This window comes from Leptodactylus fuscus, chromosome 7, assembly GCF_031893055.1.
Source record: "Leptodactylus fuscus isolate aLepFus1 chromosome 7, aLepFus1.hap2, whole genome shotgun sequence".
Lineage (NCBI taxonomy): Eukaryota > Metazoa > Chordata > Amphibia > Anura > Leptodactylidae > Leptodactylus > Leptodactylus fuscus.
In genome coordinates this window covers 79,386,385-79,522,135 of record NC_134271.1, presented here as the reverse complement: position 1 = coordinate 79,522,135, position 135,751 = coordinate 79,386,385, and the positions used below count along the sequence as shown (strand labels likewise).

At 44.7% G+C, this 135,751-nt stretch overlaps 4 protein-coding genes across 6 annotated transcripts; 2 read left to right on the top strand and 2 right to left on the bottom strand.

The window, feature by feature from the left end:
- The first annotated feature begins 26,061 nt into the window (after window positions 1-26,061).
- Window positions 26,062-32,342, top strand: NGB (neuroglobin). Its single transcript, XM_075280665.1, has 4 exons — window positions 26,062-26,301; window positions 29,217-29,328; window positions 30,493-30,612; window positions 31,983-32,342. The coding sequence occupies exons 1-4, from the start codon at window positions 26,201-26,203 to the stop codon at window positions 32,127-32,129; spliced, it is 480 nt and encodes a 159-aa protein (XP_075136766.1). The 5' UTR covers window positions 26,062-26,200; the 3' UTR covers window positions 32,130-32,342.
- A 1,141-nt stretch (window positions 32,343-33,483) lies between these two features.
- TMEM63C (transmembrane protein 63C) lies at window positions 33,484-68,655 on the bottom strand. 3 transcript variants are annotated; one of them, XM_075282318.1, is made up of 25 exons: window positions 68,580-68,655; window positions 56,375-56,436; window positions 55,732-55,910; window positions 45,494-45,573; window positions 45,384-45,416; window positions 44,604-44,691; window positions 41,283-41,320; window positions 40,920-41,062; window positions 40,786-40,837; window positions 40,601-40,709; window positions 40,245-40,318; window positions 38,848-38,928; window positions 38,371-38,491; window positions 37,772-37,905; window positions 37,299-37,421; window positions 37,072-37,225; window positions 36,873-36,979; window positions 35,609-35,695; window positions 35,453-35,518; window positions 35,095-35,257; window positions 34,891-34,996; window positions 34,624-34,791; window positions 34,367-34,482; window positions 34,100-34,171; window positions 33,484-34,017 (listed from the first exon to the last, which is right to left on the bottom strand). In XM_075282318.1, the coding sequence occupies exons 3-25, from the start codon at window positions 55,900-55,902 to the stop codon at window positions 33,841-33,843; spliced, it is 2,463 nt and encodes an 820-aa protein (XP_075138419.1). In that variant the 5' UTR covers window positions 55,903-55,910; window positions 56,375-56,436; window positions 68,580-68,655; the 3' UTR covers window positions 33,484-33,840. The 3 variants fall into 3 exon arrangements, with proteins under 3 accessions (XP_075138419.1, XP_075138418.1, XP_075138420.1); XM_075282317.1 differs by lacking the exon at window positions 68,580-68,655 and adding an exon at window positions 68,309-68,539; XM_075282319.1 differs by lacking the exons at window positions 45,384-45,416; window positions 68,580-68,655 and adding an exon at window positions 68,309-68,538.
- Window positions 68,656-79,085: 10,430 nt separating this feature from the next.
- Window positions 79,086-83,860, top strand: ZDHHC22 (zDHHC palmitoyltransferase 22). The gene is made up of 3 exons (XM_075282312.1): window positions 79,086-79,234; window positions 81,193-81,799; window positions 83,000-83,860. Exons 2-3 carry the CDS (start codon window positions 81,304-81,306, stop codon window positions 83,233-83,235), a joined length of 732 nt encoding a protein of 243 aa, XP_075138413.1. The 5' UTR covers window positions 79,086-79,234; window positions 81,193-81,303; the 3' UTR covers window positions 83,236-83,860.
- A 5,641-nt stretch (window positions 83,861-89,501) lies between these two features.
- On the bottom strand, window positions 89,502-106,633 carry CIPC (CLOCK interacting pacemaker). Its single transcript, XM_075282329.1, has 4 exons — window positions 106,577-106,633; window positions 102,898-103,048; window positions 93,140-93,291; window positions 89,502-91,064 (listed from the first exon to the last, which is right to left on the bottom strand). The coding sequence occupies exons 2-4, from the start codon at window positions 103,028-103,030 to the stop codon at window positions 90,321-90,323; spliced, it is 1,029 nt and encodes a 342-aa protein (XP_075138430.1). The 5' UTR covers window positions 103,031-103,048; window positions 106,577-106,633; the 3' UTR covers window positions 89,502-90,320.
- Between the last annotated feature and the right edge of the window lie 29,118 nt (window positions 106,634-135,751).

Genomic DNA, 135,751 nt, shown 5'->3' with positions numbered 1-135,751 from the left:
TGTAGCTTTTCATCTGTTGAATTACATCAGTTCTAATGAGGTCATTAGAGAGATGTTTAAATATTTCATGCACCCCCTGCCTGTCCCAGATCTATTTCAAGCTCCTTTATAAGGTCTAACAGTAAATTAATATAAGGTCCTCCACATTATTAAAGGAATCAATCTGATTTAAATATCTGTCTGTATATTGATGAGTATGCTGCTATCATCAGATCAGCAGCTTCTGGCCCCTGAATCACTAATCCCTCAACCATGGCCATTGCTGAATGTTTCTAGAAGACAGATGACAGTGAGTGATGTTATTGGTATAATTCATTAGGGTATATTCTATTGATGTGTTCTTGAAATTAATATTTATTCATTACCACCACTTCTATATTTAGGGTATGTTCACACGACGGAAAATGGAAGTGCACCGGCATCCCGTCGTGGCATTCCGCTCCGGATTAGGCCTGAATGAATGGGCCTAATTGGGAGGGAGTCTCACGCCACGGCTGTGTCACCTGCATAATCCGCAGCAAGATAGGGCATATCACTTCTTTTTTCCGCTACTCGCTAGTGGAAAAAAGAAGCAAGTGGCTTCCATTAAAGTCAATGGGAGCCGTTTTTGGCAGCAGATTTGGAGGCAGATTCCGCTTCAAAATCTGCTGCCAAAAAAACTCTGTGTGAACATACCCTAACTTGTCTCACATATTGTACACAAACAGTGGAGTCACTGTAAATACAGCTTTGGGCCAGACACTAGCAGAATAATAATAGTGAGGGTAGCACGAGAGTATAATACAGACTGTAATTTGGAATCAATACATGTTACACAAGGTTGACATCTGCACTGGGCTCTCCGTTGTTCGCTTCCACTGGGGATCCAAATGATGGAGAGCCGGTCCACTTCAATAGAGACCCTGGCGCAGATGTCAACTTTAGCCTTAAGCAATGTAATGTATGTACACAGTGACTCCACCAGGAGAATAGTGAATGCAGGTCTGGAGTATGACACAAGATGCCATTCAGGACCACTATAGGATAAGTATTGAAATCTAAATCCTGTAAACCCACTAATGGAAAAATAAATGCAACTTTAGAATATATTACAGGCTATGACCCAGGATCATTACAGGTTAAGTAATGTATGTACATCAAATCCACCAGCAGAACAGTAAGTGTAGCTATGTTGTGTATATGTACATTTATAGATTCATAGATATTATTAAAGATTACCCACTAGCCAGGGCCGGCGTGAGCAGCCAGGTGCTGAATGTGGCCCTATTTACTTACTGCTCCCTGATGCAGGAACAGGGATCTGTAAGTAAGGCCGGGATTGCCAGGTGGTTTGGTTCAGACCAGATAGGTCTGAACCGAAACTGCTATTATCTGCAGACCCTGGAGAATTATGATCAGAAGCCCAGGAGAGATAAGTGAACATAATAAACAGTGTTGCTTCTCCTGGACTCCGATGTAACTCCATACTATCTTTGGCCTTCTTCATTGACCTCATGTGGGTCAGGCCGACATCTTTGACACCTTCGAAGAGGGCTGAAGACTGAACAAGGAGTGACACCCGAACCAGAGAGAGGTAAGTAATATATATAATTTTTTTTTCTTATGTTTGTCACTTCCTCTGGGCTTCTGATCATTATTGTTGGGTGTCTGAAAAGACCCCCTGAGTATAAAAAAAAAAAACAGTTTGTGGGTCGTGAATCACTAAAATTTGCAAGGACCACCCTAGGGGACACTATGGGACATAATACTGTGTGGAGGGGCCACTGTAGGACATTATACCTTGTGGAGGGGCTACTATGGGACATTTTTCCTTGTGAAGGGACGGCCGTGGGACATTTTTCCTTGTGAAGGGGCCGCTATGGGACATTATACTGCATGGAGGTCACTGTGAGACATTATAGTTAGAGATGAGTGAGTACTATTCGAAACTCCCATTTCGAATAGCACGCACCCATAGGAATGAATGGACGCAGGGGGTTAAGCGGCCGGCAAAGTCGGCGTGCCAGCCGCTTCCATTCGTTACTGTGGATGTGTGCTATTTGAAAATACCTTCCCTAGCACCAGCAAATTACAGTGTTCAGCAGAAAAAGCCTCCTAGAAGAGCCAAACACCACAGTGCAGCACAACATACTAGTGCCAGATACCCCCATGCAGAACAAAATATCAGTACAGCACTGCTCCCCAACCTTTCCCTCTCTTTTTGGCAGGTACTGTCCCTTTCCAAATCTAGCCCTTTGACAGCAGCCTTCTCCCCTTCCAATCTTGTAGAAAATCATGCCCCAATTCCACACCTACAAAACTGGCAAGAACATCACTACAACAGAGAGAGGAGATAGGAGCAGAACCTTCTAGCTCCAGTATCAACCTCTGATGCTACAGCCTCCAGATTGAGTATTCAGCTGACAGGCTGCAGCTGCTCTGCTCCTAGGTGATGGACCTTTGGCTTCTTGATGATGTCATTTCAGTTCTCTCTGCTGTTCTAACCATGGAAACTACACTGATGCAAGGCTGGCATCTCAGCTTTGTGACAGCTGACATTGGAACAGAACTTCATCTCAACAGCCATTGAGTTGTGTCTGACCAGTAAGACATGGCTTACAATTTGAGAAACACAGCACTAGCAGAACAGTGACTGCAGCTCTGGAGTACACAGGCTCTAACCCAGGATCAGTACAATTTATGTCATAAGTGCACAATAAATCAACAAGCAGAATAGTGAATACAGCTGTGGACAGTGGCGGATCCAGGGTTTGCAGGGCCAAATTGACTTTGGCGGGGCCCTACTTACTGGGGGGGTCTCGCACTTCTAACCTGTACTTTCCCAACTGTTGAAGACTAGCAATAGGGAATAAAATGTGTGGCGCGCTGCGCGCCGCAGCAAATTAGGCCCCGCCCACTTTTATGTTGACTCCACCCATTCTCATTCAATTTTCATGTGATTCCACACAGTATAATCCTCCTACAGTCACCCGTAAATTATATGTCCCCCCTCCATCTCTCCCCCATTTTCATATACACCCTTCATCTACCCCTAGTTTCATGTCCCCCCCTCTATCTCTGTCCCCAGTTTCATGCCATTCTCCCCCTTTATCTGCCCACAGTTTCATGTCCCCCCGTCTCTGCCCCAGTGTCATGCCGTTCTCACCCCTTCATCTGCCCCAGTGTCATGCCGTTCTCCCCCCCTTCATCTGCCCCAATGTCATGCCATCCCCCCTTCATCTGCTTCAGTGTCATGCCGTCCCCCCCTTCATTTGCCCCAGTGTCATGCCATTCTCTCCCCCTTCATCTGCCCCAGTGTCATGCTGTTCTCCCCCCTCCATCTGCCCCAGTGTCATGCCATTCTCCCCCCTTCATCTGCCCCAGTGTCATGCCGTTCTCCCCCCCTTCATCTGCCCCAATGTCATGCCATCCCCCCTTCATCTGCCCCAGTATCATGCCATTCTCCCCCCTTCATCTGCTTCAGTGTCATGCCGTCCCCCCCTTCATCTGCCCCAGTGTCATGCTGTTCTCCCCCCTCCATCTGCCCCAGTGTCATGCCATTCTCCCCCCTTCATCTGCCTCAGTGTCATGCCGTTCTCCCCCCTTCATTTGCCCCAGTGTCATGCTGTTCTCTCCCCCTTCATCTGCCCCAGTGTCATGCCATTCTCCCCCCCTTCTTTTGCCCCAGTGTCATGCCATTCTCTCCCCCTTCATCTGCCCCAGTGTCATGCTGTTCTCCCCCCTCCATCTGCCCCAGTGTCATGCCATTCTCCCCCCTTCATCTGCCTCAGTGTCATGCCATTCCCCCCCCCCTCATTAGCCCCAGTGTCATGCTGTTCTCTCCCCCTTCATCTGCCCCAGTGTCATGCTGTTCTCTCCCCCTTCATCTGCCCCAGTGTCATGCTGTTCTCTCCCCCTTCATCTGCCCCAGTGTCATGCCGTTCTCCCCCCTTCATTTGCCCCAGTGTCATGCTGTTCTCCCCCCTTCATCTGCCCCAGTGTCATGCTGTTCTCCCCCCCTCCATCTGTCCCAGTGTCATGCCGTTCTCCCTCCTCTATCTGCCCCAGTGTCATGCCGTTCTCTCCCCCTCCATCTGCCCCAGTGTCATGCCGTTCTCCCCTCTCCATCTGCCCCAGTGTCATGCTGTTCTCCCCCCTCCATCTGCACCAGTGTCATGCTGTTCTCCCCCCTTCATTTGCCCCAGTGTCATGCCCTTCTCCCCCCCTTCATCTGCCTCAGTGTCATGCCGTTCTCCCCCTCCATCTGCCTCAGTGTCATGCCGTTCTCCCCCTCCATCTGCCCCAGTGTCATGCCGTTCTCCCCCCTCCATCTGCCCCAGTGTCATGCTGTTCTCTCCCCCTCCATCTGTCCCAGTGTCATGCCGTTCTCCCCCCTCCATCTGCCCCAGTGTCATGCCGTTCTCCCCCCTCCATCTGCCCCAGTGTCATTCCGTTCTCCCCCCTCCATCTGCCCCAGTGTCATTCCGTTCTCCCCCCTCCATCTGCACCAGTGTCATTCCGTTCTCCCCCCTCCATCTGCCCCAGTGTCATGCCGTTCTCCCCCCTCCATCTGCCCCAGTGTCATTCCGTTCTCCCCCCTCCATCTGCCCCAGTGTCATTCCGTTCTCCCCCCTCCATCTGCCCCAGTGTCATTCCGTTCTCCCCCCTCCATCTGCCCCAGTGTCATTCCGTTCTCCCCCCTCCATCTGCACCAGTGTCATTCCGTTCTCCCCCCTCCATCTGCCCCAGTGTCATGCCGTTCTCCCCCCTCCATCTGCCCCAGTGTCATTCCGTTCTTCCCCCTCCATCTGCCCCAGTGTCATTCCGTTCTCCCCCCTCCATCTGCCCCAGTGTCATTCCGTTCTCCCCCCTCCATCTGCCCCAGTGTCATTCCGTTCTCCCCCCTCCATCTGCCCCAGTGTCATTCCGTTCTCCCCCCTCCATCTGCCCCAGTGTCATTCCGTTCTCCCCCCTCCATCTGCCCCGTGTCATTCCGTTCTCCCCCCTCCATCTGCCCCAGTGTCATTCCGTTCTCCCCCCTCCATCTGCCCCAGTGTCATTCCGTTCTCCCCCCTCCATCTGCCCCAGTGTTATTCCGTTCTCCCCCCTCCATCTGCCCCAGTGTCATTCCGTTCTCCCCCCTCCATCTGCCCCAGTGTCATTCCGTTCTCCCCCCTCCATCTGCCCCAGTGTCATTCCGTTCTCCCCCCTCCATCTGCCCCAGTGTCATTCCGTTCTCCCCCCTCCATCTGCCCCAGTGTCATTCCGTTCTCCCCATCCATCTGCCCCAGTGTCATTCCGTTCTCCCCCCTCCATCTGCCCCAGTGTCATTCCGTTCTCCCCCCTCCATCTGCCCCAGTGTCATTCCGTTCTCCCCCCTCCATCTGCCCCAGTGTCATTCCGTTCTCCCCCCTCCATCTGCCCCAGTGTCATTCCGTTCTCCCCCCTCCATCTGCCCCAGTGTCATTCCGTTCTCCCCCCTCCATCTGCCCCGTGTCATTCCGTTCTCCCCCCTCCATCTGCCCCAGTGTCATTCCGTTCTCCCCATCCATCTGCCCCAGTGTCATTCCGTTCTCCCCCCTCCATCTGCCCCAGTGTCATTCCGTTCTCCCCCTCCATCTGCCCCAGTGTCATTCCGTTCTCCCCCCTCCATCTGCCCCAGTGTCATTCCGTTCTCCCCCTTCCATCTGCCCCAGTGTCATTCCGTTCTCCCCCCTCCATCTGCCCCAGTGTCATTCCGTTCTCCCCCCTCCATCTGCCCCAGTGTCATTCCGTTCTCCCCCCTCCATCTGCCCCAGTGTCATTCCGTTCTCCCCCCTCCATCTGCCCCAGTGTCATTCCGTTCTCCCCCTTCCATCTGCCCCAGTGTCATTCCGTTCTCCCCCCTCCATCTGCCCCAGTGTCATTCCGTTCTCCCCCCTCCATCTGCCCCAGTGTCATTCCGTTCTCCCCCCTCCATCTGCCCCAGTGTCATTCCGTTCTCCCCCCTCCATCTGCCCCAGTGTCATTCCGTTCTCCCCCCTCCATCTGCCCCAGTGTCATTCCGTTCTCCCCCCTCCATCTGCCCCAGTGTCATTCCGTTCTCCCCCCTCCATCTGCCCCAGTGTCATTCCGTTCTCCCCCCTCCATCTGCCCCAGTGTCATTCCGTTCTCCCCCCTCCATCTGCCCCAGTGTCATTCCGTTCTCCCCCCTCCATCTGCCCCAGTGTCATTCCGTTCTCCCCCCTCCATCTGCCCCAGTGTCATTCCGTTCTCCCCCGTCCATCTGCCCCAGTGTCATTCCGTTCTCCCCCCTCCATCTGCCCCAGTGTCATTCCGTTCTCCCCCCTCCATCTGCCCCGTGTCATTCCGTCATGCTGTTCTTACACTCACACACACACTCACCTTCCCTCGCAGCTCTCTCCCTCATACACATATTGTAGGCGCGATGTAACGTTATCACATCGCGGCTACAAATGCCGGAGCTCAGCGTTAAAGCAGGAGCTGACAGCTCCTGCTTTAAACGCCTATGTATTCAGCTCATCGGCGTCCATAGGACGCCGATGAGTTGAAATCAGGGGATGACGACCGGGACCATTTTGTTAGGTCCGGGCGGTTGCCCGGCTCGCCCGGCCCTGGATCCGCCCCTGGCTGTGGAGTATATAATACACCCGCAGAATAGTGAATACTGAACCAAAGATCAATAGAGGCTATATATTGTATGTACTCAGTAAATGCAACAGTGCAGCTCTGGAGTATAGCACAGGAAATAACCCTGGATCACTACGTGGTAAGTAGAGCAATGTGTGACTTTATTTCTGAAGTTGTATTTAATGAATTTTCCCACCCAGCTTGTTAGCCACATGGTTTTGATTATTGGCTAGTATATGTTACACTAGGTTTACACCTGCGTTGGGGTTTCTGTTCTAAGGGGCTGCTTGTGGACCCCATAGACTATAATGATTTAATGTCCGCCGGTGAGCGCCCATGAGCACCTTCTGATCTCTGCGGCGAAAGTTTTTTCTTTTTTTTAACCGGACACAAAGCCCTGCATGTCCGACTTGTGTCCGGTTAAAAAAAAAACAAAAAAAACTGTTTTGCCGCGGAGATCAGAAGATGCTCGGGCGGACACTTTTCAAACCCATTCAAATGAATAGGTTAACTGCATGCTGGTTTCCGTCTCCTGTCCAGTTTCTCGGGCAGGAAACGTAAACCTGCAAAACCGAGATCGGGCGCTGCTGTGAACCCGCCATCAATAATAAATATTTATTGTGAAGTAAAAACACTAGCACGAGGCCTGAGTTCTATTAGGAGGTTTTTTTGGAGGCCGATTTTGAGGCGGATTCAGCGTCAAAATCAGTGCCAAGGCCCCATGTTGCAGAAACACAGCTTTTTTGTTACTTTTTTTTTTTTTTTTTAGCCAAAATCAGGACTGGATTGAGCAGAAGGGAAAAGTATAAGAGCTTCCTTTATCTTTTCTAGTCCCTTTGTAGCCACTACTGTGTTTGGCAGGAAAAACCACAACAACAACAAAAAAAAAAAAAAATGCTTTTCCACAACATGGGATCTTAGCCTAAATTGTGAAAAATACATTCTTCAACCATCAATCCAGAAAATATGTCTGGAAGTGTGGCTGGGCAAGTATTATTAATTGGGAATTTTACTTCAATTTAAGCCACTTCTGCCTTTAAACCATGTCCCTTTACAGTACATGTTGGGCAAACTTGCAAGGTCCGCCCAATGGATTCATTCAGATTGAACACAGAAAAACTGAAACCGCTATTTTGCTCTGGGATCTCTTCATATCCCAGAGTATAATAACCGGAAGCTCAAGGGAGGCGAAAAAACAGAAAAAAATCTCAGACAAAGCTCCCTGCTGTCTTCAGTGCTTCTAACTGGGACCACTGAGGACTGTGATTGGGCCTCAGCACTCATATTAGTCACACAGTCCCATGACACTTTTGTTTATGCGTTACAATGCCATGTGACCCACTAAGGCCCAATCACAGTCCTGACGTGAGGCAGAAGCCCCAAAGAGAATAGGGAGCTCAGGAGAGGTGAGTAACACTGTTTCCCTGTCGTCCCTACCAGCGGCACAATGTGGGGTATTTCGTGCCCCTGTGTGCTGGTAGGACAGGCGGAATTTTAATTAGCCATGTATTAATTTCACATGGCTTGTTCCCTTTAAGAGGGCACAGATACCTCCCCCCTGTGCGTTTTTTTCTGTCCTGTGTAAAGGATCGGACAGGTGGGGAGGACTCTGTGTCCTCCTAAAGAGAAAGAGTAAGAAGAAGTTTCAGGTACTTACCTGCTCAGACCTGTTCAGGTGTCTTCAATCATGCACTCTGCCCCTTTGGACTTCTGTCGGTCCTGCAAAGAGAATAGGTAAGATTAAAATTACCTATTTTGCCCACCTCCCTCACGCAATCCTACCTCCTGTTCCCCGGCATCCAGTCCTGCTGGGCTTCGGAGCCGCGCGCAGCCAGCCGGCGTGTTCGCGCGGCTCCATGAGGGGAACTTCCGGTTTTCGCGGAACCTTTCCTCTGTGTAGGAGGGTTCCGGCCGGTCGTTTAGAAGTGTAACACCGGCAACTTCCGGTTTTCGGCATTCGCCGCTCCGGGACCACGCGAACAGCAGCGTTGGACACTGGAGGTCCTCAGGAGATTAAGGTACGTGCCAATGTAGTTGGCTCAAAGGGGGAGCGTGACTTGAAGGGCTAGGAGTGTTATGAAGGGCAAAGGAACGGAGCTTTTGACTAAGGCCACGCCCCTTCCGGATATGGGGCTGTAAAAAAGGGGGCAGGTTGCATCCCTCATTGCCTGCTAGTCTAATCCCTAGCTGGTTTCTCCGCTGTGGCTTGTGGTTACCGCTTCAATCTGCATTTATTCTACTGCAAACTCTGCTGAAGGTTGGTAAGTGGCCTGCAGAAGCTGGGTGAGTCTCCTCATATGGTTCCTTGAATGTACTCCTCTGATGTTTCATATTCCATGCTTAGGTATCGCTGAAAGCTAGCTTCTATTTGTCATGTCTTCCTCTTCTACCCCTCCCGGGGATCAAGTAAGACGGAAGAGGTCTTCTAAAAGGAGACACCTGGCTTGCATTGATTGTGACGTTCCACTACCTGATGGTAGGTGCGGTTTTTTCGTCTGCTAATTCTCCCAATGGTGGGAGTATCCTGAATGTCATTGTTTTGCCTTTAGGCTATGACTGGTCACGCTGCCAGCAATGCAGGGGACCTCTGCGGGAGGAACCCGTTACCAGTGATATGGTAGCATGGGTCAAGGAGTACATGGTGAGTACGGTTGCCGCAAAGAGGGGAAGGGTCCCCTCCGGCTTCTAAGTATCCTTGTGTTTTTTGCAGGATGATTCTTTAAAGGATATCCGTACTTCACTGGCTCAGCTCACCAAGAAGCAGCGCGTGGAAAGGCGTTCTGCTTCACTGCCCTCCCTGGAGCGCCTCCAGGTGGAGGAGGTGTCCATATCATCGGACGATCAGTCCTCCTGTACCAGCAGACCAATTTTCCATCGGGAAAAGACTAATAAACTGCTGAAGGCCATCCGGTCGTGGGACCAGGTTGGCGAGGGGGAAGCCTCTGCGTCCACCTCTGGGAAGCGGAGGGTTTTCCAAGTGGACGCCTCCATGGCCAGCCTAATGGAACAAGAATGGAAGCAGCCGGAGAAGGCTTACGTCACCACCAGAGCTTTCAAAGCAGTGTATCCGATTGATCCCTCCCAGCTGGATCGCTGGGGTCCGCCACCCAAGGTGGATTTAGCCATCTCTAAGCTTTCCCGTCGCACTGTCGTGCCCATCGATGACGGGTCAAATCTTCAGGATTTGCTTGATAGAAGAGTGGATTCAACGCTCAAGAAGGCGTATTCGTCTGCTTCAGCCCAGGTGACGGTGGGCATCGCCTCAACGGAAGTAGCTGATAAGCTTCAAGCCCGGCTGGACCGCCTGGAACGGGATATCGACTCCGGGGTTAACAGGGACGACATCCTGGCATCCATGGGGGAGATCCGTCTCGCTACGGATTTCCTGAGAGAATCGGCAAGACAGCAGGTGAAGCTGGCTTCCAAGGCCATGGCCCTCAATACCGCCGCCAGGAGGCCCTTGTGGCTCAAACCTTGGCGGGCTGATGTCGCCTCCAAGTTTTCTTTGTGTTCCCTCCCCTTTCAACCTGGGAAGGTTTTCGGCCAAGGGCTGGACGATCTGATGGAGGGATTGGCTGATGGTAGAGGGAGATCACTACCACAAGCAACCAGAGAAAGAAGGCCTCCCCCTTCTAGGGGTCGAGGCTCCACGTCTCAATACAGGCCTCAACAAGGAAGCCAGAGACGCCCCAGATACCGTCCGAAAGGGGCGGGTCGCGGGATCCCCAAGGAGGACCCTAAGAAGAAGGGGTTTTGAGGAGACGCCGCTCTCTGTGACCAGCTCTCCCGTAGGAGGGCGCCTTTCGAATTTCCTTGTGGCATGGCATCTTCACATTCTGGACCCATGGGTCTTTCAAATTGTTCAGCGAGGATACGCAATAGAGTTCTCCCATCCTCCGGTGGATCGTTTCATCACTACGCGGGTCTTACCAGCCCTACAACAAGACTGCCTGGAGGCTTCCGTCGCAGAATATCTCTTAAAGGGGGCCCTGGAAAGGGTCCCTCCTCCCGAAGTGGGTCAAGGAGTTTATTCACCCGTGTTCTTGGTTCCAAAGTCCACAGGAGGGTGGCGGATGATTATAGATCTTCGGTTCCTCAACCTCTTCATAAAGAAAAAACCTTTCAGGATGGAGTCCATAGACTCAGTAACCAATTTCCTATTGCGCAACGAGGTCATGGTCACCCTGGACCTGAAGGATGCCTACTTACATATCCCCATCTTCCCGCCACACAGGAAATATCTACGTATAGCCGTTCTTATGGCTGGTCACGGAGAGCACCTACAGTTCACTGCTCTGCCATTCGGCATATCGTCAGCTCCGTATGTATTCACCAAGATGGTCGCACCAGTTGCCGCCGCTCTCAGACTTCAAGGCCTCTTCGTGGTTCCCTACCTCGACGACTGGCTTATAAAAGCTCAGTCTACTTCAATTCTCCATCACCACCTCCAGATAGCCATCGCCTTCCTCCAGGAGTTAGGTTGGCTGATCAATTGGGAGACGTCAGAAATAGTGCCATCCACCCGGAAGAAATTCCTAGGGTTTGTTCTGGATTCCCAGAGCATGCAGATTTTCCTATCTCGTCCAAGGCGAGCAAAAATAGAAGCTTCGGTTCGGGGCCTCCTCAGGTCCCGATGGATCACCATTCGCACCGCCATGCGGGTCCTAGGCCTGATGTCTTCTTCAGCCAAGGCGGTCCCTTGGGCTTTATGGCACTTGCGTCCCCTTCAGATGGAAGTGTTGAGAGCCTGGAACGGATCTCCACGGGGACTGCACAGGAAGATCTGCCTTTCTCCCGGTACCCGTCTTTCCCTCAGATGGTGGAGACACCTGAAAGACGGAAGGTCCTCGGTTCAACCTCGTTGGACCCTGTTGACAACAGATGCGTCCCATTCGGGATGGGGAGCCCACCTGGACGGCAGGACTGTCCAGGGTCTGTGGAGGAATCCAGAGGTAGGAACCTCCAACCTGAAGGAGCTAAAAGCAGTGTATCTGGCGCTGAAGTACTTCGCCCCCTTTCTCGAAGGGAAGGCAGTCAAGGTCCGGTCAGACAATATGACGACGGTAATATACTTGAGCAAACAGGGCGGCACCAGGGTTCCAGCCCTACTGAGAGAGGCGAACTTGATCTTCACGTGGGCAGAGAAGAATCTGACCCACCTATCCGCTGTTCACATCAAGGGCTCCCTGAACATAGTAGCGGATCAGTTGAGTCGGGGTATCCCTGTATCAGGAGAATGGTCTCTCAATCAAGACATATTCCATCAGATTGTCCAAACATGGGGCCTTCCGGATGTCGACCTCATGGCAACCCGACTCAACGCCAAGGTGGAAACCTTCTGCTCTCTGTACCAGGAGGACAATGCCTTGGCAGTGGATGCCCTGTCCATCCCATGGAGGTTCAGGCTGATATACATTTTCCCTCCAGTTTCCATCATACCCAAGGTATTGATGAAAATCAGACAGGACCAAGTCTCGGGAATTGCCATAATCCCGTTCTGGCCGAAAAGGACTTGGTTTGCCCAGCTCATGTGGATGAGTCAAGGCAGGTATTGGAGGCTTCCCCCCCTCCCAGATCTGGTGACACAAGGAGAGCTGAGACACCACGATCTGAGGAGATTCAATCTGACAGCCTGGAGGTTGACCAGTCCCTATTAAGGAATAGAGGACTGTCTCAAGGCGTCCTAAGGACTTTAGCCAGCGCCAGAGCCACCTCGACCAATAAGAATTACCGTAGGATCGGTAATATTTTCCAGGCCTGGTGCACGGAACACGAAGTGGACTCCTCCGATCCCCCTGTGAGGGCGATCCTGGATTTCCTGCAGGACGGCCTAGACAGAGGGCTTGCAGCTTCTACCCTGAAGGTACATGTAGCCGCTTTGTCCGCCTATCTGGGGAGGCGGTTGTCTCAGGATCCTTTAGTGAGCACCTTTATCAAAGGGGCAACTAGGCTGAGACCAGCAGTTTCTGCTCCTGTCCACCAATGGGACCTCAGCAAGGTCCTAACGGCACTTTGTGTTGCTCCATTCGAACCTCTGGAGGAGGTGGATCTAAAGTGGCTGACCTATAAGGTATCTTTTCTCCTCGCTATCACCTCGGCAAAAAGAGTAGGGGAGCTTCAAGCACTCTCATCGGAAGCTCCTTACATTGCCTTCTTTGAAGACCGTGTTCAGTTGAGATTTCTGCCAGGATTCAGGCCGAAAGTTTCTTCTAGGGCGAATGTGAGTCAGCTCATTTGCTTGCCAACCTTTTTTCCCGTGCCCACTTCCCCTGAGGAGGAGAAGTGGCATACCCTAGATTTAGTCCGGAACCTGCAGATTTACCTTCAGCGCACACGCGCTTTCAGGAGATCTGAGAACTTGTTAATAAATTATGTAGGGGGCCATAAAGGCCGCAAGGCTTCTAAGGTCACCATCTCTCGCTGGGTGAAGGAAGCAATCAAGTTGGCGTTTGTGAGTCAGAACTTACCTCCGCCGACCGTCCTAAGGGCCCATTCGACGCGGGCAGTATCGACCTCTTGGGCAGAGGTCAAGGCTCTCACCTTGGACCAGATTTGTGCAGCAGCATCCTGGTCTTCAGAATTGACCTTTGTGAAGCACTACCGACTTGATCGGTATGGCTCAGAAGCTACTGCCTTCGGGCGTACTGTATTACATTCTGCTTGTGTTTAATCTCCCACCCTTATGGGGATTACTTGCTATTTCCCCACATTGTGCCGCTGGTAGGGACGACAGGGAACAAAGGATTATGTAGATAATCTTGTTTCCCTTAGTCCTAACAGCGGCACAAGGATTCCCCCCCTATTGTTGTTTATTTTGGAATGTATGTATTATTACTTGTTATTTACGCACAGGGGGGAGGTATCTGTGCCCTCTTAAAGGGAACAAGCCATGTGAAATTAATACATGGCTAATTAAAATTCCGCCTGTCCTACCAGCACACAGGGGCACGAAATACCCCACATTGTGCCGCTGTTAGGACTAAGGGAAACAAGATTATCTACATAATCCTTTGTTCTATGTTTGATCACCTCCCCTGGGCCTCCATATGTTATACTCTATAAAAGCAGTTCCAATTTGGATGAATTTGGTCCGCATAAAACTGTAGGTAGCTCTGCGCAAACATTGCAATAACCAACCCAAAAGAACTGACGTGAGCAAAATTACATCGGTTATCATGGTTGACTTTCGATTTTGGTTATTCTTCGATGAATCGTTCAGCCCGAATTCCGTGAAGCAGTTGTCAAGAGACCACTTCTAATAAAGAGGACTATCTCCTTTTAGAAGTCCAAACGGACCTCTAAGCGAAGTGATGTCAGTCTTGGGATCCATGATGTCCTGTATTCATTCTATTCCCTGGAGTCAGGCCAATTTAAGGCCTCTTCAAGCCCTTATCCTCGTCAGGACCAGTGAGAGTCTTCCTAAGGTCCCTTTCATACTACCGTGTGCGAACCGTCGGCTGTAATAGAATGGCACGAGCAACATGGATGTCATTTGTATGCCGGCCGTCCTTTCACAGCCCCCAGACATGAACAGGACTTTGTGTAATACACAGTGGTGTGCATGGGCTGACAGAAATGAATGGGTCAGTGTGCTATCCGGGAAAAACCTGGCCCCACATAGAAGAAAAGCTGTTTTTTGTTGTTTTGTTTTTTTTCTTTTTGCTGATTTTGCTTTGTGTTTTGATCCAAAGCCAGGAGTGGATTGAGTAGAAGGGTGGAGTATAAGTGCTTCTTTTTTATGATTTAGATTCCTTTGGTAGCTACTCCAGTGTTGTGGCTTAAACAAAAAAAAAAAAAAAAAAACCCAGAAAAATCTGCAACAAAAAAAAGAAGCTTTTCTGCAACATGGGCAGGAAAGTTTTACAAGTTGTGGTCCCACTCTAAGGTGGTTATTTGATATTATCCTGTGTGCATGGAGGATGACATGAGAAAATACAATTAGTTCCTGCTGGTAATTCTATTTCTGGGAATCCTCCATGAAAGCACCCTTATATTCCTCCCTTTTGTTTATTATGATGCCTGTGGTCATTTATAAAAACTGGAAGGCTAATGGAATTGAGGCGTTTTAACTTCCGTTTCCTCCCCCAATTTAGGCATGGATTCAATCTCCTGTACGTGTTGTCATTGAGAAGACCCAGAAACTGAATAAGGGCCGTTCACACGGAGTAAACGCGTGTGTATTTTGGCAAAATACACGTGTAAAAAATACTTGTGTAAAAATGAGACTCCCATTGACTTCAATGACATTTTACACATGTATTTTGATGTGTATTTTGATGTTTTTTTTACACGTGTCAAAAATTGACATTGAAGTCAATGGGAGTCTTATTTTTACACGTGTATTTTTTACACGTGTATTTTGCCAAAATACACGCGCGTTAAGGGTGAATTCACACTGAGTAAACGCTAGCTTATTCTGAACGTAAAACACGTTCAGAATAAGCGGCGTCTAAAGCAGCTCCATTCATTTCTATGGGAGCGGGGATACGAGCGCTCCCCATAGAAATGAATGGGCTGCTTCTTTCACTCCGTGCAGTCCCATTGAAGTGAATGGGGAGTGCCGGCGTATACGGCAAGCTCTGCTCATGCCGGAGCGTACACGCCGGCACTCCCCATTCACTTCAATGGGACTGCACGGAGTGAAAGAAGCAGCCCATTCATTTCTATGGGGAGCGCTCGTATCCCCGCTCCCATAGAAATGAATGGAGCTGCTTTAGACGCCGCTTATTCTGAACGTGTTTTACGTTCAGAATAAGCTAGCGTTTACTCAGTGTGAATTCACCCTTACTCTGTGTAAACGGGCCCTTACTGGTGAGAACTAATTCTATTTTCAGATGCACCTGAGAAGTAGCACCTTGATTCTGCTCCTTATAATTCATACGTTATTTTAGCTTCAAAACTGTATCTGAAAACCTGAATGTGTGAACCCACCCTTCAGATTACACTGTGGCTGCTATATGAGCAGGGTTGGAGCCTGCAGTGAATAATAATAACGCATTTTATTTATATAGCGCCAACATATTCCGCAGTGCTGTACAATTTGTAGGGTTCAAATACAGACAAAAAGATACATTACAAAGAAATAGTCACTTCTACAGTGGGACTGAGGGCCCTGCTCGCAAGAGCTTACAATCTATGAGGTAGAGGGGGTGACACAGGAGGTAGCAGGGGCAGCATCGGAGGTAGCATTGGTTATACAGTGGTCAGATAATTTTGTAATAGAGGTTACTGTCATTACACATATATAAATCTGTATCAGCTGTCACCAGTCGTGTCCTTTAATGTGCAGATGGTGCTTGGACATATAAAGTTAGCCTCAAACAGTATCATATCGTGTGGAGTAATGTGGGAATGTGAACAGAGGAGGGTTTGTTTTAGGGATTCTAATTACGGTACGGAACAGTTTACATTAGGAATTGTAAAAGGACTGTCTGAAAAGATGTGTCTTTAGTTTGCGCTTGAAGCTGTAGAAATTGGGAGTTAATCTGATTGTCGGGGATAGAGCATTCCAGAGAAGTGGTGCAACTCGGGAGAAGTCTTGTATATGAGCGTGGGAGGTTCTGATAATAGAGGATGTAAGTGTTAGGTCATTGAGTGAACGGAGAGCACGGGTTGGGCGATAGACAGAGATGAGGGAGGAAATTTAGGGAGGTGCAGCATTATGGAGAGCCTTGTGGATGAGGGTGATAAGTTTATATTGTATTCTGTAGGCAGCCAATGTAGCGACTGGCACAGACCAGAGGCATCGCTGTAGCGTCTAGCCTGATAGATGAGCCTGGCCGCTGCATTCAGAATAGATTGTAGAGGGGAGAGTTTACTAAGTGGAAGACTGATCAGTAAAGAGTTACAGGAGTCTAGGCAAAGGTGAATCAGAGCGACAACAAGTGTCTTCAATGTATCTCTGGTAAGGAAAGGGCGTATTCTGGAGATGTTTTTGAGGTGGGGATGACATGGGCATGCAAGTGATTGGGTATGGAGGGTGAAGGAAAAGTTTAAGTCAAACACACCCGGAGGCAGCGGGTATGCTGCCTAGGAGTTATAGTAAGGCTGGAGACTGCAATGGATGTCATCAGCATAAAGATGGTGCTGGAAGCCAAATCTGGTGATGGTTTGTTCAATGTGGTTGTATAGACAGAGAAGAACAGGGGGCCTAGGACCAAGCCCTGAGGAACCCCAATGGCAAAGGGAAGAGGAGAAGAAACAGAGCCCACAAATGATACACTGAAAGTGTGGCCTGAGAGGTAAGAGGAGAACCAGGCAGGCGCAGTGTCCTTGACGTTGATTGAGCAAAGCATAGTGAGGACGAGTTGATGGTCAACAGTGTCAAATGCTGCCTTATGAATATTCATGAGATTTAGTTTGCATTACAAATAAATTGTAAGTATTCCATGCAGTCTATTCTTTATACATTATTACTACTGGTCTGAAAATAGAGGCCAACATGGTGATTCTAGACAGGAGTTTTCACACCACTATAATGTCACATTAGTAGAACTGTTAGGAATCTCAGTATGCTATACAGCAGTTACAGGAGGCAGCACCTCTTACTGGATCAACAGCATACCAACAGCAACACTTGATTTTTCCTACTCCTTGTAGCATCTACCCAGGGGCCATATGAGTAGAGCAGCTAAACAACTGCTGTTGCCTTAAGGTTATTGTGCCAACATATAAAGCGTCTACAGTTTTCAGAACTTGTAGTATGAACTCAAATAATTTGTACTGGAAGGCTGCATTACTGACCATTGGGCTATTACTGGTAATTTGCTTGTCTTCTTATTTTGGCTCTGACAATGCCTCTCAGAATGACCTTTTGTCTCTGACACATTCACTCTTCTGATCCAACCCTCTGGTTTATATCTGCCTTGTGAGTTTGTTGTGGGTACTGGTTTAACTTCAGTTTGTAGAACATTTATTTCTAATACTAGTTTCTGTGGTGATAACGTGTCCAAATTCAGCACAAGTACATCTGGCTGGGGATGGTTGCTCAGCATCTACACTATCGTTCAATAGTTTGGGGTCACCCAGACAATTTTATGTTTGCCATGAAAACTCACACTTTTATTTATCAAATGAGTTGCAAAATGAATAGAAAATATAGTCAAGACATTGACAAGGTTAGAAATAATGATTTTTACTTGAAATAATAATGTTCTACTTCAAACTTTGCTTTCGTCAAAGAATGCTCCATTTGCAGCAATTCCAGCCTTGCAGACATTTGGCATTCCAGCTGTTAATTTGCTGAGATAATCTGGAGAAATTTCACCCCATGCTCCCTCCCAGAAGTTAGATTGGCTTGATGGGCACTTTTTGCGTACCATATGGTCAAGCTGCTCCCACAGCGGCTCATTGGGGTTGAGATCTGGTGACTACGCTGGCCACTCCATTACAGATAGAATACCAGCTGCCTGCTTCTTCCCTAAATAGTTCTTGCATAATTTGGAGGTGTGCTTTGGGTCATTGTCCTGTTGTAGGATGAAAATGGCTCCAATCAAGCGCTGCCCACAGGGTATGGCATGGTGTTGCGAAGTGGAGTGATAGCCTTCCTTATTCAAATCCCTTTTACCTTGTAATAATCTCCCACTTTAGCAGCACGAAAGCCACCCCAGACCATCACATTACCTCCACCATGCTTGACAGATGGCGTCAGGCTCCTCCAGCATCTTTCCAGTTGTTCTGTGTCTCAAATGTTCTGTGTGATCCAAACACCTCAAACTTCGATTTGTTTGTCCATAACACTTTTTTCCAATCTTCCTCTGTCTAATGTCTGTTCTTTGCTCATATTAATCTTTTCCTTTTATTAGTCATTCTCAGATATGGCTTTTTCTTTGCCACTCTGCCCTGAAGGCCAGCATCCTGGAGTCGTCTCTTCACTGTAGACATTGACACTGGCATTTGGCGGGTACTATTTAATGAAGCTACCAGTTGAGGACCTGTGAGGCGTCAATTTATCAAATTAGAGACTCTAATGTACTTGTCTTGTTGCTCAGTTATGCAGCGGGGCCTCCCACTTCTCTTTTTACTCTGGTTAGAGCCTGTTTGTGCTGTCCTCTGAAGGGAATAGTACACACCATTGTAGGAAATCTTCAGTTTCTTGGCAATTTCTCGCATGAAATAGCCTTCATTTCGAAGAACAAGAATAGACTGTCGAGTTTCACATGAAAGTTCTCTTTTTCTGGCCATTTTTGAGAGTTTAATCGAACCAACAAATGTAATGCTCCAGATTCTCAACTAGCTCAAAGGAAGGTCAGTTTTATAGCTTCTCTAACCAGAAAAACTGTTTTCAAGTTATGCTAACATACTTGCATAAGGGTTTTCTAAACATCCATTAGCCTTCTTACACAAATAGCAAACACAATGTACCATTAGAACACTGGAGTGATGGTTGCTGTTAATGGGCCGCTATACACCTATGTAGATATTGCATTAAAAAACAGACGTTTGCAGCCAGAATAGTCATTTACCACATTAACAATGTATAGAGCGTATTTCTGATTCATTTAATATTATCTTCATTGAAAAAAAAATGGTGCTTTTCTTTCAAAAATAAGGAAATTTGTAAGTGACCCTAAACTTTTAAACAGTAGTGTATCTCTCAGCACCATGGCTTATTCTACTACTGTCTGTTGTCATCCAAATCCTGCAATTTTTGATATTTACTCCAGTGATCTTAGCATATCTGCAACTGTAGTTTACAATTAATAATAGAGACACTAAAATTCAGATAAATTATGGCTACTGGCTATTTCTGCTTTATTACCTTGCCTTCACCTTATTGTCTTGTCTTCACCATTTCCACCTCATTACCTTACTTTCTCCCTCATCAATTTAAGGTTTTATTCTATTTAATTTTTCATTCAGTTTCTTGAACCCTTAGTTTTGGGCTTTAAGTACAGGAACATAACTGATAAGCCAATAGCCCAGCTGTTCTGAACAGAAAAAAAAAATCTGATGCAAGGCTTCAATAGTAATTTTGCATGTACAGTATGTATAACTGATTCAGGCCTGCGTTGCTCGTTCATACTCTCCTGTGTCAAATAACAGGTGTGGGCAATATAAAACCCACACCTGAAACCAGATAAAAAAAGAGAAGATGACTCAATCTTTGCATTGTCTGTGTGCCACAAGCATGGAGAACAGAAAGAGCAGAAGAGAATTGTCTGTGGACTTGAGAACCAAAATTGTGGAAAAATATCAACAATCTCAAATGTAGGGGCCAGTGTCATAAAGCTGGGTTTGCATCTTAGGGGTCTGTCAGCAGGACAGTGACAACCAAATGTACTTAAAAAGCACCCAGAAATGGATGGAAACAAAGCAGTGAATAGTTCTGAAATGGCCAGCAATGACTCCAGATCTAAATCCCATTGAGCACCTGTGGAGAGCTCATAAAATTGCTGTTGGGGGAAGACACCCTACACATATGAAGCAGTTTGCACCTGAAGCAGTTTGCAAAAGAAAAGTGGTCCAACATTTCTAGTGTGGTGCTGTGGGGGACTTCCTTAAATCCAGGGGAAATAATTTCTCTACGCATATTGCGTTCGTTGTTGATCTATTATGGATTGTCTTCCGGCATAACACCTTTACATTTGACCATCACTTTCTCCACCAGCTCAGAGGCATGGCTATGGGGAGCCCGTGTGCACTTACCTATGTTAATTTGTTGGGAAAAGGAGTTGGTCATCTTAGATGACATGGAGCTCTAGTCGTCATTGATATTATTATGGATAAGGTTTATCGATGATGTATTGATCCTGTGGAGCGGTACCAAGGATCAATTAATGAATTTTGCAAGGTCTTAAATATAAATACCCTTAGCCTGCTTTTTACATCTGAAATTCACGATATGACCATAATGTTCCTAGATTTAAAGATCGGTGGGAGGTAGACTCATCACGCGATATATAGAAAAGAAGCCGCTACTAATTGCCTTCTAAAATGGGATAGGTGGAATCGCAAAGGAATACCTCTGTTTCCGAAGGAACTATACATATTTTTCCGACTATCAGAATGCAGATAGGGAATTGTGGGAAAGATTTAAATAGAGGGGCTACCCAGATGGGGTTTTACGTAAAGCGTACCAACATGTGATATCCTCTGAACACACTTCACTGCTGTAGCCAAAGTGTAAACAATACTCGGAAGTGCTGAGAATTATAGGTACCTGTGATAAGGCCTACATTGAAGTAAGAAATATTTTGGAACGTTATAGGGTTATTTTATGATCTGACCCACATATTGGTTTCAGTTTGAGTGAATTTCCATCAATTACATACCGAAATGGACCTAATATCAAAAATTGGTTGGTACACAGTCATTTAAAACTAGCCAACCAGAAGACCTGGCTACAAAGACATGCCATTAATTTGCTGGCGAGGCACGTCTCAGTTTTTTAGTCAGGTCAGTGTGCCAGGGTTGTCTATTAATTGGTCGGGCTCTGGTGTATGTGTAGGGGGCCACAGAATCAAGCGCTGAGGTAATGGTGGTATTATAGAAGGCAGCAGCGGCCTCTGTGTCCTGGAGTGAGGATATGTCAGCGAGTGGTAGGAGAGAGTCTGAGATGGTGCAGGTGTCAAGGCGGTTGAGCTTCCTGCGGGGGCGTGTTGGTTTAGAGGTTGGGGTGTCTATTAAAGAGGAGAGGACAGAGAATGTTAGCAGGTTGTAGTCAGAGAGCGTGGAAGTAGAGTTAGAGAGGCTGCATATGGAGCAGAGGCGGGTGAATATGAGGTCTAGCGTGAGCCCCTTTATGCGGGTGGCAGATGAAGACCATTGGGAGAGACCAAAGGAAGCGGTGAGGGACAGGAGACTGGAAGCGGGGGGGTCTGTGTTAATGGGGATGTTGAAATCACCCATGATGATGGTGGGGGTGTCTGTGGATAGGAAGTGTGTGAGCCAGGTGGTGAAGTGGTCGATATATGATGGCCAGTTGGAGGTTGGAGGGCGAGGAGATATGAACAGAGTGCACTTCAAATGAGGGGGGGAGGTGAGGGCAGGTAGCGCTTGGATAGCGGTGAATGAGCACTTGTCTGACAGGAGGACGCCTACACCTCCACCAGGTTTATTGTTGGGGCGGGGAGTATGTGAGAATTGCAGACCTCCATAGGAGAGGGGGCGGCAGGGGAGGTAGTGTCTAAGGGTGTCAGCCATATTTGTGTGAGACCGAGAAATGTAAATTCATTAAGATTGAAAAGGTTGTGGATGTAGTATATTTTATTACGTGTAGAGCGGGCATTCCATAGTGCACCGGAGAGGACAAGGGGAGGCGTAGGAGCGGGTGAGATAGGTTTGAGATTTCGGGGGTTCTGTGCACTAACGCCAGGTGTGGGGAAAAGGTTGACAGTGGAGATTTGCTGGGGAGGTCCAGGATTAGGAGATATGTCACCAGAAGTAAGGAGGAGCAGGGAGAGGGACAGCAGGTGTAGGTAGGAGAGGGTGTGGGGGGCTTGTATGTGTCTGGGGTGGAAAGCCTGCAGGTTTGTGAGGAGCTGTGCAGAGAAAGTTATATGGTGGCGCTAGGAGAGAGGGAGAGATGAGGATTTATTTACTGACAAGGCTGGTTTGGGGTGGAAAAGTGGTTTTTACAAGGATTGGGAGAACAACAGTGATTAAAGTGAGATGCATTTCATTTAGACAAGTGATCAGTTTGTAGCAGTTGGTTTGTGTTACCTTCTGTTCCAATTCTGGCCTAATTCTGTTAACCACACTTACATGTCACACTTCCATTGCACACTGGATTGCACAAATGACGTAGGCCAAATGACCTAAGCACTTACAGTTATACAACCCAAGGTTTGTAAGATGCCCATCAGGTGTCAACGGGGATGTGAATATATGCAGACAGGTTTATTGATCTTGCTGGGGTTTTTTTGTTGTTTTTTTTATATTAACTGGTTTGCTGCAAGATTTCTGTCCCTGTCTCTGACTGGTTGGGTCTGCACCACTGCTTTTACCGAACTACCTTCCCCACAAGTGGTTAAAAAGTATATAAAGCTATATAAATTTGGAATCTGTGCAATCATACCGAACCATAGAATACAGGTGACATGTAATTTTGACTGAAGAGTGAACGCTGTAAAAACAAAGACCATAAAGTCACACAAATGCACTTTTTAGCCAATTCCACCCCACTCTGAATTTTTTTCCAGCTTCCCAGTACATTGTACAGAATAATAAATGGGACCATTATGAAGAACAATTTGCCTGCAAACATTAAGCCGTAATATGGGTCTGTGAATTGAAAAGTAAAAAGTTATGGGGATTTGAAGGCGGGGAGTCACAAACGAAAATCAAAAACTTCATCTGACTGGAAGGGGTTAAAACATGTCCAAGATGACGTCTCTAGCCCCATGGCACCAGAGTTAGAGCCGTTTAAAGTTAGTGTCACTGAATGTTCACTACTTGGAGTGAACAGTAATGCACTTTGCTCAAGCCCTGAGTCCTTCTTGTTCAAAACTGTAAGGGGGTTAAAACCCTGCTCATTCTGGGCTTACAAGTCCAAGGGGTGGTGTGATCCACTCATTTATTGACTAGGACCATCCACTGGACTTCTGAAGAGAGATTTCACTCAGTAAGCTACACTTTAGGCTAATTGCACCTGATGTGACAGCCGCTGGCCTTTCTTGAATGGCACAGCTAGTGCATGGGTGGCACAAGGATGTCATTCGTGTGTCACCCATTCACCACCCGTGCTTCAGAGGCCCCATTCATTCAATGAATAGAGGTTGCAAAGGCATGGCCACAAAACCAGACAGGAATAGGACTTGTCCTGAGATTTGTGGACCAGACTGTCGGCCTGTGCATGGAACACTATCATGTACAAGAAGCCTTATACTGAATATTTTCCCCAAGCAGCTTTTTTTTTGTTGTAGATTATGCATTTTTATGAGCCAAAGTCAGAGAGATTGAGAATTGAGCAGAAACTAGAAGCGTAAGAGCTTCCTAGATATTTCCCATTCCTTTTGTAGCCGTAAGGTCCATAGACTTTTCCTCTGCAGATCCCCGGATCCATCATCAGCATCCCTGGGACCAGGTAAGTAAATTAATACTCCCCAAACAACTCCTTTAAAGGGATTCAATCATTAGAATCCTGTTTTAAGCTAAACCCACATCGGACTAGCCTAAAAAAAGGCTATTCTTCCCCTACCTTTAGAGGTCTTCGCTGTGCCGCCGTTCCTAACATATCCCGTTTTTTTTGTCCATATGCCAATTAGTTTTCTCGAAGTACTGGGGGCGGTTCCCAACATTCAAACAGCACTAGGGGCATCCCCTGTGCTACCAGAAAACTATCCAGCGCCTTCTTCTGTTCGCTGCCTCTGCTTCTTCTTTCCCGTTTGGCCACAAGAAAATGGCCGACAAACATATGCAGTGGGCACAGTCGGCCATTTTCCTGTGGCCGAACAGGAAAGAAGAAACAGAGGCAGCAAACAGAAGAAGGCAGTGCTGGATAGTTTTCTGGCAGCACAGCAGTTAAATTTTTTTGTCCCCAAAAAACTCTTTAAAGGTGCTCTATGGTTGGGAAAAGTCATTTTTAACTAAGCACATACTTGCATAGCCTTTACAAAGGCTATTCCATACATACCTTTTGTATGCCAATACCCTCATTAGTTTTTGAATGAGACCATTTTTATCCATATGCTAAGTAGCCTCCAGTGTGCACCCCAGAAGTCTCAGCGAGCACTGTCTCTCTCCTGTGTGTACAGAACAGGCTGCTGCTGCTGATGACTCATTTGCCAAGGCCAGTCTCAAGGCGTTTGCGTCTTACGGCTCGTTCACATCTGCGCCCGGTCTCCGTTCATGCAGGTTTCTGTTTCCTGCACAAAACTGAGCAAGAGAAGGAAACCTGCAGGACTCTTTCAAACCCATTCATTTGAATGGGTTTGAAAGATGTCCGGCCGTGAGCGCCGGTGAGCGTTTTATGCTCTCCGCCGCGAAACCGATTTATTAAAAATCAGACACAGTCGGACATGCAGTACTCTGTGTCCGGTTTTAAAAAAAAAAACGGTTTCGCGGCAAAGAGCATAAAACCAGCGCACATGGCCAGACCTGGTTTGACAGCTTTCCGTCTTCTGCATGCAGAAGACGGAAAGCTTAGAACGGACTCTGGGCACTAGTGTGAACCTAGCGTTATCCGTGAATTTGCACAAATCACCCATCCAACCATCAGACTTTTAACTTTATTTTTAGCCCTTCACAATCTCAGATGTAGTTCTTGGACAAGACCATATACATCAAAATGAAAATCTTAGACAAGCAATAAAATATCATAGCTAGACAGCTCAGGGCAGAGTGGATCGATAGGGAAGCAGACTGCATCAGTAGGGCAGCACACGGGAAGACAGGGTTAGCATGGTGGCTCGGTAGCTCAGCGCAGCCTTTCAACAAATGAGTCATGGGTTCGAAACCTGCCAAGGCCAGCCTCAAGGCATTTGCATCTTATCCGTCCAACCATCAGACTTTTAACTTTACTTTAAATTTTAAATTAAGAGCAAAATGAGAGTCGAACATGTAATGAGTGTGAAAGGGGTACTCTGTAGATCACCCTGCAAGTATGTGCTTAGTTACAAATGACTTTTCCCAATGCTAGAGCTCCCTTAACTATCACTCTGGTCAGTTCCTCCTGCTCTATAGCATTTTTTGAATGTGACAGGTTCCCTTTAATGAAGGTTATGTATGTTTGTGACACTGTTCATACCAGTCATACGTTATGTTCACACATTTTTCAGAACAAATTTTGTGGCGTTTTCCACCTCCAAAAAATGTCTGACACTGCTCAGAAATCCTAAAGCAGATTTTTCATCTGGCAGAATAAATCTCCATGTGAATACAGCCATAGGTGCCCTAATGTCCGGACTGCGGGCTCCATTAATCATTGTCAGTGGCAATTACTGGAGTCTGCCATCTGCTAATTAGTATGAATTGGTTTCTTCATCAGCCACAACGCAAGGAAATGCAGGCAATTATTACATGACAGGCCAATGATTAGAATATGTGTGCGGCTATTTTTATACCAACTCCTGTGCTTGGCTACACCTTTTCTGCTCCACCTGCACACAAAACATGCTAGAGGGCGATGGTTTACATCTATAGCCGATTGGTAGAATATTTCTCATTTCTATGCAGCACTAACCAGGTATTATTAAAATGAGGTGCACCCTAAAATTCACTGTCCATCCATCACTAAGACCTGCTCCGAAAACTCTGACCCCTCTACCAGATATGGTGGCTGGGGCCACTTCATCTGAAATCTGTTGTAGACGTCCTATCCGACACATCTGGGGAGATGCTTTCGGTATTGTGGTGTACAATACGGAGGATGTGATTTTCTTGCTAGGGTCTGGAATGTCTTCAGGGCTGAAGCTGAGGGAAATGCTGTGTCTTTAAGTGCAGCTTTAGATGCAGTGTGGGGAGGGGGAGTGGGAGGGGGGCAGTGATGTGAAGCTTTAAATGCTGGAAACCTCGGAAGAGCTGGCAGATGCAAAACTAAGGCAGATAATTCACCATGCTGCCCATCTTATACCCTCTCTACCCTTGCCTGATATAGGCACTGCCACCCTGGAGGACTCTTAAGAGTGGAGATCCCCAACAGACAAGCACCATGGAAAACGATCTGTCAGAACCCCAGAAAGAGTTGATCCGTGACACTTGGCAAATAGTGACCCAAGACCAGATACATCATGGCACCGTGCTCTTTACCAGGTAAGAGGCTGGCACTGGACTCTATACTGGAGAAACTAGCTAGCACTGGATTGGTGGGCACCAGGCCATTTACTGTAAGTATGAGTTGGCACGTGGAACAGATTCATTTTTGCACCTTTTACTATGTGAGAGGGTTAGCTACTATTGGGACGAGGTGGCACAAGGGACTATACTGTAAGATGAGACTGGCATTTGGCTATATAGTATTAATTCAGCTCTGTGCTCTGTACTGTAAGCCCTCAAATAACTTTCTCTTCTCGGTGCCACCTCCAGGTTTTATTTATCCCCTTCTTTAATTTTTTTTACAGATTTGTTTTATACCATCGGTGGGACAAAACTACATTTTACCCAATGTTACAGAACTTTAGATTGTGCGGTGCATCTACATGAACAGGGAATTTGTGCTTATAAAGCTATCTATTCCTAATATATGATACTGTACACTGAGCTGCTATATCTAATCCTAATGTTTGATACAGTCTACTGAGCTGCTGTATCTAATCCTAATGTTTGATACAGTCTGGTAAGTTGCTGTATTTAAGCCTGTTATGAGTGATAGTATCAACTGAACCACAGCATCTAATCCTATCATGTGTGATACTGTCTACCGAGCTTCTATATACACTCACCGGCCACTTTATTAGGTACACCATGCTAGTAACGGGTTGGACCCACTTTTGCCTTCAGAACTGCCTCAATTCTTCGTGGCATAGATTCAACAAGGTGCTGGAAGCATTCCTCAGAGATTTTGGTCCATATTGACATGATGGCATCACACAGTTGCCGCAGATTTGTCGGCTGCACATCCATGATGCGAATCTCCCGTTCCACCACATCCCAAAGATGCTCTATTGGATTGAGATCTGGTGACTGTGGAGGCCATTGGAGTACAGTGAACTCATTGTCATGTTCAAGAAACCAGTCTGAGATGATTCCAGCTTTATGACATGGCGCATTATCCTGCTGAAAGTAGCCATCAGATGTTGGGTACATTGTGGTCATAAAGGGATGGACATGGTCAGCAACAATACTCAGGTAGGCTTTGGCGTTGCAACGATGCTCAATTGGTACCAAGGGGCCCAAAGAGTGCCAAGAAAATATTCCCCACACCATGACACCACCACCACCAGCCTGAACCGTTGATACAAGGCAGGATGGATCCATGCTTTCATGTTGTTGACGCCAAATTCTGACCCTACCATCCGAATGTCGCAGCAGAAATCGAGACTCATCAGACCAGGCAACGTTTTTCCAATCTTCAATTGTCCAATTTCGATGAGCTTGTGCAAATTGTAGCCTCAGTTTCCTGTTCTTAGCTGAAAGGAGTGGCACCCGGTGTGGTCTTCTGCTGCTGTAGCCCATCTGCCTCAAAGTTCGACGTACTGTGCGTTCAGAGATGCTCTTCTGGCTACCTTGGTTGTAACGGGTGGCTATTTGAGTCACTGTTGCCTTTCTATCAGCTCGAATCAGTCTGGCCATTCTCCTCTGACCTCTGGCATCAACAACGCATTTCCCGCCCACAGAACTGCCGCTCACTGGATGTTTTTTCTTTTTCGGACCATTCTCTGTAAACCCTAGAGATGGTTGTGCGTGAAAATCCCAGTAGATCAGCAGTTTCTGAAATACTCAGACCAGCCCTTCTGGCACCAACAACCATGCCACGTTCAAAGGCACTCAAATCACCTTTCTTCCCCATACTGATGCTCGGTTTGAACTGCAGGAGATTGTCTTGACCATGTCCACATGCCTAAATGCACTGAGTTGCCGCCATGTGATTGGCTGATTAGAAATTAAGTGTTAACGAGCAGTTGGACAGGTGTACCTAATAAAGTGGCCGGTGAGTGTATATAAAACCATTGAGTTATACTGTATGCTGGGTTGTGTATCTAATCCTAAAATGTATATTCCTGCCTGCTCAGCGCTGAATCTAATCCTGTAACTTGCTGAGCAACCAAATCTAAGCTTATGAGACTGTCTACTGAACTGCTGTATCTAAACCTATTATGTGAGATACCATCTACCTTATTAGATATCTGGTTTCTGTCAGCAAATGGAAACATTGTTCACTCCTAGAGACTGGCAATATATAGTTACCATTGGTGTCCACACAGGTGTCCGTTTAAAAAAGCAAAAACGGACGCCTATCATAACGGACACAAACGGACAGTAACTGATGGCTATCAATTGCCCATAGACCTCCATATTAAAAAAAAGAAAAACGAACACTTGCTGTCCGTTTTTTCAAACGGACAGCAAAGTCCTGCATGTAGGACTTGAAGAAAAAGGACATGGTTTAGACACAGACACTAAAGGACAACAGATAAAATCCCATTGAAATGAGTGGAAATTGTAACGGACACAGCTAATATCCGTTGCTAAAATCTTGAATGGACAGTAGCTACGTACACTGCTGTCAGACACCAATAGTAGTGTGAACGCCCCCTAACCCAGAAGCCAGGGTTGTGACAAAGAAGTACAGAACAGTTCATCAGTAAGATTTGGATATGATCAAGTCAGGTTTTCAGCAAGTAGAGAATTCAAAAATTGTAAAGAGTTAAAATGTAAAAAACACAGTCTGAATAGTTTCCATTTTCCCGTTTGGATGAATCTACCCGAAGTCCATTTGATAAAGTTTCCAAACATGTCATATACAGGAGACTGGACAGTGAAATTTCCTAGATGTGACCAAGGACATTGTGGATTGTGACCATCAATCACTCTGTAGTAGTTGGATGGATGCTTTGTGGTTTGGTGCCATCTGCAGGGCATGTGAGGAATTGATGCTATGTGAGACAATAAATTTACTAACTAGGCTAGGAGCAGAAGAGAGAATGGTTCACATGCTTTGATCACCTCATCTCTGGTGGCAGGGGTCTACATTCTTTGCACCCTTTCATGCTTTCCTTGTTTTTCAGGCTTTTTGAGCTGGAGCCGGATCTGGTTTTCCTCTTCCAGTACAATTCTGCTAATTTCTCCAGTGTCCAGGAATGTCTTAATTCATCTGAATTCACAGAACACATTCGGAAAGTGAGTGATCCCAGAACTATGGGTCCAGCAAAATTCCTCTCCTCCTGTAATGTCTATAGATTTGTAAGGTTTCACCATACCAACCCACAAGTATCTCCAAGAAAGAATTCAAAATAGTCAACATATTTTCTTACATTAAGATCAAATTTGCGCCCAGGTGTCCGTTATTTTGGTCAGTTGTAGGACCCAAACAGACACACGGACCACTAAAACAGCAGACAGCAACGGTGACCAATGGACCCCATTGATCGAGGGTCCGCTGGTTTAAACTGAAACCACCCAATGAAAAAGTTGGACTTGCAGGACTTTTTATTCTGGTGATTTTTTTTTTTTTGCTGTGAAGGGGTCTACAAACAGAGACTCCAATGCAGATGTGACCCTGATAGATGGAGTGCTCAATCTCAAGATGAAGTTCTTTATGTACTGCCATCACAATGTACATGGAAAACTCCAGAAAATGCGGGGGAACATGTTATAATTCCCTATACTTTTAGAACTTCTTTTTTTTTTAATCTCCTAACTCAGTACTGCCACTAATAATCTAAAACTCAATAACAGGGATGGGGAATTAATCGAGCAATAATCAAAATTGAAAGTCGGCTCAATTAAGAATTCTAAACTTGTTCACGTCGATTGTTGCAATTATTTTGTATCAATGCCATCCTGTGTCATCGCCATTGAGTAAAAGATCTGCACTTACTATACACTATACAGTCAGGATTCCTGATATGTGAATAACCAAAATTTTGTGGCATATAAAAAGGAGTGTGTCCTAAATAATCTTTTAATAGAGTTAAAATTAATTAATTGTGATGTAGATTGGGGTTGTGATCGCCCTACTACTTAATATAGTTAAAAAAATAAATGTTTTTGTCCTTTTATTTTCCTCCTTCATCGCCAGCACTTTTCACTGGCCAGTAGCTACAGCACAGAGATAGGGAAAGGTGGCTGAAGCAGAGCGGCATTACCAGGGGATATATCCAGGTCTGTAAGGAGTTAGGATTGTTACTGGAAAATGTAACCACTATTCTATATGTTTGCTCTTGTGTACGGACTGCTGAGCACCTTCACATACTTTTCAGAGCAGATATGTCACCAGTATAGACTCTGCACATCTGATGTTGTGATAATGTTGAGGTTTAGCTTTGCTTTCTATCTGTCCAGGTGATGACCGTCATTGATGCAGCGGTGCAGAGCCTTGACTCTCTTCCCTCTCTAGAGGAATATCTGACTGGCCTGGGGAGGAAGCATCGTGCCACCGGGGTCAAACTGGAGTCATTTAATGTGAGGAGCTCATTGTTGGGGCACACTGACAACCCTATAACTGCAGCTCATCCATAATAATGTGTCAGAGAATTATTTCTCAGTTGGTATCATGTACCTGTGATGTGTTCCTCACCTCCTACCAGCAGCAGGACGCCCCCTATGGAGTTACTTCACTCTAAATCAACAAAATTATGTTGCGGTTAATCACATTTTACCTATTTTTATTCCCCACTTTCCAAAAGCCATAACTTTTTATGTCTTTTCATTCACAGAGCTGTTTGAGGGCTTATTTTTTGTGAGACATATTGCACTTCATAATGGTACCATCTAATATTCCATGTACTGGGAAGCTGTATAAAAAATAGAATGGAGTCTAAATAGAAAAAAAATACATTTGCGCCATCTGCTTATGGGTTTTGTCTTCATAGTGCTCACTGTGCAGTCAAGATCACACATTACCTATTTTGTGCGGGTTAATACAATTATGGAGATACAAAATTTATAGTTTGTTCTAAGACCTTAACAAAAATCCAAAACTTTGAAAAAAATAATAGAAAAATTATTTGTCGCCATATTGTGACACCTACTTTTGTTTTTTTGTGTATAGAGCTGTGCAAGGTTTTTTTGGGGTTTTTTTGCAGATCAACTTGTACTTTTTATTTATACCATTTTTGGTATTGTGTAGTGTTTTGTTTTTTTTTCTTCAGTTTTTGAGGAAGCGAAATGGTGAAAAACTGCAATTCAACCAATAAGATTCACCTTATGGAAACAAATATTATCTTTTATAATCCAGCCATTTCTGAATGCAGGGGATACCTATTGTGTCTATTTGTATATGCAATCTAGGGAAAGGGGGTGACTTCAAAATATTATATATATATATATATATATATATATATTTTATTTATTTATTTTTTTAGACCTTCGTTTCTGATCATCAGTACAATACAATATATTGTAGTAGTAATGTACTGCAGTATATTGAGAAATCATTCACTTCTATTACAGGCTAATAGACTTCAATAGGCTACCATCTCTCATGGAAACTGGTGGTACAGAAGAAAATGGCAGCACCCATGCACCCCTGGTAACAGGTGCCTCAGTCAAATTTGATCAAAGCCTCTGAGTAGTTAATGACCGCAATCAGAGAGAACTCTGATGGTGGGTATTGATTCTGTGTAATACATTGGAGACCCCACGGCTATGGCGCCCATTTAGCTCCTGAGAGGGTGCCATATTTAAAGTCCTGACATTTTCCATACTATTAATGAGAATGTCAGGAAGGGTATAAGGCTAAAGTAAAAAAGACTTATGTTACAAATCATCGTGTGATGAGAGGAAGGTTGGTTATGGTTGCTGCTTCAGCCATTATCTCTATTTATTTGCAGACGGTGGGGGAGTCTCTACTCTACGCTTTGGAGTCTGGACTAGGGGAAACATTCACATCAGACACTCGCGATGCCTGGAGCAAGCTGTACACAATTGTGGTGAGCGCCATGAGCCAGGGCTGGTGGAGGGACCCACAGGGACAATGAGCAGCTCTGTATATAGATGAGGGTGTTGCGGCACTGACCGCTACAGTCATTGTATGCGCTTCTTCAATGTGATGTGTACATAGTAGCTATAAACAAGCTGCGGACTGGGATGCAGCAGGATCACATGTATGTTCCGTATTTGTTGTACTCTCTTGTCCGAATAGTTATTCATTGTAATAAACTGGAATAAGACAATGTTGTTTTATGTGTGCCAGTGCCAAGCATTCCCACGCACTCCCACACCAGCAGTTGAAAATTTGAGCCCCTTGTCACTTACCCATCATCTTTGTTATAAGATATAAAGTAGTTAGCAACAGCTCAGCAATTACACCAAACCCTTCCTAAATAAAGGATACAACCTCCTCAATGCCTTTACAACACAACCTTCTCTACTTCCTCACCCATCATATAACATACATCTACAACACAGTCTGCTCCAGGACGTCACTTCTACAACACAAGCGGCTTCATTTCTGCACCTAGTGCATCTATACGAAACAAACTGCTCCGACTCCATGCATAACATTACCTCTACAACCATCACACACAGCAGGATTGCAACCAAACCTTCTCCACCGTCACTGCCAACAAACCTCTCCATCTCCTTACCCAATACGCTTATACAAGACAATATGCTCACATTTACTCAATACACTTATATTAGACATAATTTGCTCCGCCAAGAAATGTACAACACAACATCCTACTTATTTATTCAACACGTAAAGTAGGTAACTCAGCTCAGCTCCTCGCCTGCTCCATCACTAACATAACTTTACCTTTACACTCAACATTCTCTACAAAACAACCTTATACACCGACTTACAAAACCATCACCCTCAAATCTCTCCGAGATATCCTGTTCAACCTCCACACTAAAAGACATCTATACAACACAATAGGGTAGAGTAGAGCCATCTAAAATCAAAACGGTCTTAGCTGCCCATAGTAACCAATCACAGCACAGCCTTCATTTTGTATTCTGGTCCTGAAAAATAAAAGCTGAATTGTGATTGATTGCACTTGTGATGGGCAACTAAGACTGTTTTACTTTTAGATTGTTTACATAATTCTGTTACAACTTACAACCAACCACCTTTACAAGACAAATTGCTCCAACTTTACACAATGCCACATGACACAACATCTACCTCTCCCATCTTCAATGCAACCTGCGCACTCCACACCATACATCTGGCACAACATGCTCACACTTTACACAGGCCCCACTTGCACACCTGACAATGCTTTTATAACACACACAAACATGCATCCATGGCACAACCTTCTCACTTAAGCACACGCTGATTTTTCCATTTGCACATGAACATGTTGGATTGCTCTTCTTTTAAAATTATATTTGGCATAAATCAGCAATATAATTTAAATAACATTTTTTTTCAGATGCAAAACGCGCGGTCCCCATGCAAACGCAAAAATAGAGCCAGGGAACGCAGCTGTACAGAGGTGTCTGACAATGGGAGGGGCATAAAGGATTAGCCACCCTCCTTTGTGACGTTATCTACTGCAGGAATCCTCACACAGGTGTGCAATGTATGGCACCTTACACCGGCCAGGCCTGATATCATTATAGAAGAGCCCAGTAGCCACAATGCAGCCTGCTCCACACTCTGCATGTCATAGCGACTCAATAATCCAAGGCGCTCGATGACATTTTCAATTCTGACCTCCACAAGAGCCTTATTGGGCGTCAGGGAGTGCGCTCCTCGGTGCAGCATGTCTCTTTCACATAGCTGTCCTGTGCGTGCTCTGTTTCTGGTGTCTCTGATGGGCTATCTGCACGGGTCTCCAGGGCACCATAGGAGGGGTGAGCTGGGGAGGCCAGAGGTGACAGCTCATGCTCTTGTAATACAGTGGCCACAAACACCTGGCAGACAGAAAGCAATGATCTTGATGAAGGAAGAGACTATGAATACATCACATGGGTCCTGATAGGACGTTACACTCACTGTGGATTGCAGTGTGGATGATATACTGCTGCTTTCTGTATCCTGGATAATTCCTTCACCCTGCTCCGACATCTACAGGAGACATCAGTGTTACAATTATTACAATCCAGTGAATATAGTCAGTCAGTCAGACTGTCATAAGTCATAGGGGCAGAGTCAAATGGTCCAGGGTAAATCATTCAGGTTATGACAGGTCACAGGGGCAGAATCTTATGCGTCACTGTAGATTGGTAAGGTTACTACAAGTCAAATGGGCCCAGTTCTTGCCTGATAACTTGATGGTCTCTGTGGTCGCAATTTTCTGAGACAAAGACCAAATATGGAGAAGAGCAAACAGCAAAGAAGAGTTGCAAATGTAAAGAGTGTGACCGGGTGTGTGGATCCTGCCAAAACAACAAAGGAGGACGGTGAAGAACACAACAGCTGGCCAAACATATCTATGTGCTATCCTTGCTGCACACTTTGGGGACAGTATGAGGATTCAGTATATGACTGGTGATGGTCGTACCTTTCATTACACTTACCCAGCCGCAGGACAGAGAAGAACAGCAGCCAGAAGATGCAGAGGATTGGGGCGGCAAGGAGCTGTCTGGCAGCGGCTGCATGTAAACTGGGGCTCAGCTTGGTAGGGATGTAAGCGTAGTAGATATTATAGCGGTCAGTCATGTGTTTCAGGAGCAGATAGAGCAATCCTGCAATATATAGAGCAGCCCCAAAAACCATGTTGAATATACACATGTATGGGTGAATGTCTGTATCATACAACAGGAATAGTCTCCCAAATCACTTACCAAAGGGAGCAATGATAGGACATGTGATGCTGTATGTCATCACCACAGAGAAGACACACGTGGTCCAGGCATACTCGAGGCCAAACTGGAATTCATATGCCTGACTCTGTAATAGTAAATGTCAGGATTCTCACATCCAAACTATCACTACCCTCATCCACCACAGCCAGAACCCCAGAAAAAAACAAAAAAAACACAAATTACCCGCTTCACATGGAGACGCTCAGGGACAGATTTGGCCAAGCACAGGCGCGTTGCATATACGGTGAGGCCAGGAATGCGCAGTAATTCCATTGCTGTGCCTATCAGGCTGGCCGTGATGACATAGTTGACAAAGAATGCACCATTGTTTGGCAGGAATACACACCTGAGAGAAGAGGCGAGCCATGTGATCAGAGAGCTCTGTATAGAAAATATTGGGGTATCAGGAGAGTAATGTGATTACTAACAGTTGTATAGACAGTATGTGGGTATCGGGAGAGTTGTGGGCACTGACAGCTATACAGACATCATGGGAAATACCAGGATTGCATATATGTACAATCAGGTATTCTGTACTCACTGAAACTTCAGGTTGGCTGAATCCAGGAAATGGATATCAAAGAGCCACCGGAAAAAGAGATCCAAGCTGGTGGAAAAAAGAGTGAGTGTAAGACAACTGTTTCAATAAGACCCATGTATAGTCTGCCATAAGACACTGTACAAAAAGATACATTACCTGGTCAGCCCTAGAGAAGGCAGTATGATGACCATGAAGACCAGGAACAGGTAACACTTGTGCATTGTTAGCTGATTTTCATTAGACCTGAAAAGCAATGTAGGGGGTGAAAGATACAATGACAGACATCTACAGAGACACGATGATGGGGAGAAATATTTAAAAGGGTTATCCCATCTCAAGCATCCTATCTATACTGCTTGCTTATGTGGATTCAAGACTTTTCCTAAATACATTGCTTCAGCAAAACTGCTTTGTTTGGATATTATCTGAGATTATTCACCTTATTGTTTACACAGCATTTCCATAACCACGGACCTTGGGATGATCTTATCTCTCCGCCCAGGACAAGTGATGTAGCTCCCTGCTCTCAGGAGGGGAGGGGAGGGGAAGCTGAGTGCTCAGAGCGAGCTGCTATTTCTGAGCTGTTTATAAGGGCTGAGACAGGGAGTCTGTTACCTCTGTATGTAAACACAGACCTAAAATTGAGTTTATTGCAAGCGGACTATTGGTCCTGCAGTATATAAGTTTATTTTTCTCTCCCACCCCATGTAGTATAATAGTGAAACCCCACCCACCAATTTACCGAGAAAACCACAAAGTGAACATAGCATACAGCCTGTGAGTTGATGAGCAGGCGAGGTGGGAAAACCTCTTTAGGCTAAGGCCCCATGGGCCGTAATTGCAGCGCTAAAGCGCTGCGGAAAGAACCGCAGCATGAACACATTGCGGTTCTTTCCGCAGTGCTTTTAAGAGAAAGTTCACAGAGTTTTCCTCTGCAGATTTTCTCTTAACATTATATCTACGGGAAAGCCGCCGGCGTTTCCATAGATATAATTGACATGCTGTGATTTGCAAAGCCGCAACAGCTTTGCAAATCGCAGCGTGTCCGCGCTGCGATTTTTTCTGCAAAGTGGGGATGGAATTCGCATGAATCCCATCCACTTTATCTGCACTGTACAACGCCGCGATTTTTCCCGGCGTTTACGTCTCGTGGGGCACCGGCCTTAAAGTTGGCTTTAGACAATGCGTTTTTTTTTTATTGAAGAACTGCATGCAGTTTTTAACTGCAGCAATAAGTAGCACATGTTACTATACATCTCATCTGTATGCTATCAGACATTAGACTGAAAACCTCTGGTTGTTAGCATACAGGTAAAATACATAACATTTGCAACTCTGTAACATTTTCTAAAGGTATCAGTTCCAAATTGCAGGATTATCAATTATCCTATAATACAGGAGCAAGATGACAAGCTGTTACCTGGTCCAGTGGCATTCCAAGAAGGCAGAATAATACACCAGGAAGGGCAGACAAACCGAAAACATCCACAGCAACAGTGTGGGCAGAAACTGGGTGATAACTGGGTTCTAAGAGTAGACATTGGATGAGTGTGTTAAGGAGGAGTGGATGGATCACAATGGTCAAATATTGGGTACAAAAACTGCATAAGGCTGCTCACCTGTAAGCTCTCTACAGGGTGAGTTACATTGAATCTGTCCATAGTGCTGACCACAACTGCGGGTGTGGTCAGGAAGAAGAGCAGGATGAACAAAGCCAGGTTCAAAGCCACAAGTCGTACCCACCACATGGGTCCAGACACCGCCAAATTTTCCCTGTAACCAGCAGAAATTTCAGCAGGTACTCAGTAGTGTACAGGGGCAGACACATCATTAGAAAGTCACTCACCAGATAACATCATTGGGTGCTGGAGCATAGCGCACACCCCACTGGTGAGAATGCAGTATTGGGGTAACTGAGGACTGCTGGGGGGCTCGTCGACAACGTGGCCGACTATAGTCCTGGATAATTCTAATGGGAAAAGATTCTGATTAACCACAGGTTTTAGACAATTGCCAAAACTCACTGCGTCTTTTTGGTGCGCTTGCAAAATGGACCCCTCACACTTTGTTACATGACTCATTTAGATTTTTTATGGTAGTATACAAGCTCTGTAGGGTAGGATGTAATGCAGACATCGAGTGTAGAGACCTGCTGGGTATAGAAAACCAGCAATCCAACCAGAAACTGAATAGAGCCCAAAGTATCCTATCAAATATCTAGTAAACTACACCAGTAAACATTGCCTCCACACACCCACAAAAAGTGTCCCCCTACATTGCAATCAGTACTCTAACAACTGAACTGGCTGAATTACTCACACTGCGGTCATTCTCTCATCCAGGAAGGTAACAAATGCCGTGCCCAGTCTCTTCAGGGGAATGCGGTTCTTCTCAGCTGTGAACTCATCTGTGAGTTTCTCTTCCAGCTCTGCATAATACTGCTCCGCATCTACCTGATTGTGGGGATACAGGAAAGAAAGACACATGGTAAGAAGGAGCAGGACACAGGGTTACAAAGGAGGACATGGTAGGGGAAAGACATGGTGTACGGCATGGGATGCAGAAAAGAAGGACATGGTGTATGGAGTGGGACAAAAGTTAGAAGGTGGGACACAGAAGTGAATGACATAGGATACAGACAGGGTAAGGAAGGGGAGACAAAATGGTAGAACCCAGAGTATGATGTAGGACACAGAGTATGCAGCAGGACACAGGAAAGAAGGACACCAGGTATGGAATGGAGCACAGAATATGGAGCAAGAAACTGCTTGGGGTTAGTGTGCCTTCCTGAACCATAGGAATGGATGTGACTGCAACTAGTGTATGAGTGTCCTCTCTGTGCAGACAGTACATCTCACTTCTGCAGGAGAATTCCCAGTAGACAAACATCATAAATGTGAGTAGTAACACTCTCTTACCTTCTGAAAGTTGCAACAGTCACAGGGGCAAAGACGGGCGCATGGGTGAGTTTTAATTAGGATTCTTCCTTCTTTCTGAGATCTTCCAGCAAAATACAGACGGCCTTTCATAGCCCGCCGTCTAAGAGAAGAAAATAAAAGATAATTAATCTGACGGTGTGACAGGAGGATCCTGCATGAGAGGATGAGGAGCAGCTGGGTAACTTCCATGGCTATGATATATGTATCTCCACATAACACACATGCCACCAAAAGTGACACCACGCCATGTTCTTCTTGTACATCCAGTGCTTAAATTCAACCAGAACTCAGTTCCGGCATAACTGCAAAATGTGTGCAGAGGCCACTATGGGGCATAATACTTTGAGCAGGGGCCACTATGGGGCCTAATACTTTGCGCAAAGGCCACTATGGGGCATAATACTGTGTGTCTCATATGAGCAATGTGGTCTATAGCAAAACTAGATGTCCCCTCACCTTTCCGTGTCCAACTTCATCAGTCTGCGGACATCATAGCTGAATTGGACATCAGTAACAGTGCAGCTGGGATATGCTTCGCTGAAACACACAACAGCAGGTGTGAGACACATAGCAATAACAAAGAAGGTAATAATTCACATGTAGACTAGAAGTAACCCTTTCCATACACCCCTTAAGGTGGGGACTCTCTTATTCAGATACCCCTCATATGGAGACTTCACCCTTCAAATGCGGGGCTCACTGTCCATGCACTCCTAAAACAGAGGACACTGTTCATTCATATGCCCTTAAGATAGGGCTTTGCTTGCTTATACAACCCTTCTAATGTCTTTAAACCTCTCAGATGGATGCTTCACTTTTGCCGCTTTTTTGTTGCAGTTTTTGCTGCCTTTTTTTCAGCAAAAGCCATGAGTAGATTGAGGAGAAGGGCGAAGTATTTAGAACCAGTTCACACGGATACAGAGGGGGCGGATTATTGCGCGGAATCCACGTCATAATCCGCCCTTCACAATGGTGGTCTATGGAGACCACTAGTGCTCTTGTTGCCGCTAGCGGAAAAAACAAGCGAGCTGCCCTTTCTTCAGGCGGATACTGCGGCTCGTTGAGTCACGGGATCCACCTTCGTAGTCGGCCCATTCATTGGAGCCTATTCCAGAGGGAGAAGCCACGACAGTTGGAATCCGCGACAGTTGGGTCAGGCGGATTTTGGCCCGAGAGTGATACGGCTCCCCGCATCACTCTCGGTGCCAAAATCCACCGTTCCGTTCTCCGTGTGAATGGGGCCTTAGAACTTTCTAAATATTTCCTATTCCCTTTGCAGCCATTCTTGGCTTTGGCTCAAAAACCGCAGCAAAATCTGCAACAAAAAAAGTTGTGTTTCCACAATGTGGGGTCGTAGCCTATAGCCACGTCTTCCCCTCTGCTTTACAACCCTCACAGAGAAGCCTCCCCTGTCAATACAACCTTAATATACAAGTCTCCAACCCCATAACATGCCTTGTTGTGACTGCTCTCCCTGTCCACACACCTATCAGGTGAAGGTGTTCTCATGGACTTGCTGATTTAAAGGGGATTTCTAGGACTTAATTGACGACCTATCCTTATGATAGGTGATCAATTGAAGATCAGTGGGGGTCCAACAACCGAATTCAGCTGTTTGAAGTGGCAGCGGCGCCCCCTATGTGCTGGTTGCATTCACTTCACAGATCTTGTGACTTAATGACACCAGCACTGTGTATGGTAAGTAGTGAAGGGTCCACAGTGCTCAACCAAAGACTGCCGCCTCTTCAAACACTTTATAGACAGGGGTCCTGGACATCTTCAGCTAATGACATAGCCTAAGTATAGGTCATCAGTTATTAAGCCTGGAAAACCCCTTTAAGGATTACACTCACTGGAAATGTTTGGTGATGAGTGACGGGTCAGAGATCTCTTGAGGAATGTGTGTCACCATGAGGGTACGAGCCACCTGGAAATGTAAACACAGAAAACAGATGAAGTGATACCACAAAATACCACACACTAGTGAGATATAACATAGGACAGGGAGGGAGAATGTCATGGTGGGGTTCTCTTCTGTATGGGGGGGATTGGTGTTGGGTTTTGATTGTGTGTTGGTGGGGATAGGGGTCAGAAAATTAAGCTGGACTTTGTTTGTGTGGTGGAGTCGGATTATGTGTGGGGGAAGTAACGGCATCAGGTTCAATGGGTGGAATAAATGTAAACTGGCTTCACAGTGTGGCAATTTCACCTTATCGTCCTCTCTGTAATGTAATGAGGCTGAGTGATGGCGCATACACAGAACAGTCATCAGGAAGTAAAGCAGTGCAAATACACTGTGTAGCCATAGGAAACGGTCCCTGAAGGGCAGAAATGCAATGGTCAGTAACTGAAGAGTCTAATGTCCCTTCTCACCCTCACAGATCTATTACTCACTGTGTGGGAACATTGACGATTGTAGTGCGTCCAAACTGGGCTGGACTGTCGCCTGCGGGTACAGAGATACCAGGTTATAGTGAAGGGGTTCACGACAGGATAGGGACTTCCAAGAGGGTTAACAGAGGACTCACCCAATAAATCTCCAGAGAAGTTCACAGGTAAGATGATGGATACTGAGAGGACACAGACAAGAAGCAGCAGTACCAGCAGATGACGCTGATAGGACAGATACGTGATGGCGTCTACCCCACATTTACTTTGGATTTCCTCATCTCTGTAACAAGAAGCACAATCAAAACTCAGGGAACCTCCTTCCATTGCCACCTCTACTCTCTACTGCTGCAGCTCCCAATGACTCTACCCTCCACCACGACTCTTCTTACCTAATCTCCTCTGCCCATTCGCACCCCAATGCCCTCTATATCAACTCAACTAAAAACTGTCTCCTTTTCCTTCACTCTAAATCCCAGCCCCTGCCTCATAACCATCCTTACTTCATCTGATAAATTGAACTCAGCCAGGAACAGAAACCCTGCAAATAAAAAAGAGAAGACAGATGAAATCCAGCAGCACATGCAATAACCCCCACACGTATACCATGTAGGGAATTACATCACCATTAACATACCAACCCCACCCTGATAATGTACAGAAATTCATAACGTCATACGCATATACACTGGAAAGGGTTAATTTGCTTCTTGATGGTTTCTGCCACTTCAATTCTAGATTTGTTTTGGGTTAGTATAAAGCCTTAGTAAAGCCCGATACAAAGGTGTAATGTCACAAGTGACCAACAAACATGCCTGTAACAAACTAAGCTTCTAGAAAGTTCTATACTATAGAAAGGGGGCTGGAAAGCTACACACTGTAGCCAGATTAGCCAGAATCCCATCCATTGTGCAGGTAATCTCACTTCTTTAATAAAAAAATAAAAAAAACGCATCAGAAATCACTAGTGGTTTTTTAAGTGGATTTTTTAGGTCCATACAATGAATAATAATAATAATAATAATAATAATAAATTTTATTTATATAGCGCCAACATATTCTTCAGCACTGTACAATTTGTAGGGTTCAAAAACAGACAGATACATAACAAAGAACGTCATTTCACACAATGGGACTGAGGGCCCTGTTCGCTATGAGGTAGAGGTGGTGACACAAGAGGTAGCAGGGGCAGCATTGCTTATACAGTATTCAGACAATGTTGTAATAGAGGTTACTGTCATTACACAAACAAAACTTTATGAGCCGTCACCAGTCGTGTCATTTAACATGTGGATGGAGCTTGGACCTATAAAGTTAGCCTAAAAAGGCATCATATCACATGGGGTAATGTGGGAGCGGGGACAGAGGAAGGTTAAATTCTGGGGATTCAAATTATAGTATGGAAGGGTTTACGTTAGAAATTGTGATAGGCCTGTCTGAAAAGATGCGTCTTTAGTTTGCGTTTGAAACTGTAGAAATTGGGAGTTAATCTGATTGTCCGGGGTAGAGCATTCCAGAGAAGTGGTGCAACTCGGGAGACGTCTTGTATATGAGCATGGGAGGTTCTGATAATAGAGGATGTAAGTGTTAGGTCATTGAGTGAGCGGAGAACACGGGTTGGGCGGTAGACAGAGATGAGGGAGGAAATGTAGGGAGGTGCAGTATTATGGAGAGCCTTGTGGATGAGGGTGATAACTTTATATTGTATTCTATAATGAATAGGCAGCCAATGTAACGACTGGCACAGACCTGAGGCATCGCTGTAGCATCTAGACTGATAGATGAGCCTGGCCGCTGCATTCAGAATAGATTGGAGTTTTAAAAAAAAGTGTAAAAAATCATATAAAAAGTGTAAAAAACCGCATTGTATAGAAAAAAAATAAATTGTGAGCCTAAAGCCCCACATTGTGGAAGCACAGCTTTTTTGTTGCGGATTTTGTTGCTACAAAAGGAATGGAAAGAATGTAGGAAGTTCTTACACTTCTTCCTTCTGCTCAATGTACTCCTGGCTTTGGCTTTAAAAACCGTAGCAAAATCTGCAACAACAAAAAAAGCTGCGTTTCTGCAACGTGGAGCTTTAGCCTGAAGCAGATTTTTTTCAGCCTGCAAATAACGGTGTTAACATATCTATGTGAATGCATCCTTAGATCACATGCCCTTATCACTTAAGACTTAACCACTAATTTACTGCAGTCTATAGGGAAAATGCTCTACACTAATTGATGTCTGCCACAGGCAAGCCTCAAAATATATAGTTAGTTATGACAGGCCTGGGAGCCTTCACACAGCTCCCATCTGTCATTGTAATGGCACGATTCCCGTGAGGTGGGAGCCTTTGCAGAAAGTGAAAGTAAAGAGGCTGGCAGAAGCGATGCGGGAGGTGTTTTTTTTGTTGTTGTTTTCCTTGTCATTGGGTATTTTAGATAATTTTATTGCCTTTCATATATTTATTAAGCATTTTGCAAGCTACAGCTGACCCTTCAGATTAGTATTTTAGAAATGTCCTTTTTTATTACTGCCCTTTTAACAGTTAGGTGAGGCCCCATTCACATTAGTGTTCGGATTTTCGGAAGTCTTGGGGACTCCCCAAACGCTGATATGAATGGGGCCTAATGGGGTTTTAATACTTGTTGCCTATAAAAATATAGTTCCTAAAGAAACCCTAAACATGCTGAATGGGCAGCGTTTTACAGTCACAGCAAAGTGGATGGGATTCTAGCAAATCCCATCCACACTTTGCGAAGAAATATGTGCAGCGGAGACAAACTGCATTTCCAAAACCATTGCAGATGTCAATTATACCTATAGAAACTGTATAATTGAAGCAGAAAGTTCCCAGAGGAAACCGCAACGAACTTTCTATGAAAAGTACTTTTTTGCTGTGGGATGCTACATGGGGCCTTAGCCTAAAAACCTCCTAAAACACTCCTCCTTTATTGAATAATTGTTGATTTTAGGCTGGGAATGTGCGCACTGCTGTGCCATGGAAATATACCTTGCATGACATTCTTGGCGCTCATGCTGGGGGTTGTCGACCCCTGATCTATATAGTTAAGATCTCTCGCTATACCCGCTTGTGTAGCCCACTCCAATTATTTATACAGATGATCATCTATCTCCTCAGTTATTTTAGGGGGTCTATAGATTAAACGAAAAAATATTTTATCCTTGATTACATCCTTTTGCAGCTTCACCCATAGGGTTTTCATACTGTCACAGTTTTCAGGCACATTTGCCTTTTCACACTTGTTTTCATGTCTCTTCTAGCATGCATCCCCCTTCCTCCTTCTGGTCCTATCTTTCTGAAAGACTATAAAACCCTGAAACGTGACAGTCAGTTTATGTGAGAAGCCCACTCATGGGTCAACAACACCAACTACATTAATGTATTCTTCCAAGACCAGGGCCTAAAGTTCCTCCATTTTGCTTGCAAGCCTTCTGGTATTTGTGAACCTGAACTTTAAATTGCCATCCAAGTTTACACAAGTTTCAGTTATGTGAAATCTTGGCAGCAATGGAAAAATCAATACCAAATGTCCCTTCTGTCAGATTTCCAATTTTTGAAGGGAAAAAGTGCAATACGGCAAGGAATGACATTACCATACATGTAATAACCCCACACTATAGACTTAATAACTCGCACATTGATCATTTACAGAGTATCATACAAACCATCCTATAGATGTAATAAACTCCACACAGATGATACAGGAAAAAATACCAGTATGTAGATAATAAGCCCCACAATGGTGGATACTGGTGTAGTCATAGTCATAATATATGTTTATTAACACTACTCCACTGCTCCAAGCCTTGTCACTTACCAGATCTTTACTGTTCAGGTCTGAGGGGCTTGTCTCACAGGGCGACTTCTCCTTGTCACTTGGCTCCCCATAAAAAAGAGAGGTCAGGCTGTACAAAAGAGACAAATAGAGGGATAAGGAGACATAGAACTTCCTCTTTTGCTGTGCCATCCAGGGTTGTGGAGTCGGTAGGCCAAACCACTAACTCTGACTCCTCTAACTTTTCACAGTCTGACGCCAGCTCCTGTTCCAATTCTTTCCTAAATAGTCGACAGCTAAAGTCAGACAGGCAGCAGTAAAGCTCCTCTAGTTCATTACAAAGCTAGTGATTAAATTCCTATGAAAGTAAATATGGAACCAACTATTCATCTATTTATACAATATAAATAACTGTATAATTAATATTAATTATTCTTATTACTAATGACTTAATTTTAAAGCCAGAGTCACACTCAGTAACTTTATTCCAATTCCACTCAAAATTGGTCCTGGCTCAGACTCCATAACCCTGGTGCCATCACTATAACTCTGTTTTGTGCCTCCACCATGACCCCAATCTGAGCCTCCACCACATGAAATTCATCCATCCTCATTATAACCATTGAATCAATAGAGATGTGAGAGGTGTCCACAGAAAAGTTTGTTTTCATCTCTCCATCACGTGTATTATTACTGCTCTGCCTACTCCACTGAATGCATCAGGGTCCAAAAACCAACAATGTGCATTCATGAGGAAGAGCTTATTAATATATATCTGGAAATCCCATCACCACAAACACATTGACTATAATCAACCATTACTCGTATGATGTCCATCTGCGTCGTATGGCTGGGCTGTAGAGAAAGTTCAGAGGTCAATTTATGTTACAACAAGGAAAAAGTGGTTTTGTACATTACGTAGCATTACAAACCTGTCATTGTCTATGAGAAGCGCCAAACGTCCGTAATCCCAGGCAGCTTTCCTCAGACACGAGAAGACCAGCAGCAGTAACTGGAATCAAAAAAGACATATTGCAAAAGCTTTCTTCACAGTTGGGTGCATCCTCACAGCTATGGGACTGATAAATAGTATAGCGGAAGTTCATGGACTGAATAGAGGTAAAATAAAATAAAATTTGCAAAAAAAACATGGTTTCTTACATAGGGAAAGTATATTGACACGTGCCCAATCTCAACTAATGCTAGGCTCACACTGGCATTTGGGGACTCTGTCCACCATGCCACTTAGGACCCCTACTATCAATTATGTTATATATATTATGTATATATTTCTACCAGAAATGCCAATTTTTGGTCACCTTACCTACAAAAAAAATTTAATGAAATGTAATAAAGATGGTAACAATAATAGCACAGCTGGAAAAACATTCAGCCCCCAACTATCTGTGATGATGGAAAAATAAAAAGCTAAGGCTAAAAAAAAGCTTGAAGTTAAGGTCCCACGTAGCGGGCCACAGTGAAAAAGCGTTGAATGAAAAACTATGGCCGAAACTCACTGCAATTTTTCCGCAGTCCCTTTCATAGAAAGTCAGCATAGTTTCCATAGGTATAACTGATATGCTGCAATTTCCAAAAACACAACAGTTTTGGAAATTGCAGCAATTCCCTATAAACTATATAAATTAGGGGGTTATTTATGCCGTGCGATAAGCGCATAAATTAAGCCCATTCCGTCACAGGCATTTAACGATGTTCGTTCTTGACTCCCTGCCTTCCAAACCCCATAACTTTTAAATTTTTTTGTTCACGGAGCCATATAAGGGATTAAGGTTTGCTGAGCAAATTGTACTTTGGAATGGGAGCCGGAAGATTCTGAATGGGATTGGAGGCTGCATTTGTGCAACTTTCTTTTGGGCTTTGTTTTACGGCGCTCATCGCGCAGCCATAATGACATGTCAACTGTATTCTATGCCTCAATACAATTCTGGGGATACCAAATTTTTATACTTTTTTTTTTAACATTTTAATGCCTTAAATAAAATCTCAAACTTTGCAAAAAATAAAAATTTCTTGGAGTTGCCATATTCTACATATGCATGCAGACTGTATTATTACTGAGCCAGATGTACTGTTTAGTTATACCATTTTGGGAAATATTTGATAAAACTGAAGTTAGACTCTTGATTTTTTTTTTTCTTTATGGGAAAAATATTTTGTTTGTAGACATAGTTTTTTTTGTACTCTGGGATTTATCATTTGTTTATGTTTGTTTTTGTTTACACCTGGTTCACACTACTCTTGTGGTCGCCAACGTTCTCCTTGGATGGAAAATTTTAACTTGGATTGAACCTGCAATCTTGATTGAATCTGATTGCATGTCCAATAGTCTATGGGAAATTCACTATATAGCTATTGATACTGGTCACAGACCAGCCACAATAGCTATATTCCATTGACAGACCCAGAAGACTTCATTAAGCTGTCATAGGAACAGGGAAGCTTCCATGATCTCGCAACATGGGTGCCGTCCTGCTGCAATGCTAAAGGAACAGGCTTGGAGAGACAAGTCCTTGCGGGCTACTGAGAGCATCGGAGGGGGGGGCATAACTGAAAATAATGCCTGTAATCAGAGTAGACTCTGATCGCGAACATTAGCTCGAGGTCTCTGCTGTGCAACGTAGTGGAAACCTGGTGTTTTTGGCGGCCATCTTTAAAGACCTGGTATCCCCCTTACTATTATGATGGAAGCTGGGAAAGTGTTAAAATGAAGCAAACAATTCCAGAATTGGTGATTTTTTTTCATCCCCCTACCCCAGGGAGAGTTGATAAAAATATTGTTATGTTGTAGCCACTCCAAATGAAGCTATCCAAAGATATAACTTGTCTCAAGCCCTCAGACTGCTACATCAATGGAAAAACCTAAAAGTAATGATTTTCAACATATCACTATGTCGTGAACATAGCAAGCAGTAGAACTACGGCTTCTATACTATCCAGTATAGTAGAGCTGATTTCCCATATATAACTGGGACCCCTATGGATTTTCCAGCTACAGTGGATGGTAAAGCGTGAATGTCTCACAGAGATCTTTTATAGCCTCATGGGAGACATATTACATAACAAAAGTACCGTATATACAAATACATATTTTTAAAAAATACAATTAAAAAAAAGGCCATATCAATGCAGACCTATTCTGTAACCATCCTTTTTGTCCAAGATGATACATACACTATACCAAAATGTCCATAATACAGTAGGGAACCCAATGTAATACAGAGGCAGGGGCTACTCTTGATATGACCTGCTGTTGGAGGATGTGCTTACAGGATTTATTCCATATGACAGAGGATACATATCTGGTGAGGGTCTCACTGCTGAGACCGGCAGAATGTATTCTGAATGCAGCCATGCTGAATGTAGGCATGTCCCTGCTGGACGGGACGCATGCCCGCTCCCATTCACTTTAATGAAAGCGCCGACGACAGCCGATAAATATGCTTTGTGGCATAACCCCTTTCATTTATGACCTAGGCCCCCTAATAAATCAGACACAATCTCTCAGAGTCCATATGCCTAGACTGAAATCTATGCTAGTTTTCAGCTCGCATAGATTTCAGTTATTATTTACACCAGAAAGCTGGAGAGAAAGACAAATCTGCTGGGGCAGATAGCCACAGTACGCCACTTTTGGTAAAATGGTAAGGGTGATATAAAACAACATTTGCACAAAACAAACCAGACAAATGGTGTTTGAAAAGTCACAAATCCTCTGATTTGTAACTTTTTTAGGCCAGAAAAGTAACATCAGGAGATGATATTCTCCCCCCCTCCCAATTTTGGTGCCAATTTGCAAATTCAAAAAAAAAACTTCAAATGATTCGCTTAACAGGATATTCCCCAAACAATTATCATATTTCGTAGAGAAATACTTTGCAAAATATAACTGTGGTGAAAGCAAATGGCAAGAGTGTCACCTATATGTGACTAGAAGGAGCCCAATGAAACTCCCCTTTCCCTACTCTGAGCACTGCTGCCATTAAATACGACCTGTAGTCCATCTTTATTCAGGACGAACATGCTTAATGTATTTTGGACTTCCCCATAGCTATTTATTAAATCAGGACCATACATGGTTTACATACATGATACATGGTTTACAGAACCATCCATGTGCTGTCCTAACAGATGAAGCATGTGCGTGAACATGAATAATATCTGCTAGGAGAAATGGCCAGTGCAACAATTAAAGGGGTCATCTGGTTTCTAACACTGATATCAATATTAGATCTGCGGGAGTCTGTACCGAGACAGCACGGTTCTCAGTATTGTCTAATGATAGGTCATCAATGTTAGAAACCGGATAAACCCTTTAAAACAACACAGAGCAAGGTACTCCTGGGATATGTAGTTTTAACTATTAAGAAGATAATAACATGATCCATAGTAAGGACCACCACGTTGGCCATTGCAAGCTGAAAAAGTAAGGCTTAGTTCACACGTGCGCATAATAGCAAATTTTGGTCCTGATTTTGACGCGGGAAGCTGCGTCAAAATCAGGACCAAAATACGCTTGCCACGACTGTTAACCCCTTCCCGACATGCGCCGTAATAGTACGGCGCATGTCGGGTCTGTAACTATGGCGACCGCGCGGGAGCCGTGCGGCCGCCATAGCCGCCGGGTGTCTACTGCTTTAAGCAGTAGACAACCGGCTCTAATGCCTCCGATCGGTCCCCGGACCGATCGGAGGCATTAACCCCTCCGGCGCCGCAGGCAAAGGCGCCGGAGGCGCCATTTTCCCGGCGGCGCATGGGCGCCGCCATTTTGGCCGGGATCGCCGGCTCCTGGAGCATGCTCCAGGGCTGACGTCCCGTTGCCATGACAGCCGGGAGCCTTGTACAGGCTCCCAGGCTTGTCTGCAAAGCCTCTCTTTTGCAGGCTGGTCTATGCAGCCTGCAAAAGAAAGGATGCTTTTTTGCAATGCATTGCAATGCATTAGCATTGTAATGCATTGCATTAGTGATCAGACCCCCTGGGGTTCAACACCCCTAGGGGGTCTAATAAATGCAAAAAAAAAAAAAAAAAAAAAAAAAAAAAGTTAAAAGTTAGAGATGAGCGAACAGTGTTCTATCGAACACATGTTCGATCGGATATCAGGGTGTTCGCAATGTTCGAATCGAATCGAACACCACGTGGTAAAGTGCGCCAAAATTCGATTCCCCTCCCACCTTCCCTGGCGCCTTTTTTGCACCAATAACAGCGCAGGGGAGGTGGGACAGGAACTACGACACTGGGGGCATTGAAAAAAATTGGAAAAAGTCATTGGCTGCCGAAATCAGGTGACCTCCATTTTAGACGAATAGTGGATTTCAAATCCGGGTCATATGAGAATGTGAACTTTGTGACTATGAGACAGGGATAGCTGTACAGGCAGGGATAGCTAGGGATAACCTTTATTTAGGGGGGAATGTTATTAAAAATAACTTTTTGGGGCTCTATCGGGTGTGTAATTGTGATTTTTGTGAGATAAACTTTTTCCCATAGGGATGCATTGGCCAGCGCTGATTGGCCGAATTCCGTACTCTGGCCAATCAGCGCTGGCCAATGCATTCTATTAGCTTGATGAAGCAGAGTGTGCACAAGGGTTCAAGCGCACCCTCGGCTCTGATGTAGCAGAGCCGAGGCTGCACAAGGGTTCAAGTGCACCCTCGGCTCTCCTACATCAGAGCCGAGGGTGCGCTTGAACCCTTGTGCAGCCTCGGCTCTGCTACATCAGAGCCGAGGGTGCGCTTGAACCCTTGTGCACACTCTGCTTCATCAAGCTAATAGAATGCATTGGCCAGCACTGATTGGCCAGAGTACGGAATTCGGCCAATCAGCGCTGGCCAATGCATTCTATTAGCCCGATGAAGTAGAGCTGAATGTGTGTGCTAAGCACACACATTCAGCACTGCTTCATCACGCCAATACAATGCATTAGCCAGTGCTGATTGGCCAGAGTACGGAATTCGGCCAATCAGCGCTGGCTCTGCTGGAGGAGGCGGAGTCTAAGATCGCTCCACACCAGTCTCCATTCAGGTCCGACCTTAGACTCCGCCTCCTCCAGCAGAGCCAGCGCTGATTGGCCGAATTCCGTACTCTGGCCAATCAGCACTGGCTAATGCATTGTATTGGCTTGATGAAGCAGTGCTGAATGTGTGTGCTTAGCACACACATTCAGCTCTACTTCAACGGGCTAATAGAATGCATTGGCCAGCGCTGATTGGCCGAATTCCGTACTCTGGCCAATCAGCACTGGCTAATGCATTGTATTGGCTTGATGAAGCAGTGCTGAATGTGTGTGCTTAGCACACACATTCAGCTCTACTTCATCGGGCTAATAGAATGCATTGGCCAATCAGCGCTGGCCAATGCATTCTATTAGCGTGAACTGAGTTTGCACAGGGGTTCTAGTGCACCCTCGGCTCTGCTACATCAGATTGCTACATCTGATGTAGCAGTGCCGAGTGTGCATCAGATGTGTAGTTGAGCAAAACTGACTCAGCACTGCTAAGTCTGCATTCGCATAGGAATGCATTGGCCAGCCTTCGGCCAATCAGCGCTGGCTCTGCCGGAGGAGGCGGAGTCTAAGGTCGGACCTGAATGGAGACTGGTGTGGAGCGATCTTAGACTCCGCCTCCTCCAGCAGAGCCAGCGCTGATTGGCCGAATTCCGTACTCTGGCCAATCAGCACTGGCTAATGCATTGTATTGGCTTGATGAAGCAGTGCTGAATGTGTGTGCTTAGCACACACATTCAGCTCTACTTCATCGGGCTAATAGAATGCATTGGCCAGCGCTGATTGGCCGAATTCCGTACTCTGGCCAATCAGCACTGGCTAATGCATTGTATTGGCTTGATGAAGCAGTGCTGAATGTGTGTGCTTAGCACACACATTCAGCTCTACTTCATCGGGCTAATAGAATGCATTGGCCAATCAGCGCTGGCCAATGCATTCTATTAGCGTGAACTGAGTTTGCACAGGGGTTCTAGTGCACCCTCGGCTCTGCTACATCAGATTGCTACATCTGATGTAGCAGTGCCGAGTGTGCATCAGATGTGTAGTTGAGCAAAACTGACTCAGCACTGCTAAGTCTGCATTCGCATAGGAATGCATTGGCCAGCCTTCGGCCAATCAGCGCTGGCTCTGCCGGAGGAGGCGGAGTCTAAGGTCGGACCTGAATGGAGACTGGTGTGGAGCGATCTTAGACTCCGCCTCCTCCAGCAGAGCCAGCGCTGATTGGCCGAATTCCGTACTCTGGCCAATCAGCACTGGCTAATGCATTGTATTGGCTTGATGAAGCAGTGCTGAATGTGTGTGCTTAGCACACACATTCAGCTCTACTTCATCGGGCTAATAGAATGCATTGGCCAGCGCTGATTGGCCGAATTCCGTACTCTGGCCAATCAGCACTGGCTAATGCATTGTATTGGCTTGATGAAGCAGTGCTGAATGTGTGTGCTTAGCACACACATTCAGCTCTACTTCATCGGGCTAATAGAATGCATTGGCCAATCAGCGCTGGCCAATGCATTCTATTAGCGTGAACTGAGTTTGCACAGGGGTTCTAGTGCACCCTCGGCTCTGCTACATCAGATTGCTACATCTGATGTAGCAGTGCCGAGTGTGCATCAGATGTGTAGTTGAGCAAAACTGACTCAGCACTGCTAAGTCTGCATTCGCATAGGAATGCATTGGCCAGCCTTCGGCCAATCAGCGCTGGCTCTGCCGGAGGAGGCGGAGTCTAAGGTCGGACCTGAATGGAGACTGGTGTGGAGCGATCTTAGACTCCGCCTCCTCCAGCAGAGCCAGCGCTGATTGGCCGAATTCCGTACTCTGGCCAATCAGCACTGGCTAATGCATTGTATTGGCTTGATGAAGCAGTGCTGAATGTGTGTGCTTAGCACACACATTCAGCTCTACTTCATCGGGCTAATAGAATGCATTGGCCAGCGCTGATTGGCCGAATTCCGTACTCTGGCCAATCAGCACTGGCTAATGCATTGTATTGGCTTGATGAAGCAGTGCTGAATGTGTGTGCTTAGCACACACATTCAGCTCTACTTCATCGGGCTAATAGAATGCATTGGCCAATCAGCGCTGGCCAATGCATTCTATTAGCGTGAACTGAGTTTGCACAGGGGTTCTAGTGCACCCTCGGCTCTGCTACATCAGATTGCTACATCTGATGTAGCAGTGCCGAGTGTGCATCAGATGTGTAGTTGAGCAAAACTGACTCAGCACTGCTAAGTCTGCATTCGCATAGGAATGCATTGGCCAGCCTTCGGCCAATCAGCGCTGGCTCTGCCGGAGGAGGCGGAGTCTAAGGTCGGACCTGAATGGAGACTGGTGTGGAGCTATCTTAGACTCCGCCTCCTCCAGCAGAGCCAGCGCTGATTGGTCGAGTTCCGTACTCTGGCCAATCAGCACTGGCCAATGCATTTCTATGGGGAAAAGTTAGCTTGCGAAAATCGCAAACTGACAGGGATTTCCATGAAATAAAGTGACTTTTATGCCCCCAGACATGCTTCCCCTGCTGTCCCAGTGTCATTCCAGGGTGTTGGTATCATTTCCTGGGGTGTCATAGTGGACTTGGTGACCCTCCAGACACGAATTTGGGTTTCCCCCTTAACGAGTTTATGTTCCCCATAGACTATAATGGGGTTCGAAACCCATTCGAACACTCGAACAGTGAGCGGCTGTTCGAATCGAATTTCGAACCTCGAACATTTTAGTGTTCGCTCATCTCTATTAAAAGTTAAAAAAAATATAAAAAAATATAAAAAGAATTAAAAGTTCAAATCACCCCCCTTTCCCTAGAACACATATAAAAGTAGTTAAAAACTGTGAAACATATACATGTTAGGTATCCCCGCGTCCGAAATCGCCCGCTCTACAAATCTATAAAAATATTTTTCCTGTTCGGTAAACGCCGTAGCGGGAAAAATAGTCGAAAGTGCCAAACCGCCGTTTTTTCACTGTTTTGATTCTGATAAAAATTTGAATAAAAAGTGATCAAAGCAATAACATTTCCCGAAAATGGTAGAACTAAAAAGTACACCCGACCCCGCAAAAAAAGACGCCCTATGCATCCCCGTACACTTACGTATAAAAAAAGTTACGGCCGTCGGAATATGGTGACTTTTAGAAAAAAAAAATTTAACACCGTTTTGGAATTTTTTTTAGGGGTCAAAATGTAAATAAAACCATATAAATTTGGTATCCCTGGAACCGTACCGAAACACAGAATATAGGGGACATTTTGGCTGCACAGTGAACGCCGTAAAACCAAAGCCCGTAAGAAAGTCGCAGAAATGCATTTTTTCTTCAAATCCACCCCATTCTGATTTTTTTTCCTGCTTCCCAGTACATTATATAGAATAATTAATGGTAGCATCATGAAGAAAAATTTGTCCCGCAAAAATTAAGACCTCATATGGCTCTGGGAGCGGAGAAATAAAAAAAGTTGTGGGGTTTAGAAGGAGGGGAGTCAAAAACGAAAAACGAAAATCAAAAAATGCCATCGGCGGGAAGGGGTTAATCACAGCTTCCCGCTCCAGAGTAGGCCCAAAATGAATGGGCCTAGTCCGGAGGGTGCTGCTGCGAGGCTGACGCCGCGGCTCAATGATCAATCGGCCTGAAGAAAGGACAGCTCGTGAGCAGTCTCTATAAACCACCATTGTGAGGGGGCAGATTATGACGTGGATTCCACGCCATAATCCGCCCCCTCTGTTCCTGTGTGAACGGGCCCTAAGGGTATGTTCACACAAAGGAACAGGTCACCGCATCGGCATTCTACCGCAGCATCCTGCTCCTGTGTAGGACCGAATGAATGGGCCTACATTGGAGCGTTTCTCGAGACGCGGATGATTCAGCTGTGCAATCTGCTGCAAGATAGGACATCTCGCTTCTTTTTTTCGCTACTAGCTAGTGGAAAAAAGAAGTGAGCGGCTCCCATTAAAGTCAATAGGAACCGTTTTTTGCAACGGATTTTGAGGCGGATTCCGCGTCAAAATCCATTGCCAAAAAATTCTGTGTGACCTAGCCCTAATGGTGCTATTGGGGTGTAGATCTTGAGAGAGAGGACACATAGTTGGTGGATGAAGCTTAAGGTACAGTACAGATGGTTTATCTGCATGGTTGTTTAAGTTTTAAAGAGAGTCTGTCAGCAGAAAAATCAGTATTAGACTAATGACAGTACCTTGTAGGACGACTTCTACACTTTCCAAAGTTGTCTTTCTTATTCTGCATTGCAGCTCCATTTTCATGAAACTCAAGATAAGATTCTTATGCAAATTAGGTGATTCACTCTCTGCTCTATACAACTGCCCCTAACTCCACCCAGCACCACCCCCATTATTTCAGTGACTGGAGTTAGGATTAGTTATCTAGTGTGGACAGCAAAGCCCTTGCAGAAGAAGAAACACCCGTTTAATCCTCATCAGCTAATTTTCAATAATAAAATAGAATAAATTAATTTGTGTGAACATGAAGTTGCAATATAGAATTAAAGGTATCTTTGGAAACTGTAGAAGCAGCTCTACAAAGTGCTGTAATGAGTCTGATACTGATTTTCCTGCTGACAGACTCCCTTTAAAATAGTTGCAGGCTGGGAAACCCCCTTTAAAGGGTGTCTGTCAGAAGGAATATTGAAATCATGAGAGAACCTTGTAGTGCTCTTTACACACTTTCCAAATATGCCTGTTATTTAGCATTGTAGCTTCATTATTGAGAAAAATTGTGTTTCATTCATATGCAAATTAGATGAAAAGGGCTTTTGGGGTGTTATCTTTCCTGGACTTCACCCTGTGCTGTAGATTACCCAAAGATAAATGACAAACGTATATTTGGAAAGTGTATAAGGAGCACTACAAGGTACTAGGATTATATGGACTCTGATTTTTCTGCTCGCTTTAAGCTGTTCAGTTAACATTATGGTACATGCTTAAACAACAACTAGAAAAATGTAATTTTAACATAACAATCCTTCAATAATCCTTCTTTTGATTGCACTGATACACATTATGTTCACAATGTTTTATTCTTTATGACCTTAAAGAAAGGAAAAATAAAAGTATAATCAGCTTCTCCGAATACATAGCCGTCACTTATCAAGAAAAGTCTTTCTGACTTGTACTGATAGCTAGAGCTTCCCTAATCAATCTTACCAACCACACCAAGAAGTTGATAGCCAGAACAGTTGGAACACCTCCAAATGGCAGACCTTGTAGGACCGTTCTGTGTGAGCGTGCACTATAGCACTGGTCAGTCACATTAGCCGGGGGCTCCTCTGGAATGAGGGGCTCCATGGAGGAGGTTGCCTCCAGAAAGGTGTCCATAATGTAACCTATAAAGACAAGTAACAAAGAAGGTGAGATCTCTGTACAGAGGTGAGGACTCCACATAGGACAGTTCTGTATGACCTACAGACATGGCCTGATTATGATGACAGAAGTTCAGCATCACGTCGGTGGAACATGCCCAGCTCCTGGGCTGACCTCTACTCTTACTTATATATGGTGTTCTAGCTGAAGTCTGCCCTTACTATTGTACAGCACCCAGGCTAACCTTTGCCCTTTCCGATGTCCCAGCTGACCTCTGTTCTGATTGATGTAAAGTGTCCCTAGTGACTTCTGCCCTTACTGATACAGGCTTTCCAAGCTGACCTCTGTCCATATTTACACTCTTAGTAATGTTGTTTGCCCTGTTGATCAGTAAATTAGGGTGTACCCGCTGACTTCTGCCATTAGTAATGTTGGGTGCCATGACTAACATTGTATAAGAAACCCCCAGCTTATAATGCGATTGTACCTGACTCTGATCAGCTGGGTGATAGCTTCATGACCTCTGACATCCATAAAAGCCACGCAAAGCTGAAAAAGAAGAATTGTATATCACAATCAATGTCTCAGCTCAACAAATATATTTATTTCAAGAAAACAAGCCAGGCCTCTCTTCAACTTGTTCAGTAAAACAACCATTACAACATCCAGTGGTAAAGCATCCCATAGTCTCATTGCTGTTACAGTAACGAATTCTGTTTTTGATGATGGTAAGACTTTCTTGTTCTAGACAAAAGGATGCCCTTTGTCATGGATACTGGCCTAGGTATTAACATATGATTAGAAAGGTCTCTGCACTGTCCATTTGTACAATAAATTAGATCATCCCTAAGGGGACCTGGAATTATGCTACAGTCCTATGAAAAAGTTTGGGCACCCCTATTAATCTTAATCATTTTTAGTTCTAAATATTTTGGTATTTGCAACAGCCATTTCAGTTTGATATATCTAATAACTGATGGACACAGTAATATTTCAGGATTGAAATGAGGTTTATTGTACTAACAGAAAATGTGCAATATGCATTAAACCAAAATTTGACCGGTGCAAAAGTATGGGCACCTCAACAGAAAAGTGACATTAATATTTAGTAGATCCTCCTTTTGCAAAGATAAGAGCCTCTAGTCGCTTCCTGTAGCTTTTAATCAGTTCCTGGATCCTGGATGAAGGTATTCTGGACCATTCCTCTTTACAAAACAATTCAAGTTCAGTTAAGTTAGATGGTCGCCGAGCATGGACAGCCCGCTTCAAATCATCCCACAGATGTTCAATGATATTCAGGTCTGGGGACTGGGATGGCCATTCCAGAACATTGTATTTGTTCCTCTGCATGAATGCCTGAGGATTTGGAGCGGTGTTTTGGATCATTGTCTTGCTGAAATATCCATCCCCGGCGTAACTTCAACTTCGTCACTGATTCTTGAACATTATTCTCAAGAATCTGCTGATACTGAGTGGAATCCATGCGACTCTCAACTTTAACAAGATTCCCGATGCCGGCATTGGCCAGACAGCCCAAAAGCATGATGGAACCTCCACCAAATTTTACAGTGGGTAGCATGTGTTTTTCTTGGAATGCTGTTTCTTTTTGGACGCCATGCATAACGCCTTTTTTTATAACCAAACAACTCAATTTTTGTTTCCAAAATGAAGCTGCCTTGTCCAAATGTGCTTTTTCATACCTCAGGCAACTCTATTTGTGGCGTACGTGCAGAAACGGCTTCTTTCTCATCACTCTCCCATACAGCTTCTATTTGTGCACAGTGCACTGTATAGTTGACCGATGCACAGTGACACCATCTGAAGCAAGATGATGCTGCAGCTCTTTGGAGGTGGTCTGTGGATTGTCCTTGACTGTTCTCACCATTCTTCTTCTCTGCCTTTCTGATATTTTTCTTGGCCTGCCACTTCTGGGCTTAACAAGAACTGTCCCTGTGGTCTTCCATTTCCTTACTATGTTCCTCACAGTGGAAACTGACAGGTTAAATCTCTGAGACAGCTTTTTGTATCCTTCCGCTGAACAACTATGTTGAACAATCTTTGTTTTCAGATCATTTGAGAGTTGTTTTGAGTAGCCCATGATGCCACTCTTCAGAGGAGATTCAAATAGTAGAACAACTTGCAATTGGCCACCTTAAATACCTTTTCTCATGATTGGATACACCTGGCTATGAAGTTCAAAGCTCACTGAGGTTACAAAACCAATTTTGTGCTTCAGTAAGTCAGTAAAAAGTAGTTAGGAGTATTCAAATCAATAAAATGATAAGGGTACACATACTTTTGCACCGGTCAAATTTTGGTTTAATGCATATTGCGCATTTTCTGTTAGTACAATAAACCTCATTTCAATCCTGAAATATTACTGTGTCCATCAGTTATTAGATATATCAAACTGAAATGGCAAACACCAAAATATTTAGAACTAAAAATGATTAAGATTAATAGGGGTGCCCAAACTTTTTCATAGGACTGTATAAAGCCAATGGCACGTCCTACGAAGCTGAGATTTAGGGTCCGAAACACTGCAATCTATCCCTTCCATTCCTCCATTTCTGTGTTTTTCTTTGTTTTCAGCTGTCAAAAATTGCATAGAATACAGTCATTACCAATGGTCATGGTAAGGCTGCATTCACACAGAGTAACGCCAGGCGTCATTTGTGTGTAATTTGTGTGTCTTTTACGGCCGTCATAAAACGTTTACATAGAGTTCTATAGGAAAAGACGTCCGTAATTTACTGCCGTCATTTACGGCCGTCATTGTAATGACGGCCGTAAATGACGGCAGTTAATTACGGACGTCTTTTCCTATAGAACTCTATGTAAACGTTTTATGACGGCCGTAAAACACACACATTACACACAAATGACGCCTGGCGTTACTCTGTGTGAATGCAGCCTAAGGGTCACCGATTCACCTGACATATGCGTTGGTTAATATTAACTAAACGCTCAACCATTGTTATAGCCTCGGTCGCCATTCCCTGCACCTGCTCTAGTGTAGCTACATCCTTCTTATACACGCTGCAGAATTGTATGCAGTAGTCTGCACGGACTAGTCATTGTATAGGGGCAAAACTATGTTGTTATCATGAACATCTTACCATACATCCCATTAATTTAATTGACCTGGCACTGGATGCTAAAGTTTAGTTTACTGTCCACCAGTATCCAGAAGTCTTTTTCATTGACAGTTTTAACCAGTGTTTTACTATTTAAAGTAATTCTATCATTTAGGCGCCCTTTTATTTTTTACGGACATTATAAGGTTTACAAGTGAAACAACAATATTCAAAATTATCAAGAAATTTCCAAAACCCATTTTTTAAGAGACTAATCCAGTTACGAAGGGGTTTTGAAAGACCCTTGTATAAACCCCCCCCATAAATCACCCCATTTTCAAAACTGCACCCCTTAAATAAGCCAAAACAACATATACCTAGTATTTTAACCCTATAAGTGCTTAACAGGAATTAAGACAAAATGGAGGTGAAATTTACACATTGGATTTTATTTTACTAATATTTTCGTTTAGCCCTAGAATTTGCACATTCACAAGGGGTTAAAGGCGAAAATGCATCCCACAATTTGTTATGCAAGTTCTCCCGACTACCATAGTACCCCACTTGTGGGTGTAAACTAATATATGGACGCTCAGCGAGACGCAGAAGGGAAGGTGTGCCAAGGAGCTTTTAGAGGGCAGATCTAGCTGTGATCAGTTTCAGGAACCATGTCGCATTTACAAAGCCCTTGAGGAGTCAAAACAGTGGAAACCTCTAGAAAGTGACCCCGTTTTGAAAACCGCACCCCTCAAAGAATTTATCAAGTGATGTAGTGAGCATTAGTAACCCCGAAATGAATATGTAAGGTGTGCGGAGTAAATTGGGTACACCAAATCCCATTCTATTTTCCCACTAGCTCCTATGACACGGATGGGGAAGAGGGGCATTCTGGGGGATCAGCGCTGGTGTATTATCTCTCATAAGCTCTAAATATGGGGGGGTCCCCTGAAAACGCTCGCACAGATTATACATTTCCTTCTAGTCGCAGCCACTTATGTCCTAATAATTTGGCGACTTCTGGGGTTTTTGTCTTCACATTGTACAAGCTAGATTTTTATTTTCTGGCAGTGTGGCCATATGAGGGCTTGGTGTTTGTGGTATTAGATGTGCTTTTCAATGCCACCATTTTGGGGTGCCTGTAACTTATTGACTACATTTTATTAACTCTTTCTGGGTGGGATGTAAAAGGAAACATCAATTCTGGCATTGCTTTTTAGCATTTTTTTTCCCCATGCAGCGTACAGCATAAGTAACATGTTACCTTTATTCTGCGGGTCGGTACGGTTACAGCGATACCTCATTTATATTATTTTTTAATGCGTTGCTATTTGAGCAGAATAAAATTCAATTTAGGGGAAAAAAATCAATTATTTTTGCATTGCCATCTTCTGAAAGGCATAACATTTTTATTTTTCAGTAGACAGAGCTGGTTGAGGGCTTATTGTTTGCGGGATGACCTCTGCTTTTTATTGGTACCATTTTGGTTTTCATCTCACCATTTGATTACTTTTTTTTTTGAACATTTTGTAAGGGAAAGGTGGTGAATAATCATTATTTTCTGCGGTTTTCTTTTTTTTTATGATGTTCGCTGTTCGGGTTAAATAATGTTTACATTTTATTGTTCAGGTCATTACGGACGCGGTGATATCAAATATGTAATGTTTTTTTCTATTTTTCTTTATTTTACATAATAAAACATTTTATATGGGAAAATTGGATTTTTGGGGCTTTATTTATTTCTAATTTATTTTAAACTTATTTAAACTTTTTTATTTTTACTTTTTTTTTCTGTCCCCATGGGGGATTGCAGCAGTGATCTGCTGATCTCTGCTTAACTACATGTATGCTGCAATACACGTGTATTGCAGTATACAGGAAGCTGTCAGCCTGTGTAGACGCACGGGCCTGACAGCTTCCTTTTTGGCAGGATCAACCAGGTACGTGGAGGGCAGAACCGGGGTCACTTATCAGACCCCGGGCTGCCCATTACCAACACCTGCACCCCCAGAAACCGTCACTGGGGGGTGCCGATCAGGGCCATTATATACTGAAACCCCTGAGATGCCGGAGGTCATGTTTGACCGCCGGCATCTCAGGGGTTAACACCCATGATTGGACCCGGTTGGTACCCGGTTGGTAGTGAGAAAAAATTGCGTTTTAATGATAGTATCCCTTTAATACATAAATGTAGACTTAAGGGGCGTTCACAATACTGTTGGATTCCAGCAGTGTCCGTGGCTACTGTCCATACAAGATTTTAGCAATGGACACTAGCTGGTCCGTCTAAAATTTCCATTCATTTCAATGGGATTTTATCTTGTGTCTGTTTGTGTTCATTTACAACCATGTCTGATTTTTCATGCAAGATATTTTGTCCGCTTGAAAAATCGGACATGGTTGTAAAGAGACACTTAAGGACACAAGGTCACAGCATAATATCCCATTTAAATTAATGGAAATTAAAACGGACACAGCTAGCGTCCATTGCTAAAATCTTGAACGGACATTAGCTACAGACACCTACGGTAGTGTGAATCCAGCCTAACTGATGCTAACTGACACCAACTGATACTAATGTGTCCATTTAAGGGATCAGTTAAAAAAAACAGACACATTAACATCAGTTAGTGTCAGTTAATGTCTGTTATGATAGTTGTCCGTTTTTTTTTTTGTTTTTTTTTTAAACGGACACCTTCATTACAGAATCCAACGGTAGTGTGAACTCTGCATTAGCAAACAAAGAACATCTACTCCACCTAAGTTTTTCTGCTACGTCACTATACAGTATAACTATATATACTATTACCCATTCTGTTACCCCTCCACAGCAGATCAAACTATTTTAGGTGGTGGTCACACCAGCATTCGGTGGCTCCATACCCCTTAAAATACACAGTCCAGTCACATTAATGTGACCACCGCCTACTTTTGACGTCAATGTTAAATAACCAATCGAAGTAGGCAAGTGTCATCAGCCATCTGGGTGCACTCATCATTGTGGAAGGCACGATGGATAAACACAGGTATGTATCTATCCTTGCGGACCATGTTCACACTTACATGCGAATTGTTTTTCATCAGGATGATGGCATCGACCAGCAGGACAATGCGACGTGTCATAAAGCTCGCAGTGTATGTGCGTGGTTCGAGGAGCACCAGGATGAGTTTACCGTACTCCCTTGGCCAGCAAATTCCCCGAACATGAACCCAATCGAGAATCTGTGGGACCACTTCGATCGGGTTGTTTGCGCGATGGATGCTCAACCGCGTAACCTAGTGCAGCTGGCCATGGCATTGGAGTCGGCATGGCTCAACATCCCAATGAACATCATCACAACATCTCATCTCTTCCTGCACGTCTTGCTGCGGTCTGCTCTGCGAAAGGTGGTTATTCTGGATTTTGATAGGTGGTCACATTAATGTGACTGGACTGTGTATGCACTACACTACAGCTATTACCTACCCTATTAATACTCTTCCCTATCTTTGTAGAGTGCTACCTACCCCTATTAATCCTCTACCTTACTCTACTATAAACCTATTTATTCTGTCTTCTCATCTAAACCTCAATACCGCATACCCATTTCTTCTCCCTCTTACCCCACTACAGTCCTACACGACCCTATTAACCCTCCTACCTATTAATACTGCTTTTAATTCCTTAAAACCTCTTAATACCTCATCAATTCTTCCTCCTACCCCAGTACTGTGCTACATACACCTAAACTTCACATCATTTGGCCCATCTATATCTACAGCCCTTATTGCTAATAATAAATATACTGTGACCCTTCTTATGGAAACTAGATGTTAAGCACCATGAAGTCTATAGAAGTCTTGTTTTTTTTTGTTACTCACCTGTGAACCGTCTATACTGGCCCCTGCTCCTGGTGTTACATACCTTGTATCTCTCTTTTACCAGCCATGTGCTGAGGATACACATCCTGTGACCTCTCTATATCAGCCCTCAGTTCTGAGGTTACAAACACTGTAACCCCTCTATACTAGCCCTCAGTCCTGATGTTACACATCCCGTGACACCTCTATACCAGCCCTCAGTCCTGATGTTACACATCCCGTGACACCTCTATACCAGCCCTCAGTCCTGATGTTACACATCCCGTGACACCTCTATACCAGCCCTCAGTCCTGATGTTACACATCCCGTGACCCTTCTATACCAGCCCTCAGTCCTGATGTTACACATCCCATGACCTCTCTATACCAGCCCTCAGTCCTGATGTTACACATCCCGTGACCCCTCTATACCAGCCCTCAGTCCTGATGTTACACACACTGTGACCCCTCTATATCAGCCCTCAGTCCTGATGTTACACATCCCGTGACCTCTCTATACCAGCCCTCAGTCCTGATGTTACACATCCCGTGACCCCTCTATACCAGCCCTCAGTCCTGATGTTACACACACTGTGACCCCTCTATACCAGCCCTCAGTCCTGATGTTACACACACTGTGACCCCTCTATACCAGCCCTCAGTCTTGATGTTGCACACCCTGTGACGCCCCCTATACCAGACCTCAGTCCTGATGTTACACACCCTGTGACCCCTCTATACCAGCCCTCAGTCCTGATGTTACACACCCCGTGACCCCTCTATATCAGACGTCAGACCTGATGTTACACACCCCGTGACCCCTCTATATCAGCCGTTAGATCTGATATTTCCCATCTGGGGTCCCTCTGTATCTGTCATTGGCCATGATGTTACATACCTTATATTTCTTCTTTACCAGCCACTAGTACTGAGGATACATACCCTGTGACCCCTTATGACCCCTCTACCAGTGCTCAGTCCTGAGATTACACACCCTGTGACCCCTCTATACCAGCCCTCAGTCCTGATGTTACACACCCCGTGACCCCTCTATATCAGACGTCAGACCTGATGTTACACACCCCATGACCCCTCTATACCAGCCCTCAGTCCTGATGTTACACACCCTGTGACGGCCCCTATATCAGCACTCAGTCCTGATGTTACTCACCCTGTGATCCCCTCTATACCAGCCCTCAGTCCTGATGTTACACACCCCATGACCCCTCTATACCAGCCCTCAGTCCTGATGTTACACACCCCATGACCCCTCTATACCAGCCCTCAGTCCTGATGTTACACACCCCATGACCCTCTATACCAGCCCTCAGTCCTGATGTTACACACCCCATGACCCCTCTATACCAGCCCTCAGTCCTGATGTTACACACTCCGTGACCCCTCTATATCATCCCTCAGTCCTGATGTTACACACCCCGTGACCCCTCTATATCAGACGTCAGACCTGATGTTACACACCCCGTGACCCCTCTATACCAGCCCTCAGTCCTGATGTTACACACCCTGTGACGGCCCCTATATCAGCACTCAGTCCTGATGTTACTCACCCTGTGATCCCCTCTATACCAGCCCTCAGTCCTGATGTTACACACCCCATGACCCCTCTATACTAGCCCTCAGTCCTGATGTTACACACCCCATGACCCCTCTATACCAGCCCTCAGTCCTGATGTTACACACCCCATGACCCCTCTATACCAGCCCTCAGTCCTGATGTTACACACCCTGTGACGGCCCCTATATCAGCACTCAGTCCTGATGTTACTCACCCTGTGATCCCCTCTATACCAGCCCTCAGTCCTGATGTTACACACCCCATGACCCCTCTATACCAGCCCTCAGTCCTGATGTTACACACCCCATGACCCCTCTATACCAGCCCTCAGTCCTGATGTTACACACCCCATGACCCCTCTATACCAGCCCTCAGTCCTGATGTTACACACTCCGTGACCCCTCTATATCATCCCTCAGTCCTGATGTTACACACCCCGTGACCCCTCTATATCAGCCCTCAGTCTTGATGTTGCACACCCTGTGAGCCCTCTAGACCAGCTCTCAGTCCTGATGTTAAACACCCTGTGACCCCTCTATATCAGCCCTCAGTCCTGATGTTACACACCCCGTGACCCCTCTATATCAGCCCTCAGTACTGATGTTACACACCCCGTGACCCCTCTATATCAGCCCTCAGTACTGATGTTACACACCCCGTGACCCCTCTATATCAGCCCTCAGTACTGATGTTACACACCCCGTGACCCCTCTATACCAGCCCTCAGTCCTGATGTTACACACCCCATGACCCCTCTATATCAGCCCTCAGTCCTGATGTTACACACCTTGTGACACCTCTATACCAGCCCTCAGTCCTGATGTTACACACCTTGTGACACCTCTATACCAGCCCTCAGTCCTGATGTTACACACCCCGTGACCCCTCTATATCAGCCCTCAGTCCTGATGTTACACACCCCGTGACCCCTCTATATCAGCCCTCAGTCCTGATGTTACACACACTGTGACCCCTCTATACCAGCCCTCAGTCTTGATGTTGCACACCCTGTGACGCCCCCTATACCAGACCTCAGTCCTGATGTTACACACCCTGTGACCCCTCTATACCAGCCCTCAGTCCTGATGTTACACATCCCGTGACCCTTCTATACCAGCCCTCAGTCCTGATGTTACACATCCCGTGACCTCTCTATACCAGCCCTCAGTCCTGATGTTACACATCCCGTGACCCCTCTATACCAGCCCTCAGTCCTGATGTTACACACACTGTGACCCCTCTATACCAGCCCTCAGTCCTGATGTTACACACACTGTGACCCCTCTATACCAGCCCTCAGTCTTGATGTTGCACACCCTGTGACGCCCCCTATACCAGACCTCAGTCCTGATGTTACACACCCTGTGACCCCTCTATACCAGCCCTCAGTCCTGATGTTACACACCCCGTGACCCCTCTATATCAGACGTCAGACCTGATGTTACACACCCCGTGACCCCTCTATACCAGCCGTTAGATCTGATATTTCCCATCTGGGGTCCCTCTGTATCTGTCATTGGCCATGATGTTACATACCTTATATTTCTTCTTTACCAGCCACTAGTACTGAGGATACATACCCTGTGACCCCTTATGACCCCTCTACCAGTGCTCAGTCCTGAGATTACACACCCTGTGACCCCTCTATACCAGCCCTCAGTCCTGATGTTACACACCCCGTGACCCCTCTATATCAGACGTCAGACCTGATGTTACACACCCCATGACCCCTCTATACCAGCCCTCAGTCCTGATGTTACACACCCTGTGACGGCCCCTATATCAGCACTCAGTCCTGATGTTACTCACCCTGTGATCCCCTCTATACCAGCCCTCAGTCCTGATGTTACACACCCCATGACCCCTCTATACCAGCCCTCAGTCCTGATGTTACACACCCCATGACCCCTCTATACCAGCCCTCAGTCCTGATGTTACACACCCCATGACCCCTCTATACCAGCCCTCAGTCCTGATGTTACACACTCCGTGACCCCTCTATATCATCCCTCAGTCCTGATGTTACACACCCCGTGACCCCTCTATATCAGACGTCAGACCTGATGTTACACACCCCGTGACCCCTCTATACCAGCCCTCAGTCCTGATGTTACACACCCCATGACCCCTCTATACTAGCCCTCAGTCCTGATGTTACACACCCCATGACCCCTCTATACCCACACCCCATGACCCCTCTATACCAGCCCTCAGTCCTGATGTTACACACCCTGTGACGGCCCCTATATCAGCACTCAGTCCTGATGTTACTCACCCTGTGATCCCCTCTATACCAGCCCTCAGTCCTGATGTTACACACCCCATGACCCCTCTATACCAGCCCTCAGTCCTGATGTTACACACCCCATGACCCCTCTATACCAGCCCTCAGTCCTGATGTTACACACCCCATGGCCCCTCTATACCAGCCCTCAGTCCTGATGTTACACACTCCGTGACCCCTCTATATCATCCCTCAGTCCTGATGTTACACACCCCGTGACCCCTCTATATCAGCCCTCAGTCTTGATGTTGCACACCCTGTGAACCCTCTAGACCAGCTCTCAGTCCTGATGTTAAACACCCTGTGACCCCTCTATATCAGCCCTCAGTCCTGATGTTACACACCCCGTGACCCCTCTATATCAGCCCTCAGTACTGATGTTACACACCCCGTGACCCCTCTATATCAGCCCTCAGTACTGATGTTACACACCCCGTGACCCCTCTATATCAGCCCTCAGTACTGATGTTACACACCCCGTGACCCCTCTATACCAGCCCTCAGTCCTGATGTTACACACCCCATGACCCCTCTATATCAGCCCTCAGTCCTGATGTTACACACCTTGTGACACCTCTATACCAGCCCTCAGTCCTGATGTTACACACCCCATGACCCCTCTATATCAGCCCTCAGTCCTGATGTTACACACCTTGTGACACCTCTATACCAGCCCTCAGTCCTGATGTTACACACCTTGTGACACCTCTATACCAGCCCTCAGTCCTGATGTTACACACCCCGTGACCCCTCTATATCAGCCCTCAGTCCTGATGTTACACACCCCGTGACCCCTCTATATCAGCCCTCAGTCCTGATGTTACACACCCTGTGACCCCCTCTATACCAGACCTCAGTCCTGATGTTACACACCCCGTGACCCCTCTATATCAGCCCTCAGTACTGATGTTACACACCCCGTGACCCCTCTATATCAGCCCTCAGTACTGATGTTACACACCCCGTGACCCCTCTATATCAGCCCTCAGTACTGATGTTACACACCCCGTGACCCCTCTATACCAGCCCTCAGTCCTGATGTTACACACCCCATGACCCCTCTATATCAGCCCTCAGTCCTGATGTTACACACCTTGTGACACCTCTATACCAGCCCTCAGTCCTGATGTTACACACCCCATGACCCCTCTATATCAGCCCTCAGTCCTGATGTTACACACCTTGTGACACCTCTATACCAGCCCTCAGTCCTGATGTTACACACCTTGTGACACCTCTATACCAGCCCTCAGTCCTGATGTTACACACCCCGTGACCCCTCTATATCAGCCCTCAGTCCTGATGTTACACACCCCGTGACCCCTCTATATCAGCCCTCAGTCCTGATGTTACACACCCTGTGACCCCCTCTATACCAGACCTCAGTCCTGATGTTACACATCCCCTGACCCTTCTATACCAGCCCTCAGTCCTGATGTTACACACCCTGTGACCCCTCTATACCAGCCCTCAGTCCTGATGTTACACATCCCGTGACCCTTCTATACCAGCCCTCAGTCCTGATGTTACACACCCTGTGACCCCTCTATATCAGACCCTGGACCTGATTCCATTGGACATGATGTTACATACCCTACCATATCCTGTAGCCCATCTATACCAGATATTTGCCCTGTTGTTACATACCATGTGGCCCCTTTTGACCAAATCTTGGCCCTGATGTTATGTTCTGGAAACCCAGTCCCCGCAGCCTGGGCCCTGCCGCTCGTGTTCCAGAATTTGCGGCAGGTGCGTTCCCTACAATGTATCACAGGCGGAACAAGGCACCGAGCATCCGCCCGAAAAACAAACAGCTGCGCCCTCCCCCTCCTGTCACCGAGCACGGTTCCTGCCCCCAGTGCCCACATCCGAGCCTTCGCCCCACTCCTCCCTCCCTCCGGAGAAGATGCCACCTCACCTATACACCCGCAGCATCCCGACCAGCCTGGACCACCAGCAGCCGAACCCCAACAATCTCGGCGCCTCCTCCTGACATCAGCAAAGGGCTGCCGGGCGGGAGGGGCTGCCAGCGTATTCAGTGTATGACACCTACAGTATATACAGGGATTAAGCCAGCAGTACGGACTGTCATTGTATTACCCAGTCACCTATATACAGGAGTTGTCTATGTATAAGGGCTGCCAGTGTATACTCAGCTACCCCTATACATACGTACTGTCCATCAATGGCTATCTGTATAGCTGACACAGCCTGCATAAGGGATGACTTGTTATTACCCGCTGTTACCTATATACTGGGATCTGTAAATACTGTCATTGTAGGTATCACTGTCACCTTTACACAGTGTATTTCCTGCTGTTACCTATATAGACTGGGTGTCCATCTATAAGGGCTGTCAGTGTATTCCCTGCTGTTACCTATACAGACTGGGTGTCCATCTATAAGGGCTGTTAGTGTATTTCCTGCTGTTATCTATATAGACTGGGTGTCCATCTATAAGGGCTGTCAGTGTATTTCCTGCTGTTACCTATATAGACTGGGTGTCCATCTATAAGGGCTGTCAGTGTATTCCCTGCTGTTACCTATACAGACTGGGTGTCCATCTATAAGGGCTGTCAGTGTATTCCCTGCTGTTACCTATATAGACTGGGTGTCCATCTATAAGGGCTGTCAGTGTATTCCCTGCTGTTACCTATATAGACTGGGTGTCCATCTATAAGGGCTGTCAGTGTATTTCCTGCTGTTACCTATATAGACTGGGTGTCCATCTATAAGGGCTGTTAGTGTATTTCCTGCTGTTATCTATATAGACTGGGTGCCCATCTATAAGGGCTGTCAGTGTATTTCCTGCTGTTACCTATATAGACTGGGTGTCCATCTATAAGGGCTGTCAGTGTATTCCCTGCTGTTACCTATATAGACTGGGTGTCCATCTATAAGGGCTGTCAGTGTATTTCCTGCTGTTACCTATATAGACTGGGTGTCCATCTATAAGGGCTGTCAGTGTATTCCCTGCTGTTACCTATATAGACTGGGTGTCCATCTATAAGGGCTGTTAGTGTATTTCCTGCTGTTATCTATATAGACTGGGTGTCCATCTATAAGGGCTGTCAGTGTATTCCCTGCTGTTACCTATATAGACTGGGTGTCCATCTATAAGGGCTGTCAGTGTATTTCCTGCTGTTACCTATATAGACTGGGTGTCCATCTATAAGGGCTGTCAGTGTATTCCCTGCTGTTACCTATATAGACTGGGTGTCCATCTATAAGGGCTGTCAGTGTATTTCCTGCTGTTACCTATATAGACTGGGTGTCCATCTATAAGGGCTGTCAGTGTATTTCCTGCTGTTATCTATATAGACTGGGTGTCCATCTATAAGGGCTGTTAGTGTATTTCCTGCTGTTACCTATATACAGTCATGGCCAAAAGTTTTGAGAATGACACAAATCTTATATTTTCACATGATCTGCTGCCCTCTGGTTTTTGTGTGTTTGTTAGATGTTTTTATCACATACAGAAATATAATTGCAATCATATTATGAGTAACAAAAGCTTATATTGACAGTTAGAATGAGTTAATGCAGCAAGTCAATATTTGCAGTGTTGACCCTTCTTCTTCAGGACCTCTGCAATTCTCCCTGGCATGCTCTCTATCAACTTCTGGACCAAATCCTGACTGATAGCAGTCCATTCTTGCACAATCAATGCTTGCATTTTGTCAGAATTTGTAGGTTTTTGTTTGTCCACCCGTCTCTTGATGATTGACCACAAGTTCTCAATGGGATTAAGATCTGGGGAGTTTCCAGGCCATGGACCCAAAATCTCTATGTTTTGTTCCCTGAGCCATTTAGTTATCACCTTTGCTTTATGGCAAGGTGCTCCATCATGCTGGAAAAGGCATTGTTGATGGCCAAACTGCTCTTGGACGGTTGGGAGAAGTTGATCTTGGAGGACATTCTGGTACCATTCTTTATTCATGGCTGTGTTTTTAGGCAAGACTGTGAGAGAGCCGATTCCCTTGGCTGAGAAGCAACCCCACACATGAATGGTTTCAGGATGCTTTACAGTTGGCATGAGACAAGACTGGTGGTAGCGCTCACCTCGTCTTCTCCGAATAAGCTGTTTTCCAGATGTCCCAAACAATCGAAAAGGGGATTCATCAGAGAAGATGACTTTACCCCAGTCCTCAGCAGTTCACTCCCTGTACCATTTGCAGAATATCAGTCTGTCCCTGATGTTTTTTTCTGGAGAGAAGTAGCTTCTTCGCTGCCCTCCTTGAGACCAGGCCTTGCTCCAAGAGTCTCCGCCTCACAGTGCGTGCAGATGCACTCACACCTGCCTGCTGCCATTCCTGGGCAAGCACTGCACCGCTGGTAGCCCGATCCCGCAGCTGAAATACTTTTAAGAGACGGTCTTTCTTGGGCGCCCTGGAGCCTTTTTGCCAACAATGGAACGTCTCTCCTTGAAGTTCTTGATGATGCGATAGATTGTTGACTGAGGTGCAGTCTTTCTAGCTGCGATACTCTTCCCTGTTAGGCCATTTTTGTGCAGTGCAATGATGACTGTACATGTTTCTTTAGAGATAACCATGGTTAACAGAAGAGAAACAATGATGCCAAGCACCAGCCTCTTGCTTAATCATGAGATTGATCTCCAGCCCTGTCCTCATCAACACCCACACCTGTGTTAATGGAGCAATCACTGAAACAATGTTAGCTGGTCCATTTAAGGCAGGGCTGCAATGATGTTGAAATGTGTTTTGGGGGATAAAGTTAATTTTCTAGGCAAATATTGACTTTGCAAGTAATTGCTGTTAAGCTGATCACTCTTTATAACATTCTGGAGTATATGCAAATTGCCATTAGAAAAACTGAAGCAGTAGACTTTGTAAAAATTAATATTCGTATCATTCTCAAAACTTTTGGCCATGACTGTAGACTGGGTGTCCATCTATAAGGGCTGTTAGTGTATTTCCTGCTGTTACCTATATAGACTGGGTGTCCATCTATAAGGGCTGTCAGTGTATTCACTGCTGTTACCTATATAGACTGGGTGTCCATCTATAAGGGCTGTCAGCGTATTCCCTGCTGTTACCTATATAGACTGGGTGTCCATCTATAAGGGCTGTCAGTGTATTCCCTGCTTTTACCAATACATAAGGGCTATCCATTTATAAAGGTTATCATTCTTTTACTCATTGTCACCTATACACCATGGCTGCCCATCTATAAAGATCATCAGTGTACCTTACATGATTAGTTATATACAGGGACTGTCCACCTATAAGGGCCTCCTTCACATGGAGCAAGAGGGGGCGGAATTTGGCGCTGAATCCACGTCATAATTCGACCCCTCACAATAGTGGTCTATGTAGAACGCTAGCTTATTTTGTTCGCTGCTCACGGAAAAAAGAAGCGAGCTGCCCTTTATTCAGGTGGATTCCACGGCTGATTCAGCCCTGGCGTCCACCTCACGGCAGCACCCTCTGCACTAGGCGCATTCATTTGGGCCTACTCCAGAGCGGGAAGCTGTGACAGAAGCCACGACAGTCGTGGCAGGTGCATTTTGGCCCTATTCTAACACGGCTTTCCGTGTCAGAATCAGGACCAAAATCCGCCATTCTGTGCCCTGTGTTAATGGGGCCTTAGGGATCTCAGTATATTACCTCCTGTTATCCAGATACAGACTGCACTCCCCACTGTCACTTCTACACAGGGCTGTCACTGTAGCCCCTAATGTCACCTGTCTCAGAGTCTGTTTATCTATTAGGGCCGTGCTCTCCTATGTTAGGTACTAATATACCATGACTGACCATCTATATGGGCTTTCATGGGCGAGCGGGCATAGGGTGGATGGATGGGTGAATGGGTGGGTGATTTGGGGTATAATAGTCTTTGGGGTCTCATCTTCCCCTCAGTTGGTGGCAGGTGGACACATATTGCATATTGGATGTGGGCAGAGAGTCTTTGGAAGTAGACAGCCCTCACAGCTGAGTATTTGGTGCAGTGTAGCAGGAAGTGGGTCTCGTCATCTAGGGCCCCCTGGTCACAGTGTTGGCTCAGGGTTGCTTAGGGCTCTGTGGCTTAGCCAGGCTTGGTGGTAGTAAGAGCCAGGGCTGCTACCCTGTATGTGTATCCAGAATAATAGTGCCCTCTTCTGCATGGTGAGCCCTAGGGGAAGCTTGCCTAGCTCTGCCCCGCATGTTGGAGGTGCTGCGATGGACATGGAGATGATACTTGCAGAACTCTAGATCTACTTAGGATCCCTACAACGAAAGTCAGAATTTCACTAGATAGAAAAGTATGAAGCCAGGAAGTAAAAATTTCCCGGAACTTGCAGTGTTGGCAAGTGGAGCAGAGGACAACCACAATTTGCATATAAAATCACTGGAAGAGTTTGTTGACTGCAAAAGCCATGAAACTCAGTCTCTGTGTTGGCTGGATTTATCAGCCTGAACACTATGCAATGAGAGGGACAGCTGTATAGTTATCTATGATACTAAGTAGTCCCAGCAATATACTGTCCCATACCATAATCACTACATAACAGTATGTTTCTGGAAGGCAGGGACTCCTTAGAATCATAAATAACTATACTGATAGGAATCCCTCTCCTGGCATACTGTTTAGGCTGGTAAATCTGGCCAACACAAGGACTGACACTTGGTTATGAGAATGTGAGATAAAGAAGAATTCATCAATACAGCAAATATTAATATAATTTGCTGGGTTTCTATTTGCTGCAGGTGAAAAGTTGGAATTAGCCATTAGGCTGGGTTTATACCGTGCTCTTTTTCTTTTTTTTACACACACCACATGTAAAAACGTATGTGTTTAGAATATAACAAACATGTGTGTTACATGAATTTTTGCGGAAAACAGCATTATGTAAACCTAAAATAAGGTTAGGTGTTAAAGCACAGCCAGACAGAGCAGTGTTTGAGATGTGGTTGATGCAGTTAAGAACTGAGGCAAGTTCAAAGAGATGGTTCTGAATAGGGATCTGGCTGTGCAGGACAGACATTACATCTTAAACATTTTAATGATGTGGCATGCAGGTATTTTGTGCTTTGAGAAAACAAAAGCAGCAGCCTGGGTTTCCACATTCAGGGTTTTGACTTCAAAAACAGCGACAGAAAACCTGAATAAAAACTGAATGTCGATTTCTTGCCTTAGGTCAAGTCCACACGGTAGAAAATTACTAGGAAACTGAAATGGGCATCAATTTCAGCTTTATATGTTGCAGATTTTGCCACAATTTTTGAGCCAAAGTCAGGAGTGATGTCACGTACGGCCGTACTAGCACGTGACACGGGTGCGTCTGTCAGGGGTCAACTTACTCCACTCACTTAATCTTGCACTTACCCTTCACTCAGGCTGAAAATTGAGCATAAATCAGACCCTAACACAGTTCATGCACCCAAAAAACATGCTGCCACCACCACTGATTTGGCTCTGTGGAAAACTCACTCACAAATATAGGTGTCTCTCCAACAGTCAGACATAAACACACCTCAAAAAGTTAATGGGTTCATAGAGAAACACAAAATAACCTTAAATTTAACAATTTAATATCCAAAGGGTTCAGTGCTTATATATACAAAAAAAATTTGACAAAATGACAGTACATTGCAAACAGCCTTTAAATAATGGGATAAAACCAGAATAATACTTAAAGGGGTTGTCCAGGCAAAAATGGACAACCCTTTTAACTTTTAAATCCACTGGGGCATTGCAAAAAAAAAAAAAAGAAGCAAACTCACCTGTCCCTGATTCTCCGGTGTTCTCCGATGCTTCTCTCTTCTGGAATTCCGTTGAAGATGCTCATTGTCCTCATTGGTCACGTGACCACTGAAAGACAAAGAGCCTGTAATGTCACTACCTGTGACATCATGGGTCCTCTTCCTGAGGCCACTGATTGACCTCAGCTTAGACTATAATGGGATTCGCTATTCGATCGAGTAGTCGAATATTGAGGCTCTACTCAAAACGCATATCGAATCTCGAATATTTCACTACTCGCTCATCTCTAGTAATAATAACTTTTGTCATCACAAGTGGATTTAGCACAAGAGAGAAGTGTAAGGGCTTCCTTTATATTTCCCATTTCTTTTGTAGCCACTCCCAGGTTTGGCTCAAAAAAAAAAACAACTCAGCAATATCTGTAACAAAAAAAAAAAATGCTTTTCTACAATGTGGGGCTTAGAGTCAAAATCAGGACCAAGATTATGTCTTGAGAAAGTAGCCTTAGGGCCCTTAGAGTCCAGTCAATGAGAAATGGTCCGTGTGTGGGTAGTAGGCCCTGGACTGAACTAAGCTGTTTTCATAGGAGTCACTGCATCATGCAGTTATGCTACAGTGGGCTACGAATGGCCAGTACTATGATGGTACTGATAGTGTTATGTCAGTTCATTACTGTAGTGATCGGATTGTTTGGGATCTCACTGCATCATTAACTATAATGCACTGATTCCTATGTACATGGCCTGGATGGGACTTGGTTATGTGCAAGGGTCCTTATTGTAAAGCTGAATTTACACAAAGTTTGAAGCCAAAACCAGGAATGGATTAAATGAAGTAGAAGTAGTCACACCTGTCTTGTATACTTTCTTCCACTTTATGATCCATTCTTAGTTTTGGCTTCAAAAGCTGTGTTTACATGGTGCCTTTCTACTTCAGAGCTACATAAAGTTTTTAGCTGCAACATTGAGTAGCACTTTACTATGTATTTCTGATGTATCCTAATGGACGTTAAAGGGATATTCCATTTAAAAGAAACAAGCTTGGAAACATACAATCATAAAAGTTATAAATATATGTAACAACATTCATTCTTAAAAATAAAGCAAAATTGAGATCTAAAATGTGGCTCAAGGTCATTCACAGCGCTCCCCTGATTCCCCATCGGGGCCATAGGATGGGACTTTACCCAACTGTTGATGGCTTTAAATGTGGAGGCAAAAACTTGTATCATTGTTTGTGGTCATGCTCAAAGATACATCAGTTTTGGTGTGGGGTCAAAAATGTTGTGACCACCCATCTAACTGAGTTAATTCTCTTTTACCTTCTTATGGGCGCTCCTGGGTTTTAGAGATAGGGAAGTACCTGGATGTAAAGTCCACCTCTTCCATCTGGTGGCGGTAGCTGGTAGAAAGGCAATTGTACAGTTGTGGAACAAACCTCGGGAACCATCACTTCATTTATTTATTAAGAAAATGTAATGTAATGTAAATGTAATAATGAAAATGGATTGGGTTGAGGTGGCACACCAGATAGTGAAAAAGTATGACAATTTTTCCAACTATGGAAGGGATATATCCTTATACTGCCTCAACATCTTAAAGATAAACTGCAAAATGCTTTCAACTCACTACTTGTTATCAAGAGCAGAATTGAATTGAAGAAGTTTAATAAACACATAATATAAAAAAAATCAATATCTATCCACATTTATTTCCCTATAGTGTGGCGTACTCTTAAATCTGGTTGCCATCGTAATGTCCATTTTTCCCCTGTCCCCTCCACTTTTCCTGCAGGTCTCCGCCTGGTTTCACTTTCCTGATTCACTTCTGTTAACCACTGAGCACAATCTGGAGATGGAACTAACAGGAGTCAGGCTGCCATGTGCTCCTAGGAGATACAGATGCTTGACATTCACATGCATTCATGCAACATGGTACAACTAGGTGCCTGCCCACAGAAAAGGAAAGGAGTACTGACCCTAAGAGGCGAGTAAGGAGGCTACAAACAGTGAAAATTATATTGCAAGGCAGGATTGCATGGATAGTATTAACATAAAGGTGTGCATCACTCCAGGGAATTGTTATTCCAATCCATCGAATAATTCTTTTGAACTGAAAACCTCAAGTTTACAGGAATAGTAGAATAACTGAAATTAAAAACTGCAGTTCTTAAAGTGGTTGTCAGACTGTGATATTGAACTCCACTGCACTCACATGGCCATACTACATTTCAGTCCCTTTTAAAGGGATCCTATCTTTTAAACACATTTTTTTTCTCCCTAACATGTCGGAATAGCCTTAAGAAAGGCTATTCGTCTCCTACCTTTAGTTGTCTTCTCCGCACCGCCATTCATTTGCAATCCCGTTTTTTCTCAGTATGTAAATGAGTTCTCTCGCAGCACTGGGGGCAGTCCCCAGCACTCAAACAGCACTGGGGGCGTCCCCAAAGCTGCCAGAGAACTCTCCAGCACTGCCTCCATCTTCTTCTGCAACTAGGTCTTCACTGTGTCTTCTTCCGGTGGTGTCTTCTAACTTCTAGGCCTTGAGCCTAGGGGAAGCCGACTGCATATGCCCGCGGCCACAAGAAAAATGGCTGCTTCCACAGTATTGTAAGCGGCTGCGCTATGCCCGGGGGGGGGGGGGGGGCGGCATTTTTGCTGACCTAAGCCAGTCCAGGACAAGCTGGACTGGCTTAGCGTCACCGTCTCGGCAGCCCGGCACGGGAAGCGAGAGGTGGATTGGGGAGGCCCTGTGGAGGCAGCGCTGCTCCACCGGCCTCCCCTGACGCTCAGGCAGAGAGCAGGTACTCTCCCTGCCTGCTCTCTGCCTGCTAACGCCACCCCGTCTGCTCTGCCCCTTCGCTCCGCCCCCTCCTCCTGGGGGGGAGGGGGCAGCTTTCTGTTGTCCGCCTCAGGCGGCATAAAAGCTAGGTTCACCCCTGGTGGCACAGTACCTGCTTTGGAGGTCCGGTCTGGACAGTTCAACTGTGTCAGTGTGGTGCCACCGTGCTAGTCTTCAAACACAGACTGTTATTAGGGCCTGATTAGTCAGCGGACCTCCCTGGTGTGGGTCTTACCACACACCCCTTAGGTGCCTGGCTGGAATATACTTGTCTTCCCAGACTACACCCTTCACTCTCTCACAATAGATGGACTACACTGCCGCATGCACACCAGATGCTGCCAGAAGATGGATGCGGCAGGACTTTTAAGGGAAGCGAATAGAAAAATGCTGCAGGTTTTTCTGTTCCAGCATCCGTTTCTCATACCTGGGTCGTACATATGTGACTTTTTTTAACCTTCCCCTGCTGCATGCATGAAAGTTTCTGATCCTGGACACACATGAGGCATTATTAATTCCAAAAGTTCAAAGGGGGATTGTTAATTTAATGATACATATGGGGATATTATTCATTTCCAGGGGATTTTTAGATGATATATTTTATATTTGGGGCAGTAGCAGGATGGGGAATGTGTAGGTGAGGACAGTCATAGATGTCACCTATAAGTCACTAAATTTTTATTATACTATATTTACTTACATAGTCTGCAGGGCCTGTATCTATCACTATAGTGATAATATCAATGTAACTTGGTTAGGGGCCCACTTGGATATGTTTGCCTCCCCTTTGCCAAACCCCTAATTATGCGTCTGAGTGACACTACATAGTGACTAGATGTTTTTTAGTAATAAGAATACAGGCAATAACCCTGCTGTTACCTGCATCCCTGAGCTGTCTATAGTGGCTTTCTATGTATTGCCAACTGTCAGCAATATCCTAGAGATGTCTATATGGATTGTCTGTGTACTTTCTACTCTCACCACTAACCCGGAGCTGTCTGAGAGTATGTACCCCTTGCTGTCATTTTCATCATGGAGCTATCTAACAATGCTTTCAGGGAACAGTCTGGAATTAAACGAGAAAAAAAAAAAAAAAAAAAAAAAGGTAAAACCTGATTTTTCTATAGGGTGTGCCGCTGTACATTGTCACCGACAGCCTGAGGCAGTTCCTGGCAGTCCTATATCAGCTGTCAGAGTACGCTGCACTTCTGGAGCTGTGGGCTTTCTGCTGTCCGTCTATAGGAGCTTTCCATGTACTCACTTTTCGAATTAGTGAAACCCTTTTATGGTGGCAAATGCCTGGAGACGCACAATACCGCAATACCTCTGAAATAACAGTAATTACAGGGATTGTCATACAGATTGATTTTCTAGCGCAGAACCTGTTTTTTCTCTCCTGGTTCCTTCACAAACACCTGAACAGAATCTATGAGAGTATAAGACGGGAGGGGAGGCCAGAACTGATGTTTACATGGGATGGCTGCTTTTAGCATTAGCTCAGCAGCTTTCTATGGTTTGCATTTTAGATTTGCAAATACATTTTAGTGAAATCCACTGTCCCCCTTTTCCTGTGACCCACAGAAGTGTACAGGGGATAGGAGTAGAATGGTAAAGCTATGTCATAAAAACAGGCTAGTTCTCCTAGAAAAAAGTCAATGTACCCCTGAACTGTGGAAAAAGAGAATAAGAAAGGGATGATCTCTATATAGGAAGAGGGCACTGAGATACCATCCTGCCCCCTCTCCCATGGTAGGGCTGCTGAAGGCAGAGAACTGCAACAGACAGAAGGATAGGAGGGAAGGGGCCACTGATGAAGGGGATATGAAGGTTAATCCTCAGCATCATCTGTGCACAGACAGCAGCAGCAGAGAAAGGTGCACACTGCTGGCTGCTGAGATGAGAGGAGGGGCAGGTATCTGGGTACAGGGGGAGGAGTGTGGTCGCTGACTTGGATGTTATACAAGATGCCACCTCAGGATGAGAGGGGACCAGCACAGCAGACAGACAGGACTCTGCAATCGTGCCCAAGGTCAGTGGGACGTAGACTTGTCTGTACACGTGGGGGGCACACATCACAGCTCTTTCATGTACCTGAGTGTGAGCACATACTGCTTTGCCCTTGGCTTTCCTGGCACACTCCTAGGGCTCTGGAGACTGGGTGAAAATGTGATTGTTAGCATACAGCGAGAGCATAGTATGTAAGGTTTAGTGCAAGTACTGTACAGAATGAATGTATGGAAAAGAGCATAGTGTATATGTTTTTCTAGCGGACCACATTCTATAATATAAGAGAGATGAGTGGAGCACAGTCTATGATCTAAGACAGGAGGTGAGTGGAGTGCAACCTACAACGTCAGACATATGAAGTCGTGTATGGCATTGGACATACCATATCGTATACAGTACAATATACGAGTGAAGTATCTAATGTAGGGGCAGAGTTGAGCGCAGCGTATATTGTACATCTATAATGTATGGAGTCTGAGCTGAACTTCTAATGTACGGATTTAATGTACACCGACTAATGTATTGCATGAGATCATGAAGTACATTATACACTTTTGAGGAGACATATATTGTGGCCAACTATAGTGAAAAACAAATGATAGGGAAACAAAACCTACAGTCAAACTGTAGCAAAACCCCACAACCCCTTTACAGTGGAGGCAGCTTTTGCAGTTTTTGTGAATAAATTTCTATCTCTTTAGACATATTTTCCTGTATCTAGTTTCCAGAACGTCACTGCTCTTTCAACTGAGTGGTCGAGGTTTTGACTGTAACTGATCCATAACTGGACTACGCTTCCATTTCTTGGATATGAAGTTGAGAAGTGACACCAGGGAACGAAAGTCTTTTAATATGCATCACTTCATTATTACCTCCGGCTAAGACGGCACAGGGGCTATCTGAATCATGAGTTGTGATTTACAGTAAAGACCTTAGTTTTCCCTAGATATGCCCTTCTCCACATGGTTAGGTATCTCCTTATAATAAGATCTCTTATAGATTTTGCAAGCTTCCATCCTACCATAGATATTTTATCTCCATGCAACCCTCAATTCTCATAGGCGGAGAAGGAAACATTCTTCATATACAAACAATAGTATAACAACACAGTCCCTGCCACACATTGGAACCATTCGCACCCCATAGTTTGGTGCATGCTAATTTTATTTGCTATATTCCCTGGAGTTTTTGGAATGTGCAGCTGCAATATATTTGCAGAACTGCCTCCACTAAAATTTGGACTGCAGGACTGTCTGCTGCTGCACTAGCACCAGTCATCATTGGAATTAATAGGGAATGTGGGTACTGGTGTCCTGGTATTAGGTTGGATCTGCAGGACAATAGTGGTCTGTGGAACTTTGTGTATGAAGGTGATGAGGACATTGTCACATTAATAGCCCAACCTGCTCTTATAAACTTCTCCTCTTTACTCGTCCTATAAATTCAGTTATGCATTTTGGTTACCTTGCATACTAATCTGTACTCTTCCTATTCACAACTAATGGTTTCAATTTTCACAATATCTCACAAATATCATGCACAAGACAGACCAGAAACGTATGATATAGCCAGTGTAAGCTAACACTGCCCACAGACACTCTTATCCATTTTGGGCAGACGACGAGACGATGAATAATTATGGTCTTATTAGTTGTCGCAATGTGTTTTATTCCTATGAGAAATGTTGGTTCATGGCCCTATGGGCATTTTAATGCAGAACGATTTCCTCAGGCTTTGTTTGACTGGTCTGCTTGTATTAGAAAGCATAAGCAACTTCATGATTTCTGACATTAAGGCAGAAAGACCTGAAAGGAACTCCCTCTGGGCTGCCCTAAAGCTTTGGTTCCCGAGAGAGACTGTGGTAGGCAAAAGGGATATTGAGTGAAGAGGGTTATGAGCACCGTATTTTTCTATTTCACATATCATCTTGTAGTTTTAAAGAGATTTGCTAATAATGGTTCTTGTTCTTTAACTTTTCAGGATCCGCCATGCTAATCTTTTTGCAGTGACTTTGGAGCGAAGGTCTCAGGCACCCCAACCTCTCTTCCTGTGCATATTGCTCGCCATGCCGAAACTGCCCCAAATCCCAGGATGGTTCTCCTACAGCTTTTGAACCTTATGGCACCTTGTTACTTTATTTGTCTTCTTGCTGTGACTTTTAGCCTCCAGTTGTTCTTCTTCTTGCCTGGGATGTGTGAAGAGGACTCTCTGCCTCTTTCTGGTCTTATTCACAGTTTCCTCTTTGTCTTCTTTCTGGTTAATGTCATAGGAAACTATTTCCTAGTCATTTGGAACAGTCCTGCGTCTGGTGGGATCAGTGCGGATGCAGATATATCCAATAAGCCATTTTGTCGAATTTGTACCAGGATGATGTGGGAGCAGGAACATCACTGTTTTTTTACTGGGACGTGCATCAGCCGTAGTAACCTGCGCAGCTTTGTGTTATTCTGCCTGCATGCTTCCTGCAGCTGCTTCCATGCAATGGTGGCAGGAGTGGGATACATTTCACACAGCTTTTCTCTGTCTTTTACAAATCCACTGACTTTCCTCAGGCTTCTTCCTCTCTCTGTTACACGCTTCTTCTCAGGTCAGACCCATTGTATATTGACACTGACAATGATGTAGAATAGGTTTCACTACTTGCTGATGAAATATACTTTTATGTAGGATCTGAGGTGCTATCTTTAGTGTATCATAACTAAACCCAAAAAATGCAGGAGTTGAGTTACCTGCAGTTCTATGTAGCGCCACATAAATATGTCTCAAGCTATAACATAATGCTACTAAATGTAATATTACTATAGATCCCTGCCACGTCCTTCTGCATAATGTGTTAGCACCGCCATGCTCAGTGTGGGAATTGCGGTACATAAGAATTGTCCACTTACAGGAGCAGTATGATATGAATGTGCTCATATTCCTGAATTCAGATGAATTGGTAAGGTTATAAGCAAGAATAATGGCCCCATAATAAGCAGATTCCTATAGTAACCTTTATTAGAGAGATAAAGCTCTGGGAGTCCTCATTGAGGAATGGCTGCTCTTCAGCTCTGGTGGTCTATGACTTTACAGGACAATGGTGGCAGTTTCATCCATATTTTCATCTCTATCTTGGAGAGGTCCTCTGACAACATATGAGATTTCTCTGTCGGCTCATATTATTTAGTCTTCTTCTGTGGCATTTAAGTAAGGAATTTCACCGAGACTCCATGAACAGCCAGCATCTGTCTCTCAGACTTGTTGCGATGTGATGGTGCTGTGGCTGTAAAGTGTAACACACGAGCAGATGGTGAAAATATGTCAGCGTTTATTTATCCAATTTATATTCTGCAGATTTCAGGCAGAGGTGGAGGGATAATCGGGGCTTTTCAGCCTTCCTGCTGTGACTCCACATAAACCAACATATATCAAACAGCATGTTACACGTGAATGGTACATGCAAGACACATTCTGCTCTCCAAGGAGTTAAATTTCCTTGGCTCCAATGACATTGATAAACGCTGCCCCAGTTTTGTGCCTTCTTATGACAATGACATAGGGACCCAGCCAAGAGCCCAGCACTATTTATAGATACAGGGTGGAAAAGGATGGACCTGGCGTAGAACGCAACCGTCTGTCATGTCTGTCATATATTATGGCATGCCGAGTCTCACCATGTTATCAAGAATTCTCTTACCCCAACATCTGTTTTGAGCACTTTGTTAAATGTCGGTATCCTTCATGTCACTAATGTATCTTCATTATCTAATGACAACCTTCTTTGACTCCTTGTCTTTCCCCTCCATAGGTTCTCTACTTAGTTCAGAGATGTTGGCTGTCCTCATGCTTTACCTCTGGTTTGGGGTGGGTTTAGCTTGTGGTGCCTTCTGCTTTCACCAGCTGCTACTGATATCCAGAAGACCAGTGTGTCACCAGAGCCCATCTGAAGACAGCAGCCCCATCAACTGGTTGGACAACATGACAAGCGTTTTCGGGAAGAGGTGGCTAATGGCAATTCTGTTTCCTAGTACAAAGGAGAAATAAAGACAGGATAGTCGGTTTAACTTATTAAAATGTCACCACAGACTTTGTTGGGACGTTCCAGGTGGATGACATCTTTTCTTTGCATTTACAATGAGGGACTTTTACTGTTGCACTTTGCTTAAGTGACCTCATGTAGTAGTTGATAGTGACTGCTGAATCCTCTCAGTGATTTGCACACATAGACCATCCCAAGATATTGTCCTTTAGCAACATACGTTATTTAATATGGTAAGATATACTAATAACTATAACAGACTAATAATCACAACTCTAAGCTTTGCTACTTCTGCTATGTAACCTGTAACAATAACTACAGCTGCCTCCAACCCTACAGATAACCCCACTCCATCTATATTATGGACTAGTACTACACATTTTAGAGGCGGTATTTCCTCCAATCTGTAACATAAGATGTTTATGGGTAGTAAGACCAAATCAATAACCAACATCAGTAATGTCTACCAGTATGTACAGCTCTTTATTACCATACAAAAAGAGTCAGTAGATACCATCAATATCCCATCAACAGCCTAAATTAACAGCTATAACACATTTGTTTTAATGCAGTTGCCGTCACAATTTCATACAGCACAAGGTAGCGGTTCAATGGCCATACTATGCTAATAACCAATTTACTGTATCCCGCTAGATAAATACCCACCATGGTTTGTGGCTTAACAATGTTATTGATGAGGTACCATAAAGTGTGAAACATATGATCCGAGATCTGCAAATTTAGAGAGGTGTCCATAGATTGTGGTTCTGAATGAGGACCCCTTCATTTACACAAAATATAATCACTATAAATACACGTTTAGGTGTCTAAACCTGGCCAATCCCTATTAAAGAATAGTTAGACTCTATACGAGCAGCTTCGGTAATTCAGGAGAGCACTCCATCAGCACATACGTTTAGTTTCTTATATCTTAGCATTTATTATGTTAACCTATATTCATATGGTGGACATCTGCACATTTTTGCACAAATCTGAATTTTAGCAGCCATTTCTCATGACTTATATTTCCTGACCATGTTTATACAAGAATTGGTTGAACTTGATATTGTTGTAGTTTAGTCTTGTTGTATGTGTAATTACAGGTACATGGATCCGCTCAGTGTTCTGTCCTGGTTACCTTGCTATGGTGTCCAAAATATGAGAATAATCTTTTTTGTAGATTCCCTCACTTAAAATCAGATTCACACAGTGTTCTGTCCTGAGAAGCAAGGGTCTTCATTACCTGACTTACTGTTGTCTGCCCGTATTTTCTTGTGTTCCAAGAACAGCTTCTCATGATTTTGTCTAAAGAAAGAAGTCCACTTGCTGCTCTGTCTTGAGACACAGGATCACTAATGACTAAAAGCTAAGTCTACTCACTGCTGTGCATGTGTCCGGATTTTACAGACAACCAGGACAACTTGTTGCGATCGAATTCCACTTGTTGCTGTTACCAGAGGGGTCTACTCCTTCTTCTTGATCAGTGAGACCCAGGGCTATCCGTTACTGTATCTTAAGAATGAGGTTTACTCACAAATCTATCCACAGACTGCTGCTACATCCTTAGATTAAGGTCCATTCCTGTCTTGGTTCTAAGAACCAGGTCCACTTGCTGCTATTTCTTTAGTAACATCTACATTGAAATACATAAAACTTTATGACCATTTGTCATATTTTAATCTTGTTGAACCAGATATCTGCTAACTATAGTCCGCATTGCCTTGAGAACAAGACTTAGTGCTTTGTCTCAAAGACGTCCAATCCCTCTTCGGTCAGTCTACATGCAAGTTGATGACAGAGTTCACCATTACAGATGCATCACAGCCAGGAGAAACTGCATTAACATCCAGATGTTTTAAGAACCATAGGTAATGGAGAACAAGTAGAAATAGTGTAACATGCCTGAGTCTACTCTTTTATTGTGAAGTAGATTAATAAATTGTGTTGTACATCAATAATCACACCTGTCATACAACTTATAGCCTAGTCCTCAAGTTCAGGAAGTCAATGATGCTCTCAGTGTTATTTATAAGATGCAATAAAGACCACATATGAAATGAACAGTGTGTAGGTTACGTTATTATTAGTGCACTGCCTTACATGATAGCCGGTTCCAGGATGATGGACATCACCAAGACCATCCTCTCTCCATATTAATCCTCTAGCTACATCTGACAGAACACAACCACTTCATTACAATATACTGGAAATGCAACCAGATGAGCCTTTATTGTACAGTTCAATGCAGACATCAGTATAACAGTGCTATTTTACCGTGCATACTGAAGATTTCTTTGGTTATCTTATGTAGTTTAGTGACCATAGTATCACAACTATAGTTACATGTACAATCGTGGTCACCAGGTGTTGACAGACTGCTTTTATATTACCGTACATAAGTACATTAGTTTGGAGTCCATCATTAAAGGGAGTTTGTGGTTATATTACTGGTCAGATTGATATGTAGAACATCCTATGGTGAACAGGATTTGACCTCTATGATAAGATACTTGTAATAGAACTGCCAATCTCTCAAGAATAGAAGAACAGGTTAGTAGAAGGAGAGATATTAACAAGGTGGTTTCAGAGGGAAGGAGTAGCACATCCATCGTGTGATCATATACTTCTATTATATCATACCATAACCAGCAGACTAGTACTACTTTGTTAGTAGTTTCACACAATGGTGGACTTCACTTATGAACATTTGAGACTATATATTCAGTGGTCATGCTGAATCTCCTCACAGCACAGTACTTATGGGACATCAATATGGACCATTCTGCTGTGAAGCTGCACAAATGCTTATTGTGACATTACATCTTTTTTTCCTAGTTATGAGTGATGGAGGAACGTCCTCCCCGAATCCCTGGGTCCAATCCTGGCATAGGCCACTTGCACTTTCATCTTAGAACGGCCTGAATAATTGATGCTGAGCTCCGGCTGTGTGATTGGGCGGCTGTTATCTGTCACATACGATTAGTGCAGATCTGTCATACAGAATTATCTTGTAGATCATGACATTTAAACTAGAGCAAAGCTTGGCTGCTGCATTGACTCAGCTTCCCTGAGGCTCCCATCATTTCCACTTGCAGTTGGAGCTGGCAGTAGTGTGATTTTCCCAGCTAGACTTTACTGTCTCGTAGGCATACAGCGTGGACATCCCATGCCTGGTATTGTCACTCTCCTGCTAGCACAGGTTTCATTGTGTCTCAATGTATCAAATGTCTTCGTGACTGAAGGCGCAGAAACTAGGATGAGGATCCACGGAAGATATAAGTGGACTATACTTGAGATAGACATTTTTTTAAACATACATAGTTAAAAGGGGATGCATTTTTTATATATACCCAGTATCTGAAAATAAATATGTAGTAATCTGTAATTTTAGATGTGTCCAAAATGCATCCTTGTGTTGTAGTACTCTAACCCCATCAATAATAGACAGAGTCTCTCCTCAAAAGGTGCAGTTTCCCCCCATGCTAGCTAGGTACAGCCCACCCAGTAATAACTAGAGACAACCACCTCATAACAGCCAACACAACCGCCACCCCCCTTCCCCAGGAAAAAATAAAATAACCAGACGCAGCTTTACCATACACTTCTCACACTGCAAAATACAGTTTTGAGTATTGCCCAACTGAAGATGGATATTACACTGCCAGGGGTGTATATTCTTGATATGCTAAAACAGCAGGAGCTCCCTGTAATATATTACTGTGTATTATCCTGTATCTGTATTACTATGCTGCTGTAACATGCTGAAATTTCCCCACTGTCGGACTATTAAAGGATCATCATATTTTAAATAACAGATTTAGCAATATACTTCACTTTGGCAATACACAGAATTGTTTACAGCAGAGTGTGATGCCAGACAAGGAGTAACAGGCTCCTTCCACATCCTGATCATTGCTGTATTATTGAACAGCAATGGCTTGCAATTCAAAAGCAGATACACAGTACATCCTTTGTGGCAACCTATGAAGTTGTACATTTATGTTATGATGTTGAGTGGAAGATATGTTAAGACCCAAATCCATATACAGCAGGGTGTAACAAAACCAGGATATAAGGATAAATCTACTGCAATCCAGAAGTATAGCACTTTGTTGTATGAGGGTTCAAACCCCCTAGGCCAATGGTCCTCAACTTGTGGGTTGCGACCCCTTTGGAGATCGAATGACCCTTTCACAGGGGTTGCCTAAGACCATTGGAAGAAACATATTTCCGATGGTCATAGAAACAGAGTCACCGCTCCTCTGTCTTCAGGCAGGTCCACCCATCGGCGTTAGGGGGGGGGGGGTCAAACTGGGCAATTGCCTAGTGTTGAGAACCACTGCCCTAGGAGAACTAAAAATATGTGTTAAAGAAAAAAAAAAAAAAAAAGATGATCATACAGTCATATACCCCATGTTGGCATTGATAAAAACCATCAGCTCATCCCACATAAAAATAAAGGCACTTACACAGATGTGTACACTGAAATATAAAAAATTATTTGGGGATCAGGGTCAGAATATGGCAAAGAAAATTTTGTTTCAATAAAAGGTTTTTCATTGTTTTAAAGGCATTAAATCAAACTATATTAATTGAGTATTGCTGTGATCACAATAGATGCTTAGAATAAAGGAAAAGTGGTATGGCTTTTTAAAGTCAGGGAGGAAAAAATATAAATCTAAAAAAATTTCTGCAGGGACTTGTGTCTGCTGCCCAATTCAGGCTGGTCAATTATATGCAATATTTTATGTGACCACAGCTAGATTCATCATCTTCAGCTTACCAGAAAACGGTCTAAAGTGAGTGCAGACAGACACATTATGCTCAGTCGATCACACAATGTTTATCGTAATCAGTGTTGACTTTGTTCCTCTGATCGTTTCTCAATCGTAGCCATTCTCAGTGGCAGACTTCACAGTCACAGTCATTCTGCTCCATTGAATCTAGTACTCCTCTCGGTTGTAATCACTTCTCATTACCGCTTCTCAGCTCCCTACATGACCTTAACCCAGAAAAATTACCATTTGGCACAGTAAGCACAATTTAGACACTGTTGACTCTGGACATCTTAGTCTTGTTGTATCTTATTGGTTACACATAATCCGTGCAAGCTTAAAAGGTTATAAAATTCAGCAAAAAATTATTATAGCACCTGGTTTTATAAACCAATAAAGTGCCCCCATGTGTGCGCTATGAGTAACATTGCTCATACAGCTCCTCAATGTTACAATTTAATATTACACTAGGGAACAACATAATATACCGTATTTTTCGGACTATAAGACGCACCGGACCATAAGACGCACTAAGGTTTTAGAGGAGGAAAATAGGGAAAAAAAAATTAAGGAAAAAAAATTGGTGAAATATTTAATAACCTAATAATATAATATTTCACCAATGTAAATAGAACCGGGGGCTTTCGGACACAGGGATACCAAATGTGTATGTGTTTCACAGTAATGTTTTTGTTTTATATGTATTGTAGGGATATGGGGGTGATTTGAACATATCTATCTATCTATCTATCTATCTATCTATCTATCTAATCTATCCTATCTATCTGTCTGTCTGTCTATCTGTCTATCTATTCTATCTAATCTCATCCATGGATGGAGACACCCTGCAGTGAAGCTATGTAAGAAGAGAAAAAGGGCAAACTTGAAAACACACCTCTTTCACCCGTCTGGCTCGTCCCTCCTTCACTGCCTCTCACATCTTGCTTCTGCAATGAAGCCACACAGGCAGGGAAGTAGGGGCGGGCCAGACGGGTGAAGGAGGCGTGGTTTCAAGCTTGCCGAGAAAACCACGCCTCCTCCTCCCGTTTGGCCCGCCCCTCCTTCCCTGTCTGTGTGGTTTCATTGCCGGAGCCAGATCTGAGAGGCAGTGAAGGAGGGGCGGGCCAGACGGGAGAAGGAGGCGTGGTTTTCTCGGCAAGCTTGAAACCACGCTTCCTTCACCTGTCTGGCCCGCCCCTACTTCCCTGCCTCTCATATCTCGCTCCTGCAAACACGCGACACAGACAGGGAAGGAGGGGCAGAGCAGGCAGGCACCGTGCTGCTCTCCGCGCTGCTCCTCATAGACAGGACACAGACGCTGCACACGCTGCATTCGGACTATAAGACGCACACACATTTTCCTCCCATATTGGGAGGAAAAAAAGTGCGTCTTATAGTCCGAAAAATACGGTAGATAGATAAAGAGAGAGAGAACTCTATCTATCTATCTATCTATCTATCTATCTATCTATCTATCTATCCAAAAACATGTTCCAGTTAAGCCATTTGAACTGCAGAGATTATTTTTGCATTCAATTTGACCATTCAAGTGGTCTCATTCCCACAGTTAATACGTAATATGTTTTATCTTCATGTCTCTATAACCATACATGTAAACATTGCGCCTCAAGACAATTAGTAATCTGTAAGAAAGCAACCATCCCTTCCCAGTTCCTTATGTCCAGATGACCTTTGTAGCTCCTGTGTTTAGGATATGTGTCCATCATACTACAGGAAGGAAACCTAGATGACAGTTCACAGTATGGACTCGAGAGAGCATGGTACTGGTTAGTCGCATAATAATAATAAAAGAACCAGCCTGAACAACAAATGAAAATGGAGGTAGAAGATGGATAAGACAATTGTCATCACCCAGTAAACTGAAAAATGCCAAAGCTATGACAATGTATGTTTGCAAACGCCACAAGTGAGGCTGTACAGCTAGGGTTTTCACAGTAAAAGTAGTACAGTGTATCTGTGCAGTTAAAGTCCTGCACCTTTTGCCCTAGTTAAAACACAGAACTCTACACCATGTCTAAACTTCTTGCAAAGTTTTATCAGGATAAATCTCTAGCAACTAACAATAGACTGCTCAAGTTGCTTTTATAAAGCAAATATTTTCCTATATCTCTAGTTTTCACCTTTACAAGTAATCAGAATGGCCATTTCCTTTCCTGATAAAGAGAGCTGCTTTATCTCCAGACCTTCCCGTTATCTTAGCACTAACATGTCTATGCTAGGAAGGGTTTCATGCCTAGATATTAATGTATACACAAGTCATCCAGGGCTCTGAGATCACTAAGTAATGGACTGCATCACATATCAATCTCTTTGAGCATCACATGACTTTGTGCCAGTGAGTCCTGTAACATCTGCCAGTCCTCTGGGTTATTGCTGCAGATGGCTTTGGTGTACAGCGCCACCTGCTCCTGAAGTCTCTCTAACTGTACTTGTGTGGCCTGGTTCAGACGTGCCAGTTCTTTAGTTTTCATAGCAATGCTCAACAGGCCAGAGCGACGTAAAATGTCCAGTGTGTTCTGAAATCGACGGTTCTTGTTCTGTTGCTGCTGAACAGGCTGTGCCTCATCTTCATTATGTGAGGTATTTAGTGAAGATGCAGCTCTGGGTTCTCCGCTGTCTGTGGTCAAAGTGTCACTGGCACCTATGTCTTTTGGTGGGGTGGTCAGACTAAGCTCACGACATGACGCATCATCACTCAACACTACAGCATTTTGTAAGCTAGTTTCAGGAACAGCTGATGTTGCTTTTCCTTTTACTACTCCAGAAGGTAGCCTCTTTGCCTGGCTGTGGTGGAATGTATCAGCTCTCCTCTTGTTTCCATTTGGATGGTTTGAAGTGGAGGACAGTTGAGATGGATGTGGAGCAATCTTGGTGTAAGAGTTCAAGATAGGCAAGTACTTGGTAGACTTTCTGCAGACATTCTGAGGCTTAGTGGCAGGTAGTGATGGAGGAAAAACCAAGATCTGCGAAGAAGTTGGGAGTAGCTGAAAGGAAGGACGAACAGCCCAGGATGGGACATGTGGGTCAGGTCTAGACCCCTAGAGGAAAACAAAAACAGTCATTATGAAAACTTACTCAATGACTTTATTATTTTTGGCTGGAACCAAGGATTGCAGATGCACTTAAAGGGGTTATCTAACTTAAAAAATGATCTGCAAATACATCCACATCACTGCTAAATCCTCACTGTTACCATGCACACTCTTTGCTAGGCTTTATTTTACTTGCGGTTCTTTGCAACACAGTTATTTACATGCAGTGAATCTCAAGAAAAACAACATTTCCCGTGATTCATCTTGTTGCTCTCACTCTCCCTGTACCCCTCCCTTCTCCACTCTACCCTGGAATGAAATTGCAGGAGACACACACTGCCTGTGTGAAAACTCCCTCCCTGGGGTCTGTGTTGCGTCACATTTCTTCTACAATCCATGGAGAACTGCAAATCTGCATATCATGTAATAAATCACTCCCACATCTGTGTTCAGTATCAGTGGCTTCAGGCAGCAAGGAGGTCATGTGCTGCTGTGACATTTCACTTGCTGGCTTAACTGCTCACAGGGAGGGTTAGTAAACTTGTAAAAGAAATGTCACAACTGCCGTCAATGAGCGGAAAATAAAGCAGATAAACTGTGTGGAATTTAAACATAATATATATTAGGAAGTGTTTTGTATTGATGCATCCTATTACTTGGCCTATGTTTTTTTAAAAACTGGATAACCCCTTTAATACCAACAGCAGTTGGCTGGAAGGGCAGTAAAGAAGAAGACACAACAGAACATAGGAGCTTATGCACTGTAAAATTTAGTGCAAAGACTACACAGTCATAAGTGTACACACAAACATAAACACACAGACAGGTAGACCTCCATCAATGTACACACAACTAAGCAAGGGAGACTATATGTGGTCAGTTATATTTTTAACCCTTTAAGAACAAAAGGGCTCATTTTTTTGTGATATGCTATACATTTTATTAGTAATATTCTGCAGTTCTTGATCAGAGATATTCCATTTTTGTGGAGGTGAAGTGACCACAAAACAGGATCTTTGGCAGTTTTTTTTTTTAACTAGCTCTACCTCCCTCAGCACCCTTTATTTTCTTTTTTTTCTTGCATTCACCAAGCATGATAAATAATACATCAGTTTTACTGTTATGTTAGTTATGGAAGCAGCAATACAAAATATGTATTTTTTTAATTATTTTTTAAAATAGTATAGCATTTTTAAACTGATTTTCTTTTTTATTTGTATTTTTACTTCTTTTTTTTCCTAGTCCCAGGAGGGGACTAGACTAAATGATCTACTGATACACCGTCTATTAGGTTCAGCAGGATCTAAAACATTATTAATAATGGCAGTGTTAGGGGCCTGCTCTGCCATGATAACACACACTGCTGCCCTTCAAGTGGGGTCTGCTGAACAGGATTTCATTTTTATGAAACCCTTAGATGCCATGGTCACTATAGACAATGCCATAAATATATAACATAAAGTGTACATATGCTACTTACTATATCGTACATTTGTGGTATAGTCAGATAATGGGTTCAAAGGGTTTTCTAAGACTTCCTTTATTCTTGATTATTGGCAATAAAAAGGACTACTGAACTGCCATCCAAGGCAATACTGTGTTCATGACCAAAACAGGCATAGCACCGTACACTGTTTAGTGGCTGCACCTGGTATTGCAGCTCAACCCCTCCATTTGCATGGGAGTCACCTAGAGAAAGGCCATGTAACTGATATGTCACAATCCCAAAGGAGCTGCAACACTCGCCCAAGTACAGCCACTTCAGACAGCTTATCACAATGTAATATTATTACCTATGCTAAGGATAGGTCATTGCTATTTAAGTCTCGGAAAAGCCCATAAAAACAAACATGATATTTTGAAGACACCTGTGAAAACAGCAGTCAGTACGTATCACGGACATCACATTTGCAGCTGAAACACTGGCCATATCACTCCTTGAGACCCAATCACAACCACTTATGGAGGTTCTCATACACATAAAGCAGTCACATTACTGGTTTCAGTCTGTGTGAACATAGACTATGCACAAGTAAGATAAGACAGTAAATCAGATTTAATGCACATTCAACCTGTCCTACCTGATCTACAAGTAAATTCTTCAAGACAAGCAGAGGGGGAGGGCAAGACGGAGGACACCTCGAGGGGTTCTCTGTAGTGCTCCAGTGTGATGATGGTGGACATTCTTCCGTGTCAGTTTGCTCCACAGAACTCAGGCACTCAGATGCAACATCTAAAGAACAAAAGCACAAAATATCACTCACAGGATAAGACCAGAGCTACAGCAAGTAAAAAGCAATAAAACTGTTGATTTTTATTAACAGTACATAGCTATCATAGTATTTCTACGTCTGATCATGATATCATAGCATAATCATGAGTCAATTCTGAGTTGACCACCCATCTTTTCGCGCTGCTCTGAGCACACTCATTGCTTAGATGCTCAGGGGGTGACCCCGATTCTTATCTCATTTGTGCTGTATTTAGAGTGATGTCTATATATTTGTATGTGCCTCTTTTGTTTTTTACACTCTCGCCCTCTGCAGGTTGAATTGCGGTTGATACTTCTCTCGGCTTTTCGAGCCTGGACTTTCTATTGGATGACTTCTGCTTATTATTCATTGCTACTATGGACTTTGCAGCATTGTTTTTGGTTCTGTCATATTTTCACAAGATATTGTTTTCTTTGCTTATGGTTTTCTTGGATTATGTACCTTTTGTCATTTATTACGCATTGAGGGCTCCTGTTGTGTAATCTATTGTACACTTTCAATAAAATGAGTCGACACTGAAGAGAACTCAGCTGATGGGCACATAGCAGATGATCTTGCTTGATTTTCTATCTCATACATTGCTCTGATCCCCACTGTGCACAAAGAGCTGTCTTGTCTTGTCTTTGTTAATTGGATTGCCTATTTTCAGGTCAGAGGGCTCCCTTGGTAGATGGACACCTGTGCTCTCAAGAATTCCTTAACACTATCAACACAGAGTGTTTTCGGTAAAGCACCAGTATTTCATCATGATATTGTGTGCTGAGCGCTTACATAGGTATAAGGAACTTCATGCCTTTCTTTAACACCACCCTGGTGTTGTCTCCGGTTTCATACAGCCTTTGTCGTCTGCATTTGTTTCTCACTCATTATGGCAGATGAAGGCTGACTGGCCCAAAATGCTGTTTTATATATTCAAGGTTGGTTACATCAAATCAAATCAAATAGGCTTTATTGGCACGTCCGAATGGGTATTTGGCATTGTCATATATAATTCATTACATATATAATGAACAGCTCTTTTTCCATTGTGGGTCCATTTAATATAGAAAATACAAGCTCGGGGGCGTGGCCTAGCCATGAACGTGTAAAGACGCACACCTCAGCAGCTCCCGGACCCCTGGTGGTTTTTATCCTCAAATAGTGGTCTAAACCCCTCTGAGACCCTTTTACCTGATATGGTCCGTCGCCTGGGACACAGGGGCGTTTCTTCAGCGAAGTTTGAGCCGCGTATCGCCCGGTTCCTTATGTGCTCTGCTTTTCCCCCGGCTCCTGCTGGCGAAATCAAGATGGCGCCGCTGCATGCTTCCTCCGTGTGGGAGACCCAGCACAGTCCGTGCTCCGTGGCACCTCCTTTCATCCAGCTGACCCCTACATCACTTGCTGCTCAGCTGCTGCCGTCGGATCCACGCCAGGATGGAGGGCTGCTGTCTCAATCGCAGGTACCTAACTCCCCTCCTGCTGCCGGCCAAGATGGCGGCCGCGACGTGGTGGTGCCGCTCCATACCCCCCTCCTTCAGCAACAGCAGACGGTATCCATTGATCAATGTCTCATGACTGTGGAACAATCCCTGTCTGCTCAACACACCCTCAATAGGCATATTCTGATTCCAGTGGATGACCAGGAAAACAGGGGCCAGCGAAACAATATCAAATTACGGGGCATTCCTGACTCCGTCCCTCCAGCTGAACTGCGCTCTGTCGTCTCCTCCATCTTTAACAGGGTCCTCTCACGCCCCTTTGACACAGAGATCAACCTCAACAGGATCCATAGGGTACTGGGCCCCCGCCGAGCAAATACCACAGACCTTCGGGATGTTCTCTGCCGTGTACATTTTTTCAGGGAGAAGGAGGACATTCTTCAGGCCGCCTGGAAACACGCCCCTGTTTCCTTCATGGACAACTCTGTGCAATTGCTCCCGGACGTCTCCCGCCGCACCCTTGCCATGCGGAGACTATTGAAACCAGTCCTTCAAGCCTGGATTCCGGAGCCACATATCGCTGGGGCCACCCTTTCCACCTGCAAATACACCACAATGGCGCTCTGTTCACCTTGCATTCCCCGGATCAAGCGGCTTCATTGGCGCAGTTTCTGGACCTCCCTGATTTGACTTTGCCGGACTGACTGGATTACCCTCTCCCTTCTGCCCCTCCAGCAGGGCGCTCTTCCTCTCCCCCGCTGCCGCGTCAGCCGCTACGCTCCAGAGAGACACTTCCTCCGCCATCTTGAGGGAGATATCCTTTGCCCTTGAGACCTCCTACCTGAGACCTTGATACCATGTTGAACCATATTGTGCCTGGTTTCTTTGTTTTTCTATTATTTGCATTTGGTCTTCACCTCTTTGTACTGTAAAGATATTGTGTCCCGTCGACTTCCTGCATGAGCTTCGGCCCATGCAGGCCCTTGGCGGTGTTTGTGGCTTGCCCCCTGTGCGGTGGAAAGTGCCCCGGCTGACTGGCCTCCCTCATTTTGGTGCCGGTTATCTGTTGCGCGGTCCACCTGCCTCCTGTTGCTGAGCCTCCCCGGGCTCCCCTTTGGTCGGACCCTATCCACTAGTCTTAAACCCGTTGTTTCATTGCCTGCCTTCGGGCACTTCGTTTTACCACTGGGGAATGGGTGGCACTCCGTTGTAGTCCTACCTCTTTCCCCGCTAGTTAGGTTTGCAGCTCTTTGGGAGCATACTGTGATGTGCCCCCTAGATCTGCTTTAGTGGGTTGTCCCACTGGTTTTTGTGACCCGTTCTCAGATTAGCTGTGACCGGGACTGTTTGTTTATTATTGTGTTGCTGCTTCACTTTGCATACCCTCTCTCCTCTTTGTTGCCTCCCCTCCCCCCTTCCCCCCCCCCCCCTTTCTCTCTAGGCCCCCTGCTCCCAGAGATGGACTCCTTGACGTTCTCCTCTATTAACGCCAATGGCCTCAACACCCCTGAGAAGAGATCCTCCTTGCTTCGGTTACTCTGGAGCAAGAGAACTGATGTGGCCTTTGTTCAGGAGACGCATTTTCGGGAGGGTTCTGCCCCTTCCTTTTTGTCCCCCAGATATCCGGACGCTTATCACAGTTGTTTTACAGAGTCCAAGTCCAGGGGAGTCAGCATCTTGATCGGTCGTTCCGTTTCATGGAAGTTTAAAGCAGATGGTTCAGGTAGGTTCTTGTTTGTTAAGGGGGAGTTGGCAGGTGCCATGTTTACTCTGGCCAATCTCTATCTCCCTAACGTTAACCAGGCCGGTGTTCTGGAGAGTACTTTGTCTAAATTAGCGGACTTTTCAGAAGGCACCCTATTGGTGGGTGGAGATTTTAATGCAGCTTTGGATCTGTTGGTAGACGTCTCCAAGGGGTTGTCTCACCTCTCTGGTAAGACTCTGCAGCGGATCCGCAGGTTGTTGCGCTCCCACTAATTGCTCGATGTCTGGAGAACAGTCCATCCCGACGCCTGGGATTACTTCTACTCTCACCCCAAGGATGTGTACTCCAGACTAGATTACTTTTTTGTTAGACACGCGGATATCCCCCTGATTAGAGGGTCGACGATTGATGCCATCACTTATGCGGACCACACGATGGTCCATGTTGTCCTATCATCCCCAGTTACAAGGCCTCGGTCCTGGCAGTAGCGTCTCAATGAGTCGTTGCTCCAGGATGTTCCGACATCTCAGGCTGTAGCATCTGCCCTTGACCTCTATTTCAAGGAAAACGATACGGCTGATGTATCGTCTGTCACTCTATGGGCCGCGCACAAGTGCGTGATCCGAGGGGTGCTCGTTCAACATGGCTCTCGCCTTAAGAAGGAGAGGTCCCGAGAGGTTGCTGCCCTAATTGCGGATGTTGTCTCCCTTGAGCAAGCCCATAAACGCACTCACGACTCCAACGCTCGCGAGGCCCTCCTCCTGGCACGAAAACACTTACGCGACCGCCTAGACGTCCGCACTAGATGTCTCCTGGCCAGGGGCCGCCGCCACCTCTATGAGTTTGGGAACAAATGCAGCCGCGCCCTGGCCAGGTCGCTCAGGGAGCAGAGATCCCACAATTTCGTCCCCTCGATCGCTGGTGCGTCGGGTAGTCGACTGTCCAATCCACGCCATATTGCGGAAGAGTTTGCTCGATTTTACCGCCGTCTCTACAATCTCCCCTCCCACTCTCAGGCCTCCTTCGCTCCCTTGGTGTCTTCCGCATTCCGGCAGTATATTGAATCATCGGGTATGCCCAGGCTCCCTGCCGTTGCAAAGTCTGCTCTTGACCTTCCTGTTACGGAGGAGGAGATTGGCCTGGCGTTTAAGTCGATGCAACCTAGTAAGGCCCCGGGCCCGGACGGCCTACCGGCCTCCTACTATCAGACATACTCTCCCCTTCTCTTGGGCCCCCTGGTGCGTGCCTTGAACTCCCTGTCGACAGTTATGAATCTCCTGTCAGACCTTACTAGGGTGCACATAGCTGTAATCCATAAGGAGGGGAAGGACCCAACACTATGTGCTAGTTATACTGTAGGCCCATATCTCTCCTCAATGTTGACTTAAAACTGTTTTCAAAGGTGCTGGCAACACGACTGACCTCCTTTCTCCCTGCTCTGGTGCATGCCAACCAAGTTGGGTTTATACCTAGTCATGAAGCCAGTGACAACACCGTGAAGGTGATCAACGCCATCCACTTTGCTTACTCTCGTACCCTCCATGTCTACTCTCTCCTGATGCCGAAAAGGTATTCAATCTTGTGGCTTGGCCTTTCATGTTCGCAGTGTTGGATCACATCGGCTTAAGCCCTATCATGCGGGCTTGGATCTTGTCTTTGTACTCTGCCCCGTCGGCCTGCACCAGAGTCAATGGAGTCCTGTCTTCTCTCTTCTCGATAGGCAAAGGCACGCGCCAGGGATGTCCCCTCTCTCCCCTGATCTTTGTCCTGACTCTAGAGCCCCTCCTATGTAAAATTAGGGCGAACCCTGAAATCACAGGCCTTAAGCTGAGTAGGAATCATCTAAAAATTGCGGCTTATGCGGACGACCTTCTGTTTTTTTCTCCAGGACCCCGCCCTCCCCCCCCCCCCCCCCGATGTCTGAGTTCCGCGAGTTTCAGACCTTAACCAACTTTAAGATCAACTTTGATAAATCGGAAATTCTCAATGTCTCTATCCCGATACAGGTCCAGTCCCAATTGGCAGCCTCCTTCCCTTTTAGATGGTCCTCCTCAGCCATTCGGTATCTCGGCGACCTTGGGGAACTCTACACAAAAAATTTCCTCCCCCTCCTCCTTGTGATCAGAGCTGATTTGGGGATGTACACCTGGTTTGGCCGATGCGCCATCTATAAAATGAATGTGATGCCTTCTGTACCTACTTCAGACTCTCCCAATTCAGATCACCCCCCCAGTTTCTTCAAGTTGTTGTACAGCGACCTCCTACACTTTGTTTGGCAGGGTAAATGCGCTAGGCTGTCCCGCTCAGTTCTCACTCTTCCGAAGCAGTGGGGAGGCTTAGGCCTCCCCGACCCCGCAAGTACTACGAAGTTTCTTTGCTTCAAAGAATCCTTGATTGGTGCCGCCACTCCCCCTTCAAACAATGGATCTCTCTGGAACAAGCCTTCTCCGGGTCTCCTCTTCATCTGCTCCCCTGGCTGGACTATGTTCCTCCTGCAGCCCTGAAATCCCACTCTACCATCGGCCCAACGCTTAAGGTTTGCAGATTGCTCTTTCGTAGGGAGCGGGTTTCCGCTTTCCCTTCTCCTTTGTAATCAATTCTGGGTAACCCGGCCTTCCTGCCCGGTCTATCCCCTGGTCCGTTCCAGCACTGGCGTGCGGCGGGCAGACAGAGGGCCATGCACTTTCGAAATGGAGGCAGATGGCGCTCCCTCAGTGAGCTCTTCTTGGACCCAGACCTCCCTTCTCTGGGCCCGTGGTCTGTTCTTCAACTATCTCATTTTCTCTCTTCGCTCACCAGCTCCACGGGATATTACAGACCTCTTACGACCTTTGAGAAGGCTTGTACTGGCTCTGGGCTGGTCAGGCACTCTCTTTCCGAATTTTATCTTCTCTTGATCTCCCCTCCTCCGGGCCATAGACTCCCCTTTCTTGCCAAGTGGGAATCGGACTTGGCTCTGTCCTTCACGGACCCACAGTGCGCCAAAATCCTGGAGTTTGCTCACAAGAGCTCCGTCGCCAGTAAGTACCAGGAAGCGGGCTATAAGCTATTGACTAGGTGGTACCATGTTCCATCTAAATTACATAAGTTTTTCCTGACTTCTTCTCCCACTTCTTGGCGCTGTGGCCTGGAGGAAGGGACGCTCTTGCATATATTCTGGAGCTGCCGGGTGCTGAGAGACTTCTGAGATGGCGTTCACAAGACGCTTGGCCAGATATTCCAGATCTCCCTCCCTTTCAAGCCGGCCTTCTATTTGCTTCACCTTTCGGAGTTTTCAAGCCGTTTCTACCGCAAGTCTTCTCTGAGGCATTTTGTTAATTCCACCAGAGCCTGCATCCCAGCACTCTGGAAGTTGCCACGTTCCCCTTCTATTCTTCATTGGATCCGGAAAGTGGAGGAGATTCAAAGCATGGAGGATCTCACGGCCTCCCTTCGGGACTCCCGAGAGGCTTTCATGGCAGCCTGGACTCCTTGGATTCTCTTTCAGGGTTCACAATCTTACAGAGACCTGATGGGTTGAACTGGTAATGCCGGCCTCGCCCTATATCTGGGAGCTGGGGTGCCTTTTCCCTTTTTTCTCCTCCTTTCCAACGCCCCCCCCCCCTTTTTTTTTTCTTTTCTCCTTTCCTTCTTTCCCCTTCCTAATTGTTTTCTGATACTCTTGCTGGGATGGGATTTGCCTTATGTGACTCTGGTGGACTCGGTTCTCCGAGCCATGTGTTCCTACTATCTGATTTGTTTATGCTGCGATGTGTTGTTTTGTTTTTCTTTGGTTCAAAATAAAGAATTTATTTAAAAAAAAAAAAAAAAATACAAGCTCAAAAATTTTATTGCTTTCCTATTTTCTATCAACTGCTGTACAACCAAGGAATTCAGTCAGTCCCTCTGGAAATTTGCACCCACCAACTCTAGAGAGTGGTGCCTGTTCATTTCCATTACTGAATAGATCCACCATCAGGCAAAGGCTGAGCTGAATATGTACAGTATTTACCATCTTTTCCCCAAAGAAAAATGAGGAAAAAATATTTCATACAACATTAAGCTTCCCACGTGGTCAAATGGACCAGAGAGGTCAATGCCACTAACTAGTGAGGGGACACGAAGGAGCTTTATACTTTGGAGGGAGGAGGCATTAAGAAGCATTACACTGTTTGGTGGACAATAACGTAAGATTATACTGTGTGTGTGTGTGTGTGTGTGGGGGGGGGGGGTGACTAAAATGACATTATACTGTAGGGGGAACTAGGGTGCAATATACTGTATGGGGCTCTAAGGTGCAGTATACTCTATGGGAGGACTAATGTGGCATTATACTGTGTGAGAGCAGTAATGTGTGTTACACTGTATGGAGGGGGGGCACTGATGTGGCATTATATTGTTTGGTGAGCACAATCATGGCATTATATTGTCTGGGGGTTATTAAAGTGGTTGTTCAGGCAAGATTGGACAACCCCTTTAACTTTTAAATCAACTGGGGATAGTAAAGAAATTTTAAAAAATGCATACCCACCTGTCCCTGAAGCTCCGGTGTCCTCTTGGTGCAGTCCGGTCTTTCTGCTCTGACATCTTCTCAAAGTGAAACTGCTCACTGACTGTGACGTCATGGATCCCGTCTGCTGAGGTCAGTCAGTGGCCTCAACAGACCTTGGGAAGAGTCCTGTAATGTCACAAGTAGTGACATTGCATGTTCTTTGCTGGTGAGCCTCAGCGGTCACATGCCTGCTGAGCCCGATCAGCAGAATTCCAAAAGAGACCTGTTAGGCAGAAGGACTGCAGGATGCAGTGCATCGGGAAAACACCGGAGTATCGAGGACATTTTTGCCTTGAACACTCCTTTAACCCCTTCCCGATATCCGCCGTACTAGTACGGCAGATGCCGGGTGTTTAACTATGGTGGCTGCCATAGCTGTTGGGTGTCTACTGTCTTATACAGTAGACACCCAGCGCTAATGCCCCCAGTGGGTGCCCGCACCGATCAGGGCATTAACCCCTCCGGCGCCTCGGTCAAAGCTGGGTCGCGGGATCGCGTTGCCATGATAGCCTATCATTCACTGGCTTCTATTGAAGGCTACTCTAAGTAACCTGCAATAGAAGCCCTGGTATTTTGCAATACATTGCAATGCATTAGCATTGTATTGTACTGTATTCAAAAACAAAAGCGAAAATCAAAAGAATGCTGTCAGCGGGAAGGAGTTAAGGATCCTACTAATGGGAGATTAATGCCCCCTACAGCATAAAGTTCCATTAGTGGCCTTCACATGTTATAATGATCTACAAATGCACTCTTAACCCATACAGTATAATTCCCAATTTATAATCACCTCCCAACTGCTGTCACCTAAGCCTCACAACAGCAGAAGCAATGCAAGGGACAATGGTTGGGAGATGAATGTTTTTCCTGACCAGTGTCATAAGGAGGGACAGGAGTCCAAGCATTTGGCAGACACAGTCCACCAGTTGCATACCCTTGGTATATTCATCACACATGGATGAATCAGACATATACTACACGACATTGCATATATAAGGGACAACACACATAAACTGCATAGGTGAATAATATAAACCCTACATGAAATCATACATGGGAAGGTGACACATACTCTATGTGACATTTCACATTAGTGGGTTGATCACATACACAATGCATGATACATACTTATGGAATATATACAGATTTGCCATTAACTGCCAAAAATTTGTTTTCAATAATATGGGAACTGCACCGTGAAAATGACCTCATGTGCTCAAGACAATGCATGCACGTGATCAGTTTAGAATTCCTATCATGGGCGACATGCTGCTGGAGAACGTGAATGTCCCGTTTCTATTCCTTAATGACAGAAGGCGTTCGTAGGCGGGTTAAAGTACCCAATCCCCAATTGGGGATCGTGGCAGTTAATGGGTTAAACTCAAACTTCTGCAATTGGATAAATATTGTGATCTTCATGATACCTTATCATAGATGAAAACAAAAAACTATGAAAAGTGAATGGAAAAACAATTTTTAATGAATTCTCATTGGCTTTTGTTGTCTTCTGTTATAAGATACCACACTGGAGCAGTTGAACTATTTTCTGAAGTTTGGTTTAAAGAGGTTGCAGGACCTTTCTTCCACTTCACATTCAACATGAGCACCGCCACGGCACCTGATGACAATTGCTGCTACCACTCACTTCAACGGAGGGCCACAAAAAGTCAAAGTACAGCAGTCAGCTATCTCCATCGCTCCCATTGAAGTAAATGGGAGTGCTGACTGTCACCAGCCTGGCTGCACTCTGGTTGAATGTGGAGCGGGAGAAATGTCCTCCAGTTTTCACCTCATGGGACAACCTATTTAACTCTGCTACATCTGTACATAGGAAGTACATTATAAATACAAAATTAAGATCTCAGGAGTAAAGTCTTGATATGAGATATCTATGACCCTATTTATGTGGCACCTGAATATCCTGAATCCTTGTCAGATTCTGGAGCAGAATGTGTGTTTCTAGGCCGGTTCTTCTGGGCTGCCACATGACATGACATTGGCGTCTGCTTCTCTTTACTGGGTGAGCCTGGTTGCAGTTTCTCCATGTTTAAAGACTTTCAGCTCTGAGAGACAAGAAATAAAATGATAATTGTGCTGCATCTTACACTACAGTGTATGACAAAGTATTTCCTAATACATACAGGGCCACAAATGCAACCACAAAATATCATATATTGTGGACTTAGAAGTCAACCTCTCCAGTGACAATTTTCGCCTACTGTCCAGCTACATAGACAAAGCGGACCTGCACATCTTTTCATAAAGCATTAGCATAAGAAACTGATGGAAGGCAGCATCCATTGTTTACATTAGAGTCAGATGGAGGGGGCTTCATTAAGTCCGTTGTGCTCATCCTATGACGGAAGGAAACACACTTTCACATACAGGATTCAATGTGACCACTCAGTTTAGACAGCGAACAGACAGTTTAAATGTAGGAACTTGGTAGGGTTTGTGTTGTGTGTAAGAATACCCAATGAGAAAGGTCAACATAACCTTTGGGGAATATTATCTCTATCTATTGCCTGGATGATTTATTTGTCCTTCAATAAAACCTCTAAACACATTAGGCAGTGTGCCGTGAAATTCTCTTCTGTGCCAATTGGGATTTTACGGAATATGTACGAACTGTGCACCTGTTAAACTCCAAGTTTAGGAAGAGTGCTATATAGTTTGGGTTACATTTTTAGCAACTAATGTAAACGCATTTATATATAAAAATCACAATAAATCAAAACTGCAAGAATTTTTAATTGCTGTATGGCATTTTGATAATGTGGCATTTCTGTACCTTCAGAAAAGATCTATGTATGTGGGGTTAGTAGGCCTTTTTCGTGTTGCAACTTAAATTTTATTTGTACATCTAAAACTATAGAAATTGTCCTGGCTAACAGAGCGGTGTAAAAACCCAGTCAGAAAAATGGTTTAAAAAATCATGCAGTTCTTAATCCTTAGATGTTTACACAGCGGAATTTGCTGTGGACTAAGGGGAGAATTCCGCCCTCGAATCCGGGGCAGAGTCCTCCCGGAATCCGCCGCTCATTGTTTTCAATGGGGGGCAGAGATTGCAGCAGAACACAGAAAAAAGCATCCTATTCGATCTTGCCACGGATTCCACAGCTGATTCAGTTGTGGAGTCCGCGGCTCGAAATTCACTGCTGATTAGGACCATTCATCTGGGATTAATCAGCAGTGAAATGTCGCAACGAAATGCCATCCGGTCGTGGCTGAAAATTCCAGCAGCGGAAAATGAAGAGGAATTCCTCTTCATTTTCTGCCTTCCCGTGTGAGTATACTCTAAGCCTCTCTTGGTATTCTTATGTTCTTAGCCAATGAGGGTCAAATTTAAGTAATGTGAAAACCTATTGAACTAACAAGCCCTAGTTGGGGCTGCGACTAAGGAACCAAGTTCCGAAACGCATCAGCCGGGACGCTCTTTTTATGGGAGATACTACCGCCACATGAATTATTTTTGTATGTTTTAATGACAGGAGTTAAAGAAATACTGGATTTTACAAACCTTTGGCTGCTGGATTCCGTCTAAGGAACTTATTTGCTACGAAAGCGCTCCGGACCGAGGAGCCTCAATCTGTGCACCTCTTTTCCTTTCTGAGGGACGTGTTTGACATTTTTGTATTAATTCATCAAATTCAGTGCAAGTGGGCAGTGTTTTTTCCTCTCCCCCATTTCCTATTTTAATTATAATTTTATGAGACAATCATGGCGCCGCTGGGGGGCTTTGGGGGGTTCTGTCTGAGGTAGGGAGTTTTTATCCTTAAATTCTCTTGGTGAAAGTAACCAAAAGCCTAAAGTGTCTAAACAGAATGTGGAATTTACAATTCAAAGGAGGAGCCCGCAATACCAGTTGGGAATTTTGGGTTATTAAAAATTAAAGCAACAGGAAATGTTGCTACTGTGTTTTCCCGAAAATAAGACAGGACTAGGGCTTATTTTCAGGATAGGTCTTATTTTTGCAGATTTGGAGAAAAACAATTTTAACTTTTTATACAAATGAATCAATTGGTGCACTGAGAGTGGTTCCTGAAGCCCTACTTTCTCCACTCAGACTGCTACCATCTTCTGCCTGTGCCAGTACCACAGAGTTGATGCACTTTTTTTTCGTCATCCTACAGAAGCCCTGTAGATCAGTTCTCCATCAGAAGCGCCCTAGACGCTGCTTCACTCTTGCATATTATACTCATCTCAGCCTCTATTTAAGCTATGGGGTCCTGCAAGCAAGACTTTCTCTCTGCATTTTTCGGGTAGAAACTGGGCAGAGCCCAGTATAATCTATGGGGACTGCAGGTTTCCGCGATTAACCACTTTTTAAGCAGATTAGGTTTCCATTCTTCAGGTCCCCAAGCGGACTTGAAGAATGGAAACCCAGGCGTGGGTGTGAACGTAGCATTAAAGGACAAATTTTGAGTGGAGTTGAAAAAACGTCACCAACTCTGACTGCAGGTTCTAAATGAAGTGACTACTTTTTATCATACAATTTTTTATATGGCATAATTAATAGTGAATAGGTTTTTACACATTTACTCTCATAGAAATTCAGAAAAATCAGAAGCTTTTTGAGGAAATAAACGGGAAACTTTACTGCTTCTGACCGAACATGGCAGTCAGGCATTTCTAGACAAGTCAGGCTGTGGAAAAATAGACAAGGGTGGTTAGGCCCACTGGCTCCACAGCCATGGAAACCGTTATTGGTTACTCTGAACAGATCGATCAATACCAGTGATCAGAGAGGTGGGACCACAGGCACCAACCGGCAAATATGGTAGTGATCGGTGGTGTCTACAGCAGAAATCACTGTCATTGTTTCTGTGTCCGAGAAAGCCGAGATTCGCCAGCCACAATTGACCAGCCATTAGCAGCAATTGCTGATGCACGGGGAAGGGGGGGGGGGCACAACTCCTCCAGGCTACGTGACAAGAAGGTTTGTTATCATAGACAGCAGTGGTCGTCATTCTATCATTGTGTCACTAGATATGGGAACCTCTAAATGCATGCGGTTTGTGGAAACACCTTGATGTCTGCTCCAAACGGGGGGGGGGCTTAATATTATACCACATCATGTATATAGTATAACATAGATTACTATTACTATTACGTTATAACCATATTAGACCAAATGTCACAAAATATATGTTATACTACATGTCACCTGTATATTTCCATAGCCCTCAAGTTCTGCCCCACATCACACAGAACACTATTACCCTTTCCAATGCACTGATTATAACATCCATCATATTGTACCATCACTGTACAGGATGTGATATGCCACATAAATGCTGTAATATCCGTGCTATTCACTAATGTAAGCCATGCCAGATACAGGTAACGCTCATGTGACGCCACCCATCGCTGCCAGCCTGCCACACGTCACCTATATGTAATAATCCTCACACTATAAACCACAAATCATATCGTGTGATGATATGCCTTCAGGTTACTGTATTACCTCAGCAGTGAGGTGTAATTTCCTGTCACACCTGTATATGTAATATCTCCCCCTACGTATCCGTACTATTAGTGAGTGACAGTACAGAGGAAGGTGCCCCCACCCCTCGCCATACACACAATACCTTCCCGTTGCCGTTACTCCCGGGCCAGGCTCCAGGGTAGATGCTTTTTCATGGTGGGCTAAAGGACCTTTGATGACGTCACAATCACGTTATCATTCTATTGGGCGGAGCTATTCTACATCGTACATTACAGTGTAATGTTATACAGCAAGAGGAGGCTGATGCGAACTGAGGCTGATGGAGGTAATGAGGAGCAGAGACGTGTGAGCAAGAGGGGGGCATGTGGGTGCAAGCTGTGTGAGCAAGAGGGGGACATCGGGGTGCATTCTGTGTGAGCAAGAGGGGGGCATTGGAGTGCAGGCTGTGTGAGCAAGAGGGGGACATGGGGGTGCATTCTGTGTGTGAGCAAGAGGGGGACATGGGGGTGCAAGCTGTGTGAGCAAGAGGGGGACGTGGGAGTGCAGGCTGTGTGAGCAAGAGGGGGAGGTGGGAGTGCAGGCTGTGTGAGCAAGAGGGGGACATGGGGTGCAGGCTGTGTGAGCAAGAGGGGGACATGGGGGCGCAGGCTGTGTGAGCAAGAGAGGGGCAAGGGGGTGCATTCTGTGTGAGCAAGAGGTGGACATGGGGGCGCAGGCTGTGTGAGCGAGAGGGGGACATGGGGGTGCAGGCTGTGTGTGTGAAACAGAAGAACATGGGGTGCAAGCTTCTTGAGAAATACAAAGACAATAGGTGCAGGCTGAGTGTAAGTAAGACGGGGAAATAGGGGCACAAGTTGTATGAGAAATAGAGGTAGATGTGGAGGGTCTTACAGGCTGTGAGAATTAGAGGGGACGTGGGGGTGCAGACTGCATGACTATAAGGGGGCGTTCACACTACCGTCGGTGTCTGACAGGTAGTGTCTGCTCCTAGTGTCTGCTCAAAATCTGGCACGGACATTAGGAGCGGACACTAGCTGTGTCCGTGACACCTGTCGTTTATTTAAATGGGCATCGGGTGCGTTCTTTTGCACTCCGTGCCCTTCCTTCACTGTCCGCATGTAAAGATGTCCGACTAATCAAGCGGACAGAAAAACCTACATGTCGGGTTTTTGTGTCCGCTTGAAAAGTCGGACATATTTACATGCGGACAGTGAAGGAAGGGCACGGAGTGCAAAAGAATGCACCCGATGCACATTTAAATAAACGACAGGCGTCACGGACACAGCTAGTGTCCGCTCCTAATGTCCGTGTGAGATTTTGAGCGGACACTAGGAGCGGACACTACCTGTCGGACACCAACGGTAGTGTGAACGCTCCCTAAGAGAGGACATTGGGGCTGCAAGATGTGTGAAAAACGGTGTGACATTGGGGTGTAGGGTGTGTGAAAGGAAGATTTGGAGGTGCACGCTGTGAAAGAGAAGGCATTGTGAGGGTGCAGGCTGTATGGCAAATGGGGCAGTTTCATAAAACGTGCAGGGGCAGTCTTGACTGTTGAAGCAAGATGTTTTTCATGGGGCCTGTGTCTCAGCTGTAAATGGGATTCTGGACCCTCCTTTGGTTTTGATGGGTTTTTTAAATATTTCATAGTTCTATTAATAACAAAAAAAAAGAAAACACAATAAGGTTGTTTCTAGGTTCATGGACCATGATGTGAAGACCCGTCCACAAGATCACTAGGTGTTGTAGACTGAAACTTCTCCCTCATGTGTCTTTTAAAGTAAATGATATGTAAACCACATTACAAGATCACTTGGTGTTGGTGCTGTAGGCTGATGATGCCCAGGGCGTCTGCCTCATAAGTCTTATAAAGTAAATGATGTGTAAACTACACCCCTAGATCATTTGGTGTTGATGTTGTAGACTGATATTGCCCAGGGCTTCTACCCCTTGCGTCTTGTATAGTAAATGATATGTAAACCACAATACAAGATCAGTTGGTGCTGGTGTTGTAGACTGATGATGTCTGGCGCTTCTACCCCATGTGTCTTGTATAGTAAATGATGTGTAAACTATGCCCCAAGAACACTTGATGCTGGTGTTTTAGACTGATGATGTACAGCGCCTCTTCCCCATGTGTCTTGTAGTGTAAATGATGTGTAAACTGCACCCTAAGATCATTTGGTGCTGGTGTTCATGCTGTCTTGAACAATAGATCTTTGCAGGATCCAGCTGACAGACTCAATTGATCTTACCCGAGGTTAGGTCATCAGTATGAAAAATGTCCCCATCCTATTGGACAGGGGGACATGGTCCTTTGGCCCACTAAAATTCCATCACAAGGTCTCTGTAATCCTGCGAACCCTGGAAGAGGATCCATGGCGCAATGAAGGTCTTGTGCATATCCCTGAGGAGGACTGTCTATGCCCTGGATATCCTTCACCTTATGGATCCAATGTAGGAGAGAAGATAAAGTGGAGGACTTCTATAGCACTGGATGCAGGGCCGACCTGCATTGACCAGATCTTTCAAAGATGATTTATGAAAAACCCGGAGGGAGAGTCAGAGTTGGAGCAGGTAGAAGGCAGGTGATTTTGGGGGGTAACCTGATAAACCTTACAGATCGTCTGGTGCACCCCATGCCAGAAGTCCCTCAGCCTTGCACACTCCCAGAAGATGTGTAATAGTAACCCTAAAAAATTCTAGAATCCTGGAGCATTGTGAGTCTGAGAACAAGGTTTGTAGATCAGTTCCCACTTTGTCAGGAATGCAGGTTTGTGACCCAGAGGAAGGAAGACCAGCAGCAAGTAAAAGTCCAATAGGGAGTGCCTGAACAGACCAGACCTGGAACAGGTTCTCTCAAATCGAGAGCGCAATCAGTCAAATCCTGGAGAGTCAGAGAGTGAAGACAGGAAGTGAGTAAGCTGAAAGACTCTCTACAGACCCAGTGGAGGGAAGTCCATTGCATTAAGTCTCTCTGAGAAAACTAGTGTCCAGCAGAGCGGAAATGCACTGCTTTTTTGTCTACCAGCCTCACACCACTGTCAAAAGGTGCCAAGAAATAGACCATCAGGAAAGGACGGTTATCTAGTATAGGGAACATCGGAGTTGAGGAGGGAGAGATTGGTTCTCTAAGGAAGAGGGTCTTACAGGCTTGAAGCATGGGCCCAATGGTGAGGTGAGATCTCAGAGCAACGGAGGGGTGTGAGTCCAGCCAGGGGAGCAAGTGGAGGGGAATTCCTGAGAAGGTATGTTCCAAGGAGACTCACTTCTTGAAGGGAAGATGACTGCACCAGTTCACCACCCTTTGAAGTGTGGAGGCCCCCGTAGTATCTGCAAGTGTCAGGGGGTCCCAAGCCACAAAATTGTTTTGGGAATATAAGGGTTGAGAGTGCCAGCCTAGATGGTTTACCCTCCCAGATAAAATTAGTTAAATCAATATAGAGGTTTAAAGAAACAAGACAGGAGTTGAATCAGGAGAGTTTGGAAAAGAGAGCAGCCGGGGCAAGACATTTATGTTAGAAATGAAACGGCACCCGAACCAGGTATAAATTCCTCGGACCATTGTTTCAGGTCCGATCTGATCACCCGAAGAAAAGGTAGGTGTTTTTTCTTGTATAGCGCTCCGAGGTCCCAAGAAATCCACACCCCCAAATATTTGATAGCATCACTTGACCATCCAAATGGAAAGGATGATTCCAAATACGATTGAACCAGCAGGGAGAGCGAGACATAAAGGATCTCAAATTTTTGAAAGTTGGCTATACTACGGCATTTGAAATTCCATCATCAGATGAGGCAATGATTTGGAGGGATCAGACAAAAAAAAATAAAAGGTCTTCCGCATATGCCACAATCTGGATGTGTCTACCGCTAACCTGTAGACCACGGATATCAGCGTTGGCTCTAATAGTGTAGGGCAAGGGCTCCAAGGTCAGGACAAAGAATAGGGGAGAATAAGAAAGGCCACTCCATCCTATCAAATCACTTCTCTACATCGCTGGAAAGAAGGCACAGCAGTAGATGGTGAGCCTCTGACTTCATGGGTGGGAACAAAGCCAACCTGGTCAGAGTGTATTAGACCAGGCAAGAGAAGGGTCAGTCACATAGCCAGTACTTTTGCAAAGATCTTGAGGTCGACATTGAGAAGAGATATGGGCTAGTAACTCGCACATAACACTGGGTCCTTATCCTCTTTCTGTATAACAGCTCAGGTGGGCTCAGGTCAAATACAAAGGAGGCAGGGAACCCTCTGACAGGGAATTCAAGGCACCCACCAGGGGACGCAGCAGGGCAGAGGAATATTTTTTGTAGTATGACGTCGGGAAGCCATCTAAGGCCTTACTGGGCTGCATAGAATGAAGCACCAGTGCCACCTCTTCCACAGAAATACGGAGGACTGGGCAAAAAGTGACGGTAGCCTGGAATAAGTGTGATGCTCTGCAGTGAGGAGGAGGTTGACGCAGTAGAAGGACAGGGTAAGTTATAGAGACTGTGGTAGAATTGGCGAGTTTCCCTGTGTTAAGGAGAGCGTCAGAAGTCAGCCAGCCCGTCGCAGTAGCAATTAAAGTGGACATAGTTTTTTGTGACCGAGCTAACGTCTGGCTACACTTATTCACAAATTCATAAAAGTGATGGCGGCTCCTAGCCAGAAGGTTCTTACTGTGGATGTCTAAGCATTCACCAAGACCCTTACTCGCTTGGGTTAAAGGTGCATGGGTTTCTATCGCATGTGAAAGTCTATGTGCTTGCTCTAGAGAGACTATATCCGCAATCAGAGGCACAATTTCACAAGACAGGTCTTTTTTAATGCCAGAGTCACGCTGCACAAACGCCTCCTGAACCACACACTTATGAGCAACCCACAATGCGGGAGCATATCCTCTGTGCCATTTTCTTTAAAATCATGTTCAAGTGTGGAGGCGTGGCCTGAGAAGTGGCAATAACCTGGAGTAAAGACTCATTGAGATGCCACTGCCAGGTGCGGGGCCGGTGGAGGGAGACGCTAGGACAGCATGGGGCATTACATGGTTGGCAAAAGTAATCAGATCTATCGCGGCTATGCTAAAAAGGGAGATATCAGCTTATCTAAGAAAAAAATAATCTATGTGGGAGTATACATCATCCCGGCTGTCAGGGGAGGCCATGCACCAGAGATCTATCATCTGGTGGAAGAACAATAATCAACATACATCGAAGATAGGAAAGGTGAGAGGAGCGCTGAGAGACATTGACTACTGGGTTTAAAGCTAAATTAAAATTCCCTCCCAGAATCAGGGTTACCTCAGTAAAGTCTTCCAGTTTGGACAAGGTACCAACCAAAGCCCCTAATTAATCAGTACTGGGGAGATACACATTAGCAAGGGTGAAGATCTTTCCCGGCAACTCCCCCTTAACAAACAGGAATTTGCCCGAGTTGTCTGTGGAAGCTACCTTGAACCTCCAGGGAGCAGAACGTGCAATGAGAATGCTTACCCCCCTGGATTTGGACCTAGTGTAGCAGCTATGATAGACATCCAAGTACCTGGGTGAAGATAGAGATGGGGCTGCTCCCTCTCGAAAGTGCTTTTACTGGACAAATGTTACCTGAGTTTTCTTACTCCAAAGTAGGCAGAGCAAAGAGAACCATTTCTCAGGAGTATTGAGGTTGTTGGCGTTGATAGAAGAGAACACTAGAGTGTCCATGATAGGGAGCTGAAACTGCAAAGTGATCGAGAGAGAAAAAAATGGGGGGGAAGGGTAGAGAGGAGGTGGGAGAAAGAGCGAAGGTAAAAGAAAAAGAAGGAGAGAGCAGAGAAGGAGAATAAGCAGGAGTGTAAGGGGATAAGTAAACAAAAAAAACCCCGATCAAAGCTATTCTAAGAGCATAGAAACACTCACTAAAGCAGGTCTTAGGAGCTCACCGCAGTGCACAACCAGAGAGCTGCAGAACAACTATTGGGGGAGAAGTAGAACCACAAGGAGGTGCTACCCATTCCCCAAGTGCATTGAAAATGTAATACAGCTATGAGCACCGACTCAGAGTGGGAGTACCTGTAGAGTCAGTGCAAGTTTTAATGGAGTGGGCCAGGGTCCGGGTGTGATACAGAACCAGAGATGGCAGTTTGCTTCGAGCATTCACGAAAGAGTGCTAAGAGCAGCGAGCATAAGAACCAAGAAGGCCTCGGGAAGGCTACATTACAATTCAGGAAGGGAAGGCGTCACATAGGTGGGACCTGAACAGACTGAGGTCTGTTGAGGGGAGCACACTGGGGCACATGACTTAGAGGCATGGCACAGAATCAAACCAAACAGTCCCACAACACTGGAGAGGTCCAGGGTTCAGAAAAACAGTGAAGTTGCAGGAGCAGTCCAAAAATTCAGAGATGGCTGAAGTGTCAGCACAGCAGGTGACTGAATAGAAAAAGTCTCAAAGATCAGCAGCTGGAAAGGATACAGTCCACTAGGATGGCTGTGGCACGGAGTCTCTTGCCAGGCGCCATTGATGGGGCAAGGTGGAAAAAGGAAGGTCGTCCGTCAGAGCAGGTGGACACAAGGGGAAACTCCAGCCAGTCTGGAAGAGACAAGTCAGGCAGGTCGAGAAACTTAGCCAGTGATGCCACCTGGTCAGCAGAGTGTAAAGTACAGTTAGGGCCAGAAATATTTGGATAGTGACACAATTTTCGCGAGTTGGGCTCTGCATGCCACCACATTGGTTTTGAAATGAAACCTCTACAACAGAATTCAAGTGCAGATTGTAACGTTTAATTTGAAGGGTTGAACAAAAATATCTGATAGAAAATGTAGGAATTGTACACATTTCTTTACAAACACTCCACATTTTAGGAGCTCAAAAGTAATTGGACAAATAAACATAACCCAAACAAAATTTTTTTTTTTTCAATATTTTGTTGCGAATCCTTTGGAGGCAATCACTGCCTTAAGTCTGGAACCCATGGACATCACCAAACGCTGGGTTTCCTCCTTCTTAATGCTTTGCCAGGCCTTTACAGCCGCAGCCTTCAGGTCTTGCTTGTTTGTGGGTCTTTCCGCCTTAAGTCTGGATTTGAGCAAGTGAAATGCATGCTCAATTGGGTTAAGATCTGGTGATTGACTTGGCCATTGCAGAATGTTCCACTTTTTTGCACTCATGAACTCCTGGGTAGCTTTGGCTGTATGCTTGGGGTCATTGTCCATCTGTACTATGAAGCGCCGTCCGATCAACTTGGCAGCATTTGGCTGAATCTGGGCTGAAAGTATATCCCGGTACACTTCAGAATTCATCCGGCTACTCTTGTCTGCTGTTATGTCATCAATAAACACAAGTGACCCAGTGCCATTGAAAGCCATGCATGCCCATGCCATCACGTTGCCTCCACCATGTTTTACAGAGGATGTGGTGTGCCTTGGATCATGTGCCGTTCCCTTTCTTCTCTAAACTTTTTTCTTCCTATCATTCTGGTACAGGTTGATCTTTGTCTCATCTGTCCATAGAATACTTTTCCAGAACTGAGCTGGCTTCTTGAGGTGTTTTTCAGCAAATTTAACTCTGGCCTGTCTATTTTTGGAATTGATGAATGGTTTACATCTAGATGTGAACCCTTTGTATTTACTTTCATGGAGTCTTCTCTTTACTGTTGACTTAGAGACAGATACACCTACTTCACTGAGAGTGTTCTGGACTTCAGTTGATGTTGTGAACGGGTTCTTTTTGACCAAAGAAAGTATGCGGCGATCATTCACCACTGTTGTCATCCGTGGACGCCCAGGCCTTTTTGAGTTCCCAAGCTCACCAGTCAATTCCTTTTTTTCTTAGAATGTACCCGACTGTTGATTTTGCTACTCCAAGCATGTCTGCTATCTCTCTGATGGATTTTTTCTTTTTTTTTTCAGCCTCAGGATGTTCTGCTTCACCTCAATTGAGAGTTCCTTTGACCGCATGTTGTCTGATCACAGCAACAGCTTCCAAATGCAAAACCACACACCTGGAATCAACCCCAGACCTTTTAACTACTTCATTAATTACAGGTTTACGAGGGAGACGCCTTCAGAGTTAATTGCAGCCCTTAGAGTGCATTGTCCAATTACTTTTGGTCCCTTGAAAAAGAGGAGGCTATGCATTACAGAGCTATGATTCCTAAACCCTTTCTCCGATTTGGATGTGGAAACTCTCATATTGCAGCTGGGAGTGTGCACTTTCAGCCCATATTATATATATATAATTGTATTTCTGAACATGTTTTAGTAAACAGCTAAAATAACAAAACTTGTGTTACTGTCCAAATATTTCTGGCACTAACTGTAAATGTTGCCCTGTTGTGGTGAACCTTGGAGGTAAAAGGGATGATCCCAGCATGCATGATAAGCTGAATGACCGACTTGAGGATTCTTCGCATCCCCAAGTAGCACCGGGAGATATCGGGAAGGAGAAGAACACGAGTGTCCAAGAAGGGGATTGGACCTTTCTGTCATGCAGCTTGAAGGGTATTCCTCTTTCTCTCTGAAGAAGTGGACCCGGCAAAGAAGATCTCCCGGTTCAGCGGAGTCGTTGCACTGAGGACCCAGAACTCAGTGCATTCTGTCGATGTTCATTTCAATATCTGCTGGGCAAGAGAGGACAGTATTTGAAGATAGATGTCACCACAGGGTGCAACTCAGCAGGGGGATGCTGTCAAGGACTCCCAGTAGTTTGAAGTTGTTACACCAACCTCTGTTTTCCTGGTCATCGATTTGTAAAAGAAGGGACCTGTTGAGCTTTCGTTGAGTAGTCACAAACTGCTCCACCGTAGCGAGCCTTTGATCAAGCAAAGACAACTGTTGTTGTTCAGTAGTTATCTGTGCAGAAACTGAGTTAATTTCAGACTTAAATTCAGAAAAAATACACTCCTGTTTAGACTCAACTCTGCACACAATAGTTTCCAGGTCCACCCTAGTGGGTATGGATTGGAGAAGATTCTAAATGTTTGCCAGCTTAGTTCGTTTTGGCAAGTCTTGCAAAGAAGAGTCAGATGATAGCAGAGTCCGAAGGGCAGCCAGAGAAGAGAAGACGTCACAGGTAGAGAGCCCTGGGTCCAAGTCGGTGACCTGTGGGTATGCAGGTTGGTATTCAGTGTGCAGAGCCGCCGCCTGTGCAGGACCAGCAGCAGTGGTAGCGGGATCAGCAGACAGGGTGGAGTTGGGGGGAGCTCTCAGCCGTAGTTACAGAAGGGCCAATGCTGTCCTGGTGCGGGTCGTTGGAGGCCTGCAGAGGTGATGTAGGATTTTTACATAGAGTGGGCTAAATCCTAGCAGACAGAGGGACTTGGTCCTTTTGCTCAAAACTAGCTATTACTAATAGGCAGGGAGACCTAGTTGTTAAGTCCACTAGGATTTAGCATTCTCATATAGAGTAGGCCATTTCCTAGTGGGAAGAGGGAACTGGCCCTTTGGTGAAAATGGTGAAAACAAGATATATTCTTGTGGGCAGAGGGACCCGGTACTTTTATCCAAAACTTACTATATTCTAGTGTGCTAAAGCTGGTCCTGGTACTTTCATCCAAAACTTACTATATTCTAGTGTGCTAAAGCTGGTCCCTCTGCTTCCTAGAATATACCTTCTTTCCTGCTAAAGGACCAGGTTCCTCTACCCTCTAGGATTTAGTCCACCTAATATAACTATACCAAACCTTAGTGGACTGAAGGACCATGTTCCTCTGACCACTAGGTTGAGGTCCCTTTGTTGACTAGAATTTAAAATACTTATATACAGTAGAACAAGCTAAATCCTAGGGGACACCTGGTCCTTTTGTTCAAAACCAGCTATCAACAATGGACAGAGGGATTTCGTTCTCTAGCCCACAAGGATTTATCATCCTTATATAGAATGGACTAAATACTAACCTGGTCACTATTGAAAACACTTGTTCTGTTGACAGATACAGCCTGTGCTTAGTGAAGATGATATTAGAAACAAACTTGATTCCATTAGAAATTACTTAATAACTTAGTTCAGTAGATACTTAGTCTAAAACAACTCAGTTCAGAATGAGTCAGCCCATTACAATACAAAATAATGCATTTTGTGGCAGTAGACACTTAGTAACACTTAGTAACACTTAGCTTTACCCCTTTCTCAACTGAGTACATCAAGATTAAAATATCACACTTTAACTTTGTTAGTCCAACTCCTCATTTAATAACCCTGCCCAGTATGACTTATATGGTTTTCTGCTAATAGCAAATACATGATACTAAAATCTATTACTAGTCATGTGGGCATAATCTGACTACTGTTATCCTGTGGTATAAATGAAATTATTATTTTCATTCATTGATAATCTCGTACAAAAGTGCAATTTGAATGAGAATATATACATTGGCATATATCCAATAAAGCTTTCTCATAAAACAGATACGCCATGTTGGTATGTATACATTCTCAGTATGAACTTTTAACTATTATTTGTTTGATCATATTTCCTAAATTATTATCATTCACTCTTAATGTCATGTATATGACTAATATCCTTTCATATTTTGTATTTAAATTGATTTTCCCTGTGCAGCTGTATTATATCAACTTGCACAGATCTCCTCAGTTTAGTCACAGTGGGGAGGAGATCCTGGAGAGATCAGAGCTGTGTTGCTATACTATGCCTCATAAAAGTGAAAAACAACACAAATTCCCCATTGTGACCTCATTTAACCCCCTGATCACCTAGTTGCTCTTTGACATTTGGGAGGTGTTACTGTTGATTATTTGGTTTAAAAAATATGATATCTATCTATCTGTCTATGTCTGTCTATCTATCTATCTATCTATCTATCTATCTATCTATCTATCTATCTATCTATCTATCTATCTATCTACCCCACAGCCCAAAACAGTTATTTAATAATTTCTTTGTCACTTTAAAAACAAAATTAAAGAGAGCTTCAAACAACACCCCCAACAACCACTCGACCGAACTGTTCAGTGCTATTCATCCTTAATCCTGCTTTTCTACTGACACCAATGAAAAGCTCTCCATCCTAATTTCTAAATCCCACCTCACCGCCTGTGTGTACGACCCAATCCAATCGCATCTCATCCACACCATCAATGAAGTCTTTAATCCTGCTTTAACCCACCTATCAACCTATCTCTAGCCAGAACCTTCTCTTCTGCCTTTAAATACGTACTGTCACACCCACCCATAAGAAACCATCCCTAAACCTGTCCTCTCCAACCATCGCTCTATCTCACTGCTCCTGAATGCCTCAAAACTCCTTAAACAACACGTTCACTTTGAATTATTCTCCTATCGCTCATCCAACTTACTCTGTGACAGACTACAATCAGGCTTCTGACCTCATCCCTCCCCAGAACCTGCCATAACCAAAGTCACAAACGACCTACTAACTGCAAAAGCCAAACTGCACTGCTCTGCTCTCCTCCTCTTTGACCTTTTTTCCGCCTTCGACATAGTTGACCAAATCAAATCAAAAAAGCTGTATTGGCACGTCCGAATAGATATTTGGCATTGCTAAAGCTAGTAAAGTGGGGGGGGGAGTTGGACTCGGGTGGGTGGGTGGTGGGTATGGTGGGGGTGGGGTGGGTGGTTTGGGGTATAACAGTCCGTGGAGTCTCATCTTCCTCTTAGTTGGTGACCGCTATATGGGGAGGTGGGGGTGGGGCGGGTGTATTGGGATAAATATAACAGTCCGTGGAGTCTCATCTTCCTCTTATTTGGTGACAGCTGGACACATATTGGGCAGCGATCTCCACAGTGGCCTTTTCTTCTCCCAGTAGGATGTAGAGTTTCCTCTTCTCGTCTGCAGATATGAAGTCTGGGATGTGGGCAGAGAGTCTTTGGTAGTAGACGGCCCTCACAGCTGAGTATTTGGTGCAGTGTAGCAGGAAGTGGGTCTCGTCTTCTAGGGCCCCCTGGTCACAGTGCTGGCACAGTCTGTTCTCCCGTGGCTTGTACGTCTGCCTGTATCGCCCCGTCTCTATCTCTAGGTTGTGGGCGCTCAGTCTGTACCGGCTCAGGGTCTGTCTGTGCTTGGGGTGGCGTATTCTCTCCAGGTAGGTGGCCATGGTGTAGTCCCTTTGTAGGGATTGGTACACGGTGAGTTTCTTGGAGTTATTTATTTCGTTTCTCCATTCTTCAATGTACCGCTCTCTGTTTGCCTCTGTGGTCGCCTTTATTTCGGCCTTGCTTATCATCTGTTGGTGTTTTGGGTTTGGTGGTTGGCTGCTGTTTGGTTGGTGAGTGTCTGGTTTGCTCAGGTGGCTTAGCCATGCTTGGTGGTGGTAGGAGTCGAGCTTGCTCCCCTGGATGTGTGCCTGGAAAGCTAGCGCCCTCTTCTGTATGGTGAGCCATAGAGGGAGTCTGCCTAGCTCTGCCCTACAGGCCATGTTGGAGGTGTTGCGATGGACATGGGCTGGAATCCCACTTTGACTGGTCTGGGTAGGTGGCTGGGCCCCAAACCTCACTGCCATAGAGAAGGATCGGGGAGATGACAGCGTCAAATATCTTCAGCCAGACCCTCACCGGTGGTTTGAGGTGGTACAGTTGTCTTCTGATAGCGTAGAAGGTTCTGCAGGCTTTTGCTTTCAGGGTTTCTATTGCTGCTTTGAAGCTTCCCTTGACCATTGACCATTCCCTTCCCTTGACCATTCCCTCTACTTACAAACTCTCTCATCCCTGACAACACCGACTTGCCCCTCTCCTGGATCTCCTCATACCTCACCAACCATACATCTATCATCTCACACTCAAACAACCTCCTCACCATGCCTCTATTCTCTAGGTGTCCCCAAGGGATCTGACCAGGGACCCCTCCTGTTCTTCATCTATACCCTCAACCTTGATCAACTGATAGAATCCTATGTTGCTATGCCAACATGTTGCTATGTCTCTGGACCAGACATTAACGCTCTGTTGTCCACAATTCTAGAATGTCTAGTAGTCGTAGCCTCCTTCCTCTTCTACTGCTTCCTCAAACTCAACATTGGGAAAACGGAGTTCATCAACTTCACTCCATAACCTTGTATGCCCAATTAAATCAATAATATCCTCAATAAATAATGTTCCATGTGATCCATAATTAGTAATATTCCTCTATGCCCTCTTAAATCAATAATGCCCATTTTAAATCAGTACAGCCCAATACCCATGTGGTTAATAGCTTCTTACATAAATACTGCCTCTCAGTGCCCCCTTATATTAATAATACCCCTGCTTGCCTCAATGATCTCTATATTGCTTTTGGCCCCTAATATTAATAAGACCCCACTGCTTAATCATGCTTCAAGCTCAAAGGGTGCCTTCACACGGAGTTACGCTCCGTGCATTTTGTCCATTTTACACGTGTAAAAATACACATGTAAAATTTAGTAAGCCATTGAGTTCAATGGCTTGCGCGCGTATTTTTGCGCGCGTAATTTTGCATCCACAAAGTTACACGCGCAAAAATACACACTTAAGCCATTGAACTGAATGGCTTACTACATTTTACATGTGTATTTTACACGTGTAAAATGGACAAAATGCACGGAGTGTCCTTCTCGTAGCCACATCTAGTCTCAGCAGGGGAGGTGTCCTCACATGACGATGATTATGCTGATCCTAGGCTTTCTACTTCTTTTATTAGATAAGGTTAATTCTCTGGTGAAGGCTGTTCAAGAGACATTAGAGTAAAGTAAGAAATCAGATGACATGCCTGGCAAAGAAGCACTTTATTCATTTCTGAAACAAAAAAGGAAAGCTTTTTCTCATCACTCAATTCTAAAGACGATAATGGAGGCTAGCTAACCCAACCCCTAAAAGAAAAAAAAAAAAAGCTAAAAGACCTGACGCTGGTGTCAGGAATAGGGCAGTAAATACATTACACAGTGATGTCACTGCTGTTTGAGAAAATCTCTCTAAAGTGGACTTAGCAGATGCCAATGTAGCATAGAAGTATTCTCTTCTGAGAAGTTGATTCCATTAACAAAAAAAAAAAAAAAAATGGACGTCTTTAAATAGGACCTTTCACCGATTTGGGCACAGGCAGTTCTATATACTGCTGGAAAGCTGACAGTGCGCTTTTTTCAGCGCACTGTCGGCTTTCCCGATCTGTGCCCGGTGTAAATGCGGGACCTTCAGAGAAGGTAAGTTGCGGGGACAATCAGACGGAGGCAAAGGTGTTCAGCTCACACGTGTAGGTTTATTGGTAACAGTTCAGACAGTCCAGCAGTAAATAAAACAAATTGGCTTTCTTCAGCAAAATGGATAACTCAAAATAGCTTGCTCCAGCACAAGGATAAATTCAAATAATATAAGCAGTCCTTACTTCAGGGTACAAGAAAGTAAATTTCCAAGGTTTTTCTCACCAAGACACCAGGGGATTTGTTTGAGCTGTTCCTCCAGCCACATAAGGCAGTGTGTCTAAGCAGGTTCTCCTACAAGAGACGACCACACCCCCTTCCCATGGGCAACCTCAGTGCTTTAATAGCTGACCACTTTGGTCAGCCAACAAATCAGGACTGGAGCATAGGCTTGGGTTTGCAACCACTCCTAAATCCTGGAGCCATACTCCAGCCAGTCACCACGCGGATACCAGCCACCTCAGTGGAATGTACCTGCCATCTAGAACTTGACCATCTGCTTGTCTACACCGGGTAAAGAGCTATTGGTCCTGGTACCGTAGCTCTTTACAGTCAGAAGGGCATTTCTGACAGGTACGTCCTTCTTCACAGCAGCGCCTATCATGCTGTGCTGAGAGAGCGGGAAGGAACTCCCCCCTCCCCTCCTGATAATACTCGTCTATGGACAAGCAGAGGGAGGGGGCATTCCTCCCCGCTCTCTCAGTACAGCGCGATAGGCGCTGCTGTGGAGAAGGACGTAACTGACTGACTGTCAAGAACGCCCTTCTGACTGTATAGAGCTACGGTACCGGGACCGATAGCTCTTTACCCGGGGCACAGATCGGAAAAGCCGACAGTGCGCTGAATTCAGCGCACTGTCAGCTTTCCAACAGTATATAGAACTGCCTGTGCCCAAATCGGTGAAAGGTCCTTTTTAATAGAGTTATTCTAGTTTTGCTAACATGTGTAAATCTGCCCTATCTTGTATCCTGTCGGCTAGAGCCTTAAGGCTCAGCCATTTATCTGGCGTCATAGTGGATGGCATCCCTAAGAAAACATTATTGGAGAAAACAAAAAAGCAACCTCAGATGGCTCAAAAGATAATGCGTCCCAACACCAGGATCCTCCCAGTAGGGGTGAAAATGACACAATTTGCCCAAGTGTGGTCACAGCCATGTACAGATGCCCAGGTTTCATCACTAGTGCTCAGAGTATACTCACCAGAATTGGAGAAACTTCCACCCAACAAATTTTTCTCAATATTCTGTCCAACCCTGTGATCTTTCAACTTGTACAAGAATTTCTCAACAACAGAGTTATGGAAAACGATCTGATAAAGGAGGAAGGTTAAAGATTTTATTCTGCCATAGTTCCAGTGACCAAACCAGGAAACAAATGGCATCTAGTGGTAGACCACACTTATCTAAACAAATTCATGATCAAAATGAAATTCAAAATGGAGACCATAAGATCCAAAGTTCCATCTAACTGCAATCAAGATTTTTTTCTGGTCCTTGTGCTAGTTCTTAGACTTCGGCCCGGTTCACATCTGTGTTCAGTATTCCATTCAGGGAGTCCGCTTGGGGACCCCCGAACTGAATACTGAACACATTGACAAGCGGTGAGCAATGAAAGCACATGGAATCCATAGATTATAATGGGGTCAGTGTGTTGTCCTTGTGCTGTCCGCACGAGTCATGTGAAGAAGAAAGTAGTTCATAAAGTACTTTGCTCTCCGCATGTTCCTCGCGGACACTGTGCGGAAAACACACGAAACACATTATAGTCTATGAGGTCTATGTGCTTTCATAAGCTCCCTGCTTTTTAATGCGTTAGGTATTCCGTTTGGGAGGTCCCCAAGCAGACTCCCTGATTGGAATGCCGAACGCAGATGTGAATCAGGCCTAATTTTGGATTAGGCAGAACCTTAAAATTTTGGGCCACACCACCAACGAACTATTATTATACTCTGGGCTCTTTTCAAACCCCTGAGTATAATGATCAAAGGCTCAGGGAGGTGATAAACATAAAAATCAGTGTTACCTCTTCTACACGACTCCCTGCTGTTCTCAGCCCTCTTCAATTACATCACAGACATGGGTTATGCATCGCTTACCTCCCCTGGGCCTCCGATCACGTCTGAAGAGACCCTCAGAGTACAATAATAGCAGTATTTGTTGGGGTTCACCCAACAAATACTCTTGCCATGGGCCCATGACCTTACTTACCAATCCCTGCTCCTGCTCGCGGCTGCCTTTGCTTCCCCTCCTTCCCTCCATGGGGACCCAGCGATGTGATATGGAATGCACAGGGCACTCCAGGGAGGGCAGAAGGGGAAGCAGAGACTGCCGGAGTAAAATAGAAGATGCACACAGACTATATGCAAGAGGAGGTCCTGTCCACCACATCAGTAGACTGTAAGTACAATAACTGTAGAATGCAGAGCACGGGGAAAGGAGGGTCAACCCAAAGGCACCCCTAACACTTTAGGGGCTCTAGGGGGAGATTTAAAGGCCACGTTCAAATGCAGCTTTGTACTTGCTGACTACACCTGTTCCGCTTGCCAGTGTCACCCCTTCAGGTACTGATCTGCTGCCTTTATGTGTGGGGTTGCTTTTCATACAACAGAATGGAAAAAGAAAACTGCCATGTATAAAGAAAGATATCTAAACATCATCCAAGAACTACTGGTGGGCAGACAAATAAAAGTGCAGAGATTGTGATAGACACTGAACACTGACTAGGTAAGAATGGGTTGTTATCAGTCTGGATTTGGCCTAGAAGCTAGTATCCAGCAGGCCAGGAAGAATTGCGGAAGTCTTGAAAATTAAGGATCAACACTGTAAATATTGATGCATTTGTCAATAAAAGTGTAAAAACTTCCGAAATGTGTCAGTCTCAAAAGATTTGTTCATGTTTCTGTATGAAGGAGGAAGATAAACCATGCATCCTGCTGGGTACAGTGAAGAACATAGTAGTTATATATAACTAGTGGCCAGCACAATGGGGTAAATCTATTAAGGTTGGTGTAAGTTACAATAAATCTGTTGGACTGGGGCGCTGGCACCTTGAGTCACCCATTTCCCAATCCTGCACTACCCACATTTGAAGAATGTAGTGGGTGAGGCATGGATTGAGGCTTGAGGTGAATGTTTGGTGCAAGAAGTAGCCTTGAGTCAAACATGCACCACAATATCATCTATCCACGCTTATTTTCTGGAGTATAGGGAATAATAAATGTGCCCCAATAAGTTAGTGTATTGCATGGAGGAACAAGTTACTATTACCTAGAACCCCAACCCTGAATTTGTACCTATGATTCCATTATTCTCATTTGTGTTGGACATGTTTCTGTGTGTTTGGTCCTGTCAATAAAGCTTATCTGAATTTGATATAGAAATTCTGCTCATTCACCACCAGGGGGAGTTGATGGCACGTTCAGTGTTTCCCACTTGAACAGAAAACATTTTTGCAAAATTGTGTGCTTTGTTTGAACAAAATATCATCTGTATCATTGACCATAATGTGGTCACAGCAGAAACACCTCGAGCTGTAATCTAGACCCTTTAAATATCAAAATATACTAGGTATTGCTTTGAAGTGAAAAACGACCTTGCCTGTTCAACATACGCTAACGTGGACCTTTCATTCCCTCATGAAAGTGCAGTTTTAAATATCGCTAGAAAGCTGACAGTGCACTGAATACAACGCACTGTTGGCTTTCTTGGTATGTGCCTCTGTGTTGGTTATATCAATGCTGTTAGTTGCGGCACCAATATTCCTCCACTGTCAGAAGAGCATTCCTCATAGCTCAGGTTTTCCATAGACTTGTACTGGGGGGCGTTCCTCATAGCGCAGTGTCTTTTGCTGGGCAGTAAGGAAAGACCCCTCTGACAGTACAATGTTATGTTAGAGTACAGTCATGGGGGGCGTTTCTCACAGCCTAGCTATGACGCTGAGCTATGAGGAACACCCTTCTGACAGAGTATAGATATCGGTGTTGAATCTAACGGCACCAATATCTCTACCTCCAGGGCACATACTGGATACGCCAAGAGCGTGCTGAATTCAGCAAACTGTCAGCTTTTTAGCGGTATATTAATATGACAACATGAAAGGTCCTCTTTAAAGCAGGTGTTTAGTGTTATGCCTAAAGCTACATTCACATATGCATCTCTATTACACAATCTGCCAAAGGACACAAGATCTGCAAGGAGGACTTTTTCCTCCTGCCTGCTTTAATTTGACAAATTACATCCACCCGACGGAATCCATTATAGTCAATTCAATGAAACTAAACATCAGAGATGAGCTCTAGTGTGAACCTAAGGTAAGCTGATCATTCATATACAGTCCTTTGCAGTAGTACTACCAGTAACTATTGCTTTTTGTCTGAATGCATGATAATACCATCTACATTAATGTCCCTAACTCAATATGAAGTTATGTTTAAGGGCAACGGACTGATAATATGTAGCTTTACCTATGTCTGCAATATAGTATATGCAGTCTGCCATCCAAATCAAAGAAAAAGTTTCAGGAAAAGCAGAGAATACTTGTGTGTATAGGCAGACAAGCCATGCATGCAATGACTGTGCAGCCAGCAAATCAGCTTTTCACCTAGAAACTGCTGATACTACTTCTAGAATTCTCACTATTGGGGGAGATTTCCCCAGCAGCAGCCAACCAGCACAGAGCACGTATGAGACCACCGAAAGCTTAGGCTAGGATGGATAGTGATGCAATTATGTCTTCTGCTTAGTGTGAATGCTGCCCACAGTGCTAGGACTGTAAAACTTGAATGAGCAGTGGTAGGGTGTATCATCCTTGTAATATATATTGAGCTATATGTCGGAACTGTCAGAAAAGGAAGCATGTAGGATTGAATCAATTGAGAGAAATGTACCTTTCGTCCACATACTCTCAACCCTTGTTTGTATTTGATGAATATGTTTTTTACAACCATATCATGTAATATATACTACAAGACAACGAAAAAAGGACATAGTTATACAGGAGAATAAACAGAGAAAGACACAGTTAGGACTGGTTCACACACAGGAATTTGGAGTTAATTTTGAGGTGTATTCCATCACCAGCTCAGACCCTGGATGGAATCTGCCTCCCATTCTTTTCAATAGAAGGCAGTGACGGACGCTTCTTTTTAAGAGCACGCTCAACCTGGCCGTGCATGCTGTGACCGATTCAGTTGCAGAACCTGTGGCCTGAGGTTTATGCTGATGAACCTCATTGTATCTAAGGTTAATAACGGAAAGCTGACTCGCTTAAAAAGCGACTATATAATAGACTATAATGTGGTCCACCAGGTTTCTGCTTGAAAAATACAGAGAGAAAAGTCTTGCTTGCAGGACTTTTCTCTCTGCATTTAAGTAGGTTCAGGGACGGAAACCCTGAACGTATAGCAAGCGCTTGTGTGAACCTAGCCTTATCCATTTAACATATACTAGGAAAGCTCTCGGTACATATGTGAAATGGACCCATAATCTTTCATACTACTACCAGACAACAAAAGAGTAGAGATGAGCGAGTAGTATTCGATCGAGTAGGTATTCGATCGAATACTACGGTATTCGAAATACTCGTACTCGGTCGAATACCACGCGGTAAATGCAGTAAAAATTCAATTCCCCTCCCATCGGAGGCCCGATGCTAATGCCGGCAATCAGAATGTACTCTGATTACAGGCATTAAAACTTAACCCCCCTCCCGTCCACAAAGTGTAAAAACACCCCACGGGGCCGGTCCCCCCGGCACCATACCTTTAAAGTTGCAGGCCGGCTCCTGTGCGGCGAGGTTGGAGGAGCCGACCTGTTCCGGTGACAGATGGGATCCTACTGAAGGCTCCAGGCCTGTCATAGCAATATTACTATCGCGGCTAGTCTACGATCAGCCGCAATAGTAATGTACAGAATCTCCCATAGACGACAATACACTTGTATTGATGATTTCAAGTTCATGCCCCCTAGGTGGGGGCTAATAATAATAAAAAAAAATTATAATATTATAATAATAAAAAAAATAATAAAAAAATAATAATAAAAAAAAGTTTTAAAAAAAATATATAAAAAAATAAAAAAAATGTTCTAAATCACATCCTTTCCCTAGAATACATATAAAAGCAGAAAACTACTGTGATACATATACATATTAGTTACCCCTGTCCGAAAATGCCTGGTCTACTTTCCTGTACGGTGAACATCAAAATCAAAAGTGCCAAACCCCCTTTTTCTTTCACTGTTTCCTCTCTGATTTAAATAAAAGATGATCTAAGCAATAGACATTCCCCAAAATGGTATATCTACGGTAAATCTGGCCCCGCCAGATTGTCTGTGCAAAAAAAAACGGTTATCCAGGCAGAGAGGCCGCATACGGACACCGGCCGTTTGCGTTACAACCCATTGGTGACTTCAATGACATTTTTTTACACGTGTAAAAAAACACGTTAAAAAACACGTCAAAATACACATCAACATACACGTCAAAATAAACGTGTAAAATGTCATTGAAGTCAATGGGAGTCTTATTTTTACACTTGTATATTTTGCCAAAATACATGCGCGTTTACTCAGTGTGAAAGGGCCCTTGCACGTATATTTTTTACACGTGTATTTTTCCAAAATGAGCGCGCGTTTACTACGTGTGAATGGACCCTAAGGCATCCATCGCAGACAAAAATATTTTTATGCGGTCCTCGCTCATGATTTAATGCTCTGAAACCACAGAAGCTGTTACAGAGATAGAATAGCATGGCCACATGCTTTTATTAACAGCACATGACCAGTCCGTAGCAGCCATGTCACTCTTGTTATGTGTTTACCCATGCCTCCCAACTTCCATAGGACTGAAGGGGAGGGACAGAATATGCGGTGTGCATAGAGCTCTGTGGTGAATTTATGTGTAACAAGAGCCACGCCCACTTCCACTTTGACTTCACCCATTCCCATTCATTGCCCCTATAATGACCATGACACAGTAGGCCCCCATTTAATAATGTACCCATCCTGGTGCATCCAAAGTATAAATTCCCTCTACAATTGCCTTCACAACATAAGGTCCTCCTCCAGTTGTCCCCACCACCGTTGTTCTCTCCTGTTTTTGTTCCTGGATGATGGATATAAGTAGCATCACTGCCCCTTAGGGCTAGTTCACACGTGAACTGCCCGCGCGGGTTTTGACACAGAGAGAGACGCGGCGAGCCGCTTCTCTCTCTTGTCAAAACCCGCCCGCCGCGACCATCGCTGTCGCGGCTTAACCCTCTGCTTTCGGCTCAAATGAATGAGCCGACATAGGAGGGAGCTGCCGGGGGCGGAAGCCGCGCGGCTGAGCCTGCGCGGCTTCCGCCTGAAGAAAGGACATGTCCTTTCTTTTCTCCGCTAGCAGCAGCTCGCCGCTAGCGGAGAACAGAAGCCCGGCGGTCTCCATAGACCACCATTATAAGGGGAGGTTTTGGACGCGAAATCCGCTGTCAAAAACCTCCCCTTATACTAACGTGTGAACTAGCCCTTACTGCCCCACGACATTGGGAACATGAGGCAGGGTCCAAGAGGTGAAGCATTGTATTTAACTTATATGCATCCAAAGGACGTACCTCCTGCAGACCATGACAGCACTTCCGGACTGTCCCACTGAATCACTAGTGGTAGGGAGGAGGTATGGCATAACTGTCCATTGCATACAATCTTTGTACCGTGTTAGCCAGTGGATATGAAATGAAAGAAATTTTCTGAGAGAAGTCCTCAGTAGTTGATACCTTTTTTAATGGCTAACTCAAAAAGTTTTTTGATGACATATCGAACTTTCGGGACTACTATAAAGGTCCCACTACTATAAAGGACACAATATCAAATACACTACATTAGGTGTGCTGCAGGTAAAGTTACCTGGGATCTTGTAGTGTCGATCAGAGTTCGGGATCTTTATTTTGTCCGTAGTCAGTATGTGCGGGCAGGTTTTGCACCTCTTCTGTCCACATGGAAATGTTCCTTTGTTAGTTGGAGGTGACAGTGAGCTGCTAATAATCATATTCCTGAGGTTTGGTGGCTGTCTGTAACACAGGAGAGGGGATTCTGGAAATATGGATTTTAGATGGTTGTCTTTTTGCAGTAGTGGATGTAATTTGCGTGTAATTCCTCTCAGCGTCTCCAGGTGGGGGTTATATGTGACAACCAGGGGCACCCGAGTGTTCTCCTGTTTGGTATTGTATTTTAATAACTCTGATCTTGGTGTTCTGGTGGCCCTGGTGATTTGGTTATCAACTGTTCTTGGATGGTAGCCCTGCCTCAAGAATGTGTTTTTGAGGCCCCCAATGTAACTTCACCTGCAGCACACCTAATGTAGTGTATTTGATATTGTGTACTAAGTGTCCTGAGGGACTGTATGTAGGTGAGACAGGACAGTCACTTAGGATGAGGATGAACTCACACAGACATACGATTAGAGAGCAAAGAATGGACCTCCCGGTGCCAAAACACTTCTGTAATCAAAATCATAATATGACCCAGGATATGAAGATCCTGGTACTAAGGGGGAATTTCAGAGACAGAAAAGATCGCCTCATATGGGAATTTAAACTTATGACGACCCTTTGCACTCTCCAACAAGGTTTAAACAGGGCCCAGGGTTTTATGGCCTTTTATAACCACTAGACACCACGTCACTGATCAAAGAAGCCATAAACCCAGAGAACTTTCCTGCGAACTGATATATATGTGGTTTTTTGTAAAACTGTTTATGTTCTGTTTTCCATCTATTTTGCATCTAACACTCCATTTCTCTGTATATATATGCCTACCTTCAGACATTGTGTTATACCATCCTGATGAAGGGACCTTTATAGTAGTCCCGAAAGCTCGATATGTCATCAAAAAACTTTTTGAGTTAGCCATTAAAAAAAGGTATCAACTACTGAGGACTTCTCTCAGAAAATTTCTTTCATTTCATTGCATACAAGCAAGACTTGCTGCAGAACTAATCTTTATCCATTGCAGAAAGATTGGAAGCTACCACTAGAGGGCAGTGTATACCTGCTGGGTTTTTTGTTTGTTTGTTTTTTTTCAATTGAGACTATCAAGTCCATTGCCTTTTACCTAGTAGCAGACCACAAAAGTGCTCAGAGCCATATTTTCTGGGTCTGACATCTGCTGAATTACAGAATTACAAGTTGTACAAGTTTGACAACTCGCATGTCAACAATGTGGGGAAGAGATAAGGCCATGTTCACATCTATGTTTTTTATTTCCATTGTTCTAGTTTGCAATAGGAGCAGAACAACAACATTTATGCCCATGCTGGATCAATCACACAAAAAACCACAATGACTATGGTGTGACTGTAATGGTTTCCATCATTTTACTTGACAAATACATTCAGTGCTACATTGTCCAGCAATATTGACGGACTTGGCGACAAACGTTCCAAGGCAGCTCCGCCTACGATGTAGATGTGCCACGGAAAGGTTTGCTTGAGGGGACCCTTACTGTTTAAAATTTAGAATTAGGGACTTTGGAAATGTGTGATACCACCCACAAACACTAGTCCCGAATTCTAAATGTGTGAGACGACCTTAATATATTCACCAGCAATATATTCCAGAGTGTCCAAAAGGAAGTGACAAATAATGTAAAATGATAAATAGTTAAATACATAAACAATGAGACTATGGCAAAGAGACCCTTGATCGGAAGAGCTCGCAACCTGAGAGTTCTCAATACATTGCCTCTACATGTGAATGACCATATTACATATTACAAATTTTCTAACCTGAATTATACAGATTTACAACAATAGGTTTGGGTCAGCAGACTGTGGTTATGTTGGGATGCACATCTTTAATATAGATACTTGTATATGGAGGCAATATACTTGTCGGTGAGAGCCTTACATGGAATAAGGGAAGTGACATAGTTAGTATGTTGTGCTGATGTTGTCTAGAAAAGCCCTTAGTGTTGGTATGGGAAATATAAGTAAAACCGCTGAATAAATACCAATTGACCACTAAGCATTTCCTCCACTCTTGCATTGTTTTCGTCCTATTCTTTTTTGCAGATCCCATTTATCATTCTTATCAACAGTATGTAATGTGTTAAATTCCAAGTTAACACTTGCTACATTTGTAGTTCTACCTGCCATCGCTCACTGTACTGCTTCACTGGGAAGAAAACCTTTAAAATCCATGTGATTTATAAGCCACAATGAATTTATCCAACATTAATGAATATTGTTGCGGTTGTAAGAAACGTTCATCTTGTAAACACTATTGTATGATTATGTTAAATTACAATGTACATAAAAGTGTCCCTGCCTCGGTCTGCTATAACGGCTTCATTTTGCTAGCAGTTCTACGTATAGATGTCCATGCCTCTGACATCTAGACATTGGCTTCGTGTAGATAAGCAAAGTCAGGTGGGGCCGTTTCTCCATGTATCATACTGTGAGCTAAGGATGCTCTGATCAAATTCGTGTTGCCATGGAGATAGCATCGTTAGGATTAATTAGGCCCGGTCCCCAGTGAGTCCTGGTCTCTGTGTTGCTAGGTTACAGGCTCCCAGGAATGTCTCGGTTTTAACTCCTTGCATGTTTCTTAACATGTCTTGCACTGTAATAAAACCAGGTTGCTTGGAGTACTTACAAATATGTCATTCCTGCAGGGAAATGGAAATCCAGCCATCTTTCGGTTCTCAGTTGTACAAGGCTTTCCTGTAAGATGAAGATCAAAAAATAAGGTCATCTCTCTGAAAAAGAATACCAACCAAAATAAAAACTAAATTCATCAAGATAATTCTGGCCAATCCTAAATTCATACTGTAAGGCTAAGGCCCCACATTGCGGAAATGCAGCGTTTTGGTTGCAGAATTTGTTGCGTTTTTTTGAGCCAAAGCCAAGAATAGCTACAAAAGGAATGGGAAATATATAGGAAGTTCTTATACATCTCCTTTTTGCTCAATCCTCTACTGGCTTTGGCTAAAAAAAAAACGCACCAAAATCTGCAACAAGAAAAGCTGCATTTCTGCAATGTGGGTCCTTAGCCTAAAATTCACATGATCAGGCACAGTATAGTACTATAGTGCACTGTCCTGAAGAATTCCCTGCAGCACAATGCTATTTGACCAGTGTCACCATGATGAGTCACCATATATTACCCTGACCCTGTCATCATATATTTTCCAAGTAAGAGAAAGTAACATGTACTTGATCATCACTAATGATATATATATTAGCTTTATTGTAGCGCAAAAGGTCTTTTACACTGGCCGTCCAAGAGGGCCAATGAATGGAAACTTTATTCCTGATCATTTCCCCGTCATTTGCTTCCAGTGAACAAACTATTCATCCCCATACAGGTTTCATTTGTCTGCAACGCATTGACCCTGTTACATTGGGCAAGATGCTGCTGACAAACTAACATTTTTACATTATATAAAAGATGTGATTGCTTATTTGTTGGGTGATTGGTGGCAGTTTTAGTGTGCTGCCGCCCCATGTTTTACCTATATTATGGACTATTTCTTATTACTAGCTAAACCTGTATGTCCAGTAATGAGAAATAGAATAATTTGCAATAAATGACTCATGTAAAAGGGTTTTTAGGGATGCACAAGTTGCAGTTGTAACTGGATCCTGGAGTTTGCTACATAAAAGGAGATTGGTTCTATAAATGGCATATGATGGTTGAAGGAACCCTGTCAAAGATTGCACGTTACACCTCTGGCTATATGGTTTTTGATTATACTCATTGCTGGACACCTCTATTATTACCTGCTTTGAAGCTTCACGGTATTATTTACAGTGAGCGATGATGCCGCCTCTACAGACAGACATTTACTGTATATTGAACATTTCTTAGGGCTTCCAATCTAGTGTTGTTTCTGTTTCCGGTGTAGTACAGTATGCTGTATATCTGGGCATTGCTTGATTCTATAATGATCTTCTATAAGCACAGTCCTATTCATCCAACTCTTTGTTCTTATGTCTAGTAAATACCAAATGACTGCTTTCAGATGTGACATCATCACTAATTAAAATGCTATCACCTGTAATATCTTAATATCCAGCTATGATTTCATGTAGTGTGCAGAGAAATTGCCAAGCACCATGCATATATGCATCTAAGACCCAAAGCTATATTCACGTAACAATGAATTACGTCTGTCTGATGTCCATTTTTTTTAATGAACATCACTGGTCAGCATTGAATTCTATGTAAGTGAATGGTGGGCTATTCACATGACCATTGTTTTGACAGTCCATTGTAATGGATCGGCAAAATATAGGTCCCATTCTATTTTGTCTGTTTTCACGGATCTCTCCATTCACTTAAATATATGGGGATCTGTGAAAACAGGTGCCCCTCGGTTGCAAGATGGCTTTGAAAAATAGCCGTTTTGCACTTGGGTCACATGAATGTAGCTTAAGGGTATTAGGGCACCACTGCAGTCCTGTCCCGGAAAGGTAAGGGATTATTCAGAATTATAGCCATAGTGTTCAGACCCAGTATACATCTGACGCTGTGTGTCTAGTTTGTGTCAGGGACAAAGCTTTAGCGAATGCAGAGGTACCAATTGCTACCAGGCCCAGGAGCCTGTAAAATATAAGAAGCCACCCGTATTATAGCTAACACAAGGTAAGAGGGGCCCATTAGATATTTGGACTGGGGCCCCGGATCCTCAAGTTACGTCTCTAGTTTGTGATCAGTCTTTTAACAGCTGGAAAATGTGAATGAAAGTAGAAAAGCCTAAGTAATTGGATTCAGTTCATGGACCTTGGGTGTATACTGTTTTTTTCTGCTTTGTTTTTTCTTTTACTTCAGTAAGGGTTAATTGAAAGTTAGCATTCCTGTGGGGGTAGGAGGTATTTTGGGTGGGGCGGATGTCAGTGTAAGTGATACCATTGGAGGGGGAGGCTGGAGGAAACCCAGATAGTAAGAGACTCAGGTCTGTCCCACCCAGGGGGGTGGTTAAAATCAGCACACAAGGGGGGAGGGTGACCTTTGTGCCTTTGCACTGAATTTTATTGCAAAAAAGTAGCAAGGGTTTTATAGTAATGAATGAGAAGCATAGAGAGCCACATGTGATACTTTGTATACATAATGCACTGCTTTCCTCCAGGCCTTCATGTGTCTGCTCTCCTCCCCATCCAGGCTTTCCTCCCCCTCCCTTCTCATTTCCTTCCCCTCTTACTGAGGCCACAACTGTGGAATTCATTGACGCCAGCAGATCTATTCCTGGACAGGGCTTTAGATTCTGTTTATTTATTTCCTGACAGCTTCCATGAACACTGTGACCCCCCCCCCATCCTTCCTCCTGTCCCTGCCCCCTGCTTATTCCTTACTCTCCCCTCACCCTTGTAATTCCCTGCTCTGCACACACCATTCCCTTATCTCTCTGCTCCCCCTCCCCTGTACCTGGAGCATTCTCTGGCCCTGGCTGCCAGTCCCTCCTTGTAGTCGTGTTCCTTTAGATTTATGACTCCTTGTTTTGCTGTTTCACATAGAATCTCCTCTGCAGACGCTAATATTATTGTTAATAACCTCTTTGTTGCCAGCATGTAAGCTACTCACATCTGCTCTTTCAGCGAAGGTGTATTTCCACATTTAGGTATTTTGATACAGTTTTTTAAGGCAAAATCAGTTGTGTATAATACAGTTAGGGCCCGTGAACGCGGAGTTAACGCAAGCACATTTTAGCTTAATACACGTGTATAATACACGCCAAAAAATGTGACGTGTATTTTGACGCGTTTTTTATACACATGTAAAAAATTTCATTGAAGTCAATGGGAGTGTTATTTTTACATGTGTATTCTATACACGTGTATTATGCTAAAATGCGCTCACGTTAACTCTGTGTGCACAGGCCCTTAGACTGGGTTCACACTAGCACAGGAACTCCGATCGAGGACTCCACTTCCCTATCAGCTTGAAAACTACAGAGATAAAAGCTCTACAAGCAGCTCTTTTCTCTGCATTTTTCACCCTTTTGGCGGAAACCCGGAAGACTCCATTATAGTCTATGGGGCCTGGGGGTTTACCGAGGGGCCCAAAACAGACCCCCCAAATGGAAACCCAAATGCAGATGTGAACCTAGCCTTAGAGAACATATGAGATTAGAAGGCAATCCTGGTTTTGGCTTTACCCTGAATGTGCAAAAACAGCCTCCGGAAAAGCTGCTCTTTTTGTTGCAAATTTTTGCTGTGTTATTTTTGAGCCAATGTCAAGAATGGCTTGAAAAGGAATGGGAAATATAAAGTAAGCTCTTATACTTTTCCCCTCTGTTAAATACACTCCTGACTTCAGCTAAAAAAAAACGCAGCAATTCTGCAAGAAAAAAGTGCAGCTTTTTTTTTCCAAAATGTGGGGCCTTTAGACTGCTTTCACACAGTCAGTGTTTGGTGACTCATTTTCATCAGTGATTGTGAGCCAAAACTAGTAGTGGGTTAAAAACACAGAACAGGTACAAATATTTCTATTTGCTTTTAGTTCAAGGCAGGCTAGTTGCAGCACGGTCGTCTGCAACTGGTCTAAGGCTGAGTTCACACAGAGTTGTTTGGTCAGGATTTTGAGGCCAAATTCGTCTCAAAATACTGACCAAAAAGACAGCTCCCATTGATTTCAATGGGAGCCAGTCGTTTCTTTTTTTTTCAGGAGCCGTTTGTTTCGGCTCCCGGAAAAAAGAATGGACATGCTCATTCTTCAGGCTGATTGTGCCTTGCGAATCCGTCTGAAGACACTCCCGACTAGGCCCATTCATTTGGGCCTAATCCGGATCGCAGTGCACTGCACCGGCATCCAGTCGCGGCTACCCTGTATTTTGGACCAGAACCTGAGGCAGCCTCCGCATCAGATTCCGGTCCAAAATACTCCGTCTCAACTTAGCCTAATGCTCCGTTCTCATGGAGTTACGCGCCGCTCATTTAGACACGTATATATTTATACATGTGTCAGAGCGCGGTGCTTCAAAACAGATCCCTTTGATTTCAATGGGTGCCGGCTTACGTGTGTAACACATTGAAATCAGTGGCGTAACTACCACCATAGCAGCAGAGGCAGCTGCCACAGGGCCACGATCCTGCCAGGCCTCCTTCTTGACGTCTCTGACGTCACATGAACCCGGCCTGCATCCCGGGTCATGTGACATCCGACGTCATTGAACAAGGAGAGCAGCGGAGAAGGCAGCAGAGAAGACCGCGTAGGAGCCGGGGGACAGGTAACAGTAGTTTTTTATGTTTTTATTC

Excerpts from the sequence above, each read along its gene's own strand:
- NGB (XM_075280665.1), top strand. The coding sequence starts at position 26,201 with ATGGAAAACGATCTGTCAGAACCCCAGAAAGAGTTGATCCGTGACACT. Across the intron at positions 26,302-29,216 it reads GGCACCGTGCTCTTTACCAG|GCTTTTTGAGCTGGAGCCGG; the intron begins GTAAGAGGCTGG and ends CTTGTTTTTCAG. Across the intron at positions 30,613-31,982 it reads TCAAACTGGAGTCATTTAAT|ACGGTGGGGGAGTCTCTACT; the intron begins GTGAGGAGCTCA and ends ATTTATTTGCAG.
- TMEM63C (XM_075282318.1), bottom strand. The coding sequence starts at position 55,902 with ATGGACACCTTTCTGGAGGCAACCTCCTCCATGGAGCCCCTCATTCCA. Across the intron at positions 45,574-55,731 it reads TCAACTTCTTGGTGTGGTTG|TTACTGCTGCTGGTCTTCTC; the intron begins GTAAGATTGATT and ends TTTTGATTCCAG. Across the intron at positions 40,710-40,785 it reads ATCGTCAATGTTCCCACACA|GGACCGTTTCCTATGGCTAC; the intron begins GTGAGTAATAGA and ends TCTGCCCTTCAG.
- ZDHHC22 (XM_075282312.1), top strand. The coding sequence starts at position 81,304 with ATGGTTCTCCTACAGCTTTTGAACCTTATGGCACCTTGTTACTTTATT. Across the intron at positions 81,800-82,999 it reads TGTTACACGCTTCTTCTCAG|GTTCTCTACTTAGTTCAGAG; the intron begins GTCAGACCCATT and ends TCCCCTCCATAG.
- CIPC (XM_075282329.1), bottom strand. The coding sequence starts at position 103,030 with ATGGAGAAACTGCAACCAGGCTCACCCAGTAAAGAGAAGCAGACGCCA. Across the intron at positions 93,292-102,897 it reads CAAGGATTCAGGATATTCAG|ATGTTGCATCTGAGTGCCTG; the intron begins GTGCCACATAAA and ends TTTGTTCTTTAG. Across the intron at positions 91,065-93,139 it reads AGAATTTACTTGTAGATCAG|GGGTCTAGACCTGACCCACA; the intron begins GTAGGACAGGTT and ends GTTTTCCTCTAG.